The 120,391-nt window shown below is 40.0% G+C and overlaps 1 protein-coding gene across 3 annotated transcripts; it reads left to right on the top strand.

Moving 5' to 3' along the window:
• The first annotated feature begins 1,987 nt into the window (after positions 1-1,987).
• MTM1 (myotubularin 1) lies at positions 1,988-106,752 on the top strand. 3 transcript variants are annotated; one of them, XM_034949406.3, is made up of 15 exons: positions 1,988-2,091; positions 26,268-26,340; positions 30,158-30,230; positions 32,252-32,346; positions 48,254-48,364; positions 52,707-52,808; positions 72,644-72,727; positions 74,970-75,119; positions 79,308-79,496; positions 83,355-83,540; positions 91,438-91,644; positions 93,275-93,367; positions 93,993-94,106; positions 97,060-97,236; positions 105,045-106,752. In XM_034949406.3, the coding sequence occupies exons 2-15, from the start codon at positions 26,278-26,280 to the stop codon at positions 105,210-105,212; spliced, it is 1,812 nt and encodes a 603-aa protein (XP_034805297.1). In that variant the 5' UTR covers positions 1,988-2,091; positions 26,268-26,277; the 3' UTR covers positions 105,213-106,752. The 3 variants fall into 3 exon arrangements, with proteins under 3 accessions (XP_034805297.1, XP_034805299.1, XP_034805298.1); XM_034949408.3 differs by having other exon boundaries at positions 105,048-106,752; XM_034949407.3 differs by lacking the exon at positions 1,988-2,091 and adding an exon at positions 2,127-2,147.
• The last annotated feature ends 13,639 nt before the right edge of the window (positions 106,753-120,391 follow it).

Genomic DNA, 120,391 nt, shown 5'->3' on the forward strand with positions numbered 1-120,391 from the left:
TCTCTACTGGCCCTTTCTGGTTGAATTGCATCTTTCTAGAGGTGGGGCTGGGCTGGGGCTGGACCCTGGAAAAATCTTCAGGAATTACCTCCTTAGGATGAGACCATCCCTGCTCTGCACCTTCCCCACCTCCCAACCCCCAGCTCCTCCCAGCTCCAGCGAAAAGCTTTGGCCTCATCTTGGGACACTTAACCAGGCCTATTATATGCAAGGTATCCCAGGCAGCTGCTGCCCTCCCTCCACCCAACCCCATTTTCCTCTATCCCTCTGCCCTAAGATTCACAGATACCAGGAATCCAGAGTTATTCAGCAGCCCACCAGGGAGCCTCTCTAGCATGCAAATTTACTGAGCGTGCTTTGAAATTCAGCACAAAAGTGAATGTGATTCAAAGGAGTTCATAGTCTGGGGAGGGGAGTTGGCAGAGCAGACGTGTAAGCAAATGATGACATCAGTACAACAAGAAGGGCTGGGTGGGGGAGACTTCTAATTGTGCGGGGGCCCAGGAGCAGCTGCTATTCTGCTGTCTTTCCAGGAGTTTGGCAAATCCAGGAGAGAGGACCAAGTGGAAAGGGCTGGAGGAAAGAAAAAACCCAGTGCATCAAGTTCCCTGGGACTAGGCCAGAGCTTGGGGTGAAGAGCAAAAAGAGGCACACTGGGAGAAGTGGCTAAAGAGTGGGTTGGGTTGGATTCTGGATGGCTTTGTTACTCTTCTAAGAAGTCTAGACTCTTCAATAAAGCATATATATGCATATATAAATGATATATGAATATATGTGTATATGTGTGTGACTATGTAGAAACACACGTACACATATACACTGGTATCAGGTAAAATGCTGTTTTTAGATGCTGGAGAACTAACACATACAAGAGAAAAAAAACAGGTCATAAAGTCATCCAATTTACTTGAACTTCTCATGTATAAGTATTATGCAGTACAAAGAATATTATGCTCATTTTTCTATGTGCCAGGTTGTCTTTTCTTTTTTTAATTTTTTTGACACGGAGTCTCGCTTTGTCACACAGGCTGGAGTGCAGTGGTGCCATCTCAGCTCACTGCAACCTCTCCCTCCCGGGTTCAAGCGATTCTCTTGCCTCAGCTTCCCGAGCAGCTGGGATTACAGACACCTGCCACCACGCCTGGATAATTTTTGTATTTTTAGTAGAGACGAGGTTTCACCATGTCGTCCAGGCTGGTCTCGAACTCCTGACCTCAGGTGATCCGCCTGCGTCGGCCTCCCAAAGTGCTGGGATTACAGGCGTGAGCCACCGCGCCCGGCCCAGATTGTTTGTTTTATTTGATTACACAATGAATTCTCTTCTTGAAGTTTGCCTTTCTTCTCTTTTCCCTGTCCCTTTCTTTTTACTGTATCAATAGTTGTCTGACCCAAACCTCAACAAGTAGAAGGAATTTTGGACTGAAATGTTTCCGTTCACTAAGTCTCAATTGTGTTCTTGGAAAGGTGCTGGCACAGCTGAGGGACACCCCAGCTGTTAGTTGAGTTTGTGAATTGCAGATCCTGCTCCAGAGTCAGTGAAATTTCTTTTTCCCTTATACTATCTCAACTTTACGCAGCCAACCCTGTGTACCCAATAATAGCTCAATTTAGTGGCATCCGCTGAAGTCTTGTGTAGAGAAGTTTTCCCTCTGGATTTCCCCTTTACTGAAGAAAAATGGGGAGACCCAGACAAGGGTCCCGGGACTACGCTTCCCAGCCGCCTCCGCCCGGCGCTCAGTCCAACTTCCCTTACAGGGATGGCCCCTGGCATCTTGGCCCCGCCCATCCCCAGCGCCATATTGCGAACTACAATTCCCAGCTGCCTCCATGCGTCGGACCCTTCAAAATGGGCTTCCCAGCAGCCTCTCGGGCGAAGAGCCCCGCCCTTCGGAGCTGCTCCCCAGGTCGACCCGGCGCACTCTTCCTGCCCCCTGCCCCGTCACGTGATGCAATCCCGCCAACCGGCACGGGGAGGAGGGCAGCGGGCGGTGGCCGGGGGCGGGCAGGCCGTGGGGGGCGGACCCCAGAGGGGGCGGAGCCCGGCCCGGCAGCCGAGCAGCCTGGCAACGGCGGTGGCGCCCGGAGCCCGAGGTGGGTGCGCGCTCACGGCTGGCCTGGCTCGGAGCCGGGCACTGCGGGGACCCGTGGTGAGGGGATCGGGAGGAGGAAGTTGGGACTCCTTGGGCCAGCGGGTCGCGCGGGGCCTTGCCGCACCGTCAGGGTTGGGTGGGGGTTTCGTCCAGGCGCCGTCGCTGTCCCCGCGGGGCAGGGCTGAGGCCAGGGAGCAGCAGGCAGGTACCTCCAGCTTCCTCCCGTTCTCCCCGCCCAAGGTGGCCGGCCGGCGGCGGGCGAAGGTCGGGACGGGGGTAGGGGTTGGCTGGCCGTGGAGCTGGGGGCGGACGTCTCAGCCACTGCCTGGACTTTGCTTCCCCGTCCCGGGGCGGTGAGTGGGCCGGGCGTCCGCCCTGCCTCCCCGGCGACGCTCCGCGGCTGGTCCTCGCCTTGGCCCTCCGCACGGAGCGGGCGTCCGCCGCATCCCCGGTGGGCCCTGCGGAGCGGCCGCAGCCCGGCACTGGCCGCGAAGCCTCGATGGCCGCTCTCGGCCAGTGTTTCTGTGTCATACACGAGAGGTTTATCTGCTTTTGCAACAGTTGAGGGAAGATCTTAGAGGGAACAGTTCCCTGATACGCAGTCGGAAGTATGTACAGGCACGAGCAAGCGCCCGTGGCCGGGTTGCCTCCCTTAACTGTCTTTTGCTGCGCTCAGGAAGTGAAAACTAATTTTAGTATTTGCCTAAGCAAGTAAGAAGTGAATCTGCTGCAAAAATTATATTAGAGCTTTATAGACGCACGCATCGTTTGAGGCGAAGTGGGTTGCGACTGGTTTTGAAACAGATACACCAGATCTTCACAAGAATAAAATTATAGCATTTTAGAATTGACTGGCACCCTGAAGTTTACATTGTTCATTTGTTTCCTGGATGGGGGAACTGAGGCCCAGAGAGGGTAACTAATATGTCCCGGGCTTCAGGGCAACTTAATGGCAAAGCTAATATCACAAGCCAGCTCTTTGGGGGTATCTTGGTGTCTGTCTAGTCTGGATTCTTTTTACCACAGCTCAGTATTATTCCTTGTGAAATAAGCACCTTAGAGTCTTGAGACTGAGCCAGCAATTTTGCTAGACTGCAAACCATTTTGAATTTCCTTCAAAATCGGTTTACCAACCAAATAAGACAATCAGGCCTGTTACTTTGCAGACACGTTTGCCTTCATCCAACATATATATTGGGCACGATCATGTATTCACCAGATTTGATTCTGAATGGCTTTTGGCTGCTTCACAAAATCAAATCTACTTTTCAGAGATTCCACACCATGGGGGAGATTTGAACCAGTGGTGCTGCCTGCAGCACCAGTGTATAGTAGCCTCCCGGGTGCTTGAGGGTGGATAACATTCATGGGGGGCTTGTAGATTCTAGTGTAGTTAGTAAATGATTGGTCTCTTTAACTTAAAGTTCTAACTACATTTATTAAGTTGTCGATGGTTTCATTCATTCATCAAACACAAGAATGCCAACGGTGGGCACTGGGAAGACAGCAAAGAGCCCCACTGCTGAGGTCCCTGCCTTATAGAGTTTATATGTGGGGAGGCACACAATAAAAAAATAAACAATGATATATTTTCTGGCAGAGATGAGCGCTATGAGAAAAAATAGAGCTCTGAAACCTTACAATGACAGTAAAACAGGCTGGCATGATTGAGAATGACTTGGGCATTACTTTGAATTTCTAGTTTTAGATTGCCAGCTGCTGCTCCAGTAAAGGAAATAAATCCAAAAGTAAATCTCTGAATCAAAGAGATTTTTTGGAGTCATCATTTCTCCAATGAGTGTCTTTTAGATGGTAAGCTCATCCCAGCCTCATTTTTAGTCACATTTCCCCCCTCCCCCGACATGCAAACAGTAAGTGATTTCAAATACCTAGAGAGGTATTTTTCAAATCCTTTGCTGTTTTCATAGTTAGATAGCTGACTGTAGCTACAGAAAGCTCTGCTGAGGTCAATATTGGTTGTTGATTTCATGCCAGTGTCTGCTGGACTCTCAGGCTACCTTGCACAAGGGTTTCTCTTCCTGTGCAATGGTTTGTACTGTGAACCTCTTATCTGAAATGATCATCAGTCCTTGTGTGGTTTGTAAAGAAACTAGTTTATTTTGAAATAGCTCAAGAGAAAAGAAGCACTCATTCTTAGGAACAAGAGTGCTCGCTAATAAAATGGCATTAATGAGAGTTGACTGTAAAAGTTCATCTGTTTAATACCTTCTAAGTTCTCTCATATTCTGTATGTTCAATGGCTTCAAAGCAAAATTTTAAACTTTTACAGGTCTGAAAAATAATTAAAGTTACAAAAAATACTTTAATATTTTTTGTTCCAAAATGAGAGGCAGATTAACAAAATGTAGTTACTTAGAAACCACTGAAAACACATGGTTCTTGCTCTTATTGAGGGCTCCAAAATAAAGAGAAAAGTGGAGACTCTTCAACGATTAATAGGTGACATTTTAAAGGGGTAACCAGAGGATTTCAAAGGCTGGAGTTTCTCATTTCTAAAGTTTATTCGATTTTGTAACAGAATAATAGATTGTTTTCATTATTCTTTAGTAATTTTCCTTTCCTGTTTTCGACCTCTTTGAAGTTCTGCTTTCATTATTTTCTAGTTTTCTAGTTCTTTATTTCCTTTTTGGCAGATGTGGGGGATAGGGACCGTCATTTGCCTAGAAGATTTTGACTCTGGATTGGGCAGCCTGCCCCAATTTGAATCCTGGACCTAATATTATCTGTGTGACTTTAGGCAAGGTACTTAACTCTGTGCTTTAGTTTCCTTATCTGTCAAATGAGAATAATAATAGTACCTTTCTCAAAGGGTTGCTGGAGGGACTGAGTGAATAATCTATGCTAAGTGCTTAGAAAAGTGTCTTGCATGTAGTAGACATTAAAGAAAAGCTGTTATTGACTTGAACGATATGGAACTCTTTTGTTTTTAAGAAAAAACATTATTCTAGCTATGTCTTAATAAACTTTTGGAATCCAGTAGCTTGCTTTTCTCGACATTTCTCTGCATTTCCTTGTTGGCACGAGCTTTTGGTTCCAGGCGACGCTGGCAGCAGTGTCCTCAGTTCTTGCAGTGCTATATTCCCTTTACCATTTGGACTTAGAAATTTCTTGAGGCCAAATTTTGTTGCTACAAACAATAATAGAGCAAGAGAGGCCTTCTTCTAGTTTATCTGCCTTGAAAGTGAGAGTGTATCAGGAGACCCAGTAGGAGTTACTGAGTTAGGTCCCGTTGTCATCCTGTAGTTGGGGGAAGATTTTTCATTGGAAATCTTTGCAGTGTATTTTTCCACTGTGAGTACCACGACAGTCTCATCTTTTTCTTTTTAAGAATGTGGAGGCATCTCTTTAGATAATTGGCATTGTGTACTACTAGTGCTTTCTATTTCTACCAGAGGAACTATGGTAAATGAGCCTTTTGTTTGTGTGAGGTGGTAGAAAGCTTCCTGCATTTGGATTCCAGAAGCTGAGTTCAGGTCCCAGTTCTCTTCCTTAACTCTGTGTCACTGGACAAGTCATTTAACCTTGCTGCTAGTGGCTCTTCCATCTGTAAGATAGAGCTAATAAAACCTGCCCTGCCAAGTTTCCAGAGTTCGTCAGAGAATCAAATGTGCCTCAGAGCCCTTTGTAAAGTGTGCAGCATTATTATTATTGCATGAATGTGTTGTATAAGCAGTTGCTATTTGGAGAACTGGTATAAGAGGGCAGTTGTCCTTCCTGTTCTTGGACTGTCTTCCCTGTGGCTGTAGGTGTGGCCTCTCTGCCTCAATCTCCCTCTTCTGTCATCATTAAAATATGCAGGTATTTATATTGCCTCTTTCATAGGGGCCTGATGTCACTGGTATACCATAACAAGTTTTTGTTTTATGTATTCCTAAAATGGTAGTAGTGTATAACCAACAATCACAGGGTGACAGCAAGGCAAGCTCAGCCTCAGGGAGTGTTGCCTGCCTCTCCCAAGTGTCTCAGAATGGAAGACTTTCTCTTTTCCAATCGAGACCTGACCGCAGCTCCTGAGTCCATACTAGACTGGATGCTTGTGCTTCTGGGGTTAGAATAAAAAGCGATCCAGGCTCTGGGGAAGAGATCGTTGATAGCTCCCCAGGTCTGTACCATCCTCCTTGCTGGAACAGGGCGGGCTCCTGAGTGATAGGGCAGGCGCCTGAGCGGCCTTTTCTCGTTAAAGTTGTTTCTCAGTATCTTGAAATGTCTCTATAAGTTGCACTTTGCAATGAATTTCATGTACTTGTATTAGTTTAGTATTGCTGTTCCTTGACTGTTTGTCTTAATAGGTAACTCCTACATATTTCAATATGTTTTTCATTTTCTATGATTGTAATAAAAAGGGCGAGGTTGGAGATATTTTTTCTGATTGTCTGAAACCTAAGATGGTCCTATACACACAGTAGACATTTAGTAAACATTATTTAACTTGAACTAGACAAAGGAGGCCAGCTTAGAATTGTTCACACATGATCATTGTAACCAATTCTGTTGCATGTCTAGAGATCATGCTCCCTGTCTGCCAGATGAAATGGAGCTCATGCTTAACCTTTCTTGCCGTGGTCAAACAGCAAATGAGAAAGTTCTTTGAATCAGTCATTGTCTTGCCACCCTTTTCTTCTCAGCTTCTTGATTTTTGAACTCTTGGCATGAGCAGTTTGAGTACAGATTAGTTTTTGCTTTGCTTGCTAGTATGTTTGGGGTGGGAAGTTGAAGGGGGAATAATTGAAAGTAAAAATAAAAGTTGTTTGTAACTCATTCATCTCTTATCCCCTTGCCTCCAAACCCTGACAGCACACAGCAATGCCCTTTCTTTAGCATGTGATAATTGTTATATTTTGATAGCATGTCCTTGAACTTTTTTGTGAGAAGGAAGCATTGTTTATTTCCCAGAGCCTTTTGCTTGGAATGTAATGGATTGCTACATCAGTTATCCTTTCTCCTTCTTGGGAGATGTAGAGGCAGAGGTGGGTTATAAGGTAGATTCTTAGCATCAGGTGGTGGTGCTTTAAATTCCCTTATATGACTTTTAAATTGCTTTATGGCCCTGAGACAACTTAGGTGGGGATTTAGGAGAATAGGTACTATGCTGGAATCCAGCAGGCCTGGAATTGGCCCAAGCTCTTTTACTGAAATAAGAAATGTACCTGCCTGCACAGCAGTGACACTTGGCCATGACATGAAATATACCTGCGTGTCAGTACTGTTTGTGGATAACAGTAAGAAGGAAAGTTTGCACTTGGTTTCAGTGAGACCCCAGGAGGGCGCTGCGGTTAACACGGGTTATGTGACTAGGAGGATATGAGAAACCCCAGCCAGTATTCCATTTTGAGTTTCCTGGTTCTGAGGTGTTCCTTGCCCATGTCAGTGGTTCTGGATCTGGGAGAGAAAGCACAGGTCCCTACTGCCCTAACAAAGGGAGGACTGACCGTTGGTGCTGGCCCCCACCTCTTTGAATCCCTTGCTTGGAGAGAGAACTGATTTTTTCAAAGTTGAAGCTGAGTCTAACTCTGCTGGACATGTCCTTCCTTCACTATATCAACTCTAATAATCTCCCCAGAGATTCCCATTACGCCTATGACATGAAACAGGTTTTTCTTATTGATGGGGATTGCCCTTGCTCCCCGGGAGCTGGTGAAACAGGCAGAATTTCAAGCCCCATCCTCACCCACTGAGACCCACCACCGACTCCTTAAGCTGAATGTGAATTTTAATGAGGCCCCCAGGTGATTTTGCAGTAAATTAAAGTTCGGAAATAGTCTAATAGTACCAGCTCATATCCTGGCTTCCCAGTCCTTTAAGATAGCGCTAGCCAATAGAGAATGTGTAATTTAAAATTTTCTAGTAGCCACATTGAACAAGTAAAGAGACAGGTGAAATCAATTTTAATATATTTAACACAGCATATGCGAAATATTTCCATGTTTCATCGACATAATAATGACACGTTTTTCCTTTTTTGGTACTAAATTGTCAATCAGGTGTATATTTTACATTATAGCCCATCTCAGTTTGGATTAGCCACAGTTCAAGTGCTCAGGAGCTACAGCTGTGGAGAGATACATTTGGTCTTGATTTGCTGAGGATTTCATCAGATTCACTGTCAATGCTTAAATAGCCGCCTCAGTCATAACTTACATTAATATTAGGTGTAATCTTTGCCAAGTCCTTAGCCCAGTGCTTTTACATCAGGTCTCATATGAATCCTCACAGCATCGCTTTGAGGTAAAAACTGTTAAGATCCCCACTGAGTTTCAGAGAGGTTAGGTCTAAGCTGAAGCGTTTAGGAAGCAGCAATATCAGGATTTGAACCCAGGCAAGTCTGACTTCTGGGTTCGCAGCCTCCGCTGCAACTTCCTGCAGCTCTCATGACTACAGGGTTTTTTCTCGGTTTCAGTTTTTAGTTTTGTAAGCCATATTAAAAAGGCACCATTGGTATATGTATGAAATGCAATCTTCTTTCTTGAGGGGAACTTCAAAGAACTCGAGGAATGCCTCTTTCTTCTCTGGCTTTTCAGAGCGGGTACAGAGTCCCTAAACAGAAGTTTCCTCATAGAGGGAATACCACGGACCAGGGGATTGCCTTTCCTGCTGCTCATTAGAATCACTTGGGGAGTTTTACATACTTGCTGCCCTGGGCATCGCCCACAGATATTCGAACTTAATTGATCTGGGCTGAGACTCTGACATCTGCATTTTTAAAAAGTGGTCCCAGCGTGCAGCACTACCAGGAGCGCTTCTCCAACTTCATTGCCTTATGAATCACCTGGACTTCGAGTTGAAACACAGATTCTGACTCAGTGGTTCCGGGATGGGCCCGGAGAGCTTTTTCTTCTCATTTCCATCAAGCTCCCAGGTGATGCCAACAGTGTTGCTCTGTGGCTCCCACTCAGAGCAGCAAGCCACATCATAATCACCTGAGGGGTTTTTGCAAAACTACAAATTCCTGGCATCATGCCTGGAGTTTCTGATTCAGTAGGTCTGGGGTGGGGCCCAAGATCTTTACTTGAGAAGGCTCTTGCTTTCAATGTTTCACCATAAAGTATTGTGTTTACTCTAGGTTTTGTGTAGGGGCACTTCTAGTGTACATTTTTTTCGGTCATAAGTGGATGTTGAGTTTTATCAAACCCCTTTTCTTCCTTTATGGAGATAGGTTTTTGGTTTGTGTTTTTGTAGAGAGGGCTTCTTACTGTGTTACCCAGGCTGGTCTCAAACTCCTGTCCTCAAGCAATTCTCCTGCCTCAGTCTCCCAAAGTGCTTAGGATTACAGGCGTGAGGGAGAACCTGTGTTTTCCCTCCTTGAACTTGTTAATGTGGTAGGCTATTTTAAGGGATTTTCTAATATAACTTTGTAGCATTAACTAAGTTTGTATTGCTGGGATAAACTCAACAGGGTCATGTTCTTTCTTACTGCTGGGTTTGATTGCTAATACTTTCTTTAGGATTTTTACATCTTATATACATAAGATTTGGTATTAGTTTTCCTGTGCTGTCTTGGTGTAGTTTAGTATCATGCTTATGCTAGCCTTATAAAGTGAGTTGAGGTATTCCCTTTTTCTGTTCTCTGGAAGTTTGTATAAGATTGGAGTTACTGGTTCCTTGAATGTTGCTAGAACTTGCACATAGAGCTGCCTGGGCCTGGAAGATTATAAACTACCAGCAAATGTCTGCCAAATCTATAGCTGTGTCTGTCTTTTCATTCCTGCATCCTACTATTGTTTGTTTGTGCCCTCCTTTTTTCTTTATTAGTCTAACCAGAGGTTTGTCAGTTGTGGTTATGGCACCAACTTGATAATATAATTATGTTCATTTGTTTCCCTTTTAGGGCTTTTCCCCCGCTTTTTTGATTAATTTTTAACGAGTAAAAACTTTATATGATTTTAAAGTCAAATTTATTTCAAGGTATATTCAGAAAAGTCTTGCTTTCACCCCATCTCTGACCAGGTATTCTGTTTCTTTTCCCCCCGTAGATGATCAATCTTATTAGTTTGTTCTTCTAAGTATCTTTTGCAAATTTGAGCAAGCACGTACATGTATTTTCCCCTTTTCTTGCACAAAAACATATTTCATACACTATTCAGCCTCTTGCCCTTTTCACTTAAAGAATATACCAGGAATCATTCTTCATTTTCTCCTCCTTTCTTTAGATTTATTCTGCTGTTTGGATGTTTCAAAACATAGTATTTTCATGATTATTTAGTTGTGATATTTTCTATTATGATTATTTCATTCACCTGCGAGCTGTTTAGAAGTATATTTTTACTTACAAATGTATTTTCTAGGTATTTTCAAAACTGATTTACAACTTAACTGCATTATGGTGAAAGAGTATGATGTGAACACTCGTAGTTCTTTGAAATTTCTCAAGGATAGGCTTATGTGGTATTTTTGTGGCTGGCTTCTTTCACTTAGCATACTGCTTTTTATATTCATTTTTGTGTTGTTACATGTATCAGCAGTTCCTGACTTTCTGTTGCTGAGTAGTATTCCATAGTATGGTTATAATGTAATTTATTCATTCAGTAGTTGATCATTTGAGTTGATTCAGTTTTTGGCCATTTTGAAAAAAAGCTGCCATGAACATTCACATACAAGTCTTTGTGTGGACTCATGCTTTTATTTGCTTTGTGTAAATACTTAGGTGTGGCATTGCTGGGCCATATGTTTAGTGTATGTTTAACTTTACAAGGAACTGTCAAACTGTTTTCCAAAGTGGCCATGCCATTGTGCCATTTTGCATTCCTACTGGCTTTAATTGTCTGCCTTTAAAATGTTAGCCATTTGACTGGGTGTATAATGGTATCTCATTGTATTTTTAACTTACAAATTCCTAGTGACTAGTAATAGTGAGCATGTCTTTATGTGCTTTTGGCCATTAAGTTTATATTCTTTGGTGAAGGATTAGCTGAAATCTTTTGCCCATTTCTTATTAAATTGGATTGTCTGTCTGAAGTTGTGAGGGTTCTTTTTATATTCTGGATACAAGTACTTCATCAGATATGTGATTTGCAAGCATGTTCTCTCAAACTGTGGTTTGTCTTTCATTTTCTTAACTGTGCCTGTGCAAGAGCAAGGAGTTTTGATTTTGATGAAGTCCTATTTACTTTTTCCCCTGTTATGGTTTGAGTTTTTGTGTTTTAAGAAATCTTTACTTAACCTAAGTTCACAAAAATTTTCCCCTGTGTTCCTTCCAGAACTTTTTTAGTCCTGCTCTTATGTTTAGATCTGTTTTGGCAGACAGATCTTTCCAACCCCTGGTGTTTATACCTGTGTGATCCCCTTCCCTTGAGTGTGAGCAGGACCTGTGACTTGCTTCTAGAATATAGACTAGAATATGGAAAAAGTGTAGGGATTCTACAGATATAATTAAGGTCACAACCAGTAGATTTTGAATTAATCAAAAGAGAAGTTATCCTGGGTAGGCCTGAATTAATCAGCACAAAACCCTTAAAAGAAGGTCTGGGTCCTCCCCGAGGTGAGATTCTCTTTGCTGACTTGTTGATGTGAGCAGCCACATTGAGGAAGGCCACATAGAAAGGAACTGCAGGTGGTCTCTAGGAACTTAAAGCTGCTTAGCAAAAAGCCAGGGCCTTCAACCATGCAGCCTAAAGGAAATGAGTTCTACCAACACTCTGAATGAGCTTGGAAGCAGATTTTCCCCAGTTGAGCCTCCAGATGAGAATGCAGCCTGGCCATTACCTTGATTGCAACTTTGTGAGACCCTGAGCAGAGGACCCAGCTAAGCTGTGCCTGGACACCTGACCCACAGAAACTGTGAGATTATAAATATGTGCTGTTTATGGCTGCTAAGTTTGTTATTCAGCAATATAAAACTAGTATGTCTATGTTCCATTTCAAGTTAATTTTGTATATTTTGTGAAGTAAGGGTAAAGATTCATTTATTTTTCCATATGGACATCAAACTGTTCCAGCATCATTTGTGGGAAAAGGCCCACACATTTTGGTAATTTTGTTGAAAATCGATTGACCATTGCTAGGACCTCAAAAAGAAGGGCCTAATTATAGTCTCTGTTCTGTTCCATTGATCTGTATGTCTATCCTTATACCAGTACTGCAGTGTCTTGGATTACTGAGGCATTATAATAAGTCTGGGGATCAGGTAGTGGAAGTACTGCAACTTTTTTTTTTTTTCTTTTCAAGGTTGTTTTGAATATTCTTGGTCGCTTGCCTTTCCATACAAATTTTGGAATCATCTTGTCCAAGCCTGTTGGGATTTTGATAGGGATTTCATTGACTTTGTAGATCAATATTGACATCATGACAATTAGGAGTCTTTGATCCTTGAGCATGCGATATGTATCTATATATCTATATCTATCTATCTATCTATCTATCTATCTATCTATTTTTGTTTTGAGATGGAGTTTCGCTTTTGTTGCCCAGGCCGGAGTGCAATGGTGCAATCTCAGCTCACTGCAACCTCCGCCTCCTGGGTTCAAGCGATTCTCCCGCCTCAACCTCCTAAGTAGCTGGGATTACAGGCACCCACCACCACACCCAGCTAATTTTGTATTTTTAGTAGAGACGGGGTTTCTCCATGTTGGTCAGGCTGGTCTTGAACTCCTGACCTCAGGTAATCTGCCCGCCTCGTCCTCCCAAAGTGCTGGGATTACAGGCATGAGCCACCACGCCTGGCCCAAGCATGCAATATTTCTCCATGTATTTAGGTCTTTAATTTCTCTCAGCAATCTTTTGTAGCTTTCAGTGTGTGATTCTTGGACGTATTTTGTTCAGTGTTTCCCTAAGTATTTCATTTTTTTTGGTATTGCAAATGACATTTTTAAAATAAAGTTTTTTGAGACAGGGTCTTGTTCTGTTACCTAAGCTGGAGTGCAGTGGCATGATGGGGGCTCACTGTAGCCTCAACCTCCTGGGCTAAAGTGATCCTCCCTCCTCAGCCTCTCAAGTAGCTGAAGACTACAGGTGCATGCCCCCATGCCCAGCTAATTTTTTTTTTTATGTTTTGTAGAGATAGGGTCTTGCTGTATTGCCCAGGCTGGTCTCAACTTCCTGGGCTCAAGTAGTCCTCCTGCCTCAGCCTCCCAAAGTGCTGAGATTTCAGGCATGAACCATAGCACTTGGCCAGTATTTTTATATTTCAGTGTTCATATGTTCATTGCTAACAATACAAATATAATTAATTTTTATATTGGCTTTGTGTTTTATGCAGCCTTACTAAATTTACTTATTCTAGTAGTTTTTTTGTAGTATTCTTAGGATTTTTTTTGCATACGTGATTATGTTGTCTGTAAATACAGTTTTACTTCTTTTTTCCAATATGTTATGTGTTTTGAACTTGCTAGAAGCTCTAAAAGATGTTAAATACAAGTGATAAGAGTGACCGTCCTTGCCTTGTTCCCACTCTTATTGGTGAAAGAAGAAATGCTTTCTAAATGTGATGTCAGCTGAAGGTTTTTCATAGGTGCCCTTGACAATTCCTGATTTCCTGAGGGTGTTTTTAAAAATCATGGATAGATGTTGAATTACGTTAATAGAAGCCACGTCTCAGATACAATCTTCAGGAAGATAGCACACCTCATGAATAGTCTTACTGACTATACATATCATCACATTTATACCCATTCTTAACCACCACTACCCAGCTTTTCCTCCTAGTGTCGATAACAGAATTTCCATCTGGATCTTGGGAATTCTTTGTGGAGCAGCATATACTGCTCCTTCAAAAGATATAGAACTTCTCTGCGAGATTCACATGTATCATTATTTTAGAACTGGAATTTCTTCATCCTCTCTTTCCTTGCCATTCTTTTAACACTGGTTTTGGTTCTTCTTCATCTTCTTGCCTTTTTTATTTCTGCCTTTTTTTTTTTAAGTTATTTCTGCCCCATCTGTGAAACCTTGTCTGCCAATAGTGCCAAGTTATAAAAATATGTACGTTCAGTCCTTTCACCTTCTTCTGTAACAAGGATAGGTGGTTGTTTGTATTTGTGACTGGAAGAAGTAACTGCTCCAAGTATGAAGATAACTATTGTCCATACTCTCTAGGTCATGGCAAGTCTTTCTCTTTCTGATTCTCCCAGGATCCTAATTAAGCCATCTTTGGGGATTCCCTTTGCATACTCCTTCTCTACTATGGCAAACTGCCTGCTGGGCAAGCTGCTACTCCTACTACTTATCTCTGCTAACCTTCAAGGTCAACCTGCTCTTGCAAGTTAGGACTAATTAAGATGTATCAAGCCCAACATTCTCAACAATCAAAAGACCCTAGGCAGCGTTCCAAAAGCCCCATGTAGAGGAAGGTCAGGAAGTTCCAAATCCAAATTATTCAATGTATTTTGGAACTCCTCTTTGGATTGACTTCAGAGACCATGGCACCTTTAAAAAAATATCCTCGCACCTTTAAAAAAAATATCCTCAAAGGCTCTAGGCCAAAATCATTTTGTATCACCTCTATTAATATATAGAATGGGCACCGGTGCTGTGTGGAGCATTGGTTTTGGTTTAAAAACTAAGATATGGTTAAAGTTCATGAGATGGTACCTTATGTAGCTTTAAATTCCAAAGGCAGTTTCAAAAGAATAATTCAAAGAATACTTTGAACAGTGGCCACATTGCTGGAATTTGTGTACACCATCAAAGGGGACTACTTTGAAGAATAACTCAGCTATATATGATCTGACAGGCTTTTTAACAAATGCCTCATTACATCATAGTTGCACCTCATGGGGTGTTTTGTGCACTAGTAATAAAAACTTTCTCCTTTTAAAAGATAGTTTTAATAAAGACTAAGTGGATACAAATAAATAGTAGACAATCAAGGGTTGTGCTGTTTCAGTGACTCACAGACATGGATTTCAGGGGAAAAAGCCTATTTGTTGACTCATCTTTAAAGTGAAGTCTAGGGTTCTTCTTTGTGATCATCAGATTTTATCACGTGGATGAAATTCCGAAAAGATTTTTTTTATCCAGCTGTGCAAGCAGGAGGCATGATGTCCTCATTTTAATATGATCATCTATGACAGAATGAGAATGACAGATATCTATCTGTTAGTGGATGAGAGGGCCGGTCAGATTGCCTAGATTTCAGTTCCACCTTTGACAGTTATTAGCAGACAAATTGTTTAACCTTCCTGTTCCTTGTGTTTGTCAGTTGTCATATGATGATAGTAATACCTAGTTGCCTTTTAAGGTTTTGGTGGGGATTAAATGACTTAATCTGTGATTAGAACAATGTCTGACAGGTAGTAGATGATCTGTAAATGAAAGCCGTGATCATTAGCATAAGCAGATACTCTGTTTTGCTTTAATTGTATCACCTCTGTTATTGTCTTTATTACTATTTAACCTTTTTTATACATATTAATTATCTTTATTGTTATCTAAACATTTGTTTGTCATCTTCCCAACTCAGTTTTTAGCTCCTTGAAGACATATCTCAAATTTTTTTGGTTGAGGGGAGGGGGATCTCTCCATTGTGGTCCAGAGTAGCTGCCCACTATATAGTTACTGATTGTGAACTCTTTGGAAACAAGATTTAAATAATGATATATGCTGAGTTAGGAGTATCTCAGAATGATTGGCTTGTTGTCATTTCATTATTTCTTCTAAAAAACCATATTATTATTTCAGTACTAGTTAATTTCATAGGTATTCATTGAATGCTTATGGATAGATTGACAAATGAAATTGTTCTGAATGTAACCATATGTTGACATGACCATTTTGTAGATTGTTAATTTCTGTAGCCAACCTCCTGCCTATTATGGGTTGAATTGTGTCCCCTAAAAAGATATACTGAAGCCCTAGTCCCTATTTCCTCAGACTGTGGTCTTGTTTGTTACTGCAGTTGTAGTTAGTTAAGATGAGGTCATGCAGCACTGGAGTAGGGTGGACTCCTCATCCAGCATGACTGGGGTCCTTATGAAAGAGGAAAGCACCATGTGAAAACACAGACACACAGGGAGAAAGCCATGTGACAACAGGCAGAGAGATTGGAGTGGTGAAGCTGCAAGCCAAGGAACGCCAAGGATTGCAGCCACCACCAGAAGCTAGGGAGAGGCAAGGAAGCATTCTCCCCTAGAGGCTCCAGATGGCACATGGCCTAGCTGACACCTTGATTTTGGACTTTGGGCCTCCAGAACTGTGAGAGAATTTATTTCTGTTCTTTTAGGCCATCCAGTTTGTGGGACTTCTTTACAGCAGCCCCAGGACACCAATAGACTGCCCATCTGCTTGAATTAGAGTGTTGACAAGCTTGGGATTTCATTTCAAATGGTGGATTTGCCTATGTTTTCATCTGTTATCCATCTTCTCCAGATACTTTGATTTAAATATATAAATATAAATACATATTTATATATTTAAATATAATTTATATAATTTATAATTTATAATTTAAATATATATTAAATTATATATTTATATATAATTTATAAATATATATGAATTATATATATTTATAATTTATATAATATATATAAATTATATATATATAAATTATATATATAAATTATATATATTATATAAATTATAAATATATATAAATTGTATATAAATTATAAATATATATAATTTATATATATTATATATAAATTATATATAATATATATAAATTATATATATTATATATAATTATAAATATATATAATTTATATATATTATATATAAATTATATATATTATATAATATATATAAATTATATATATTATATATAATTTATAAATATATATAATTATATAATATATAATTTATAAATATATATAAATTATATATAATATATAATTTATATATATAAATATATATATTTATATATATTTATAAATTATATATTATATATAAATTATAAATATATATAAATTATATATTATATATAAATTATAAATATATATAAATTATATATTATATATAAATTATAAATATATATAAATTATATATTATATATAAATTATAAATATATATAAATTATATATTATATATAAATTATAAATATATATAAATTATATATTATATATAAATTATAAATATATATAAATTATATAATATATAAATTATAAATATATATAAATTATATAATATATAAATTATAAATATATATAAATTATATAATATATAAATTATAAATATATATAAATTATATAATATATAAATTATAAATATATATAAATTATATAATATATAAATTATAAATATATATAAATTATATATATTATATATAAATTATAAATATATATAAATTATATATATTATATATAAATTATAAATATATATAAATTATATATATTATATATAAATTATAAATATATATAATTTGCATATATTATATATAAATTATGAATATAAATAATTTTTATATATTATATATAATTTATAAATATAAATAATTTGTATATATTATATAAATTATAAATATATATAAATTATATATATTATATAAATTATATATTATATATATAAATTAATATATATTAAATATATATATATTTAATATATAATATATTAAATATATATTAAATATATATTAAACATATATTAAATATATAAAATATATATTATATATGTTAAATATATATTAAATATATATATTTCATATATATTTCCCATACCTGATCTGGCAGCAAATATATATTTATATATGGCAGCAAATATATATTTTCATATATATATATGAAAATCTGGCACAAAAATACGGTTCTTACATGCATGCCAGGAATGGGAGACATTTCCAAAGAAGCTTATAAAAGCACTGTTTATAATTGAAACCTGGAAACAGCTCAAATGATCACTGGGAGGAGAATGGAAAAACCAAGTGCAAAGCAGTGGACTGCTATGCAGCTGTGAAAATGAGTGGAACACAACTATATGCATCAACATTTATGACTCTCTCAACACTATGTGAGAAAAGCAAGTGGCAGAAGAATATATAATGATTCCATTTACATAAGACTTCAGAAACATGGAAAATCATATTATTTAGGGATGTATACATGTGGAAAATTTTAAAGATATGCAAGGGAATATAAACCTAAAAATCAGCCCTAGGGAGGTAGGTTGGAGTACCTTTAATGACTGATGACTAACTTCTCCAAAGTCATGAAAGTTTATGAAGGTGATGCTACATTTGTTTGTTCACTGAATACTGAGTACCCAAACTGTGCTTTGTGCTGGTGCCAGAATGGAAAACGTGGTCCTTGGCCTTAGGAAGTTCTAGAAATCTAAGAGACGGGACACAAAATGTCAAGGCATAAGTACAGGGTAAGAAATGAAATACAATCGTCCCTTGGTATTTGCGGGAAACTGGTTCCAGGACTCCCGAGGATACCAAAATCCTTGGATGCCCAAGTCCTTGATATAAAATGGCATAGTATTTGCATATAACCTTGCATATCCTCCTGTGTACTTTCAGTCCTCTATCGATTACTTATAATACCTAATACAATGGAAATGCTATGTAAATACAAATAAAAATTAGTATTTGAAGTATTTTTCTATTTGTATTATTTGTATTTGTATTATTTTTTGTCATACTGTTTTTTGTGTTTCTTCCCAAATATTTTTGATCCGCAGTTGGTTGAATCCCTAGATGTGGAACTCCTGGATGTGAAGGGCTGACTATATTAGAAATATGTATGGTGTACAGAGAAGTGGAGAGAGAGAGAGAGAGAGAGAGAGTGTGTGTGTGTATGTGTGTGTAGGGGGAGGTCAGGAAAAGCTTTCCATGTTTTGAAGCAGGTAAATGCCAACAAAGCATATGCCAACGAAGCCCCTGCTTCTGCCTTCAAATGAGAGTACCTAGAGGAATTGTTCCAAATGGCAGGTTATCTCCAACCTTTTCTCCTCTCTTCAGTTTTCTAGATACTGTGCACATCCACTCTAGAGTTCCTTTTTTCCCCCCTCCTCCACTACTGATTCTGCTCGGAAGAATCTTCATCAGTAATGCCCAATGCCTGGGCTTTTCTTTGGGGTCCTTTAGCCCAGACCTGAGAAGGTTCTTGGAAAGTAAGGAGATGTTTTGATCTGGCACCTTTGTTACTATCATAGTTATAACTATTTATACGTTTCTATTCTTCAACAATTACTGTTTTAACTTTTGCTAAATAAGTTACTGTTTACTTATAAATTTAAAATGTACTTTTTGTGAATAGTTCTCACAGGGGAAAATAGTTCAATAAAATGCAGTTTTTTTCATTGAGAAGATCAGCTGGGTTCATGAGTTTTGGAATTGGCAGATGCACGGGAACTTGATCTTGTTCCTATTTTAAAACTTTGTTTACTGGCAGGTATTTGACTGTTAAAAAATCCATTGGTGAGTTTAATGATCTGTTTAAATGTGTGCAGTATTGCTACGTAGCCTTTGTACATTAAAAACAGACAACCTGATAGTAGTTGACTTTTCTAATAGTTTACTTACCATATCACTTTCAATTTATGAAGAATTTCTAAAGTTACCCTGTTCCATGGCCACAGCTCATGCCACTAAAGCCAATCAGCTGTCTTGAAGATGTGCCATTTGTCGTGAGGGGACCAAGAAATAGGGTGAAGAGATCAGCCCAAATCCATCACTAGCCACTGGAAAAAATGATTCAAAATGCATTCTCCACTGAGTCTGAATTATATTATTTTTAGCCAAACGTCTTTGCAACATTTAAAGAAATAAGGGTAGGTATATCATCATGTTTAAAATGAATTGTAAATATCAAAATTATACAGAGAGTGAGATTTTAAATGAAATACTATATAGCATCATATAATTTTCAAAGAGGAATCATCAAACCAAATACACTGTAGCCCTAAGATTTGAAGTGACCAAGACAAATCAAGAAGCTCTAATGCTTCTGTTACATGTGTCTATGTGGACAGTAAGCCACTTACTTGGGGGATCCTTTTTTGGAGTAAATATAGTTAGATTTGTAGCCTATTTTTAGATATCTGAGCCTGAATAGAAAGTAATGAGATGAGATCTGTATGTTAAGTATTTCACAGAAAGATTCCCTGGGCTAGGAGTCAAGTGTTTTCTTTTTTTAATGGAAGGAGGCATATTTGAAGGTAAACTACTGTAAAGCTGATTGGAGTCTTGGCAAGATTAGATTGATCATCTTAGAAAACCTGTGTGCAGAATGGTTAGGCAATCAAGGATATGGTATATTTTGTGGACAACCAACCTAACATATTAGCACCAGTTTGGGGAGTGACTTAAGAGTTCACTGGGCTGGGTGTGGTGGCTCATGCCTGTAATCCTAGCACCACAGGAGGAGGCCGATGTGGGCGGATCACTTGAGGTCAGGGGTTCAAGACCAGCCTGGCCAACGTGGCGAAATCCTGTCGCTACTAAAAATACAAAAACTATCTGGGCATGGTGGCACACATCTGTAATCCCAGCTACTCAGGAGGCTGAGGCAGGAGAATCACTCAAACCCAGGAGGCAGAGGTTACAGTGAGCTGAGGTGGTACCACTGCACTCCAGCCTGGGCGACAGAGTGAGACTCTGTCTCAAAAAAAAAAAAAAAGCATAAAGCATCTCTGGTAGGAGGAAGGGAACTGGTGTTTGAGCATCTTTGTTATGCCATCTGCTGTGCTATAATTTTACCTGTTCCTCATGACAGCACTGTGAGGGCTGGCATCACACCCATTTTACAGACTGGAAACTGCAGTAATTAAGTGAGAGAATTGGGATCTGAGACACAAATTGGTCTGAATACAGAATCCCTTCCTTTTTTTCAACTATATCACACTGTTTTGTAGGTGGGCATAGTGGCATTTTGACAAGCTCTCAATGGTGGGGTTAATAGCTTGTTTTTTAGTTTAAGAGAATATGATTATTATGTACTTTGGCTGAAGACGGTTCACATGGGAATTATTTTAACAGCTTAATGCAGGGCGTGACAGCCTGTTTTTGTAAATAAAATTTTATTGGAATATAGCCCATCATTTATTTACATATTGCTGCTTCAGTGCTACAACGCAGTACTGAGTAGTTGCAACAGGAATGTCTGGGTATCTGGCCCTTTACACGGAAAATTTGTCAGTCCCTTGTTCAAAGGAAAATGTATAAAAATGAACCAAACTTCTGCTTTTGCAGATCATAGTTTATTTTCATGTGAGTTGAGCACTTATTCCCCCCAAATAAACAAATATATGTGTTAAATTGATGGTGTACCTGGTCTCAAAATGGCTGGAATATGAACATTTATCTTGGTTCACAGTGATTTGGTTGAGGACGTCTCAAGGTATGTTTCATTTTTTTGCATCCTAGGTGGCCTACAATCCAAGCTACTTTAATGCAAAAAATCAGAATAAATTTATAGTAAATCCTGTGTTTACTGGCACTCCAGGTACAGAACTCTGTGAATGGTTCTCATTGGGGGTGACGCTCCCCCTAGAGGCCAAATTGGAAATGGGGGCATGTTTTGGTTATGGTGTAATTCATTGAAAAATACATTATTTTATTATAAATCACTGTCCTTTTATTTCTCCTTTATATTGGAGTTAGTACAGTATATTGATTTTGTATCATGTTTAGATTGAGGATATCCATGGTTTTCATTTCAGCCTAGCAAAGGGGACTTTACAGAAATTTGTTTTATAAAAAGGGAGTTTCGGGTCTGATGGTATTGAGCACCACTGCCAAAGAGATTTGGCATCTTTTTGAAAACAGACTTCTAAGTAAGGACAACTACCTTAGAAAGACCTGGAATTCTGAACGGAGAGGCTGCTTGTTCTCTGACAAACTTTAGAAGTCAAGTTTTAAGTCTCAGTATGTTTCCATAAGCAGCATCTTTCCAGAGAAAGAGCATGATTGAACTTAACGTAAATGCCAACACAGAGTCATAAACCACATTAAGGCTCATCAAAAGACAAAAGCTGCATACCTTTGTCACTGTTTTGTTTGTATACAGAAAAGTTCAGAAAAACCACTCAGGGCCATTGATCTCAACTCAGGTGATGATGGGAAATAGAGCTCTCCGTGGTGTTTACAGTTTGCTTGCAAAGGCCCTATGAGGCAGAGATCAAAATTATTTTCTAGTTCTGCTGCTTTTAGATTCTTAACATAAGCGTTAAAATGGCATGCATTTTTTAATGTTTTTAGTTAATGTGTGCTTCAGGTTTGTGTATTGTTGTTTTTCATATTCAACAGAAAAGGAAAAACAGTTCCTTAGTCTGGAAAAAGGGCGCAGTGAAAGAGGTTTTTGTATCTGCCTCCACAGATTCAACTGACCAATCCCAGCCCCCTGTACTGGGACGGCTGTACCTTAATTTGAAATGTTCATGGAAAAGTCTATAAGGGAAGGTAGCATTACTCAAATTATTTTCAGTGCAAATCGTTTCAAAGGGGTACAAGTTAACCCTGCAGTTAACTACATAACAGTATATACACTTAAATCTGCTGCCCAGAACCACCCTGCCTGGACCATCCTGATCAGCCAAGGCCTTGTCGTACCATTTCAAACATGAGTTTGTATGAACCTCTGGCTTAAGTGAAATATTACACTGCCAACAACTGTTATGTTCCTTGGCCAATCCTTAATTGCCCAGTTCATTCACTCATTTAACAAATACCTGTTAAGTATCTTTTGGGTGCCAGGCACTGTTACAGGTGCTGTAAATAAATAAAACAGATAAAATTCTTGGGGCTTAGAGGCCCCAAAGGTTGGTTGGCTGGGTGAGTTGAGTTCTCTTAACTATGTTTCTTAGTCTCAAGCTGTTCTACTGAGATTGGGACCAGTCACGTGCAACCTGGTTTCCTTCCAGAGACCACTTAGAAGCACTTTTCTGTAGGTAGAAGGGACTCTGCAATGCAGGGAGACCTAGGCTAGAGTTGTCCCTGCCAGTAAGTCACTCCAGGACCTTGTCACACACCCTCTAGGCCCCCCGCATCTCCTCTGTAACAGGAGAGGGTTGGGCTTAAATCATCTCAAAGGTTATTTTGGGGGATCAAGAGTGATAGAAGTCTACCTCTGGTTAGAATGCTGTAGTTAACATATATATACGGAATCAACTTTTAATTTTTGCTTTAAAGCCAAGGTAGCCAAAAATCAACATTTTTTTGTTTGTTTTTTAAATAAAAAGGATAAAAAAACTTGATTGTTAGGGCTTTGGGATGAAATACTCTGTAACCAAAAGGGTAGCTGATTTTTGTAGACTTCACTGTAGCTTCTGATTATCATCCAACTGCCTTTACACTAACATAGTCATTTTATACACGAAGATATGGATGAGCTTTCTTTGCTTGGTAAGTTAGAGACAGCCCAGGGCTTGTACACACCTGTCTAGTACATTTTCCAAAGTACTACACTGCTTTCCATTTTCCTATTAGAGTCATTATTGTCTTTTTTTTTTTTTTAAGCAAAAAGCACTTTATAACTGAGTGGCTGCTAGCCATGCGCTATCCCTATATTAGTTAACTTTTCTCCTAGTATTTCCAAGGTCAGGACTAATTTGTAGAATTGGCTAAGACATTGGCATTCACTAGCTATCCTTTTGTGCTCATAAAAATTAAAAATTTAAAAAATACTAGTAATTTGTTAACAGATACACTGTGTGGTTCCAAGCCCTTCATGAATGTATTAATTCATTTGTTTCACCTAATAATGTTGATGTAAAATGGGGGTAATAGCAACCAAAGCCCAGAGAAGTTAAATAACCTACTCAAGGTCAAATGGTGAGTTGGAGAGTTGGAATTTGAATGTAGTCAGCTGCAACATTTGTGCACACCAGCATGATGCTGTTCCAGCTTCTATAATCTTCAGGGATCAATCAAAACCATTCAACAAAGAGAGGCTCACTGATGAGATTTTAAAGTAAGCCTCATTGTGGAACTGGCACATGTTATCTGGACCTTTGGATTTCTCGGATGTGTACTTGATCCAACTATTAACAGTAGTAGTGGTGTCTGGTGTTCCTCTAAAAATTAGAGCTTTAGACATAAAGACTGCATATTGTTCGGTTTCATTTATATGAAATTCCCAAAGTGGGCAAATTTATAGAGATAGCAAATTCGTGGTTGCTGGAGGATTGGGAGTGGTGGGTGACTGCTAATGGGTATGGGGTGGGGTTTCTCTTTGGGATGGTAAAAGTGTTCTAAAATTGATTGTGGTGATGGGTGGCACAACTTTGGATATACTAAAAACCTTTAAATTGTACACTTGAAAAGGGTGAACTGTATGGTATGTGAGTTGTAGTAAAACAGTTAAATGAAGGGAAAATGAGGGATTTCGTCCTTTATATTCATTTTAAATTGAAATTTTTTCATGAAAATCAGAAATAGCAGGAAGACTCATCATTCTTTTATGGCCCATGAATAAACAGGGTGGTGACGTTGACTGAGTTGACTGTACAACCAGGATTTTAGATTTTTTCTACTGACTTGATAGTAAGAATTTAACTTTTTGTTTTAAAATGTTGACTTACATTAGTGAAGCATTTTAAATATTAAAGTATCTATACTAAAAGGTAGTTTTATATCTGTTACTGAAGAAAATCTGCCCCTAATATATATAGTCTTGTTTTGTCAATAGAAAAATTTCAGAGCAGATACATCTGACTTGCTCCATAGTTCATCTCATCCATTCTGCTGTCTCTGAGAATAATGGGTTATTTTGCTTGGACATGAACTTAAGGTTAGAAAGGTTTTTCAAAGCATATTTTACGATTTTGTCTGAATTTAATTCATTTTAGTGTTATTCATTAATCTTTTTAAAAAGTTACTTTTAATTTTGCATTGTGCTACCTGTAGGTAGTTTCAGCTCTTCTAAGTTGAGTATCTCTTTCTATAAAGACGTATTTTGCTCTAATTGTTAATTTTCAAGCATCAGTGGTAGTTGCCTAGTTCCAGTGTTCTGGGATTTGGTGAACTAGTATACATGTTTGCCCCATCATGACATTTCACAGTATTGTATATTTGCCGCATAATCATTCACCAGATAGTTGTGAGTTCCAGTGTGCACCAGGATACAGCCACGAACCAGACAGACACAAGCCTTGGCCTTGTAGTGTTGAACTCTCACGGGGGAATCCTGACAGTCCTAACCTTGTAAGATGGCCCCTATCTGGCCATCTCCCCACCTCTTCATCCTGGTGGCTGTCTTTTTCTGTGACTTCGTCACCTCTCGACTATTTCTTAAGGACAGTGGCCAGTACTGTGAAGCTATTAAATCCCACTAGATTTTGTGCCAAGGTGTGTTAACCCATTTATGCCTAGTGTTCCACTATTGGAACGCTAAGCTTGTGGGAGTTATTTACATCCTGCTGCTCAAGGTCATCACCAAGGTCTGATTTTTCACAAAAATAATTTGCAACCTCCGGCATAAATGGGTTAATGTTCTCCATTGCTGGATTTTGTTAGTGTGTCTGGTTGCTCTTAATACAGCCTGGCAAAAAGATATTTATAAATATCCACAGTCACCTTGTTGAATTGGATGTAGTTTACCTCCCGCCGACTTTATATGTATCTATCTGTGTCCTAAACTTTGATAAAATAACCAAAGCATTACTTAGTGTTCTGTTGTTGCTGTAATCTTCTTAAGTCTAAATAAATCCTTGCGTTAAAATGGTATTTGTGTATGTTCTGAATATAATGCTTTCATTTATGCCTGAATTGTGATGAATATGCATTATTTAAATGAAGTATATACTTTCCCTAGAAAATACTGATTAAATCAAATCTTACCAATTTGATTTCAATCAAATCCATGCCACTCTAAACTGCCATCATTTGGAGAAAACAAAATTCTTAAAAGAGAAAATAGTGTGAGTTAAATTGTCCATTCTTTTTTCATTCTGCTCGGCTGCCTCTAAATTATCTTTAAAAATTAAGGAGTATGGAAATTTGAGGCCTGTTGCACAATTAATAAACATTAAGTTTTTTTAGATGGCAATTAGAGCACTAGGAATTAAAATTCCTGGAATGTGTATGGCGTCTTCTGCTGAGCTCCCCCTTGTGCATTTAGCTCCCCTTGTCTGTTCTCCCCTAGTCCCCTGCACCTTTATTGGAGCTCTCACATACTGCCTGTGCTCTGGTTCATCGTTTGTATGTCTTATTACCACTGGGGCCTAGTATGGAAATAGAACCTGTAAAGTAGTACCGTTTGCTCTCAGTTGCCATATTTAAGTCTCAGATGTCACATATGTTTGAAATTGCATACAAATTCAGTTGATATTGAATGTTGTGTTTCTTGGTAGAGTTTCCAGGATGGCTTCTGCATCAACTTCTAAATATAATTCACACTCCTTGGAGAATGAGTCTATTAAGAGGGTAAGTTGAATTTTCAGATTTATCTGTCTCTTTCCTTGCATTTATTTTGATATTTGAATATTAGGTCATTTTGGGCTGGCCTATTGAATTATGAATTTTATTATTCATTCACATATAAATACATTTATACATGTGGTTTCTTTATTGTCTCACCTTGTTCTAGAAAAGCTTTTTTTTTTTTTGGAGACAGAGTCTCGCTCCATAGCCCAGGTTGGAGTGCAGTGGCGAGATCTCAGCTCACTGCAACCTCCGCCTCCCAGATTCAAGTGATTCTCCTGCCTCAGCCTCCCTAGTAGCTGGGATTACAGGCGCGTGCTACCACACCCGGCTAATTTTTGTATTTTTAGTAGAGACGGGGTTTCACCATGTTGGCCAGGCTTGTCTTGAACTCCTGACCTCAGGTGATCCACTTGCCTCGGCCTCCCAAAGTGCTGGGATTTACAGGAGTGAGCTACCACGCCCGGCCCAGAAAAGCTTTTAGATAGAATACCTTATATGTGTTAAGTGAGTTTTACATTTGTAAATCCTTTCACATAACTTCATTTTTGAAAACCTCTGTCTCGTGAAATTACTGCTAGACCTTATGTTTAAGGTACTAGGCAATCCTCCACCTGGAAAGGTTGCTGAAGGACATACTGGAAGGCTAAGGCCTGCTGAGCAGGCTGCTACGCCTTCCTAAATATTGGCATTATTTTCTAATTATGATAAAATTGTTGCATAACCAAAACAAATACAACTTTAACAGAAAATGGTTCAAGGTATCCAGGGGGAGATTGTGTAATTAGAGGGAGATTTTGGAATGTGCATTCAAAGGAAGGGATTAATTTAAAATAAGCTTTATTCATGGCCCTTTAAGGCCCTAAGATTATCCACCAGAAAGGCTAATTTATACTCCCACCAGGTGGACAGAGATGCCTAAGCAATCAGAAGGGAGCAAAAGGTGATCTTTTCATTGGTATTTCTTGATTACTAATGAGGTTAACCTTTTTTAAAAAAGTGTGTTTATGGTCAGGTGAGGTGGCTCATGCTTGTAATCCTAGCACTTTAGGAGGCCAAGGTGGGAGGATCACTTGAGCTCAAGAGTTCAAGACTGGCCTAGGCAACATAGTGAAACCCTGTCTCTACCAAAGATACAAAAAATTAGCCGAGTGTGATGGCGTGCGCCCATAGTTCCAACTACTCAGGAGGCTGAGGTGGGAGATTGTTTGAGCCTGGGAGGCAGAGGTTGCAGTGAGCCGAGATCTCACCACTGCACTCCAGCCTGGGCGACAGAGTGAGATCCTGTCTCAAATAAGTAAATAAAAGTGTGTTTGTTATTAGTTTGCATTTCTCTTGTGAAGTGATTGTTCATGTCCTTTATTTGGCTTTTGGGGATTTTGAGGGGAGTTCTTATTGATTATGTGTTCCGTGTGTGTGTGTATATGTGTGTGTGTGTATAATTTTTTTTTGAGACAGAGTCTAACTCTGTCCCTCAGGCTGGAGTGCAGTGGTGCAATCCTGGCTCACTGCAACCTCTGCCTCCTGGGTTCAAGTGATTCTCGTGCCTCAGCCTCCCGAGTAGCTGGGATTACAGGTGTGCACCATCACACCTGGCTAATTTTTGTATTTTTAGTAGAGTTGGGGTTTCACCATGTTGGCCATGCTGGTCTTGAACTCCTGGCCTCAAGCTATCCACCTGCCTTAGCCTCCCAAAGTGCTGGGATTACAGGCATGGACCACCACACCTGGCTTGTTCCTTATATTTTGATAATCAGCTCTATAATATGTTACAAGTCTTCTTCCTGATTTATTGTTGGCCTTTTAATTGTATTTATGGTATTTTGATTTTGAAATACTGAAGTTTAAAGTTTTTATGTGATCACATATATCAATCTATATTTTCTGTTTTGGGTACCTACAAGGACCATCCTCATCTCCAAGATTATATGTTTTTATTGTATTTAAGTATTTTTATGTTACCAGAATCAGTTCTAAACACAGGAGTAATTTCAAGAATGTAACTATAAATCCTTTGTGTAATGCTGCTCTGGTATAATGTATAGCCTATGTTAATCCCATGTTATCCTGTTTTAATCAGACATTCACTTCCCTTATTTTGTGGTTGACCTAGAACTGTGGTATTTAAAAGGTATACTGAGTATTGCATTTGCTCGTTATGCCTGTTTTTAGTTAGTGAGAGGGAGTGTTAAAGGGTGATAATTTCTTTCCTCTCTTACAATTTATATAAGGTGTGTGGTTTTGCTTCTCATTGAGGAAGGCATTCCTGGCTGAGAACAGTTTGTCTTGCCCAGCTGGTTAAAATGTTTAGCTTGCAAGTACTAGAAAATTTTTTAAATTGGCTAGGAATTTTCATTCTGCCTCTGAATGAAAAAAAAAACATTAAAGATTCAGCATAACACCCCTCTTTGACAGCTTATATCTCACCTGAATATACAATTCACATTTCTCTTGTTTCATAATAATTCTCCCCATTTGCATAGCCTCTGATAGTTTACAGAAGTGTGCACAGTAGCTCACACCTGTAATCCCAGCACTTTGGAAGGTCAAGGCAGGCAGATCACCTGAGGCCAGGAGTTCAAGACCAGCCTGGCCAACATGGTGAAACCCCGTCTCTACTCAAAATGCAAAAATTAGCTGGGCGTGGTGGCACACACCTGTAGTCCCAGCTACTCAGGAGACCGAGGCATGAGAATCTCTTGAACCTGGGAGCTGGGAGGCAGACGTTGCAGTAAGCCAAGATTGCACCACTGTTGCCTGGCAACAGAGCAAGACTGTCTCAAAAAATAAAAGTGTGCTTGTATATATATTTTTTCACTTAATACTCACAAAACTGCTCTAACGGAAGCATGAGTAACTTCACTTATGAAATGATTGCAGTGTGATTTTGGACAACAAATAGAAAAAAATGAAATATTGCTGAAAAAAACTTTTTGCCCAAACAGATGTTAGTGATGTGCCTCAAATGTCATCAGACTAGCACCTGCAACACATCTTCGTATTAATCCACTAGGGCAGCTGAATAACCTGAAAGACAATGGGTAGCTATGGCAAATTAGGCTCTGCGAACTCGCCTGCAGGTTGTAGTGGTTAATATTACTGTGCCCACCTAGCAGAGCTGTGGAAGTGATTGAATGAGGCACATGCTTGGGAATACCTCTAAAGCCAGGAAGCCTAGAGAAATAGTAAAGTGATGTGAAGAATTTGTACAAATGGCTCCTAAGACTTTTGCCAGCTCAAAAGTTCTCTGACAGACCACTCTTTCCTCTTATCTAGGACAGGGATCTTAGTAAATGTGAGGAAGTAAAAAGAGAGGAAGGGTCTTAGTGAAATAGGAAACGCAATAGGTAATCACAATGATTTTCGGGCATTGTAATAGGATTCTGGCTAATGGCTGTGCTGTTATTCAGTTAAGCCTCTGTGGAATTGAAGTTTTCCTTCCTACTCTTCCCAAAAGATGGCTGAATATGAAAAAAAGAAAGCTGCTACAGTGTATGTGTATCTATAGAACACACTTAATGTTTACTTTTTATCACTTTCTCGAAAGCTGTTAACTTTAAAGTGCTTGGAAATGTAGTTTAAAAAATAATATTATTGAAAAGCATGCTAGCATTATTTAATACTAGTTTGACACATCTAATTAATGTTGGTGCCAGATTGTAACTTTTTTGTTTGAATTTTTGTGCCAGTTTTCCCAAATGCTAAATCTCTAATGCTTTTTCTTTAAAAAACATATTTCTAGTGGCTTGTATTCCTAGTTGCTTAAAAACAGTGTGTAAATGTAACGTCATTACTTCTGATGCATCTGTTTTGTTTCTAGACGTCTCGAGATGGAGTCAATCGGGATCTCACTGAGGCTGTTCCTCGACTTCCGGGAGAAACACTAATCACTGGTAAGGACCTGCTGACATAAGATTTGCATAACTTGAGGAGAAGTCTGGCAGGATCAGGTGGCTTCAGTCCCGCTTACTCTTTAGCAGTCAGGCTTAGACAAATAGGCTACCTTTGTTTAGAAGCGTTAACACAGAACTCTCTGCATCCCTTTCTTGATTAAAGAGTTCTTTCAAGAGCTTCATGCTCACAAGGGTAGTGATATTCTTGTGTCTGTACCAAAGACTGAGAATGATTTAGGGGAAAAAAATGTGGATTATCTCTTGAAAGTCTCTCATTGGAGCCATAAGCTCTCATGGTTTAAGGTTGTAAGAGCAAAATGATTTCCAGTCAATGATGCATGCTTTAAAATGATAAACTTAAAGGCTTGAAGGCTTAATCATTCTCCTCTTTGAAGTATAGGAGAACATATTGCTTTAAAATATCTTTCATCTGTCAGAAAATGGAAGTTAGTATTTAGGTAATATTTTGATGTTATTTTTCATGATAAACGTATACTAAAAGGAAGGGATCAACTTTGGAAGGGCTAGATCACTACGGCTTAAGAATATAGAAGCATTTGACAGCTTCTAAGCCAAGTGCTAATGTTCTGGGCAAATTTTATATGTGGATTAACACCCTCCTTTCAGACTTCAATGTATTTGAAGCAGATGTGATGACCATTGTTCCAGGGAACCTTTTGATTAATTCAGATCTGGGTTGTTTAGCTTAAATGGCTAAAACCTGGTGCTAATTAGATGGCGGGCCTCAGCGAGGTACCTTTGGGAATTAGCCATACACCATGAGAAATTCTCTTCTGAGTCCACAAACTTGCACACATTCTAGTCTTGAAATGGAGACCAGTGGGATGTGTTCATCCCGATTTCTGGATAAGAGCAAAGAAGATATTTTACTTTTGATCGTCTTCATATATGAAGTTTTGGTGGTAGGTATCAGCGCCTGAACCTTAACCCAGGTGGTAACTAATGGAACTAGCATAAAGTAGCTTTATTAAGTATTTTTTATTTAGAACTTGAGGAGAAAGGGATTTCAAAATCATTACGAGTCATTAACACATTCAAGGACATCCCTGAAAGATGAGAGGCATATTTCTATTATAATTAATTATTCTGATTTAGCTTCTCCTTATGTTTATTCTACCAAAGATGTACTATTCTTTCGGCCACCTGTTTTATATCACTTCAGTGTTTGAAATGAACCTAGCCAAACTCTATTCTAGACTATTAAAAAGAAAAAGGTTTGGTGCGGTGGCTCACACCTGTAATCCTAGCACTTTGAGAGGCCAAAGTAGGAGGATCACTTGAGGCCAGGAATTGGAGACCAGCCTGGGCAACACAGCAAAACTTCATCTTTACTAAAAATTAAAAAACGAGCTGGGTGCAGTGGCGCATACCCATAGTCCCAGCTACTCAGGAGGCTGAGGTGGGAGGATTGCTTGAGCCTGAGAGGTTGAGGCTGCAGTGAGCCATGATTGTGCCACTGAACTCCAGCTTGGGCAATAGAGCAAGACCCTATCTCAAAAACAAAAAAAGACAGAATAAACTGGAAAGATTTCTACTGCTGACATTTATTTATTAAAAACATGATTATGTTTCTGTGGTTAGAGATTGGTAGCCTCATCTCTCAGTCTAGTGGTTAGTCCGTGAGACTGTCCCAGGTGAGTTGCCGTCCTCTGGCTGAAGTAGCTCAAATAGTTACCTTTACAACCACCTTAGGGTAGCAGCAGCAGTATTCTCATTCACTTCTATTGTCACCTTGCCCCAGGTAGTGACAGCATTGTGGGAAAGCTCAGGGAAGCACTGTTAGTGCCTGGAGGTGGTGTGGCCCCACTAGTTCTCCCACTACCCCAACTCAACCCAGCACGGTAATGTAGAAACATTGCCAGTGCTTGCTTTCAGCCTTTTCAGTAATTTTTAAAATTGTAGTTATTCTTAGCTGAATAGTTTATATTAAATTAGTGCCATTTGTTGTGTATCTTGGTATCTATTTCCATTATTTTAGGGTACTTTTTTTATCTTAATAGACAAAGAAGTTATTTACATATGTCCTTTCAATGGCCCCATTAAGGGAAGAGTTTACATCACAAATTATCGTCTTTATTTAAGAAGTTTGGAAACGGTAAGTAGAATATAAGACCATAAAGATGACCCTAACTGTTAAAGATAATGCTAAATTGTTTCTCTTCTACTTTGCAAGATTGACTGTGGGTCAAATTAACATGGGGTATATTTGCTTCTCAACTCTTAATTTTTTGCTTATGCAAAACTCATTTAACACTAACACTTGTATATGTAAGGAACAGGGTCAATTAAAAAAAGTCTTATCCCTCATAATGGTGGGGGAGGGGTTAGTAATTGTAACCATTTGCTAGTTTGGAGAAGTTAGGTGTAGAACAGTGGTTCTTTGCCAGAAGCACATATGAAACCCACTTATGGAGCTTAACAACACAGTATCCATAAAAGTTAAAAATAAAAAAATACAGATGTCCTCGATAGACTGCATCAGAATATCCAGACCTGTGGTCCCGGCACAGTTATATTTTCTAAAATATCACAGAGGAAGATAGTGATGTGAATTTCTGGGTAAAGCCCAGCATTCTAGAACTTTTCCAAGTGTTCAATGATAAAGCACCAGGTAGCAGTGTAGAACTAGGATGACTATGGTATGGCTTACTGCCACTCTACCTTTTCAATCCCTGACCATGAAAGGTTTGTCACAGCATTTTGAGGAATGTTCCATCACTAGGACAATAACATGGAAAAGAGATGCCCCAGAAAGGGAAGAGAGAGTGAGTAGCTGCTGTGGCTGTCACCGAAGGACTTCCAGTGGATGTGGTGGGTTGTCATTGCCCAGGTCAGCCTGAAGGGGAGGTATATTTTGATAGGATGTAAATGGGGAAAGAGGTCCAGGGTTCACAGAGAGTAGCCCATCAGCAGCTTCTACACAGGTGACCTTGAGGCTGTCGGGGAAATGTAGCTTTTGTTTTATTGCTTTTACCCCACCATTTTTTAGGACAGTTCTAATCTAGATTAGTTTGTATCTTTTAATCTTTTTTTCTTTTATGGTGTTCATTATTATGTCTGAATTCTGAAAAAATGCTGTTTATTATCCCCATTGCCTTAGCTGTGGGAGCCCACTTTTATAGCTGCCCCAACTTCTGGAATCTCCTCTAGCACAGTGCTTGTAGGGACATGTACATGGATCAGGCCACAGGGCATTTTATTTATGTGACTCTGTTCAAACTTTTAAGTAAGAGTGGAGATGAGTGAATGTTCTAGATTTCCAGAATGGGAAAGAAGATTCTGAAAATTAACAACAGCGAGCTGCATGTTCACCCTTGGCAACAATTGGCAAAAATTCTACAAATAATCATTTTAAACATGATTTTTAAGTCCTTAGAAAAGAAACCAACCATTGGGAGTGTTATTGACACATTGTCTTGATGGAACCAAGGCCATATGACAGACCCCGGTAAAGACACCTGGGCCAAATGGTGGCAGTACACTTAGGTGGAGTTACAGCCTATGGATTTCAGGCTTAATGCTAGGAAGGGTGGTCGCTAACATCTTGCTGTGTAGGGCCCTTCCTTTCCAGCATTTCTGATGCAATGCAGAGGAGCACATAGAAGACATGCATTTCCAATGTATGAAAAACCCCATACTAGCCAATGTGTGCTAGGTGATGGGATCAGGGTTTGAAATGATCTTAACTTGGTAGGGTATTGGAGCAAAACTAATAATATAAAATTGATATAGATAACAGTTACTCAGTTGTTATCAGTAAAGGATGGGAGGTCTGTCTTAACGGATCCAAGCTTATTTGAACCAGTAATTGGATATGACTGATTAAAAAGTTAATATTCCCCTAGGCTGAGTTAACAGAAGTATAACATAATTGCCAGACAAAATGTAACAATAGCCCCATCTGAAGTGTTGTATTCCAAGCCAGATGCCAAGTTTTAAGAGGGACATTAACAAACTGAAGAGAGTTCAGACACAGATAACCAGGTTAGTGAAGGGACTGCAGTTGGAGCAGTGATCAAAATAAATGCTGATCTTGTCTGAAGAAAAGATGACTAAAAAGGGACATGATGGACCCATCTTTGAATATTTGAAGTGCCTTTCTGTGGAGCAGGGATTCGATTTATTCTGTATTGCTCCCAAGGGTCAAATTAGGATAGATTGAAAGATTTTATGCTAATATATGTGAGAATTATCAAAAGTTGCAATTAAACATTATGGTCCCTTTTGCTGCTTGTACTCTTGGCTTTTTGACTCACCCTGTGTACCCAGTTCCACCTTATGCTGTCACTGATGATGAACTGGGGAAGTTATTCAAACTGATGATATGACAAGGTTGTGTATGTAGTGTGACCTCAACTACGAAAAACAAAAATTATCTGTAGAAAAGAGGCTGGAAAGAAGTACACCAAAGGTTTCAGTATTTGGGCTATCTGAAGAAGGGGATTATGCATGTCTTGTCTTCTTCCTTTCACTTGTCAATATTTTTCAAAAACCCAGAATGAACATGTATTACTTTTACAATTGGGAGAATTCTCAGCAAGTTTTATTTTTGTTTGTATATGATGCCCTAGAGGATGGAGTTAGTGCTGAGTGGGTGAATAAAATGCCTGTCTGACACTGACTACTAACTTATTTCTTCTTCCACTAAGTTTTACATAAACATTTTGAGCAATTGGCCACAACATTTAGTCCAAGTATAAAAGCAAGCAGCTGACAGCAGAAAACATCATATAAAGAATGCCATTTAAATGGTTATACAGGAGTCTAAAAACATAGTCATCATAGTGTTTCTTCAATTAAAGTCCTAAACAAGAACATTAACTGTGGATTCTGCTGCAAACTGAAAAAAATTTTGTTGCATGTTTGACAAAAAGCTGTCATCTCACTGGCGTTTTGAAGTGGACACCTGTTTGTTTCAGGTATGTAAACACTGCAGTAGGAGTGATGAGTCCAGATGTGTGTGGTCTGATTCTGGAGTCAGCTCTGCTATTTTGTAAGGAGTCAAGGGCAGATTCCCTGCCTCCTGTTGCCCAGAGAAGTAGAGAAAGAGTGTCCATGTCCTGAGATTGCCACAGTGGCCTGCTTCTACCTAGCCCTCCTTGCCTGGTCTGCCCCTGCATTCTGGCCCACGCCCTGTCTCCAGCGTGTTCGTCCTTAGAGTGAGGCCGACCAGCTTGTTTCTCAGTTCCAAAACTATCATCGGTTCCCTGTTGCCCACAGAGTGAAATCCATTCTCTTGGTATGGCCTAAAAGTCCTTCTGACTCCTCCAACCTTGACTTACATCACTTCTTCCCAAGTGCATTGTTCTCAAACTACGCAGAGCCTTTCCTTCTCCCATCATGCATGTGCCATTCTCACGGAACCTGGATGCCCTTTCTCCACCCCTTTCAGAAGCTGCTAGTCATCCTTCAGAACCTACCTCAAGAGCCACACCCTCTCTGGAGTCTTCCCCAGCTTCTCTTGAAGGAATCATTCCTTCTTTGTGTCCCTGCAGCCTTTTCTTCATGCCTCTGTGTTATTAACACATTGCTATGAAACCTTCCCTGGCCCTTTAGCTAAACTTTTAATATGTCTTTTCTGTGTTTAATTTTTCTCTTGAGTGCTTGTCACTGTGTCCTATGTTATATATTTCACTGATTCATCTTGTTTGTTGTCTCTCTAAGGACAAGGATGCTTGTCTGTCTATTCACTGATGTTCTTTCAGTTCTTGGGAAGGAGTCTGGCACATTGAAGATGCTAAGTCAGTGTGTGTTGAATGAATGGATTCTGTCATATTTATTTGCTGCTATGTCTGTGGTCTTATCAAATGCTGAGTCCGTTTGGTCCTTCATGCCTAGCTAGTACAGTGTCCTGGTAGACAGTAATACAGAGTAAAAGTGTATTGAGTGAACTTGGGAGGAATTGGGCTCCTAAGTTGTTAGTGCTGCTCAGAGGGCAAAGGCCTAGTCACTGTGGTTTGACCACAGTATGGCTCCTGCTACACTGTGGCATCTTGAATACTAACATTGCTTCTGGATTTGAGAAATCCCATAGCTACCTTTTGGCCTTGAGGGTACTAAGGAATTTGGCTTTGGGTTAATGTTGTGACTATAGTAGGGCCTACTGTAGGTAGGTGATACCCTGTAATCTGGTAGACTACCATGAGTAAGACTGCTTTCAGGATTCCTTCCAGGAGCACTTTGTGTTTAGGTGCTCTAGTGCATGAGAAAGATACCTTAACCCTCGTTCATTCAGGCATTCATGTCTTCATTCCAGAAACATTCACTGAGCACCATGGTGAATTTAATACTGTGCAAGGTGCACAATACTATACCCTGAGGCCTGCATAACCTCATAGGATATAGAGTTGAGTAATTGTGGTATAATATGACAAAGCCTACAGTGGTATGCATAGTGCTGTGAGAAGGAAGAAGATGTACAAGGGAAAAGACGATTATGCCAGTGTAGCAAGTCATAGAATGCTTTATAGAGGAGATGATACTTGAACCAACTCTTGAAGAATGGTAACAATTTTCTGGACAGGAAGGAAAAAGGAGCATATCAGGTAGAGAGTTACCGTGTCTATATGGTACTTTTCTGTATCGCATGTATAACAATATGGAAAAGCACCATTTGTTATGAAGATGGTTGAATGATCGGTTGGAGCTGGAACATTGGGGGTTGATGGAGGAGTGGGGAACAGAAGAGGATGAGGCTGGAAGAAGAGCCAGCAGCCTTAAGAGTCTCATAAGTCACAGTTAAGCAGTATGCAAGTTACACAGACAATGACATATCCAATGTGATTTCAGGAAGAGAACTCTGGCTGCAGTGTGTGTGTGATGGGTTAGGGGCGGGAGAGACTGAAGTCAGGAAGCCCAACTAGGAAGTTATTTTAGTTTCCCAGGTAAGTGATAAGGGCCTTAATACAGTCATAGTGGAGATAGAAAAGAGGGGACAGCCATGAGAGATTTGGAGGGCTTGAGTGGCCATTTGGAAGATGGAGTTGAACAAACTTTCACTTGAAAGATAGGAGCTGCTCCCATTCATCTGAATAGACATATTACAGGAGAAGGAATATGTTGTAGATAAGCCCAATGGGGAAATTAGTCTGAAGGCATGGACTTACAGCTCTACAACTACCACGTGGAAATGGCTCAGAAGCAGTTGGAAACCTGACTCTGAAGCTTCTGAAGTCATTAGCATATTGGTAGCACTAAAGACCACAGACATTCATGAGCTGGGAAGAGTATGTAACATAAAAAGATATGGGCTAAGGAGAGGACCCCGGGGGACATGGACACTTTTCCATGGTGCGGAGAGCGAGAAGAGCCAGTGGAGACAACCAAGTGGCAGCAGCCAAAGCAGTAGAAAATCTTTGGATAAAGGGCTGTGATGGAAGTCAGTAGGAGAGAGAATCTCAAGAAGGAAGGGAGCAGACCATGGTGTGAAATGTTGCAAGTTTCAGTAAGATAAAGAATGAAAAGAGGCCATGGAGTGTGTGGCCAGGAGGAGGCTCACAGGAGCCCCAGCGAGAACAGATTCCATGGAGATGTGAGTCCTTGGGTCTTTCTCGCAGTCCTCTTCCACCTTGCTCTTTCTGTAAAGATTCTGCAGCTTCCAGGCCTCAGCAAGCTGCTCTGCATTTATTCTTCTCCCCGTGGCTTTAAGCTACCCCCTTGGCTTTAGTCACTTCCATGCACATGAAATTGTATAGTAACAAAGCTCCTTAGAGTTTACCCAGCCTTTTTCCATTGACTCTTTCATCTGAGCATGACAACAGCTGACAGATAGGCAAAGCAGACGCTACCCTAGCCATGTTTTTTCCCCTAGTGCTACCTCTCTTTTGAGCCCCAGTTTCTCTTTCCTTACTGCCTGCTGGAGATCCCTTGAGTTTTCACCTGGCATCCCAGACTCATGGTCAAGCTGAAATTGTTCAACTCAATTTTCTCCCTCCCCCGAGTTCCTTCTTTTGGTGTTCTTGTTTCTCTTAATGGTGCCATTTTCTTCTCATCACCCTGGAGTCTCCTCTGTCTACCCATCCCCGCTTCTCTGTAGACTTCATCACATTTGTCTCATCCTTTCTAGTCACGTTGCCCTACCCTCATCCCCGGTGTCTGTCTCCTAGGCCCTGGCAGTCTCCTTCAGCTAGGCCTCCCTGACTTCAGCATCTCTCCCTTCTATTCTATCTGCTCCCTAAGACATACCTGCAATCTTCTCATTCCCTTACTCAGAAACTCTCCTTTCCTACCTTATCGCACATTCCCTAGCCAGGTGTTCACGGTCCTCACCACTCTGCTGCCATCTTATCTTCCCAGCATTGCTCTTTCTCCCCTCCCTTGTGTATACACCCCGTGCTTTGGCTCCCATAAGCAACTTGGTCTTCCTAAACAAGCCCTCTGCCTCCTCACCTGTGGACTTATCGTGCAGCCATTTTGTCCCCCTAGAGCATACATTCATCCCCACCCCATCTCTGCCATTTGCCCCCGACTCCTCTTAAAAATCGTTCTGAAGTATTTGCTATAGAAAGCTTATGAAAAATAACATAAATGTCTGTGGGTCCACCACCCAGCTGAAGGAATTCCATCCTTTCCTCCCTCTTCACAGCAGAGGTAATCACCATCCAAAAGTTGGTATTTCTCACTCGTGGTCATTTCACACATCCCTTTTTAAAATAGAATGGAATATAGGAAATGTGGAGGAAGCTAAAGGAATGGGGGCTTTTAAGGCTTCCAGTGGAGCAGATCATAACCCTTGGTCAGTATAATTTGGCTCTAGGTTCAGGACTGCTGGCAGGGTGAGAAACATGTTGGATATAGAGTTTTCATTTTCTGAAGACAAGTCAGAAACAGCACATTCTTCCTGGATTAAATTCAAGGACAAATTTGTTGTTTGGCTTTTCTCTAAAAGATAGTGACACAGTGATTCAATTCTTCAGGCAGTGTATTACCCAAAGATTCTTGAATCCTTTTCAATTTGATGGCTCTTTTGTTGATTCTCTATAAAGATGGAGCATACAGTGTTAACTTTTAGTTGGTAAAAGTGCTTCTGTGAAGAAGTATATAATGTGGCCTACTTTGTTTTTCTGATGAGTTGCCAGTGCAAAGGTAATATTTGGAGAATCAAGACGAGTAGGCAGTTTACATGTCTGTCAAACTCTGTCTCAAATACCTGGTTATGAAATGGCTTTCAGATGGGTGCTGGGTGTTGTGCCATCTAAGAGCTGGGCATGGAACAAGTGCAGCAGTACTCGGGTTTCCTCATCTCTATTGGTGGCTGTCATTGGATCTGTAAGCCTTGGATACTACCAGGAAGGGAGGCAGAGTTTACCTTTCAGTGTGAGCATTTCAAAGCCAGACCTATATTCTTTTTCAGAGGGAAGGCCAGTCCACTTAATTACAAGCACAGCCAAAAAGGATTCCTGTAGTATTTTTTCCTTGAAGAAAAAAAAAAAAAGCATTGGAAACTTTTCAAGACTGTCCTTTTCAGGTCCTTCTCTCTAGTGGATTTGGCACCTCTTTTCATTTTATAGTAGGTGAAATAATGCTAAATAGACTATAATAAAACACCCTAGTCTGTCCATAAATCGGAACATCAGTGGGAGCATAGGATCCATGCTATAGGTATTATTTTAAACTTCCAGTCTTAAATCATCTTCTTATATTGCTGCTGCAAAATGAATGCCTTCTTCACATTAAAAAACAAAACAAAACAAAACAAAAACCTAATTCCTGCCAGTACCCTTGGTTCCTTTGTCCCTTGTCCCCATGCTAATCCCCAAACTTTAGGGTCTGTAAGCTACTAAGCTCTGATGTTGAAAGTCACATAACAGGTTTAATTAATTAGTTCCACTACAAGTTCAGGCTTTCAGAAAGGGTCTCATCGCTGCTTTGGCAATTCCTTCGGTCTCAGATTGACTTCTCACTACACCTTCCACCACTACAGTGACAAACCTTTCATGCTCTTTGGCTAACCTCATCTCTTGTTCTGTTGAAAAGTCCCCTTGTCACCACCTAAGGAGGTCTACCTTCACCCATTTTTTCCTCCTTCCCTCGCATCTGAGAGGAAGGAATCAGACATCTTATTTTCCAAAGTGAATCCCATTCTTTACACCTTTCTCCTCTGGAGTCTTAGTTCCCCATTGGTTATTCTGTGTCTTACATTTTTGGTTTTCATCATTTTTGATTCTCCTTCCCCCCGCTCTGTGAATCTGCTCAACTTCCTTCCCTTCCTTCCTTCCCTCCCTTCCCTTTCTTCCCTTTCTTCCTTTCCTTCCCTCCCTTCCCTGGGTTCCCTCCCTTCCCTGGGTTCCTTCCCTTCCCTGGGTTCCTTCCCTTCCCTCGATTCCCTCCCTTCCCTTCCCTCCTCTTCCCCTCCCCTCCCCCTCCCCTCCCCCTCCCCTCCCCTCCCAAAATGGACAGAGCTGTCCATTTTGAGACAGCTCTGTTGCCCAGGTTGGAGTGCAGTGGCATGATCTCGGCTCACCGCAACCTCCACCTCTTGGGTTCCTTGGGTTCAAGAGATTCTCCCGCCTCAGCTTCCCGAGTAGCTGGGATTACAGACATGCACCACCACAGCCAGTTAATTTTTGTATTTTTAGTAGAGACATTGTTTCATTATGTTGGCCAGGCTGGTCTCGGACTCCTGACCTCAAGTAATCTGCCCACCTCCGCCTCCCAAAGTGCTGGGATTACAGGCGCGAGCCACTGCACCCAGCCTTGCCCAAGTATCTTTATTTGAAAACACCTTCTTGTATTCCTGCTACCACTGATACTATCATCCTCTTTCTTCCCCTTATTGCACAAACTTCTTTAAAAATTAGTCCACACATGCTGCTTCCACTTCCGTACTATTGACTCCTTACTTCTTGTGGTCTGGCTTCTGTTCCCTATTGAAACTACTTTACTGCTCAACTCCAGTGGCCTTGGTTGAGTTCTTGACTTTTAAATTTCTATGCAGGGATTGATTCTGTTGACTGCTCCTTCCTTTATCCTTTTCCCTATACATTCCTGGCTCTCCTCTCATTTCTGCCTCTTGCCTTCTATGCGGCTCATTTTTTCTTTCCTACCTCCTAAATATTATTTTCCCCAGAGTTCTGTCCTCACCCTCTTTTTTCTCCATTGTCAGTTGCTTTCCAATTCTCTAGCTCTAGTTCCAATCTTTCATTCTGTATTCATTGAGTATCTGAGAGTCCAGTATGTGTTAAGCACTATGCCAGGTGCTAGGATATGATGGTGAGCACAGCAGACAGTTTCTCCCTCACGAAGCTTATAGTTCTCATGGGATTGATAAACATTCTTCTGATAGTCACGCCAATATATAATAACAAGCTGTGATCAGTGTTGCGTGGGAGTAGTACAGGGGCACGATAGTTTGAGGAGCCTGGGAAATTGTCCTGAGAAAATGCTTGACCTGGGGTCTGAAGAATACATATAAGTTCCCTAGATGTGAGTCAGGGGCTGGGGAGGTGAGAAGAAGCTGAGAGAACAGCATATGAGAGGACCTGAGACCAAAGGAAGCATGAAAAATGACAGTATGGCTGAGTTGGGGGAGAATGGCAAGAGATGAGGTGAGAGAGGTAGATGGTGGCCACATGTCCTCGGCCTTGCCCACCCTGTTCAGGATTTGGGGTTTTTATTTTTTCATTTATTCATTGGATTGATTGATTTGAGACAGGGTCTCGCTGTTGCCCAGGCTGGAGTGCAGTGGTGCAATCATAGCTCACTGCAGCCATGACCTCCTGAGCTCAAGCAGTCCTCCCACCTCAACTTCCTGAGTAGCTAGGACTATAGCTGCACACTACCATGGCCAGCTAATTTTTGTATTTTTTGTAGAGATAGGGTCTTGCTGTGTTGCCCAGGCTGGTCTCAAACTCCTTGGCTCAAGCGATCCGCCTGCCTCCGCCTCCCAAAGTGCTGGGATTGCAGGCATAAGCCACCATGCCCAGCCCTTTAATTTATTTTTTAATTGACAAAAATTGTATATATCGTGTGCAACGTGTTTTGAAATACATACACATTGTAGAATGAGTCAATCAAGCTACTTAACATAAGCATGGCCTCACATACATATTTTGTGTGGTCAGAACATTTAGAATTTACTCTCAGCAATTTTCTAGTACACAATAGTTGTTAGTTGTAGTCACTTTGTTGTACAGTAGATCTCTGGAACTTACTCCTCCTATTAACTAAAATTTTGTCTCCTTTGACCAACATCTCCCCATTGCCTTCCCCAGGATGATGATGATGATTATTATTATTATTATTATTATTATTATTTTTGAGATGAAGTCTCGCTCTTTACCCCCGGCTAGAGGGCAATGGTGTGATCTCGGCTCACTGCAACCTCTGCCTCCCGGGTTCAAGCAATTCTCTTGCCTCAGCCTCCCGAGTAGCTGGGATTACAGGCACCTGCCACCACGCCCAGCTGATTTTTGTATTTTTAGCAGAGACGGGGTTTCACCATGTTGGCCAGGCTGGTCTTGAACTGACCTCAGGTGATCCACCCGCCTCGGCCTCCCAAAGTGCTGGTATTACAGGCGTGAGCCACCACGCCTGGTCAGGATTTGGGTTTTTAGAGTTCAGCAATGAGAAGCTTTTGAAGCTTTTCACACCACTTTCAAAGTGGTGTGAGCCAAGGAATGATAACATCAGATGTGCTCTTCTAAAAGATCACCCTGGCTACTCTAGGGGGAATGATAGTAGATTTTGAGACCACTGCAACCACGGCAGTGGCCCGGAGAAGTTGCTGGTAGAATTGGAGTGGTTAGCAGAGTTGAGACTGATTTAAGAGGTAGACATAGGAGACTGGCTTAAGGATAGCGGAGAAGGGGATGCCAGGGGTGACTTCTAGGTTTCTAGCTTTCGTAACCAGCCACTGAGATAGGGAACTTTGGAGAATAATGTAGTTTGGAGAGAGAACTGCATTTAGTTCTAGACATTTTTAGTTCGAGGTACCCTTGAGATCTTGTCAGTTCTGAATATCCAGCCATCTCCTGGGTATCTGTACTTGGTTCATTTATCATAATCTCAAACCAACAGTTTCTAAAATCGGCCATGTTCATCTTTCTCTAAAACCCCCTCCTGTGTTCTTCACATCTTTTGGTGGTACCACCACTATTTAGCCCAGAGATCTGGGCCCAAAGCTGATTCATCTTTGAGTCTTCCCCAGTGGCTAGTCTCTTTTGCTTTCTACCTCGGTCCTTCTCTACTTCTAGATCCTCATAGCCTCTCACTTGTACTGAAGTATCGGCTTTCATGGTTTTGAGGAGTGGTTGTAGCCCACTTCTTGCTAGTCCAGAGTGCTCAGTGCTGCCAGATGAATCTTCATAAAGCACCAGTTAATCATGGCATTCCTGTTCTCCAGAAGCATCCTTTAGATCTCAGTCTCCCTGATCCTAGCCGTGTAGTACTCCCCAGGAAATTCCCATCACCGTTGCTGAAACCTGGCCTACATTTCTTTAAAATAAACTCTCCATGCTTTTCCCACATGTGCAGCTGATGTGACTCTTACTTGTTTCTCAAATGCCAATCTCCAGTTGCTCTTGATCCATCCTTTAAGGATCATTTTTAATGTAGTCATTGCCACAGAACCTTCATGCTATCTAATCATCAGATATGGTTTGCCCTCCTTTGACCTCCCCTTTCACTTTGTGTGGACTTTGCCTATGGCTCTTGGCACTAGCAACCTGGCACTGTAGTTACATGAGTCCATGTGTCTTATCTCCCACATAGAGCTAGGCCCTGAACTCCATGTGGGCAACTCTGCTTCTTAACTTCATGAACCCTAGGGCCCAGTAGAGTTTCTGTTACTTAGTGTATGAGACAGACAGACAGACAGAGACAGAGAGAGAGAGAGAGAGAAAGAAAGAATGCATTATTTTAGGTTATTTAACTCCCCTATTTTCATGTCAATTACTTTAGGTAGTTAGAAGTACAAGGCATAGACTTTTGAGTTAGAATGGGCCTTTGAAAATCCTTAAATATTTAATGATATTTAGATACTGATGACTTAGGTATCCAGAAAGTTCAGCTAATTTGCCTATTCCTGGATCTTGCAGTTTGGCCTGCTGGGTTATCTGATCTTGAATGTGTCATTCAGGGAGAATGTAGCAAGTAGCCTTATTAGACGGTGGGTGCCTTTGGTCAGAAGCTGGCTGGTTCTCCTCAGCGACCTGTTTTCTTTTTTCTGTGTAGGGCCAGGGCTCTTTGAGCTATACAGTTTCCTCTGTACAGAGACAAAGAGTAGCAAGGTGTTAGCTCACTTTTAATTCTTCCACTTTTTTCAAACATCCTTGCTTCCATGTTGATGCTAGAGTATCAGACTTATTTAGTGTCTATTCTGTGTATTTTATGTATAAATTTGACATTTAAGAGTACAGTTCACAGACACTCAAATGTCAATATGGTATATCTAAGCATAATAACAGACTGATACTGTGTTTTAAATAACTGCACTGTATCGATAAGTAAATACATGAAAATATGCTGCTTATATACGTACACTGTTACTGAGTAGTATTTTTCTCTTTGGGCATTTAGGTTTCAGTCATGTCATGAGGTGTCTTACCCCGTGACATTCCTCCTTATAGGTACAAACAGTAAGATCTGTTAGATGCTTGCTAGAGCATACTGATCCACTATATTTGAAGAGCACAATTACATCTTCCAAATACTAAGATATTCTTTGCCATAATAATAATAACTTCCATTGTTTTCTAGCTACTGTCATCAGGCACGATGCCAGGTACTTTAAACTCATTTTCTGTAATCATTTCTACTTTCAGATAAATGTGACTGAGTGATAGTAACTCACCACTGTTATCAGCTAGTAAATGTCAGTATTCAGATTGAGCCAGTTTTGTCCGCCTTAAGAGCTTGTACTATTTTCTCTACATTATGATAATTATACTCGTACACTTTTTTGCTTTTTTATTTTGAAATAATTATGAGCTCATAGAACTTGCAAAAATAGAAGAGGTCCTTTGTACCTATTACTGAGTTCCCCACAATAACTATATCCCTTTATCAAAACCAGGAAGTGGATTGGCACAACTAGACTGACCATACTTGAATTTTAGCAGTATTTTTCACGCACTCACTTTTTGTGTGCTTTTGTGCACAGTTCTGTAGCATTTGATCCCAGGTAACCACCACCAATAATCAAGACATGGAACTGTTCTGTCACCACAAAAGAACTCGCTCGTGCTGCCCGTTTAGAGTTGCGCTATCCCTCCCCTCAACCTCTGCAACCACTTCTCTGGGTTCCCTCTCTACAATTTTGTCATTTCAAGCACATTATATAAAAGGAATCATGTAATACCTTACCTTTTAAGATTGGCATTTCTCAGCCAAGTGTGGTGGCCCACGCCTGTAATCCCAGCACTCTGGGAGGCTGAGGCAGGTGGATGGCTTGAGCCTCAGAAGTTCGAGACCAGCCTGGGCCACATGGTGAAACCCCATCTCTACAAAAGTACAAAAATTAGCCAGGTGCGATGGCATGTACCTGTAGTCCCAGCTACTTGGGAGGCTGAGGTGAGAGGGCTACCTGAGCCCAGGGAGGTTGAGGCTGCATTGAGATCACACCACTGCACTTCAGCCTGGGTGATGGAGTGAGGTCCTGTCTCAAAAAAAAAAAAAAGATTGGCGATTTTCATTCCACGTGATGCCCTTAAGATTCTTCCAGGTTCCATGTATCCATAGTTCATTCATTTTTCTTGCTGAGTGGTATTCCGTGGTACGGATGCTCACAGCCTTACACTTTTTGAATTTCTACATAACCCATGAGCTGCATTTATATTTTATGAATAACTGCTTATTTTCTGTATTGTATTTCAATATAAAAGGCCAGGAGCAGTGGCTCACACATGTAATCCCAATACTTTGGGAGGCCAAGGCAGGAGGATTGCTTGAGCCCAGGAGTTTGAGACCAGCCTGGACAACATAGACCCCCCCCACCATCTCTACAAAAAATACAAAATAATTAGTTGGGCATGGTAGCATGCATCTGTGGTCTCAGCTACTCCCAGCTACTCAGGAGGCTGATGTGGGAGGATCACTTGAGCCCAGGAGTTTGAGACCAGCCTGGACAACATAGTAAGACTCTGTCTCTACAAAAAACTTTTAAAAAATTTGGCTGGGCATGGTGGCTCATGCTTATAATCCTAGAACTTTGGGAGGCCGAGGCGGGTGTATTACCTGAGGTCAGGGGTTTGAGACCAGCCTGGCCAACATGGCAAAACCCCGTCTCTACTAAAAATACAAAAATTAGCCAGGCGTGGTGGCACATGCCTGTAATCCCAGCTACTTGGGAGGCTGAGGCAGGAGAATTGCTTGAACCCAGGAGGCGGAGGTTGCAGTGAGCTGAGATCGTGCCACTGCACTCCAGCCTGGGTGACAGAGTGAGACTCATCTAAAAAAAAAAAAAATTAACTGTGGCTGGTGGTGTGTGCCTGTGGTCTCAGCTACTTGGAAGGCTGAGGTGGGAGGATCCCTTGAGCCTGGGACGTCGAGGCTGCAGTGAGCCACTGTACTCCAGCCTGAGCAACAGAGCAAGAACTTATCTCTTAAAAAAAAAAAAAAAAAAAAAGGGAAAGAAAAGAAAAACTTTATTTGTAGCCCCAAAAGGTTTTTAAGGAACAAAAAACCAAATACCCCTTAAAAAATTTTTTTCTTTAGTTTTCAAACTTATCTATCACAACATGAAAGAAAAGTTTGGATTAAAAATGGTGTAGCCCTTCATGTCTTTGTCCCTGTAAATAGATATTTCATGTTATTGTAGTCACCGTGTATGTTGTATGCTGCTTTTTCCCACTTAAACTTACTTTTCCATGTACCATAATTATTTTAAAAACTGTATACTTGTTCCAGCGAGTTGACTATAATTTTTTCTACCCTGTTATCTACCTCTAGCTCCATTGAACATCTTCCTTCTGTTAAGTGATAGCCATAAGTTCTTAGTAGCGAAATTATTGGATCAAAGAGTAGGACAATTTTTATGGCACTTTTAATGTGTGTTTTCAGGCATTGCCTCGAGTCTCAACCCTGCCCTATACTTACTAAACAAGTTATTGAAGCTTTGAAAAACTTAGGAAATGGGGATACTTCACCTATATCCTGGAACAGTTGTGAGGATAAAATGAGATGATGCGTGCAAAGCCCCTAATGTAGTACCTGGCACAGAAGAGAGGTATTTCCTACATGGCAGCTGCTGTGATGATCTCCTGGTGATGATTGTGCTATTACTTGACTAACATGATTCCATCATGCCAGCAGTCTTCTAGACCACTTGCACCCAGCATTGGATAGCAAATGATGGAGAAGCCTTGCTGTGCATTAAGGCCCTTCTGCTTTGGGAAATGCACCCATGCCAGAGACAAGCACCATTTCCAGATGCTTGGTCTCTAGTGGGGGAATACATATGTGTAAATTTGTGGTAACAAGGCAGAGTGAAGCAAGTGGTTAACAGCAGTCGGAATCAAGTGCTATGGAACTTCTGAGGAAAAAGTGATGAATTCTGCCTGATCTAATTGGGAAGCAAGGCCTCATTAGAGGTGATGCTTGCTGAGCCAAGGCGAAAGTCATGGGGACAATTTTGGTAGCTGGGAAAGACAGATCATTCTAGGCAAAGGGAACACCCTGAGCAAAGCAGGTGGCTTGATCGTAGATGAAGCATCTGAAGAATGAAGAAGTTTACTTAGTTGGAGTGCAGAATATCGTGGGAGAGAATCCCACAGAAACAGGCTGGAAGTGACATCACGGACGTCCTGGAAATGTGTACCTAGGAGTTTAGTCTTTACTCCAGAGGCAGTGCACAATGGCAAATGTTTGGGGATGCATTTTGATTGCATAATTGACTGTTTTAATGCTCGCTCTGTCATGTGTGATCTGTATCATATTTTTGTTCATAAAGTGCTAAAAAGGCCAAGGTAAAATCACTCTGAAAGCATATGGTTGTTTTTATATGTTTTTTGATGTTTTAATTATACTGACAGAAATACTGACTATTGTATTTTTGTCCATTACAGGATTCTTCTCTAATACTTGATGTTCCTCTGGGTGTGATCTCGAGAATTGAAAAAATGGGAGGCGCGACAAGTAGAGGAGAAAATTCCTATGGTCTAGATATTACTTGTAAAGTAAGAGATTCGATACTTTCTTATGCAAAGAACAAGGCACGTTAGTGTTGAATGATAGTAGACAATTAATGTGGATTTGAAAAAAAAAAATCAAAATCTCATGTTCATCTAAGGCCCTGGAAATGGTTCTTCCCTTAAGAACAAGCTTTTCAAAAGTGCCTGGGAAATAGTGCCCACGTGAGGGACCCACTGCAATCACCAAATACAAGGACTCGAGGAACTGGTCAGTTTGTTAGCTTGACTGAGTGGGAAGAGAACTTTATAGATAAAATTTCTTAAACCACTTTAAGTTTTTGCTCCAGCTTGCTCCTGGTGCCCCTTCATGTCATATGTTAACATGAAGGAAGGAGGAATAGAAGAGATTTTGCCCTCTGTTAACAGGATGTGTCCTTACCTCTAATAACCTTCGTAACTTTTGCTTAGGTCATTTTCAGAGGTACACTTTGCTGTGATAGTAACCATGTATTGAACATTTGTGTCCATCCAAACACATGCTAGGTGCTTTGCATTTGATCCTCAAGTGCAACCCTCTGAGATGGCATGATGGGAGCCCGAGGCTCCAAAGAGTTGGGTAACTTTGCTAAGATATAATTTCTGAAGGCTGGGACCCAAAAGGTGGGGATGTGTTCAAGCGTCTCGTGTGACTATGAACCACCAGTCCAGTGCAGGGCTTTGCAGACTTTTTCTGTGAAGGGCTCAGTAGCAAATATTTTAGGCTTTGTGTGCCACATCAGATTTCTGTTGTGTATTCTTCTTTGTGTGTTGTTTTTTGAACCCTTTTGAAGTGTTAAAAAAAAAAAAAAACAGTCTTAATTTGAAGACCTGGGCTGAAGTTTGCTGGCCCCTGGCCAATCCAAGTCGTTCATTGTATTGATAGAGAAGTGAGGCCTTTGCTGTGTGAGATTACTTGCCTTGTGTTGCCTAGGGAGCCAGCGGAAGAGCCAGAACCAAAAACTAAGTCTCCTTTTTCTAGTCTCATACACTGCGATTTCTCAAAACCAACATTGTGTGCTTATATTTGGATTATGCTGCAATATGGTGTTTTTCTTTCCAGTTTATAAAAGATCAAGACTCGTTTTTTCTATCAGAAACTAAAGGATAATGCCATTATTAAATCTTAACTGAAATTCACCACTACCATCCACCTCAGCTTTTTTTGGTGGTGTTTTAATTCGAGCTACCTTAATGCTTTATCTATTATCCCAGCTACTGTCTACCCTTTGGGGCCTAGAAACATGGGAATTTACTTTGAAGGAAGGCTTTTGTACTTTGCATAAAAGGATTTATGGGAGTAGAGTGTTTAATATTAGAGTACTCAAGGGAAAATGGGGTTGCTATATTGACAGTTTTGAGGTGACTTTCATTCTTACAGGGTTTAAGAAAACCTATTTTCTGCCTTATAATAGGAAAAACTTGTACTTAAATATCAATCCCCCCAAAATTAATGAGACAAAGCACACTTTCACCCTTGACTATTTACGAACAAAAGGCGTAGGAACAACTCACCAAGCATAATTCTGAAATGTTACATATGTATATTTTTTTGGAGTTAGCATGAGCCCAAAGGTGATGGCTTAGAACAATGTTGTAGCACAACCTTTTAACTAAATTGTCTCCCCAGGAACACTGACGTCACAGAGTCATATTCCATTTTCTCAGTAACAAACCTGACATTGATATAACGGAAATCTGCTTCAGTGAGATAAAAGACTCACTGTCCTGTCTCTCATAGGTCAACTTTCGCCTGCAGTCAATAACCATGATACAACCGCATTTCTCTCTTGAAACAAGTAGTTACGACTCCTATAAATGTGGCGATGCCAGCAATGCACATAGAGATTTCTGCTTGCCAGTAGCAACTTTCCCATGGTAGATACAAGTCCCAGAGGATGTTGTCCAGCAGCAGGAGAAAGGTAGTTCTGAATATGCAAATTCTTACCCTGCAGGCCCCATACCAACCCCTGGTGCCTGTGTGGAGTCTTTCAAACAAAAAAAAGTGAAGTAAAACCATACCACCACAAAGCCTTCTCTTTCCTTCCCCACCTCACTCCCATGTACTCGCCTTAAAGACATAGTGTGGCATTTTGAAGTCAGCAGTCATGTGTGTTGTTTCTTTAGAAATGATGCCTCAATAAATCAACTCTTCAGAGTCGTTGCAGCAGGGATATGTATTCTTCAACTCTTACTGTAGTGAGGCTTGGAACATCACCATATGACCCGGCTGTTAAAAAGGCTGAGGGTCTGACTAGGAGACTCTTAGCCCATGTGGATCTTTCCCTGATGAGTCAAACTCTGAGGAGACCAGGTGGAACTTACCAGTTAGTCTGTGCTCCTATTTCTGTTACAGATTTGGTGATCTGCCGCCTGTGAGTCATTTGCCTTTTCTACTTCAGTTTTGTTGGCAAGAAATAATATTCTGTCTTTAATTGCATCTTAATCAGATGGCAAAAAGAAGTTACTTGAATCACTTGTGCTTTGGCACATTAAAAGTAGCTGTTTGAATCACTGATAGATCAGAATAAATATTCATGTAGAGGTGGTCTAATTTCTGGCCAAGCAGTGAAGAGAACGATGTTACAGAGTTACCATCTGACTTGCGGCTGTTAGGAAGAAAGTTCCTCACAGGGCCTGAGCCCTGAGAGTACTCAGCTCTCCAGTATTGCACTGGTGGCTGGTCGTAAACCCTTGTAATGCATATCATCCCATTGAAATGATTATTCCCCTTATTTAACTGTTCATTTCATCACAAACCAATAACCAATAGCCCAATTTTCTTGGGAGGTGATATGAATGGGTTGTTGGACTTTATTCTGTGACATGCTTTTTAAAAAAGCATGGAATCGTGGAGCTGGCAAGGCCTAGTAGATGTCATCTGTATACAGAGTGCTCAATCTCAAGTTCTTTATTAGTGGTCTCAGACTTTAGTTCTTCATACTTCATTTGCTGCTATTTGTGTTTGAGATGTCTTGTGAAGGCCATAGCCTGTGCTGGTCCTTCAGACTGAAGACTTGGGAAGCGTTAAGAGTGCTCTTGAGATGAGGAAGGAAAAAGCACCTTGAAAAAAAATGAAGACTGTGATATCCAAGAGGGCAACAACTAGGTCTGTACCGCTCCTGAAGTGGCTCCATGGTCCAGCACAGCACTCCTTTATCTGAAATGAAAGTTTAAAGTGCACTGCAGAGCATAGGGTTCCAATGCAGAGCCATCACTCAGTCACAGCACTGTAATTGATTTTTTTTTTAAGATACAACCTTAAAAAAACTCCAGTCTTGAAAATAAGATAGAATGTTATATCTGTATATATAATACAAATTGACATTTAAAGGAGCTTATTTGGTTTGGATTTGGTTTAAGACAAAGTTTTCCTGCTTATTGAACAGATATGTATTGGAAGCTACCTTTAAAATCTGGTTTTGACTGTTTATTTTTAGTTCCCAAAAGTGTAGTTACTACTAATATGGGCTACTTTAATGTGGCTTATATGGAACTCTGTGAAGGTAAAATTGTAGAATAAAAATATATTACTTGCATGAGAGCTTAAAATGTCAGTCATTTAGGAAGAGAGCTTCTGTATTTTAATGACATGTTTGACAATGTTGAGATTATATTTGATAGCAGGTACTCTTTAGAAAAGTTGTTTGAATAAAATAGTTTTATAATTAAAAAAAATATCAGGGCCGGATGTGGTGGCTTGACACCTGTAATCCTGGCACTTTGGGAGGCCGAGGCAGGCAGATCACCTGAGGTCAGGAGTTCGAGACCAGCCTGGCCAACATGGAGAAACCCCATCTCTACTAAAAATACAAAAAATTAGCTGGGCGTGGTGGTGCGTTCTGTAGTCCCAGCCACTCAGGAGGCTGAGGCACGAGAATCCCTTGAACCCAGGAGGCGGAGGTTGCAGTGAGCTGAGATCATGCCACTACACTCCAGCCTGGGCCACAGAGTGAGACTATGTCTCAAAAACTAAATTAAATAAAATAAATTTTAAAAAATTTAAAAATACCTCAGAACCCAGTGAAAGTAGATGGATCATTGTAGATGTTGTGCAAGGCAAGGTTTGATTTTTTTTTCCTTTTTATAAAATGAATTTTAGCTCTGTCTTCTCCTTAGTGCTAGTTGCTTTATCTTGTCTTCACATCCATGGCTATGACGGAAATATTTTCAGGTGTTCTTAAGCCAGATATATCAAATTACCATATAAAACAAAGCAATTTTGTAATAATTTAGATTAATTGCCCTTTTAGGTAAGTGAATCTTCTCCCTTAATTGAATGGAAGATTTCTTGCTAATTAACATGACTTTCTTTGAAGACTGAACTGTCATACTTCTCCTTTGCCCCCAGGACATGAGAAACCTGAGGTTCGCTTTGAAACAGGAAGGCCACAGCAGAAGAGATATGTTTGAGATCCTCACGAGATACGCGTTTCCCCTGGCTCACAGTCTGGTAAATTCCAGCGCTCTCCTCAGCGTGGGAAGGTTCTCAGTGCCTCCTCTGTGAAAACTGCCTGCAAACTGGGATCCTCTTTCTCTTAATGTCTGTGTTGTGTTTCCCAGTGTGATGTGTCTGCAGAGGTGTTTATTAAATAATTTCATCATTTCCAGAGGGAACAGGTCTCTCCCCTGTCAGTCAACTTTGGAGCTAATGAGCAATGAGTGTCAGGCTTTTGTGGCTCCAATTGTAAATGGGAACAAACTCTCTGAGCCTAAATGCCATTTGAACAAATACAGATGTGTGGTGTAGGTACTGCACCAATAGCTGAATAGGGGCAGTTTTATTTTTGAAAAGAATAACCTTTCAAATGTCATTTGATAGCATTTATTATGTAATTGTCAGGACCAATTTATTATGCATTTAATTAGTTGTAATCTATGACTTAGTCCAAAGGTGATTCAGTATATGTACCTAAAACTTTTCCTTCCTCTTCACCAAACTACTGGAGTAACCTTACTCTTACTGCATGACTGAAATAAGCCTTTCTATGAGTTTTGCTTGTAGAACAATCTTTCTTTATATCCTGCCTCAGCCTTGCCTCCTTTTTTACTGCCGTGCCTTGCTTGAATCTTCTAACCCCAGTCCTCCTCCTCAGTTTGACTTGAACTTAGATGCAAATACCTGCTAAGGGGAGAGTGAAAAAATAATTATTTACAACATATACTGTATAAATGCCTTTATCTTAAGTATAGGATGATCATATTGCAGACTAAACCGAAGGTGATGGAAGGGACCCTTAAGTAGAAGAGGCATGTGTTGAACGCAGATGAAAATGTAATGCTTGGGAACAAATGTGCTGATCTCATAATTGAATCTATTTTCAGCCTTTTCTAAGTTTCTGATTAAATATGTGATTTTTAAAAATATGTCTATATTAGAGTTTTTAATTCTATTAGGATAAAAAGAGAGTCTGATGGGAACACATCTTCTTAATTATTATGAAAGTGAGAATGTGAGTCTAATTGATGAAAGTTCAATTAGGAAATGTGTTCTGTCTTGATTTATGCATATCTGGCCCTAAATTATCAGAAATTGACAGAATGGCAGGTTTGAAGGAGCTGAAGCCCCAGTCTGTCTCCTGCAAGATCTTGCAAGATCTGTCTCCTTGCTTCATCAGACATCCCCTTTCTCTGGTATCTTCTGTTTCTTCTAGGGTATACTCCCCTAAAAAAGTCAAGTGCTGGACGAGCTTTCCCCTTATACTACTGTGCCATCTTTCACTTCATTGCCAAACTTCTGGAAAGAATATTCTAGCCTATCCTCGTCTCCAGTGCATTCATTCCTCCAACCCATTCCAGTATGGAGCTCATTACTGGCCAAATCTAGTGGCTCATTTCCATCTCATTCTGTTTGATCTCTTCCCCAGCATTCAACAATTTTGACCATCGTCTTCTTGAAAGTCTTGGTTTCTGTATTCCTGCACCATCTTGATTGTTCCTTTCCAGTCTCCACTACCTCTGTCTTTTCCTTAAATGTAAATATGTCTTCACTCTCATCCCTCTTCTCTTCTCATCTTATTAACTTTGCCTTGATGGTTTTGTTTAGTTTAAAGTCGTCACTGCTACGTAGATGACTTCTAAATCTAACCCTGATATTGTCCTTGAGTGAGTCCAATGAGTCTAACCCTCAAATTCCTTCCTCTGGGAGTCTGAGAATCATGAGCTCATCTGGCGCAGTGGCTCACGCCTGTAATCCCAGCACTTTGGGAGGCCGAGGAGGATGGATCACTTGAGGTCAGGAGTTCAAGACCATCCTGGCCAACATGGTGAAACCCTGTCCTACTAAAAATATAAAAATATTAGCTGGGTGTAGTTCTGGGCACCTGTAATCCCAGCTACTCAGGAGTCTGAGGCAGGACAATCACTTGAACCCAGGAGGCAGAGGTTGCAGTGAGCTCAGATCGTGCCATTGTACTCCAGCCTGGGTGACAAAAGCAAAGCTCCATCTCAAAAAAAAAAAAAAAAAAAAAATAGAATCACAAACTTCTTGTTGCCCTGACCTCTTTGCAGTTCATGAAACCTACCTTTCATCCTATATGTCCTGCAAGTTTGAGGATCCCCAGTTGTTTAGGTTTGATAACTTGAAGTCAGCTTTTCAATTCCCCCCCTGCTATTCCTCCCATAGGCACATCAATTCTGAATCCTGTAAGTTCTACTTAGTAGCAACACCCAGCTATTTCCTCTCTTTTCTACTTATGCTTCCTACCTTAATCCATGCTTCCAAACTGGCTTCCCTTCTTTCAGTTTCTTCCCCTTCCAGCTAATCCTACACAATGCTGCCAGTTGTTGTTTGTTTTGTTTTTAAATATGATCATGTTACTGTATCACCCTCTACCCCCCAAAAAACAAACCCCCAGTTACTTTTCATAGCTTGTGCCCTACACTGCAGCTGCACAGGGCTGCCCTATGCTCTTCTAGCACACACAGTACTTTCTTGGTTCAGATTTTGCTGTCCCCTTTACCTGCAGTCCCCTCGTCTCTTGCATACCCATCTTCCACACACTTAGCCTTCAACATCTTAATCTGTCCTGTGTCCTTTTCCAGGCCATATGTGTGTGCCCCCAGTGAGAGTTCATCTTACCGCTCAATTGTTAGTCTTTGCAAGTTCCTCTATCAGAGCACTTATCTCAGTGTGCCTTATGGAATAATTTTGTCATAACTACCTCCTACCTCCCCCTACCACTGCCTGATAAATTATGAGCTTATCAAGGCAGGGATCAGCCTTTATTTCTCTCTCTACTGTCAGCACAGTGACATCTGCATGGGAGTTTTGTAATGATGGCTTTCTTCTTGAACTCGGGTTAGTAGAAAGGAAGGAAAAATCACTATATGGAAACAAATGAGATGGATGTTTCTGAGTATTACAAATCTAACACCAAAACCTAGAAATCTCTGTTGCTATTATTGGAGTCATCCACAGAGGGCTTGATTTCTCAAGTCTGTGGTACTTGGCCATATTTTTCATACCTGTGCTGAGAATCCCTGCTTCTTGTTTTAGGAAGTCAATAAAGTAAGAAACTGCCAAAAAAAAAAAAAAAAGTCAACTGAATTGCTCATATGAAGTTTTGGAAGGTGACATCTTAGGTTTTAATCACTGAAAGTCATCCTTAAAAAAAGTTTGCCAGTCACCAATACAATGCAAGATACAGATTGAAACAGATCAGCCCTTGACCCTGCTTTTGGAATAGCAGTCCCTGATATTCAAGTCCACATGTGCAACTGTTTCATCAGTCAAGTTCATTTCATGTCCTGTGTTGGGTGGTGTCAGGATGCAGTGGGGGCAGTCAAGGATTTAGTAGTGTGTAGGATGAGTGATACCTAGTCCCATTGAGGGATGTGACGGTCAAACAGTAGTGATGTGACAAATATGTTTAGCCCCAACATAAGATAGTATACATTCATTTGTGCAAGAGAAACGCAAAGGAAATCCACGGGGGACTCACAGGAAGAAGAGACCACATCTAACCAAAATTGGAAAGGCCTACATGGAATTGATAGTTGTTAGTGTAGGGCCTTGAAGAATGGATTTAATTTCCAGTGAAGGACTTCTGAGGTCTGGGGCTTGAGTGATGAGGGTGGGGCACTGTCCACAGAGTAGGGAAGTCAGAAAAAGATTTTATTTGCAGAAACAGGTGGAAGAAAGGGGAAGGGGGAGGAACAATGAGTTCTGTTTTGGACACATAGCATTTCATGTATTTTGACAGAATTGACAGCAAGCCACTGAAGGCCTGCCCCTCAGAAAAGAGTCTAGAGATATAGATTTGGAATAGTGGTTCTTAAGTCATTTGAAGTTATGGGCTCCTTTGAGAATACGATGTAAATTATAGTTTCTCTTCCCCTCAAACATGCAGTCATGTACAAAACCTTACCTAAAATTTTAGAGGACTTCTGGCCCCTCTGAAGCCCCTTTGTAGGGCCCTGGTAAAGTAATCCTGGTATGTAATAGAGAAGTCCCGAACCAGAATCTTGGGAGAGGCCATCTTTTAGGGAGTGAAGATAGGAAAGGAGCCAGAAAACGGAATGGTTACAGAGGCAAGGGAAGAGCCTGGAAAGGATTAACAGGATGTCATGGGTGTCAGTGCTGGGAGAGCTGGGGAGATGGATCACAAGCTCCCTAGGGACCTGACCCTAACTGTGACCTGCTTAAAGTCGGGACCTCCTTTTATTATCTTTGCAACTCTAGTGCCTAGTCCAGTGCCTGGCATACGTTTTTGTTTTTTGGGTTTTTTTTTTTTTTTTGAGCCTTTATAAATCTCAGAAAATGATCTCGGGGTGACGGGGACAAACACCAGTTTGCAGGTGTTTAAAGGAAGCATAGTTGGTTTAAAAAAGAGTGGCAGGCATGTTGAGGGAAGAAAGTTTTTATCTTAGAATTTGAAAAAGGAAAATGAATATATTTGTGAAAAGAAATCTTGCCTCTTTTCAAGGCAAGAGAGAGAAGGGATCTTTTCTTGAGCAGGATCCTGAAGAAGGCAGAGGGGGATGGGATCCAGCCCAGTTTGTGGGGCAGTTTGGGAAAGGAGAAGGGGCCATTATTTCTGTGAGACAGGAGGGGAAGAAAAGTTTCCAAACTGTCACAGTGGGGAATGTGGGAGTGTGCCAAAAAGGGCTTTCCTAGGAGGTAACATAAGCCTGATTGCCTTGAACAATACAAAGGGCCCCTGCTTGAAAAAGATCACTTTGTTAATATTATTGGAACTGTTCAGCCAGCTGCAGATTATCTTAGTGATTTTTATTGGCATTTGAAGTCAGAAGTGAACTTGCTGTTGCATCTATGAAATGGTGTCTGGAGGCCAAGCAAGCTGGGTCCTGACTCCGGCCAGGTCATGAATACACCATGAGTGGGCTTTTTCATTTCAGACCACCCCTTTGGCTCTCTCTGGCCTCCTGTCCCATTAGTATTTTCACCACTCAGTGTTTCAAGTCACGACTTAACACTTTGAATTGAACTTGAGCTGTTCAGCAACACAGAGTTCACCCCAAACCATTAACTTCATTGTTTCTGTGTTATGTCAATCTGGTAAGATGCGCACTTTTTTTAGTAACATTTCTATTTTGGCCAAAAATAGAAATTTATTCATTTATTTTCTTTTTAAAAATCTATTTGCTTTGCTTTTCAAACACTAGAAATTGTACTGAATTCTCATAAATTGCATGAAGCTCAATACTAGTTCTAGGTAAATGATATATTTTAATAAATGTCAGTGTTTCTGATAGTATGGCGATTTTTTTAAGGCAGAAATTAAAATCATGTATAACTGAACAGAGCCTGATAGTGCTACAGAAAGATAAAGAGTTTGATTGTTGGGGTGATAAGTTCAATGGCAAAGTTGTTCTTTTATTGATTTTCTTTATTGTTTGCTCATTTTTTACTCAGATGGGATAATCAGAGATAATACACATATTAGATGAGAGTTTTTTAAACTGTCAATCCTAACCTATTAATGAGTCATAAAATCAATTCACTAGGTTGCAGCCAGCATTTTTAAATAGAATAGAATAGAATAAGAGCATAACATAATATGGATAAGTGTGGCTACGTGAAACATTTCTCTCCGGTGTATGTGTGTGTTGGGTCATAGTGTTGAAGTGCATTGCTTACCGTTAATCGTGGTCCAAAAAGTTTGAAAAACACCATTTTAGGTAATGGTAGAATATGTAGAATAAACTGCACTTTAAGTTATTGTAGGCGTGAATATAGTCACTTAAATCTGCCTTTATAGCAGTAGGCGCACATGGATTTTCTTGAATTTTAAGTGAAGGTTTAGAGTTTATGAATAAACTTGTGGGATATAGACTCACACAAAGGAAGGCTAGGGCTAGAAGAAATGAAGCCTGAGACCTGGGTGCCAGGCTCATAGCAGCCACTGATGGGGAGACCCTGTGAGGGGACACGTTTGCAGAGCCTTTCTGGTGTGTGGTAACAAGCATGTGCCATTGGAGTCCAGTGGTCTGTGTCTGAATCCAGCTCAGTCACTTACCTGCTTGGTGACCTTGGAAGTCACATAATGTTTATGTGCTTCTGTGTTCTCATCTGTAATGGAGATAATAACAGTCTCTACCCCGTTGGGGTTTTGTGAGGATTAAATGTAAAGTGCTTACGACGCTGCCTGGCACGCAGTAAGTACCCAATAAATGTCAGTTCTGTTCTTAGTGTGCCGTTTTCCCAGCAGGTGTAGAGAATAAGGATGACTACCCAGCACACTTTTGCCCAAGACTATTAATAAAGTAATCGTGATAACATGTGGGGCACTTTAAGCTGTTTCAAAGAAAGATGCTATATATAGATTAGTATTCTTATTAACAAACCATTGGTTGTACCTTGAGAAAAGACTCTTTGAAAGTCAGAGCATAATATCCAGAAAGCATGTGACCTAGAAGGGTGAGATACGGGGGGCAGTGATATGTATGAAAAGAATTCTTTAGAAATGGTTTTCCATGTTTTTCTTTCCATCTTTTGACCCTACTCAGGCTTACTGCTTTTAGGGAAACATGGCTCATTCAGGTTTTTGTTTTTGCACTTGCCGCTTTCCTTTCACATTCTGCATGAAGCTCTTTAGCATCACAATATTTCTGTTATTCTGTGAACTGATTAGCAGTCATATAGTTGCGAAATTTTTGTTTTCGTGTGTGTGGTGGGAGATATTTGACCTTCTTATGTCAGTCAGAAAAGACACAGGTGAGGTAACTTGCTCTTGGTAACTCTAATTTCAGGAGAGAAGCAGCTGGGTTGCACAGCCTTTGCTGTGGAGACCAGCAGCCTTCTGAGGACTGCTGGTGTAGTACATTAGATTGCATGCAAAGGATGGAAGCAAGGTCTTCCAGACAGCAGCACCTTTGTGAGCAGGGCTCATCAGCATTTGCAGGTGTTTGTTACAGCCGCCTTTGGTTTTCATAGTCTTTGCTGCTTATTTCTTTTTGCCTAGCTTTGGTGAACCACATCAAGCCCTGCCGTGTGGCTTAAACACTACCATATCTACCCCATGTCCTCTCTTGCTCTACTCCAGTTGTGCTTACTTGTAAAAAGATTTTCATAAAAGTTAGTAGAGTGCGTTATGGAGGTATATATCTTTTATGATCATTTGAATGACAGGTATAAATGATCCTATGAATGGAGAATTAACATAGGATTTTTTTGTTATTGTTGTTTTTGTTTTTTGAGACGGAGTCTTGCTCTGTCACCCAGGCTGGAGTGCAGTGGCATGATCTCGGCTCACTGCAACCTTCGCCTCCCCGGTTCAAGCGCTTCTCCTGCCTCAGCCTCCTGAGTAGCTGGGACTACAGGTGCTCACCACCACGCCCGACTAATTTTTGTATTTTTAGTAGAGACGGGGTTTCACCATGTTAAGATGGTCTCAATCTCTTGACCTTGTGATCCGCCCGCCTCAGCCTCCCAAAGTGCTGGGATTACAGGTGTGAGCCACTGCGTCCAGCCAACATAGGATGTTTTATTTTGTGCCTCAGAAATGTGGAAATTTTTATAAATTGCTTTGCAATTTTAAACGAGGCTTAAATTTAGTGGACCCTTACTTTCTGGGCTGATTATGGAATTAATAGATAAAAAGAAACAACTCATTTTCAGAGGGACACTGAAATGAAGTACACACACACGTGCTTTTAGCCTAGATGTGGCCTAATGACTAAAAGTTATGTCTTAGTTATCTGTTTCCTTTTTGGGCAGGACCGTTTTTTCTTGAATCAACAGTAAACTTGGCAAATTGACACACTAGTTATGCTTTTAAGTCTCCTTCCTTCCTGCCTCCTCTAAGACTTGGTCCTCTATTCTCGTTGATCTCTCTGTCTCCACCACCTTCTCCCTCTCAGCCTTGAAATGTGCTTGGTTCTTCTCCCTATTGCCTGTCCTCTGGAACTGACATTTCACCTGGTCTCCTGTAGCATTGTTGTCTATGGTCAGAAGCGTAGAATTCCCCGCTTGCATCCATTCACTCCATAACTCATTGCAATCAGTCGTCTAGCCCGCTCACTGGAGTGGAATGATTCTTCTGAAAATGACCGAAGACCCTACAAGTTAGAAAACTTGGTAGTCTGTTAGACCATATGCCTTTCAACTGCACCATCGTTTGACTCTCAACTATCCCACCCCTTCCTTTCAAAGTGGTGCTTTTAAAATATTGAGTAGATACAAGAGGATATTTATAAAATATGTATAAAATCTAAAGAATGCTGATTGATGGAACTTTCCTTTGTCTCTCCTGAGATGTAAGCTGGGTAATTTCTTCAGTTTTATCTTCTACTTCGGCTGTGCCTGATCTGAGTTTTTGTTTGCTAAAATTTCCATTGTTATGTTTTTTTAATTATAAAAGTTCTATTTGATTGTTTTTCAGATCTGTTTGGCCATTATTTATAATCTCTTCTTCTGTGCTCAGATTTCTCATCCTCTTTTTGACTTCCGAAAGCACATTAAATGTAATTTATAATATGCATCTGATGATTACAATACCCGAAGTCTTTGTGGACTTTTTCTACCACAGGTGTGTGTGTTTGCTGGCTCATGGCACTTTGTTTCTGATGTGGGTGTGTCTTGTGATTATTGCCTGCAAATTCCTCTTCCTTGGAAGTTTATCTGTGGGAATACTCTGAGCATATAACTGAAGGCAATTTTACCAAGAGAGGATTTGTGTTTCTTTCTGCCAGGCATCTTGAAGCATGACTGGTTTGGGACGCTTATGAATTAAATTCTCAGGTTGGATGTTTTTGGGACCATCCAAGTTTTGTGAGTTTGGTCCACATACTACTTAAGGGCTGACTTGTGACTACAAATTTCTAGTGGGGGATGGTGGCAGGGATTTGTTTCCTCCCTTGCTTAGCACCAATAATCTAGACAGGAAGGTTCTCTTGAAGTCCCCAGGTGGTCCTTTCCCATGCATCCTTCCCCTGAGTGTAGCACTTGGGAGGTTTCCTCATTTTGGTTTGGCCAGGTCTTCAGGCCCTATCTCCTGTGCCCCAAGAGGCCATGAAAACCAGTTCTGGAAGTGGCCTGAAAGTGAAAGCCAGTGTGTTCCTCTTGCTGTCTGCATTCCTGTTTGCAGTTAGTTTTTGGCTTCTGAGTAAAAAAGTCTCTGTTATATCCAGCATTTTTAGGTGTTTTCAGCAGAAGTCCCATTATGGCACAAAGACCATCACATTTGCAGACACCTCTCCCTCTTTTTTTTGAAACCTAACTTTCCCCATAGCTTCTGAGATCTAAGTCCTCTGCCTCTCACTTCTTTTCTGGCTCCTCTGCATCCTTCTACCATCTAGACATGGGTTTTCTACAAAAGTCTGTCCTTCTTGCCCTGAATTATGCCCTGGGCAAACTCATGTCCACGAGCAGTGCCTTTCTAAGCATGGCTTCCAAATATAAAGCATGGCTTTATATTTCCCTGTAGCTGTTATAGAACTTCAAGCAACACCAAAAGATCTGTTTAAAATGACTCTCATATGCCCCAGAAACCCACTCCTCTGTGTTCCCAGTTACTCTTAATGATATCATTGTCCTCTTGTTCATTCAGATTTGAACATTCGAAATCAAGGCCATCAGAGGTTTTCATTTCTTCCTTTTCTTGTTTTCTTTTTTTTTTTTTTTTGAGACAGGGTCTTGCTCTGTCACCCAGGGTGGAGTGCAGTGGTGTGATCACAGCTCACCGCAGCCCACAGGTGCATGACTCTACACCTGGCTAATTTATTTTTCTTTTCTTTTAGATGGTGTCTCACTGTGTTGCCCAGGCTGACCTCAAACTCTTGGCTTCAAGAAGTCCTACTGCCTCTGCCCCCTAAAGTGCTGGGATTACAGGCATGAGCCACCATACCTGGCCCCTGTTTCGTAGCATGTACTAAATCCAGGGGATTCTGCCTCCCCAGCCTGACTTAATTCATATCTTCATCTCCTCTCTTCTAAACTGTTGGAACATTGTTAGGAGGTCTTTCTACCTCCATTCTGTCTCCTATCCCTTGCCCGCAAACTTCAACCAGTTCCTCCCTCTCTGTCAGTGTGAAGGCAGACCTCTGTCTCTTTCACAGTGTGGCCCACCTCTCTCCGTTGTTTGTTATCCATCTTCACTCAGTGGAGTTGAGTGTAGACTGAGATGTTCGCCAGTGGCCATATATTCTCTGAGTTTGGCTGCCATTTGTGCCTTTTTGTTGTCGTCTTGTCCAGAGTTGTCTTATCCTTCCAGGGTAGTTCAGATACCAACAACGTCCCTCCAAGCCCCATCTGTCAAGAAGTTATCTGGGCATTCTCTGGGCCTCATAGTACTTTCTCTCTCCCACCTGTGGCACTTGCTGCTATCCTCTCTATATGCCCTCCTCATCTCTCTCCTTTGGATGACTTCCAACTCCTTAAAAACAGAGGCTGTGTCTTCCTTGCCTTTTTCTCCACTTCATACCTTGTTCATAGTAGAGCCTCAGTAAATGTTTATCGAGTGAATATACTAATGTAAACACAGCGAATTAATCAGAATCAGTAGCAACCAAGACATCAATGAGAATATTCTGCTTTTTAGAAATAGCATTTATTCAATAAATATTTACTTTTTAATTTAAGTTGTAAATAGGTAATATATGTTCATGATTGACAATTCAGGAACTGTAAAAGGGTATACAGGAAAAAATCTCCCTCCCGGCACACTTCAGCTACCTCATTGCCCTCCTCATAGACAACCAAGGTTTCAGTTTATTGTGTCTCCACCCAGTGATAGTTTAGGCCTATACACTTAACTGATTCACATGCCTTCCCCCTTAACCCTAATGGTAGAGAGCTATATACACTGTCATGTACCTATTTCCATCCACCAATAGACATTGCCCAGTGAATGTGCTTCTCCACCCTATGATCTTCATTCCATGTACTACCTTAATTCCTCATTGCCATATATGGTAACGTAACACAGGTTTGAGGGATTAGGACATGGACATCTTTGGGAAGACATTCTTCTTATTATTTTTTTAAACAGAGTCTTGCTCTGTTGCCCAGGCTGGAGTGCAGTGGCACAATCTCAGCTCACTGCAACCTCCGCCTCCCGGGTTCAAGCGATTTTCGTGCCTCAGCCTCCCAGGTAGCTGAGATTATAGGCGTGGGCCACCACACCCGGCTAATTTTTATATTTTTAGTAGAGATGGGGTTTCGCCATGTTGGCCAGGCTGATCTTGAACCCCTGACCTCAGAGGTGATCTGCCCTCCTCAGCCTCCCAACATGCTGGGATTACAGGCATGAGCCCCAGCCCTGGCTGGGAGGTCTTTATTCTGCTTACCATAGCAACCCAGTATGTTTTCTGATCTTTTAATCTTTTTCAATCTAATAGGTGAAAATGTAGCTTCCAGTTTTATTTTGCATTTATCTTATATGAGTAAAATTGAATATCTTTAGGTTTGAGCTATTTGTATTTGCATTTCTCCATTCTCTGTATCTTCTACCTATTTTTTGTTTGGATGTTTGGTCTTTTTCTTGTTAGTTGTACGTACTTTTTATGTAATAGCTATAGTGATGTTTAATATGAGTGACTAATATTTTTCCTGTATGTTTTTTGACTTTATGATGGATTTTGCTATGGAGACTTGTTTTCTATTTATTTGGTAGCATTTGAGAGTCTGTGTTGAGGGGCTCTAAAACCACCCCCACGTGTGGTGATTCGATAACAGGACTCACTGGACTCATATTGTACTCACAGGTATGGCTTATTACAGCACAAGGATACAAAACAAAACCAGCAAAGAGAAAAGGCACATAGGTTGAAATTCGGGGGAAACCAGGCACAGGCTTCCAGAGTTCTTGTCCAGTGGAATCAAACAGGATGCACTTAATTCCTCCAGCAATGAGTTGTGCAGCACATATGAGATGTTGCCCAGCTGGGAAGCTCATTGGAGACTTTGTGTCCACAGTGTTTATTGGGGCTGGCCATGTAAGCACCCACTGCCTAGCACAAGCAAAATTCCAGGCTTCCAGAAGAAAAGCAGGAGTTCAGTGTAAACCACATTGTTTATACAAACAGTTTGGGCACAGTGAACCAATCTTACCAGTGAGGGAATGGTGAGAACTCTGCTGAAATCCAGATTACCAAGTGTCTGGCAAGGGCCAACCATGTATGCAGGCCTTTCTAAGGAGGGCAGCCTCAGGCCTGCCATGTTAATTCTTCTGCACACTTTTCTTTTATAGCTTCTGAGCTTTCTATCCCAATTAGGAAGATCTTCCCTACTCAGACTTATAAGGAATTATCTCAGCCAGGCGTGGTGAGTCACGCCTTGCAATCCCAGCACTTTAGGAAGTCGAGGCAGGCAGATCACCTGAGGTCAGGGATTCGAGACCAGCCTGGCCAACATGGTGAAACCCTGTCTCTACTAAAAATACAAAAATTAGCTGGGTGTGGTGGCACATGCCTATAATTCCAGCTACTCACGAGGCTGAGGCACGAGAATTGCTTGAACCTGGGAGGCAGAATTTGTAGTGAGCCGAGATTGCTCCACTGCACTCCAGCCGGGGCAACAGAATGAGTGAGACTCCATCTCCAAAAATAAAAAAAATAAATAAATAAATAAATAAAATAAATTATCTCATATTCCTCTAGTAATTTGGCTTCTTCCTTAAGATTTAAGTATTTCATCTATTTGGAATTTATTTGGAGTTAAAGTATAAGATATGAATCCAACTCTTTCTTCCCCTCTTGTTGCAATATCATTTGTTGACTAGTTTGCTGATTTGAAGTACTGTCCTTATCTCACACTAAATTCCTCTGCATGTTTGATTTTATTTCTAAGAGGTTCTCGTTGCATTAATTATTCTATTCATGCACCAGGTGTGCTCTTTTAACTATTGAAGCTGTATAAGATGTTGCACTGTATGGTAGAACGAGCCTCCCCCTGTTCCTCTTCTTTTTCTTTTCCTTTCTATTGTTGCTTAAGCAATTACAGAATGCTACATTATGGCTGTGCTCAGGGATCTAGAGCTGATACCCACTTCCTGTTCCCAAGGAGTGCTGTTTTCCTGGGTAATGCAAACAAACAGATGCATATGATACAGTGGTGCACAGGATGTCACAGGAGCACAAAGGAGGGCTTCCTAGAGGATTCAGATTCTGCAAGATGAGTAGGAGCATTTGTCAGGCAGAAATTGACATGCCATACTGAAGGAACAGTCTGTGGGCATGCCAAGAGGCCGCACAGATGCAGGCTGAACTCACATGCAGTTTGGTGTCCGGGAGCACAGCGTGCATGTTGGGGTACCAACAGGAGATAGTGCTGGGGGCAGAGGAGGCTGGGTCAAAGATTGCAGAGCCTAACATTCCCCACTCAGAATGTCTGCTTTTTATCTGAAGGTGAAGGGAGCCATTTAATGGTTTTAAGCAGGAACGTGGCATGATTAAATTTCCATTTCAAAAAGATTGCTGGGCTGCAGTGTGTGCAGAGTAGGTGGAGGGGACGGGAGTGGAGGAGAGAGGAAGACCATTTCTGGGGATTTTTGCTAGTCACCCCAGTCGTTGATGATGAGGGCTTGAAATGGGGCAATGGACAGGGACTCCAGATGATGCTTTTGAGAAAGATTCAGATGGTAAAATCAGTAGAATTTGGTGGTTGACTGAATGTAGTTATGAGGGAGGATGGGATGATAGGGAAGAATCCACCCTGGATAACCAGACCGATGGTGGGGCCAGTGGTTGAGCTGGGGAATATAGGAGGGGAGTGAGGAAGAGGTGGCAAGTTCCATTTTGGTTATGTTGAGTTGAGAGTGTCTGTGAGACAGCCAGGCAGAGATACCTAGGAGACAGATGACCACATAGATCCAGAGCTCTGGCCTGGGGAGAGCTTTATTTGGTAGTCCTGGATCACATCCACATCACATCACTAGCATTTTCATAGATGTGGCCAAAATTGCCAGGAGAGAGAACTACAGTGAGAAGAGGGACAATGTATGAACCCTCAGAAATCTCAGCCTTAAATGATTATGATAGTGGACAAGTTGTAAAGAATATTCTTTTTTCCAAAATAGTTTCAAATGACATTTCAAATGTACATTTGTGGTCCTTTCGTGAACAAATAAATAGGTACGTTTATATATGAAGACAATGATGACACAGGAATATCAAGCCATTTCCCCCAGAGGTACTGATTTAGTCAGTAGTAGAAATAGGATTAGGAGAACTGTTTATGCAAACAGAAGTATAATTGGTAATCTATGTGCTAGCTGCTTTTGACCTGTTATCTTTTGTCAGGTTTTTGGAATAACTGCATCAAAACTGATATAAATGAACTTACTGTGTCAAGTCGTGTGAAATATACAGAAAGCATTATCTAGCATTAGGGCATTAGAATTATAAACTTTACCACATATCAGTACGTCCTATGGTTCTTTAAAATTTTAGGCTTTCCCCTCCAATTTTAATGAAAGCATTTTTTTCTTACATGAACAAGTCTTGTTTCTAAAGTTTAATCTAAAAGATGAAAATGAGATAATTTTACATTACTGTACCCTTAAATGGTAGATGGAAGCTTTTTAGAAAGATGAGTGTCTTTAATTTCAGAAATCAAATTCAAAAAAAAAAAAAAAGCTAGCTTCAATTCCTGTTCAAACGTTGCAAAATTTAATCCAGAAAGAAGCAGTTGGGCCAGATGCCGTGGCTCACGCCTGTAATCCAAGCACTTTGAAAGGCCAAGGTGGGTAGATTGCCTGAGCTCAGGAGTTCAAGGCCAGCCTGGGCAACGTGGTGAAACCCTGTGTCTACTAAAATACAAAAAAAAATTAGCTGGGCGTGGTGATGTGTGCCTGTAGTCCCAGCTACTCTGGAGGCTGAGGCACGAGAATTGCTTGAACCCAGGAGGTGGAGGTTGCAGTGAGCCAAGATGGCACCACTGCACTCCAGCCTGGGCGATAGAGCCAGGACTCTGTCTCAAAAACAAAAAGAAGCAGTTAGTAAGTGGTTCCCTGAAGTTTTAAGTTTAGGTATTTGGAGACATAGGTCATTAAGAGTCATCTTCCTGAAAAATCACATTCATCAGTTGTGCCATTGGGTGCTGTTAACATCATTTGAAAACACTTTTAAATGTTCATAGTTTATCAATTTATTCCCCTGATTATGAGCTGGAGAGAGCCTATGACAGTGACAGACAGCTGTCCGTCCTCAAAGGAAACTCAAGAATTAACATTTATAGATTCTGTTTAAATAAACAAAAAATCCAATCTAGATGTTTTAAGGAAATCAGTGCATCTTTATATAGGTGCCATTTAAAAATAATGGCTAATTAAGTGAAAGCTAAAATCTGTTGTCATTTCAGAGACTTTACCCCCACAAGTTACAATGATAAATGTAGCTAAATTAAAATGACAAGTTATATTCCCTATATCAGAGCTGTTTTTATCCCTGGTGTGAAATCAGAGAGTTTCATCTCAAGTTTGTCCTTTAACATTTTTCAAATGTTACATTGTGCTATTTTTAATCCAGAAACAATGCACATGATTGCTTTAAAAAAAAAAAAAGTCTCCATGTACAGTATCTCTTGACTAGTACGGATCTAGTGAATTGTGAATTGATGAAATGCCCAAATACTAATATAGAGCAAAATTAAGGAAGACATGACTTGCTCACTTGAGGAAGGTGAGGGTGGCCATTTGAGAGTATCTTCTGTCAGTTTCCTGATTTTGATATTGTGCTAAAAGTTATACAAGATGTTAACACCTGGAGAGGCTGGCTGAAGATTTACTTCTTGTGAATCTATAATTATTTCAAAATAATCTAAAACAAACTAAAGTAGCTCCCCAACAGCTTGACCACACAGAATCCTCAGGCTACATTCCTGAGAGTTCTGGTACATCCCACATGGCCCTTCTAGGACCAAGGAGGTAGAAAGTCACCCCCTAGAGATTCTGATTCAGTAGGGGTGAGGCAGGGCACAGGGCATGGTTTAGCCTCTGGAAAAAGCAGCCCACTTCACCCCCAATTCTGAGGCAGAGCCGTAGATAAGGACCACACCCTAGAAGAAAGCCACGTAGGACTTGCTGAAGCATCTACTGAAAGGTGATGCTCAGCAAAACATCTTCTCTGTCCTAAGACTTTGCTCAATTGGGACTGAATCGTTCTTGAATTTTCCATAGTCGATGAAATCAGTACTTGGACGTGTTCATTGAGTAAGCTTTATCATTACCCATTTAGCAAACAAGACGCGCTTGATGGTTATAGTGGAAAATACTTGAGAGCCAGCTCTCTCCATGTGATTTAGAGTTCCCAAATTAAGGGTCAAAATTGACCCAAGGTTATATTTAAGAATAATAGTTGAAAGTGTCAACACATTAATAAAGTGTTAAAGAATACATTGTCTGGAAGAGAAAGTAAATGACAGCTAAAAACCTCAAGACGTATAACCTATTCACTTCAGGTTTTAACAATTTTGAAATAGGAGCTTTAATTAGGCTTGTAACAAGTTACCACTTGTAGGGAATTTTATACTTTTTGATAATGAGGTACAGATGAATGTGTTTTGTTATTGCTTTATTTTTGTTTTTGTAATAATCCAACTTTATGTTACTCTGAGAGCCTATATTCTCTTAATCTTTAAGAAAAAAAGAAAATATATCTGAAAAGTAGGTCCTCATACTTTCAAGTTTAGAAAATGGTGGTATTGGCTCTTTCAGACTGCTCACTTCAATTGAGCCAAGTAGCTTATGGAAAACTTAGTTTTTAAATAAAAACACCACATAAACACTACCTAGTAATGCTTTTTGAAAAATGTTTTTCTGTGTTTGTAAGCTAATTTATTTGAATGGTGAAAATATTGGTTTAAGCACCCAGTCTTTTCTACCCTAAGCTCCAATTTAATATTAGATGTGTTGCTATGTGCTTCACGAGGAGAAATATTTGGCTGTTGTGCGATTCATAATTCTTCCTGAAATATCTGGGGTCCAAGCCTGGCTCTTAGCATCAAGAGTAAACTGGGAGTTGTTTTTGTCACCAATTCTAATAGACATGTTTCGGGTTAAAGGATACCAGTTAGTTGACTCATTCTGGATATTAGTCAGAATGTGAAGTATCATCATAGAAGTGATCTCATCAGAGAGGCCATCTGATGTGTGGTTACCATGGGGACATTGTCTCAGTCTCATACTAATGACAAAAAAAAATTGATGTTGCTTCTGTTCAGGTTCTTTTATAAAACATATTAAGGAAGTTAGGTAGATAATTTTTGTTTAGGCCATATAGCTTTGATTTTCTGATAACAATTTTATAAACTTAGAAATTTTCTTGTAAGATACAGGAATACTGGAAGCAAAAAAAAGAAGGTGCTTTAACATTAGGGATTGAAAAAATAGTAATTTAGGTTGAAAATGCTGCTTGAAAGTTAATGCTGATAGCATTACTACACATGATGATTTTTTCTGGAAGGAAAGCTTTATCTGGGCCTTCAATTTAGGAATTTTTCTCTTTGGTTTTTAAAAGCTGCCATATTCACTTGAGCTTCATGGGAAAGATGCAAATAACTAAAACAAATGAACAAAAACCATGTTGAGGTCAGGAACTTATTTCAAGAAAGCAAGTTCTAGGTTTTCTTTTAAAGTGACAGTAGAGCCTTAGGTCTCAAACCATCTACAACCATGTTAACAGTACATCACTCAAATCATTCAACATTCCTGAATGTTTACCTGTGCCAGGTACTGACCAGCGCAGTATCAGATGTTCACAGTAATGATATATTGCCAAGGGAATGCTTAGGCATGTCCCATATATTCTGTTTATGGATAAAGGAGTGCACCAAACATTTTAGTGTTATTTTCACCCAAAGTCCCTCTGTCTTTAATTTAAACTTAACAGAAATCACTTATTTTTCCCAGTGGTACTGAATAATTATGCATTGCTGTGGATTCAGTGTCAGGTTAAAGCCTCAGTGCATCGCTTAGCTAGGTCAGCGTCATTACCAGTGTGTGCTTATCATGCCAGCCATCCAGAATAAACAGCACTTGGGCCTAGCGCTGCCAGAGTTGAGACCTGCAGAGTGTGCTGCATGCCTGGGAAAGTTTGAGAAGACATTGTGGAGAGCATGTTCTTGGGCAGTTTTCACCTTAAACCTCTTGCCATTCACATGCAGAAAACTGTTGCTGCTGAAAGGTGCTTTTCCAGAAATCCACTGTGTTGTAGGGGAGGGAACACTGGTGTTCAAAGTGATTAGTCTGATGACAGAGGAAAATGGTTGGGGAGGGAGCTACATAGAGGAAAAGTGCCCAGACGCAGCGCCTCCAGAGAAGATGGTTGTACAGGGACTGTGTGGGCCTTCATGTCTTCATTCGGTCAGCGAGCCTGTGTTCTGCCTCCCTCTGACCAGGCGCCATTGTAGTTACTGGGGATAAAGGATGGGAATGAAGCAAGTGTGTACTTTCATGGAGCCCATGTCCTAGGTGAGGGGATAGTACATATGTACAGTGAACAAGTACATATGTAATATGTCAAATGGTCATAAGTGATAGGGAAAATCAGATGGGAATAGGGAGTGCTGTTGTGAGGGTAACATGTTTTTTTGTAGGGTGTCGGAGAAGGTCTTACTGATTAAGATTATTGGATCAGAGATGTGAGAGAAGACAAGAAGCCATGAGGTAAACGAATTCCAGGCAGATGGAATAGTAGCCGCAAAGGCCCTGAGAGTGGCATGTGCTTGGTGCCTTTAGGGAGTGGCACAGGAGGCAGGTGTGACTTACGTGGAGCGAGTGAGTCTGAGAGCAGAGATGTGGCGGGGGAGATGGCCAGATGGCAGACAGCTGCATAAGCCATTGGAAGGACTTCCACCTTTACTCCTCGCAAAGTGGAAAGCTACGGGAGGATTTGGGGCAAGGAAAGGACTTGATCTGACCTATGACACTGTCACTCTGACTTGAGAAGTACAAAGATGAAAGCAGGGGAGCAGTTAGGTTTTTATAATCAACCAAGTAAGAGATGATGGTGGCTTGGACCTGGGTGGTAGCCACGTGGTGACAAAGATGAATCCAAGGTTTTCAGCTCAATCAGCTGGAAGTCATGTACTGAAATGGGGAGACTGTGGGAAGAGCAGGACTGGGTAGGGGGAGCCAAGGGTGTTTGGCTTTGGTTGTGTTAACTTGAGAGTTCTTCAGATGCCTCTTAGGCAGTCTGGTGGGGTGGTAGAGTGGACACTTGGATAGCCAAGTCTGGAATTCAGAGGGGATGCTGGAGAATGATAGGTCCTTACTAGTCACTAGAGTATGGATGGTATTTGAAGCTATCAAATGTATCAACAGCACGTTGAGGGTGAGTATATATAGAGAAGAGGTGAGAGGTCTGAGTTCTGCCATTTCACAGAAACCAGGGCATTGATTCAGAATTCACAGAGAACAGTTAGCTCAGAGTTTTCTTAATATCCTATCTTTTTAAAAAATAAACACGTCATTGTTCCCTTTTGAGACAGTTGCACCGTTTAACAATAATTCCTGAATTTTATTTTTCTTCCTTTCCTTCTTTCTTTTTAGTGGCTTGTACCTGATCAATTGCTAATACTGTTTAAAATTGATAGGCACTTTTTGGTCTGGTAATCTGATTTTTTTGTGGAACATCATTAAAAGAACAATTGAGAGATTTATAGCCATAGAAAATTGAGGCTTCTATTACTCAAGATAGAAGTTAGCGTAAGTCTGATCTGAGTTTTCCACTGTTTTTTTTTGTTGTTGTTGTTATAAGTCTTGGTGTGGGTTGTAATTTCATGGTCGGCAAATCTGGTAAAATTTATTTTGCGAGAAATCAAAAGATGTACTATAATAGTAGACTGTTCCTTCACGCTGAACTTTATTTATTTTTTGCCTTTTCTAGCCATTATTTGCATTTTTAAATGAAGAAAAGTTTAACGTGGATGGATGGACAGTTTACAATCCAGTGGAAGAATACAGGAGGCAGGTAAGATGTTAGATGCTATTGTCTGGTATGTGATGAACCTGAAACATGCATTATGACAGTATGTCATCAGCCATGCTTTCTGAAAATCAGTGACATCCTTGCTAAATATCTTTTCAATGGTGGTGATATTATCCACATTTTGTACAATATATCTCATTCTATCTATTACTGTATAACTTATAAGCTCATTCCATTGCCATATGCAAGCTGCATCGAAGACTGGGTCACTAAATCCTATTTCCTTCCCTATATGAAGAGCATCAATTCTGTGTTGTTTATGAAATGAATTAAATACTTAGGATTTAGAAAAGTCAAACATTTTAGAAGTTACACTTTAGGACTTGATATTGCTATGTATATGCATGTTTGGGAGCTTAACTATTACCTGCAGTTAGATTTAAATTATATTCATTTCAGTTTGCAGATTCAAATGAATTAGAACTGTTTTCCTGTAGTGATGTCTTTTTCAAGGAAGCTTTGATAAGTGTACATTATAATTGTCTTTACTGTTCTCTTATATGAATGTCACCTACATGCATGTTTATTTGCTATAATAAAGGCAAGAGGCTTGGTCTCATATTGCTGTTCAGGAACAAAAGTCTCTTGCAGTATTTTTGTTAAGGGAATTCTGTGCATAATATGTAACAAGAGCCACAGTTTGACCTCTGGTATAACCAAATCTGTAGGCAGCTAGGAGTTGTGCGATGGGATTATTCACAATTCTTGTTCTACAAAGCTCTTAAGATAATTGAAAAGTTTTGTTGAATGAGATTTGAGAATCAGATCAAGCCCATTTGCTTTATATGAAAAGGTAGTGAATATAAAGTAAAATCGTAGAACCCTAGACTTGAGAAGAACCATCTAGTCACCACCTTCACCATGAAAAACCTGGATTGGTTTCCTTTTTTAGTCTTAATCAACGGTTTGCATATTCATGAACAGATTTGACGCTCTGGAATTTGGGTGCAGGAGTTTAGCTTTAGAACATATGTGACATAGTATATCCTGTTGCTTCCACAAGTCACGTTTAGACTGTTGAGTTTTCTAAGGCTTTGCACTACTCCCATTTTAATGGCCTCAGTTCTGGACTAGCTACTGAGGCGGAAGAAGGACTATGAAAACATTTTGCATGTTTTGGAGACCTCTGTAAATGATGTATTAAAATATTTTTACCTTCTTTTTGAAGTATTACTGATAACATTAAGACTTTTTTTTAGTTCAAAGCTTCTAGCTTGAAACAAAACAGTTCCTGTTTTTAAGATTGCATGCATATATGAACTGTTGAAGGTATTTTGTTCTAGACTGCCATTATATTCAATCTTTTTTTCTTATAACTTTCTGATGGGACTTATAACTGTCTAATTGGACTCAGCATCAGACTCAACATCTGTTTGGTCCGTGGTCTCTAGGGCCAGACCTAAAGAAAAGGTACAATGTCTGTCCCCAAAACAAACACCCACATAGCTCACTTTTGTGTGTGTATCTGTGCATTTGTGAGAATGGGGAGAGAATATTCCACCACCTCTGGATCTTTTCCATACTAAATACAATTTTGTGGGGGAGATGATAGGATGGGAGGTGTCTTCTGTGTCTCCCTGTCACATTAGCAGTCTGCTTAAAATGCAAATGACTGTATTTCTCACACAAACTATAGGGCAATCATCGATTCTGAACAACTTGATTGAAAAAAACTCATCGGAGGTGGCGAAATGAGCCTCCCCAGAGGGGTCTTCCTTTACTTCCCCTCTGTGATTTTCTTCATGAGCTCAGCCTCTTTACACTTTGGAGCAGACTGAAGCATTCACTCTATTTTGAGCAGGGAGAGGAAGTTGCCTGATCTCTTTTCTACCCTCAGTTAGAGCCAGATTAAGATGAAGCAGGGTATTTTTTTAGGGGATGGGAGGGGTGCATGGGCGGGGGATGAACTTGGGTTTATCTGTGTGGTACAGGTAGTAAAGAATATGTGGACACAAAATAAAGGAAGACGAATTCCTTTGAATTCAAGAGAATCTGTATTTACAAAGTATAGTTTAGAACTGTAAAAACCACCAGTGTTTTGTCTTGTGTTCTTACGTTGTCTGGATTATTGATTTGGCACCCTTGTTATAAATAGGTAGACCGTCATCACCCTGTGGTCAAAGAGGCATGTGCACATATTGCTAGAAGGAAGAAAAGAGGCCCAAGGCCAAATCCAGAGATGAGGTCAAGCAATACTGACTTGAACTTCTTTTTTTCCTCACAGGGCTTGCCCAATCACCATTGGAGAATAACTTTTATTAATAAGTGCTATGAGCTCTGTGACACTTACCCTGCTCTTTTGGTGGTTCCGTATCGTGCCTCAGATGATGACCTCCGGAGAGTTGCAACTTTTAGGTCCCGAAATCGAATTCCAGTGAGTACTGCAATTAACGTTTCTCTTGAAGAGCACCTTTTAGTCCATAAGAATGGTAGTCATATAACTTAGAGAAACGGTCCTTTTGGAATTCTATCCCAAAAAATACTTACTAAGTGCTTTGTGAGTACAAAGTACCATACCAGACTGGAGAAGAAGTGTGCCGTCACCTGCCTTCTAGGAGCTTGCAACTAAGTATCAAGAATGAACGCAAGTAAAGAGCTCTCTACGAGAGAGGGGCTGCAAGTAATGGGAACCAAGTGCTGTGTGGAAGGAAGCAAGGAAAGACAGGCTCTTTGTGGCTTTTGTCTTTGTGGCACAGTACATGATACTATATGATAGGTTCTTGATAAATGTCAGATAAATCATGCTGGAAAGAACACACTGTCTTGTTATAAAATGTGTCAGCACAGACTTTGACATACACTCACCACGAGCTCACCCCCGTCACCTTTGCAGGCTGCCCCAATACCATTGTCTAACTGGAATCAAGTATAGATTATTCCAGACACTATCCATACGGTATCACTGCACCTAGTTCACAAAGCTCTCTTTTGGTCCTTAAATATTAATGGACATGTCATACTATCTAACATTGACAAAAATTGACTAAAAATTTAGGTATTCTCCCCTGCTAATTTTCAGGGTCTGTCATAAGTACAGTGGGGTTTTTTTTTTCCCCCTAATAAGTAAATGTTTAAAAACAAAGGTTGAAGAAATTAAGACTTAATGTCACCTTGCCTTTTTCAAGTCTAGACATTTTTTTTCCTTAAAAGGATATTTGTGCAAAACTTTTGTATTGTCAGCCTAATATGAATTGTAATTTTTTTTAATTCACTTGTTATACACTTCTAGCCATAAAACCGCAGAAGTGATGCTGTGTTCTCAGTGCACCACCTTAGGAGACATGCTGTTGATTTGTCCCGTTATTAGTGACGTTAACTGTGATTATTCTGCTAAGGCAGTGTCTGTCATGTTTTTCCACTATGGCACTACTATTTTACCCATTAAAATTAATAAATGCCTTATGTAATGATTTTTTTAATTCACTTGCTTCTCCAGTTAGTAATGTCTGTTCATATCTTCGCGATATAAATTGTACTTGAAAGTATGTTCTTTAGCTCATGTTGTTAGAACATGATGCTAATGAAGCTAGGGTTACAAGTTCAGTCTTCCTGTGCTCTGTTTGGACATGCTCTTCTGTACCATAGCCACAGACTACACCCCTACCCTGGCTGGCTGTCTGTCTTGCTAATGCATGCCTTGCTCACAAGGACAACTGGGCTAGGGTAGCCTGGCTCAGTTTTGTTCATGTATTCATTCAGTTCATATTTATTGAGCATCTACCGTGTCATTTGTGTATGTGGGTGAATTCCATGGGATTTGAAACAGAGAAAATTGAACAACTGTGCCCTTTCTACCATGCTTGGTTGCCATCTTGATCCAGTAGTCCCCATTATTCTGAATGAATGAGTGTCTACTGTAGAGCAGATAGAATTTCTTAACTTTTTATTTAGTCATGTTATTGATCCTTCTTACTTTATCATGGCCACCAATTTGTATTTATTTTTTCTAAAATGGCTTTTATAGGAAAGACTAAGTTCCCCATCACCTCTACATATTTATAGATTTACTGTTAGGTACTATTAAGCGTGGTAATATGTTCTTTGCAGTATGCTTTCTAACCACCCGGCTGTTGGCTAAGTCTCAGAGCTTTGCTTCCACCCAGAAAACATATGTGCCTTTAATGTGAAATCATTAATATCTGATAGTTGGTTCTTTTTATAAAAGCTCATGTAAAAATACAAAAGGAAGTGACATGAAAGAGATCTTATTTTGCATGTAAATAAGATATAAACAATAATAAAATATCGCTGGGTAGAGAAATAATCAATGTGCATTAAATGTTTCCATTAATGGATATGTATTCTCTTATTCTCAAACAGATTTCTCTTAATTTTATGAGTCTTTAATGTACGAGTAATGCACGTTCATTTTAAGCATTATAAAAATTACTGATAAGCAAAAAGGAGTCTGCCACCTAGTGAGAACCAGTGTTAACACTGTTGGTATATATCCTTTCAGACTTCCTTCTAAGCATATATCTACACACACACACACATATGTATATATATTTGAAAAAAGTGAAATTATTCTATAATTTGTGTCTCAGTCTATAGAAATTATTCTATAATTTGTGTCTTTATCTAGCAATATCTTGTAAACAACTTCCCATGTTGCTAAATGTGATCCGCTCATATGCCAGTGTGTAGATGTACCATGATTTAATCAGTTTTCCATTGTGAGACGTTCAGCTTCTGCTTAATCTTTTGCTATTATAAGTAATGCTGTAATAAACATCTTTCAGTGGTTAGATATTTGTGTACTTAATTATCTATGGCTTCTAGATATGAATTTTAATAAGAATAATACAGTGCCATATACTGTAAAAGCACTCATGGTAGTTGACACTGTGAAATGAACATTATTTGTACCTGTTTAGCTCTGTAATAAGCATCCTTTTCAAAAAGTAGTAAGAATCCCCCCTCCTGCAAAGAAATTAAGAGGAGAAACAACTCAGAGGAGTAGCATTTCCTAACATGGCACCACAAAGAGAAGAGGGGTCGGGGGAGGGAGGCCATTGCCTATGGCCCGACTGAAATTTACAACTTGATGAGGGTCTTTCTCAAATAATAAATCTTTTAAATGTGTAGCAAATTGCTCCTTTAAAGTGGTCTCATGTCTCTTGTCTCTCTTGATACCAGGGCCATAGAGGGAAGGGAAGGCAGATCTCATATGTGCTGTGCATTATAGATTGGAAGGTGGAGGTTTAGGTCCCACTGGTACCTTCTCCAAGGCTCCCAGTTCTGAGCCTTTGGACTCTTATTAGGCAGGGGCTACAATGGTGTTTTTAATTGATCTCTAGCATGGTGCAAGGACCATATTTGTTCTGAGAATGAATAAATATTATTGTATAATCTTTTCTCAATAACCTGTTGTCATTATAAACACTCATTTTTATAAACATCAATGTTTGTCATTTGCCATCGTGGGGTAGGTAACTTCAGAGACATCAGGGAATTTGGTGTTATGTTGAGTGAGCCCACATGATTAAGCTTCTTTCGTTCTTTGTATCTGCATTTTGTAGTTTTTGCTAACTGACTTTCCTGGCTGCTGGGCCTGCCTCTATAAGCTAACACGAGCCAGTGTTTATTGCAGACTTTCTGAGCATTCTTCTTCAGGCCACCCAGCAACCCTATGAGATTATATTATTCTCCCCATTTTATGGAAGAGGAAAGGGAAGCCAGAGAAGCTGCGAGTGAAATGCCTGAGGTTAGAACCACGGCAGAGATGGCACTAGACCCCAAAGTCCACATTGTCGCCCACTGTGCTGCAGTTCTCCAGTTTCCCATTTTTAACAGCTTTATTGAGATCTACTTCGCATACCAAACAATTTCCCATCTCAAGTGTACAATTCTGTTGTTTTTGGTATATTACATTATTAGCTACCTTTTACGTGTATTACTTTTCACATGCTATGAGCTTGGCAACCAGGGAGCAAATGTGCTAGACTTGTGTATAAAGTTAGAGAAGATAGGTTCTGAATCAGGGCTTGATGAGGTCTCCTAGGCATTGGATGTCCACACTGCACTGTGGAGACGAGCAGATCTACGCTCTTTGGGCTGTCCTGAGATCAGTTTTGCTCTGCTCAGGTTTTCTTCCTTCCTGTGTTAGATTCTAGAATTGAGACTGTCGGGAAAATGATCTGTAGACAGAGTTGGTATTATGAGAAACATATTGTACCAGAGACAATTTCCTTTACCTCTCACTTTTTGCCAAAGCTGCTTCTATATGATAACAAATCCAGTGCAAGCTACATAATTAAAATAGGATGAAGCTTTCAATTTCCTTTAAGTGATATAACTATTTTTAGGTAAGCAATTAATTTATATTGGATGTGGTGCTAATTACGAAAAGACTGATAATTGTACTTGTTTCTGAGTTATATTATTAAATGCATGTCTCTGGGCACACGCACGCAGTGAGATTGCAAGTGAACAAGTATTCTATTTTAGCACAATCAGATTCACTTCTTGATAACCGTCAGTGCTTTACTGTTTTGCAGTTTTAATTGTTTGCTTGGAGATTTGCTTTCTTGATAGCTTAAACTTTCTGACTTAACCATAGGTGCTGTCATGGATTCATCCAGAAAATAAGACGGTCATTGTGCGTTGCAGTCAGCCTCTTGTCGGTATGAGTGGGAAACGAAATAAAGATGATGAGAAATATCTCGATGTTATCAGGGAGACTAATAAACAAATTTCTAAACTCACCATTTATGATGCAAGACCCAGCGTAAATGCAGTGGCCAACAAGGTGAGTGGACTTAATGATGTGCTGGACACTTAGCTTACATACGGAGTGCAGTGTTTTCTGTGAATGTTTTTGCCATGATATAGAAACACATGGGTTTAAATTAATAGTTAAGAAAACCAGTTCTCTTAGACAGAAAGTAGTTTTAATCACAAAACTTAAACAAAATTGAATACATCAAAATCAAATGCAAATAAACTTTAGGTAAATAGGCATGTCTAGACTGTAATGAAATTGGGTTTTGGCCAGGACCTTGGCAGGAAAAAGTTAGATTCTCTTTAAAGGCCTTTCAGCTGTGGATGATCACTCATTGTGTACACTATTGGGGCATCTGTAAGGAGCTATGGGAAGCTGTAATTATTAAAATACTAAATTTGCATGCTTACTCAAACACTCCCTCCCCCGTACCCGTATATACTCACATATGTGTATTCTCATTTACATAAGAGAATTCAAGAAATGAGTAGGTCCACGTATGTGAGTTTTCCAGGCACAAACATATACACAAAGTTGACCGTTTTCAAAGAAGTCTGTCTCAATTGACTTTTTGCTGTAAGCAGAATATGCTGAATGCGCTTAAAACTGATTAGGGTCATCATGAACATCAGTGACTGCACAGTGTTGCCTTCAGAAGCTGCTGCAAGGTGTATGGCTGTTTGCTTGCTATACTAAATGGCCCCAGATTGATGTGCATTTTACGTTCTGTTTCTCCTTTTTGTTGTTTTTCTTTTCCTTCTCCTCCCATCATTGCTGTCACTTTCAAATGCTCACGAGGGGCCTGCCCCAAATTGCTTGCTCCCATTCCAGCTTTCAGATTTATTGTTTCTCCTCTGCTGTAAGCTTAAATTTCATCATATTTAATACATTGCTTATCCTGAGGTTATTTGTCTAGCATCTTCAATTATTCAGAACATAAGACAAGAACCAGAAAGCAAAACAAGTTCTTGAGCAGCTCAGATAGGTGCAGCAGCTTCCTAATAGAATCTGTGATATCTGTCTGGACTAGGATGTGTCAGACTGCATGCATGCATGCAGAGCTCAACTCTTCATTATTTGTGCACAGATCTTCTGTCCTACACGTTTAATCCTGGGCCACCTCCCCATCCCCATGCATGCTTTTAAACCAGCTATTTGTTATTATGGTTGTTTTTTGGTCCAGAGATGATTTTGAAATTATATGTGAAGCAGTCAGTAAGTTAAATTGACAAGTAAATTAGGAATCGTAAGTGAAACACTCAGGAAATTAAATCTAACTCTAAATATCTTCTTGGATTGTCCTTAATTTTATATATCTGTGTACCTATTATCTTTCATATATATTTCAGGGTGAATACATATATATATATATATATATATATATCAATATTTTCATGTACATATTTAGCCTGAAATAGATATGATATAGCATTACAATGAAGTATTTACAACGAATATTTTAGAATATTAAAATGCATGAAATGGATACACTAATTAAAGCTCATTCCAGCAATAGAATTCCTGAAGGCCTTTTTAACACTCAGGAAACAAGCCTCTATTTCTAGTCCTCTTAGGAGTCAAGGGAAGGAAAATATCAAGGAAAAAGTCTAAGCTTTACAGATCTCTGTCATTCTTTTAAAAAGCTCACTTGTTTCCCCCTTCCTCTGCTGTGTCTCTCCGCTAGTCGCTAGTCGTCTATATCCATAGCAACAGGCCCGTAGACCTTTACATCATCGTCCTAGGTAATCTACATTGTTCTTTTTTGTTGAAGAAAGGAAAACCAAAAAGAATACTTCAAAAGTAACCAGAGATGTAGAATTTGAACTTTCAGGAACTCAGTGTGTGCTTGACTAATTGATTGTTGCCCTTTCTGACCTTCTGTTCTCCTTGGACCTAATTGTTCCTCCCTTACGGATATTTAGAAATTTACATCCCCAGATGCAACAAGCAACGGCACATCATTTTAAATTAAACAAAATCCAAGGATTGGTAAGATCTAGCAGCAAGCCGCTTCTATTTTTGTGGCAGTACATCGTGATGAATTAATGTGGAACTGTGCTAATGTCTGTTTTTACCAGAAACATTAGCGATGAGTAATAAAGTATATTTTTCCTTTTATTTTTTCACTTATTTTCAGTTTTTTATGAAGAGAACTCTAGTTTCAAGAATCTCTTTGAAAATCACCATAACTATTTAAAAACCACATGTGTAGAGAAGCAGGAAGAGGAGAAAGTGGCCCACTTAAATAATAAATTGCTTATTTATTAGCTAATAACTTTTTTAAAACAACACTGTGAATGTTTACTGTCTACTTACCACTGATACTATTTAGAGCAAGCTCTAAAGAAATATTTCTGCCTAACTATATTTTCTTGCCTAGAGTCTTTAGAGACCAAGATCTCTGGCTTTTAACATAGGTCTCCAAGTTTGAAACCTAAATGGATGGTAGCCTTACTTCTGCAGGAAACCTTTTTCTGTGACTACCTCCAGGAAAAAACAAAAACAAAAAACAAAAAACAAAACCTAAGTTTCTTTGGCCCTTCTATCCATGGCTACAAGCTTATATTCCTTCCATTGTTGTTAATAAAGAGAAAATAGGCATATTGTAGCTATGGCACATTTGTCTGGTGACTTCTCCTTTCCTCTTCAGCCCCAGGCAGATGTTTCCCTGTTCTGTTCCTACAGGCACTCTGGAGTTAGTATAATATTGTTTTCTTTGCAAGTCTCAGAACTGTTTAACTTTTTCTTAAAGGGCCAGAGGCCACATGTTCTATGCCATTTCAAAACGTTTAAGCAGAATGCAGCCAGATTCCTAAATGAAACCATAGCATCTCTTTTTGTCAGTGTGGAAAATGGGCACTCTTCATGCTGTGAAGATGAACCAAAGCCTGCCCTGGCAAGTTAATACTTGTAGTTGCTGCAGTAGGCGGTAGCCATCTTGTCTCCTCTTGAAATCTTCTATTCTTTCAGAGCTCACTATGTGCAGTGCTCTCTCACTGGTGTTTGCATAGCAGAGAAATAGTCATGGTTTAGTAGAAAAAGTTTGAGCTTTGAAGCCAGACTTAGACTTAAATTCCACTTATTACCTATGTGACTTAGGGGATAGTTAACTAGCGTCTCTGAGTTTCTGTTTTCTCATTGGCAAAATGGGGACAGTAATACCTATCTTGCAGCACTGCTGAAGAGAGAGAAAATTATGTAAAGCAAGAGTCACAGTACCTGGGATGTCATAGGAGTTCATTAAATAGTGGCTGGCATTAGCTATTATAATAGAGTGTGGTTCCTTTAATAGTATGAGACCTAGGTAATATTATCCCCTGTTTTACAGGAGAGGATGTTGAGGCTCAGAAATGTTAAGTGCCTTGTCCCAGATCACATGGCAAGGAGAAGCTGAAGCTGAGCTATCTCAGCCTGGGTCTGACTCCAAAGCCTGTTGTTTTCCTCTAATGCATCACGTCCTACGTGAGTGCTGTTACAGTGCCAGAGGTGCCTGCTGCTGCCTCAGTCTGGCTGCCTCCCCCCTTCCCCCTGAAGAGTACTATTAGAGATACAAAACTAATGGAGAACGAGGACCTTTCACAACCTGCTTTTGCCTTTCCAGATCCGGAAGAAGAGCTATTAATTATAGAGCATTTTGAGGATGATTTTTTTCCTTAGGAATACAGATTCCCCAGGAAATTGCCAGCCTTCTGTCTTTTTTTCAACTCAAAGTATGACTAATGTTTTTGAGACTTGTTGTTGGCTAGGAAGTCAAGTCACATCAATTATTCATTTAAATTGGAGGGTTTGGGGTTATTTGGAGGACAAATAACTAGAAATATTTGTGTAAGTTTCTGATGAAATAGAAAACTCAACTGATTGTTTGTATTTCATGTTGTTTCTTAGGCAACAGGAGGAGGATATGAAAGTGATGATGCATATCATAACGCCGAACTTTTCTTCTTAGACATTCATAATATTCATGTTATGCGGGAATCTTTAAAAAAAGTGAAGGACATTGTTTATCCTAATGTAGAAGAATCTCATTGGTTGTCCAGTTTGGAGTCTACTCATTGGTTAGAACATATCAAGGCAAGTATATTTTGTGAAAATATTTGTGTATATAAAAAAGAATGTAATTGTTTAGTGGAATGGAGATATTTTTAAATTCCTTAAAAAAATGGACATTGAGAGATAAACTTTGTAGTAGAGGGCCACATTTAACAGTTTTATGTTGCTTTATAATTTGCTTACCTAAATTAAAGATTTCACATCATCACTCCAGAATATATTTAGAGTTTGCAAAGACATCTCTTTCCATCTTTCAGTATTAAGTCGTTCAGTCTTTCATGCAGGTTTATTTAGGAATAGCCAATTTATTATCTAACCATTACTGGGTATGACCTCTTTGGACCTAGATAGAGGTGGTTAGTTTTGTTTTTTTTTTGTTGTTTTTTGTTTTTTTGAAACTAATCTCAAATGACTTATTTTAAAGAATTGGTTTTGTGTTTTATTATGTTCAATCCTTTATCCTGATAAAGGCAGCGATAATCCTCCACTTTTTAAAAAGTACTTGAAGCGATCTGAGGGAACTAACACTTTTAGAAACCATTTAGTTCTGTACACAAACAAAAAGTCAGCTTTAATGTATAGGTGAATTATTAAGATATATTCTCTAGTCAAATTTTGTTTTCCAACTTACCCTTCATCTGCAAGTGGTGGCATGCTCTTCTCAGCTAGCGAGGCTCACCCTCTTGGTGTCATCCTACATTTCTTTAGCTCCTGCACCGAGCTAATCATCAAGTACCACAGGCCCTTCCTTGGAAACATGTCTGTCACTCTCATAGTCCCCTCACCCCCACACTGGCAGCATTCAAACTAGGCCATTACTACCCCTATCTTTGCACTCTTAAAATGGTTCTGTTTTCTCTTCCTTCCCTCTCGTATCTATTCTATAAGCAGCTGACAGAACATTTTCCTAAAATATCCTGCTATTCCAAAACCTCTGGGGGCTCCCAACAGCCTAACCTGACAGCCACACCCCTGTTCATCTGGCTTCTGCAGGTTTGTAGATTAACCTGCAACTACAGAAATCCTTACTCTTCCTAATTCCATCTCACTTACGCCTGTTTCTGGGCCTTTGTCTAGGTTGTCCTCTTTCTCTAGAATGGATTCCCCCATCCTTCCACTTTCTTCAAGGACCAGATCAAATCCCACCAAATCTCAAAGGGAATGTTCCTTCCACTGACTTTGCTATACATTATGTCTCTTTTTACACATACCTATCATCTCTTCAATCATATGTGAACCTCCTTAAAGTCTTATACCATTTTCCCATTCACAAGGTCTAACATAAAAACCAAAATAAAACTTTTTATTATACAATAGTTTTCAATTGACAGAAAAATTGTAAAAGTGCTATAGAAAGTTCCCATATACCCAACCGAGTTTTTCTTCTTATTGACATCTTACACTGCTCACAACTATGGCATGTCACATTGTACAGTATACTAGTCACAACTAATAAGCCAATATTTGTACATTATTAACTTATTATTAATAAAGTTCATACTTTATTTGGATTTCCTTAGCTTTTACCTAATGTCCTTTTTCTGTTTAAGGATCCCATCCAGGTATCACATTATAGTTAGTTGTTACAATTAGGTTTTTTTTTTTTTTTTTTTTTTTACAATTCATTGGTGAGGATGACAAATTCATAAAAAAATGAAAGGCAAAATAAAAATAAGATTTGATTGGGACCTTGGTCAAGAGAAACACCATGCATTTGGGGTAGTGATGGGCCGTCCACCTGGTGGTGTCTAGCAGGCAGGCTTTCTGCAAAGTAGAACCCAAAATAGAGACTTAACACAGAGATGTTGGTTTGGCAGTCAGCTATTGGGCAACAAACGCAAGCAAAGCCCTTTAATGTAGATTCTGAGAGAGGATGTGTGGGGAAAAGATCAGAGGACTTTGAGTGGAGCTTTGGGCCTGTTTGTATTCAGGGCAGGAGGTGAGAAGTGGAGCTCAGTGAAGGAGGCATACCAGAGAAATGGACATCAAAGGAGGATATTGGAAGGTAAAGAAAGGGTCTTAAGAAGAAAGGGTCAGTGGTACTTGAAGGAGGTTTATTAGCAAGGTCCTTTATGACCTTGGGGGTGTCTAGTGATGTGGTGGGTGTGAGTGAGAAAATAGAGGTAATGAATATCAACTGTTCTTTTAATAAGAGAGAGAGTTAAGGAAGGGGGAAGTGTTGAGGATCATATGACTATGAGAAGGGCTTTTCAAGTCATGGGAAGCTTCAGCCTGTTTTGTAGACAAAGAGAAAAGATTTACTTCAGGAATTTTTTTAAGGGAAATAATCACACAGGTCTGAAAATATGAATATACTAGAATGCTTATGATAGCGGAAAAACGGAGCCAGCATGGTGGCTCACGCCTGTAGTCCCAGTGCTTTGGGAGGTCACAGTGGGAGGATCACTTGAGCCCAGGAGTTTGAGACCACCCTGGGCAACGTAGTGAGACCCTGCTTCTTACAAAACTCAAACAAACAAACAAAAAAACAAAAAATAGTTGTAGTGGTGCACAACTGTAGTCCCAGCTACTCAGGAGGCAGAGGCAGGAAGATTGTTTGAGCCCAGGAATTTTCAGGCTGCAGTGACCTATTAATATGATTGTACCACTGCATTCCAGCCTGGGTGACAGAACAAGGCCCCATCTCTTTAAATAAAAAGTGGAAAAGCATTGGAAAGAACCTAAATGTACAAGAAAAGTTATATATATATACACATATATATATGTGTGTGTGTGTATATATATATATATATATACACACACACACATACAGAATTTAGAAAGGTATCCACCAATATGTGAATAATTATTATTTCTGAGTAATAGGGCTATGTTTTCTCCATTTTTTTCCAGGGAATATATATTTTCTAAATAAGAGGAAAAGCTTTTTTTTAAAAGAGAGAGCACAGGTACAGGAGTTATTGGCAAGGTGGCTCAGCTGCTACTCTGAGCTAGATAGAAGGAAGAGAGACTGGGTGAGAGTAGGTCTTGTTCAATGGCTCAGATGTCTGAGGAAGTTAGGAGGTAAGGCCATCTGCAAAAGATGAAGTATGGAAGTTAGCACTTAAGGAATGTGGGAAATGTTTTAAGAGACCTCTCTAAGGTTTTATAGTTTTGTCTATAGCAAAGAGGATATGAAAGAAATGAAAGAAACTGTCATTGTTCTGTACGGAAGCCAAAGGAGTTACCAGGAGACTGGGGAGTCTAGGTGGACACTTGTAATGATATCTGACTCAGGGCTTCTCAGGCATCAGTCACATCATAGCAATTCAGACAGTGAAGCAGAGTTGTGGATAGCCTTGAGTTGGACCTTGAATACTGGATGGAACAAGGGGAAACCCATTCCCTGCCTCTTCCAGTTTCTTGTAGGCATATCATTCCATCCTCTGCCTCTGTGGTCACATTGCCTTCCCCTCTTCTGTCTGTATGAAATCTCCCTCTGCCTCTCTCTTATCAGGATTTGTGTGATGTAATTTAGGGCCCACCTGGATAATCCGGAATAATCTATCTTCTCAAAATCACTAAGTTGATCACATCTGCAAAGTCCCTATTACCATGTGAGGTAGTATACACAGGTTCCAGGGATTAGGACGTGGACATCTTTGGTGACCATTATTCAGCCTCTATACTATCTTTTATAGCCCTGGGTCTGCTGACAGGTGGCATGGCCATCACTAACCTGTAATCTGGTGAAATGGTGTCACCATTCAATGTATGAAAGCAGGGCAAGCCTTTTGCAATGAGAAAATCACCATCCTTAGCATGCCTCTCAAATCATCATTCCAGTTCACTGACAGCCCCAGCAGAGTGGAAGAAGGACTCTGTAGTGTCTGGAGCTTGTATTTCCTCTTTGTCCTTTTCAATACAATACTCTTCCCCTATAGTCCTGCTTCTTTTAAAGTATCATATTGTTTTGGCCTTCTTGGATGGCAGCTAGCCCTCATTGAGCCTATGCTCAATGTGAGCACTTTATGGGGAGCATCTTTTAGTCCAAGACAAGCTAGCGGGGACATGGCTCATTTCTTCACAGTAGAGAGAGAGAAACCATGGTTACTCAATTGGCCCAAAGCACGAGATATCAAAAGTGGAATGAGGTTTCACGCCCAGGTCTTCTGCCATAGAGCCAGTGCTCTTAACTACCGTGATGTATACTGCTTGATGGCTGTCGTTTCTTTCATCAGTCACAAGTCCATCAGATTATTTAAGAGTTTTTGGTCGTGTGTTTTTAAAACTCTGGTTTAGTTTTATTAGATAATTATAGCTGTTTCTGTCAGAAGTGATCGTGGGAATTAATACTTAATTGGAACACAGCTAACATTTTTGAAAATAATTGGCTGAGATTGAGTCCTTTTTATATTATAAGTGAGGGAAGTATCTCGAGTGAGAGTTGCCCTCTGTAAAAATGCATTAGAACCCCAACTTCATTAAATTGGACTCAAGTGATCTAGTATATTACCATTGCTTCTCAACAGCCCTTTCTTCAGAAGTACTTCAAATGAAAATTGTAAACAGGATTTCAAGGAGAATACTTAAAATGCTTGAAGAAATAAACGGCTCTAGTCATTTTAGGAGTAATGGATTTTGTACAACTAATTGATGTACATCCTTAGGTCCCTTAACCTTTCCTTCTTGGCACTACTTTATCCACTTATCTTTAGTTACATTGTATATGTAAAACTAATGAAGTTACATTTCTTTATTTTTATTTTTGTAGATTCAAGGGGTAAATGTACAGGTATGTCACATAGATGTTGCATAGTAAGGTTTGGGTTTCTAGTTTACCCGTCACCCAAATAGTGAGCATTGTATCCAGTACGTAATTTTTCAACCCTCATACATCAGATCTTTCACTTGGTCCGCCTTTTCCGTGAATTAGTTAAAATAAGCGAATTTCCATTTCCTTGAATTGGGTAAAATGACTATAATACATGTCTGTTGCATGGCTGTTAGAATTTTGGAAGCTCCATGGAAGAAATCTTTTAAAAACCAACCCAAAATTACATAATATATACAAATTGTTGATACGCATGTGAAAAGATGGAACTCCTCTCATACATTGTTTCTGGGAATGTGAAATGGTACAACCACTTTTTAAAATAGTTTGGCAGTTTCTTTTAAAAATTAAACATATGGCCAGGCACAGTGGCTCACGCGTGTAATCCCAGCACTTTGGGAGGCCGAGGCGGGTGGATCACGAGGTCAGGAGATCGAGACCATCCTGGCTAACACGATGAAACCCCATCTCTACTAAAAAATACAAAAATTAGCTGGGCGTGGTGGCGGGTGCCTGTAGTCCCAGCTACTCAGGAAGCTGAGGCAGGAGAATGGCATGAACCCAGGAGGCGGAGCTTGTAGTGAGCCGAGATCCTGCCACTGCACTCCAGCCTGGGCGAAAGAGCGAGACTCTGTCTCAAAAAAAAAAAAAAAAAAAAATTAAACATATATTCACCATATGATCCAACCGTTTCACTCCAAGATATTTTACCCGAGAGAAATAAAAACACTGTGTCCCTTCAAAAAATGTGTATGCAAAAGTTCATGCCAGCACTATTCATAGTAACCAAATGCTAGAAACAACCAAATGTCTATCAGTTGATGAATGGATAAATAACGTGGTCGGTCTATATACAATGGAAGGTTATGTGACCATGAGAAGGAATGAAGTACTGATTCATGCCACAACACAAATGAACCTTGAAAACATGAATGCTAAGTGAAAGAAGCCAATCACAAAAGGCCACCTATTGCATTATCCTATTTATGTAAAATTTCTAGTAAAGGCAAACTATAGAGACAGGAAGCAAATCAATAGTTGCCTGGGGCTCAAGGTGGGAGAAAGATTGACCTTAGATGGCACAAGTAAACTTTTTGGGTGATGCAGGTGTTCTACAACTACATTATGGTGATAATTGCACAACTGTATAAATTTGCTAAATCTTATTGCACTCACACTCAGGATGGGTATATTCCATGGTTTATAAAGTATGTTTCTGTAAATGCATGAATCATCAAAAAATGACATCATAGCAATAACTTGTTGTATACATAAATTTATTGATACTTCTAAGTCTCAAATTTTTACTAGAATACTTTCACTTTAAGTACCCTACTGTTTATGAGCCAAATAAGAGTTGATATATTGCCAATTTAAAGGTCAAAAGGTGGATTTCACTGTATCATACTTTTACAGTCTAGACGCGACCTGTTGGGTCAGTGATTTTTTTTTTAATCTGATCACAGTTTTGGATTGAATTTTTGTCCCGCAAAAATTTATATGTTGAAGTCCTGACCCCCTGTACCTCAGAGCGTGACCCTATTTGAAAAGAAGGTCTTTGCAGACATGTTTAGTTGAAATGAAACTGTACTGGAGTAGTGTGGGCTCTTACTTTGTTATGACTAGTGCCCTTATAAAAAGAAATTTGGACACAGACACACACACACAGTGAGACTGCCATGTGAAGATTGGCTGCCCCAAGCCAAGGAACGACCAGAGGCTAGAAGAGTGACCTGGAAAAGATCTTTAGTGGTGAGCATGGCACTGCCAGCACCGTGATCTCAAACTTCTAGCCTCCAGAACTGTGAGACAATATATTTTTGTTGTTTAAGCCTCATAGTTTCTGGTACTTTATGACAGCCCTAGCACACTATCGCAATCACATCCATGAAAATAAGTTTGAGATGCAGTTTGGCTTTTCATTTGTTTCAGTTTGTTTTTTAACACCTGGGCACATTCAAATGCAGTGTCTGCAGCAAAAGTAACTATCATCAGAGTGAACAGGCAACCTACAGAATGGGAGAAAATTTTTGCAATCTACCCATCTGACAAAGGGCTATATCCAGAATCTACAAAGAACTCAAACAAATTTACAAGAAAAAAAACAACCCCATCAACATGTGGGCGAAGGATATGAAGAGACACTTCTCAAAAGAAGACATTTATGCAGCCAACAGACACATGAAAAAATGCTCATCATCACTGGCCATCAGAGAAATGCAAATCAAAACCACAATGAGATACCATCTCACACCAGTTAGAATGGCGATCATTAAAAAGTCAGGAAACAACAGGTGCTGGAGAGGATGTGGAGAAATAGGAACACTTTTACACTGTTGGTGGGACTGTAAACTAGTTCAACCATTGGGGAAGACAGTGTGGGGATTCCTCAGGGATCTAGAACTAGAAATACCATTTGACCCAGCCATCCCATTACTGGGTGTATACCCAAAGGATTATAAATCATGCTGCTATAAAGACACTTGCACACGTATGTTTATTGCAGCACTATTCACAATAGCAAAGACTTGGAACCAACCCAAATGTCCATCAATGATAGACTGGATTAAGGAAATGTGGCACATATACACCATGGAATACTATGCAGCCATAAAACAGGATGAGTTCATGTCCTTTATAGGAACATGGATGAAGCTGGAAACCATCATTCTCAGCAAACTATCGCAAGGACAAAAAACCCAAACACCGCATATTCTCACTCATAGGTGGGAATTGAACAATGAGAACACTTGGACACAGGAAGGGGAACATCACACTCTGGGGCCTGTTGTGGGGTGGGGGGAGGGATAGCATTAGGAGATATACCTAATGCTAAATGACGAGTTAATGGGTGCAGCACACCAACATGGCACATGTGTACATATGTAACAAACCTGCACGTTGTGCACATGCACCCTAGAACTTAAAGTATAATTTTAAAAAAGAAAAGAAAAAAGAAAAGAAAACAAATGCAGCATCTGTAGAGGACAATCAACAGATCCTGCAGCTCTTAGTGTTTCCTTTTGATAAATCTTTGTTCTGGACATTAATATTTTAAAGCATGGCTTTTTCTAAGTTTAAAAACTATCAAATTTAAGCAGTATCTTATAGCTCCTTACTGACTCACGTATTTTTCTTTGTCAGCTCGTTTTGACAGGAGCCATTCAAGTAGCAGACAAAGTTTCTTCAGGGAAGAGTTCAGTGCTTGTGCATTGCAGTGACGGATGGGACAGGACTGCTCAGCTGACATCCTTGGCCATGCTGATGTTGGATAGCTTCTATAGGAGCATTGAAGGGTTCGAAATACTGGTACAAAAAGAATGGATAAGTTTTGGACATAAATTTGCATCTGTAAGTAAACAAAGCTAATTTCTAAAAATAGATCACTACCATTCAGGATTTTAAAACTAGTTGTTAAATTACATATTCAGTATTACAATGAAAATCTGAGGAGTGTAATAAAAACTTTACGAGTTTGAAAATGCATGATGCCTTGGGTAGTGAAAGTCTTTTTAAGAGATATGTTTATCCATCTGCACTGTTTGCAGTTTCACTTGAAAGTAATACAAAGGATCTTCATAGAAATGTTTACATTGAAATTTCATAAGAGAAGGAAGACAGACAATTCTTTCTCAAATAATATAGCTATTAGAGTCAAATATATTTTATAGACTTTTAGTTGAGGCTTTTTATTTCTGATATGCATTTTAAAAATCATCGAGAGATGAATAAGTTCAAAAGAGCTATTGTATAACATGATGACTGTAGTTAATATATTCTTGAACAATGTTAAAAGAATGGATGTAAAGTTTTCTTACCACAAAAATGGTAACTATGAGGTAATGTGTATGCTACACATTAAACAGACAGTCAATATATATAAATTTCTCTCTCAATTAAAAATAAAAATAAATAAAATTTTTTTAAAATAAGCCCCCCAAGAAAATTTTTTTAATGAAATCATCAAAAGAACATACTAAAATTCATATTCCTAGATCTTATTTCCAGATGCCCTTTGAATATACATTTTGACCCAGCTCCCCAGTGATTCTCATGAAGGGGATCCGTAGGCTACCCTTTCAGAAACACTGCTATGTATCCTTTTAGCCTTCACCCAGGTTTCATAGTGTGAATAACATTTTCAAATAGAAAGAATCATTGTGTTTTTTTGCTTGTTTGTTTGTTTTTGAGATGGAGTTTCACCCTTGTTGCCCAGGCTGGAGCGCAATGGCGTGATCTCGGCTCACTACAACCTCCACCTCCTGGGTTCAAGTGATTCTTCTGCCTCAGCCTCCCAAGTACCTGGGATTACAGGCGTGCACCACCATGCCCCGCTAATTTTTTGTATTTTTAGTAGAAATGGCGTTTCACCATGTTAGCCAGGCTGGTCTCAAACTCTTGACCTCGTGATCCGCCCACCTCAGCCTCCCAAAATGCTGGGATTACAGGCATGAGCCACTGCACCCAGTCATAGAAAGAATCATTGTTTAGTAAATGAATACATTGTGAGATTTTTTGGTTTTGTCTTGTTTTTAAGAGAGAAAGAACATTTAATTCTAATCATCATACCTTTTGGACATGATTTTAAGTCTTGAAACTTTAGGATTGTTTTCTTCGCGACTGAAAGAACTAGGTTGAGTGTATTGCTAACATACTATGTAGGATAATCATGCCCATTCTATCCATAGCTGTTCAGGACTTGTACAAAATTCTGATTATATGAAATAATTGTAATAATCACCTAGGATGATGATTCTTTGGCAATTTTTATTGGTATTTTACAGACGTTTATATACTTAATTTCCATTATTTTGAAACCTTACATTGCCTATATTGCCATGGAAGTATATATTATTTCCTCTCTGAGAAACTTGGCATTTAGAAGGCACATTGCTGAATTGCATTGTCACATTTTGTGTTATATGCTTTCTCAGTTTTGTACCCATTAATTAAAACAAATTATCTTCATCAATTTATTCAGCGAATAGGTCATGGTGATAAAAACCACACCGATGCTGACCGTTCTCCTATTTTTCTCCAGTTTATTGATTGTGTGTGGCAAATGTCAAAACAGGTAAGGAATATGAGGGATGAAAATACATTCTACTTATTGTTTAAATTAAACATTTTAATATAATGATTGGGATTTGACCCCAAAATAATACAGGGTAGAGCTAGAGATGAAGCAAGACTGGGCATGTGTGAATACTTGCAGAAGCCAGGTACATGAGCGTTCACCTTTTTATTCCTGCTACTATTGATATATCTGGGATTTTCCCTAATAAAGTTTTAAAAATTAAGTATTTAACTCTGATGTCTCTACTAGTGGAAGATCAATGGAATTGACAATACCAAGTTGTCGTTTATATACATTTTACACTGACACTTATATATAGCCGTGTCTGCTATCTCATAATAGCTTAAATAACTAAACTACACTGTACTTGCAGGAGAACCCAGAAAATCAGCCTGTTTATCTCATTTTCCTCTTTATTGCTTTATTTAACACTTAAAGTGCTCAGTCCTATATAAACTGCTAAAAAAAGAACAACTGTAGTGTGTGTGCAGATTACAGCCTCTGCTGTCCTTCCTAGAGCCCTACAATGTGGCAGCATTTGTTTACTTCTACAGTGTATCTGTCTAATTTTATAAAGTTTCAGTCCCAGTTTTTCATGCTTTGTTTGCTTGTTTTTGTTTAGTTCCCTACAGCTTTTGAATTCAATGAACAATTTTTGATTATAATTTTGGATCATCTGTATAGTTGCCGATTTGGTACTTTCTTATTCAACTGTGAATCTGCTCGAGAAAGACAGGTGAGTTAAAATGCTATTTTTTTTTTTTGATACATTAGGCTTGCCAAAATGTATGTAGTCTGCCATGAAATATAAAAAATATGATAGCTTGTAAGACACTGTCTTTGACCTCAAAGAGTAGGAATTACATTAAAGGTATGCATTTTGTGTTATATAAAGGAATACCTGAGGCTGGGTAACTTACAAAGAAAAGAGGTTTAATTGGCTCACAGTTCTGCAGGCTGTACAAGGAGCATAGTGCCGGCATCTGCTTAGTTTCTGGTGAGAGCCTCAGGCTGCTTCCACTCATGGCAGAAGGTGAAGGGGAGCCAGTGTGTAGAGATCATATGGTGGAAGAGGAAGCAAGAGAGAGGGGAGAGGGTGCCAGGCTCTTTGTAACAACTCAGCTGTCTTGGTAACTAATATAGAGTGACAACAAACACCTAAGAGAGAGCATTAATCTGTTCATGAGGGACCTGTCCTCATGACCCAAACACCTCCCACTAGGTCCCACCTCCAAAATTGGGGATCAGATTTCTTTTTCTTTATTTTTTTGTTTGTTTGTTGTTGTTGTTGTTGTTTGAGACAGGGTTTCACTGTCGCCCAGGCTGGAGTACAGTGGCACAATCTTGGCTCACTGCAACCTCCGCCTTCCTGGCTTAAGCAAGATTCTCCCACCTCAGCCTCCTGAGTAGGTGGGACCACAGGTGCACACCACCACAGCCAGCTAATTTTTGTATTTTTAGTAGTGATGGGGTTTTGCCATGTTACCTGGGCTGGTCTCGAACTCCTGAGCTCAAGTGATCCACCCGCCTCACCCTCCCAAAGTGCTGGGATTGCAAGTGTGAGCCACTGCGCCCAGCCTGGCGATCAGATTTCAACATGAGGTTTGGAGAGAACAAATATTCAAACTATGACAGAGGTTCCCCCAAAAGTAAAAATATAGCTACCATATGATCCAGCACTCCCACTATTGGATACATATCTAAAGGAAATGAAATCATCATGTCAAAGAGGTTGTCTGCAATCTCATGTATATTGCAGCACTATTCACAGTAGCCAAGATATGGACTCAACCTGTGTCCATCAACAGATGAATAAAGAAAACGTAGTACCTATATACAGTAGACTACTACTCAGCCATAAAAAAGGAAATCCTACCATTTGCAACAACATAAGTAAATCTGGAGGACATTATGCTAAGCGAAATAAACCAGGCACAGAAAGACAAATACCACATGATTTCCCTTATGTGTGGAATCTAAGAAAACTCGAACCTATAGTAACAGAGAGTAGAAGGGTAGTTACCAGGGGCTGGGGAAGGGGTAAGGGAAAGAGGAACATAGTGGTCAAAAGATACAAACCTTCAGTTATAAGTACTAAAGACCTAATGTGCAGTATGGTAATTATAGTTAATAATAATGTATATTTGAAATTTGCTAAAATAATAGATCTCAAGTGTTCTCACTGCAAAAAAAATTGGTAACTATATGAGGTGACAGATGTTAATTAGCTTGATTGAGGTGATTATTTCATAATGTATACATATATCAAAATATCACATCGTATACCTTAAATATGTACAATTTTTATTTGTCAGTTGTAAATAATACTGGGGGAAAAACACAATTGTTTCTGGGAAAAGAGGTGAGAGAGAGCACTTTTTTTCATAACCTTGTCAAACGATTTGACTTTTTAAACTATGTGCATATATAAAAATAAAAAGAGTAACATGCAAATAAATACAATGTGGTATATAGATTTTGGCATCAAAAAGGTACAACTGAGGTTTTAGGTGGATTCAGAGAAAGGCAAAATTATGCTGTCATTATTCATGAAATGAAATACATATGTTTAAGACATTTCTTTTATTTTTCTTTTGAGATGGAGTTTCGCTCTTGTCACCCAGGCTGGAGTGCTGTGGCGCGATCACGGCTCACTGCAACCTCTGCCCCCCAGGTTCAAGCAATTCTCCTGCCTCAGCCTCCCAAGTAGCTGGGACTACAGGTGCCTGCCACCACTCCCAGCTAATTTTTGTATTTTTGGTAGAGACGGGGCTTCACCATGTTGGCCAGGCTGGTCTCAAACTCCTGACCTCAGGTGATCCGCCTGCCTCATCCTCCCAAAGTGCTGCAATTACAGGCGTGAGTCACCACACCCGGCCACGAAATTTCTTTAGTCACTTATTTTGGGATGTTCTTTTTGGTTTCCAGTTTTACCTTATTGCTCTTTTCTTATTAAAGTCATTACTAGGAAAAGTTTCAGATTCTACCTTTGGTAATTTTAATTCTTGTATTTTTGTTTCCCTAGCTTTGGTGTTTTTTTTTTTTTCTTCCTCTCTCTAGTTTATGGTCAAAATTTTGTAAACGCCTGCAATAAAAAGCAATGAAAATGTGAATATCTTTATGAGATGGCAACACTAGGCTGAAAAGCTTAGACTTCGTGTAGTCAGTTATCCAGATGTTTTCAGAGATATGGATGTTGACATGATGTAGATTAAACATCTGGATGGTTGATTAAAATAACTGTGTCCAGATGCGTACTGTCAAGTAGACACAGATTAAGATTTCATAGTTCCAACAAATGGAAAAGTTTTAAAAGTCATTGGGATCTTAGGATAATTTTTCTTTTCACTGAATTAAAAAGAGTATACCACCCATCTGTTCATAAATGTTTTACCTAGCCGGGAATACTCTTCTTTGGTCAGTGAATTGCATTTAATGGTACAGTATCCTGCGCCCCTGTCTTCAGGCAGAAATAGTGGCTCTCAAGCTAGGCCATTACCTATGCAAATATCGATAAGTGGCTGCCAAGCACTCACTGGCCCATGAGGCTTTTTGAGCTATTATGAGGATAATGTAAATGTATGATTCAATTTGATGCTGAACTGTATTGCTACAGGCTGCAAAATGGTTTGTGGATTTATGTGTGTTTTTACTTAGGCTTTCCACTTTCTCTCTCTCTCTCTCTGTAGAAGGTTACAGAAAGGACTGTTTCTTTATGGTCACTGATAAACAGTAATAAAGAAAAATTCAAAAACCCCTTCTATACTAAAGAAATCAATCGAGTTTTATATCCAGTTGCCAGTATGCGTCACTTGGAACTCTGGGTGAATTACTACATTAGATGGAACCCCAGGATCAAGCAACAAGTAAGTGAAGTAGCACTGTTAAAAGATAGCAATGTCAACTGCTTGCCTTAGATAATGTTATTTGGTATGGATTTTTTTTAACAGCATGAAGAAAAATATCAGACTCTAAAAACACACTTATTGTTAAAGTCAACCTTAATTTAAATTTTTTTAATTACTAAACCATGTGTTTTGACGTTAAGCTGCAATTCTTCTGCCAATGTGATATAATTGTTTACTATAATGCAAGCTGATTTAAAGCTCTAGAAAATTTGAGTTTTCATAGCCAGAGATTTCCTTTGATCACTTGAAGTAGTTATTCATTATATAGACATTGTTTGAAAATTCTTTACGTTGACTAGACTTAGATGATCCTGTTAAGAAAATGTTTGGTACTCTCATTCAGGTGTATGCACTAGGTCAGCTAACATCAGATTGCTTTTCACTGAGGGTATTTACTTCTAAAATAAAGATAATTACTCTGTCAATGGTAGTAAATTCAGTTGGCCATTTATCAAACAAAAATGGAAACAATGAGTTTGAAGTGAAAGACTCTACATTTTGTTAAAGACACACTTGGGCTTTCCATTCTCCCACCTCCACTCCATCCATAATCAGAAGGAAAAACAGCCTGCAGTACTTCAGTTTATTGATTTGTTCTAAGCATTGTAAATATTCAGTATTTGTGATGGTTCTTTGTAAAGGTTTGCACATTTTCCTGCAGTGTGGGTGGTCGACTACCTGTTCTCACAGTTCAGTCTTGCATCAGCACCAGCTTTAATGCCAGAAATAGGCTGGCCACAGCAGGGTCCCGTAGCTGTGGCCTCTCTCTCAGATTGTTCATTCCTCTCAGGCAGTTGGCTGCATGCCAGTCTGTGCCCTACCTCCTCACTGGAGAAGTGCCCATTTCAAGCTGGCACCCTCATTTCAAGGTCTGTGCTACTCGCGTGAAAGGCTTTTGCAATTTGGTGATGGTTGAAATGTGTATTCTTTTGGAAAGTGACAGATTCCAGGGCTTGAGAACATTCACTTGTTTAGTTTGGAATTTGAGAAGCACATGGGAGGAATTTATTTAACAGTAGTTCTAGCATTTTGGAATATCAAGGAAAGAATAAATAATAATCCTTACAGAATTCTAACTGCTTTTACAAGAGATGTGTTCCTTATTAAAAATTTTTTTTATAGATGAGCACTGTGTTTGTCCTATAAAATAAGCCTTTTCCATATTTGTCATGGCTTGTTTTTAAAATATTGGCAATGAGAAAGTACGGACAGTTTTTGTGTAAGTCCTGTAATGTCTTCTCACCCATTTGTACTTGGAGAAATTCTTGAAATTCAAGGAATTTGGAGCAGTTCATTTCTGAATTCCTAAAGGTAATAATGATAATTGTGTGACAGGTCAAGTTTGAGGGTACATCATTAGAAGAACTTATTAGAATATATTTATCCCCCTTAGTCTCACAGATCTTGGCAAAATGGAACTGGCCTGGAGAGGAGTGCTCATTCTCTGGTAGGGGTTTTTACTTCGAGACAGGAATTGGCCTATATTATGATCTATTGGCATGAATTCAGAAAAGAAATAACTTATCCTTTCTATGTGGATTTTCTGAATATGAAGGATCCTACACACATCTTTATCTCCCTAGGCACTTTGTGTTTTCATCTACCAAATATTGAATGTTCTCACGCGTCAGGCACTAGGGGGATGCAGAGACTAAGAAGAAATGGTCTCCGCCCATGAGTAGCTCCCAAGCTGGTAGGGGCGGCCAGAAACATAAGCCAGTGATTATAATGCACAGGGATAAGTGTAAGAATAAAAGTATGAAGTAAGTACATTAGGTTTTCTTAAAGATCTGCTTATGTAGAACATTATTTCATACAGAAATAGATTAAATCGCATAGGACTTTTAAAAGTACATAATATAAACCTAAAAGAATGTACTTAACCACTTAAAAGTTAAATTGTTATTCAGTTGTGTGAGCCAGAAGGTATACAAACAATTACTGGCCACCTGTAGTATTCACAGCACTATGGTGGTATACTATCAATGTTGAAAGATACAAAAGAATATACAGCCTCATAATGAGCTGTTAGCCTCAAAGAAGGCAGGATTAGTGTGCTTTTAAAAGCAAAAGCCACCAACCCTTGCTGACATAAAATCTCAGCAGAGTTTATGGAAAGACCAATGCTTACATTTGAAAAGCTATCAATAAGTAGATCTGGTACTTTTATTTAATACAAGGAAGTTACTCATGTCAAAAGCATAGTCACATTACAAACCTGAGTAGGAATTTTGGCTGCCAGTGACCATCATACGGTACTCTAGGAACCACTGCATTCCATGTAGCTGTTAATCAGGGTTACACTGGATGTACTGAAATTTTATATAGTGGTAACTGAAGGATGAGATTCAGGACAAATATTAGCAGGTTGACCTGTGTGGCATTTGTTTCAGTCATTTTTTATAGAAAAATTTAAAGGGATATGAATATGAAAATTGTTTGAAGCCTACAATACTTCCATAATGAGCTGATTGCCTATCTTCTTTTCCATGCCAAGCTGGGACATACTTTATAATTCATTTCCCAAGTGAGAAGTTGAGGTATAGTATTTTGTCACTTGGCTTCAAGTTTTCATTTCTTGTTGTCTTTGTATTCTATCACAAATGGACTCTTCTCTTCTTTTACCTCCTCTAAGTGGTTTGTGTTTGTCTTTAGCCCAATAACTTCTATATATTTTATACCCATTACTTGACTGAATTATCTTTTTATTTCTAACAGTTTTTCTGTTTACTCTTTTCAGTTTTCTGATGATACAGTCATGCCATCTGCAAAAATTACTGTTACCCGATTTCTTTTTCTTATCTAATTGCACATGCTCATTGTAATATTCAAGCTGATTCTAAATTCTAATACTCATATTTCAAAGGGAGGTTTTAAAAATAGCCACAGTTTTGGAGGAGAATATCAAGGAAGAACCTGCCCTGCTATATAGCAAGACTTCTTTGGAACAGAGTAGAGCCCAGAAACAGACCTGCGTCAATGTGGAGACTTGGAATAGTAAGAAGGTGGCAATGTAACACATCCCTATGAGTGGAATGTTCAGTAAATGGTGCTGGGACTGGAAATGAAAGTTAACATGTGAAAACAGAACTCCTCATGTTTCCCCCAAAACCTCCTCCTCCTGCCATCTTCCCCATTTCAGTTCGTGGTAGCGCCAGCCTAGTCGCCCTGGTCAGGAAGCTTAGAGTCATCCTTGACACCTTTCTCTCCCACACCCCATGTCCAATCAATCTGTCAGGAGAGCTTGTTGGGCTCTGCCTTCAAAACACATCTAGAGTCCAAGCACTTCTCATTGAGCTCCCACCACCATGCTGGTGTGTGCTGCCTGCCCTCTCCCATGTGTGGCAGCGATAACCTTCTAGCTGGACCCCCTGATGCTACCTTTACTTCTTTCTACTCTTCTCAGCATGGCAGCCAAAGCAGATCATGCCACTCGCCTGCTAGAAACTGGCCAGGTAGCTGCTCACCTCACCCAGAGTCAAGGCGCAAGTCCTTACAATGGTCTCTGAAACCTCGTGTGGCCGCCACCCCACCCCTTACCTCTGTGACCTCCTGGCATCCTCACCAACAACCTTTCTCACATGCTCAGCTTCAGCCAGACTGGCCTCTGCTCTTCTTCAGGCACTCAGGTATCCACTTGACGCCCTCCTTCATCTCCCTTAAGTCTTTCCCCAAAAGTCACCTCTTCAGTGCAGCTCACTCTGACCATCCAGTTTAGAGTGGAATCCTGTTACCCTGCTCTAGTCTTCTGTAGAATTGATCACCTTCAAACATTCTGTGAAACTCCCAGGATCGTTATGTTCGTTGTTTGTCCGTCTCCCCCTGCTAGAAGATAAAGGCCATAAAAATAGGTATTTGGGCCTCCTTTGTTCACTGCTGGATCCTGAGCACCTAGAACAGTGTCTGGCCCTCAGTTGAATTTTAAGAGAAAAATGGGCAAAGGATATTAGCAAGCATCCCACAGCACTTACTGGGTGTTAGGCATTCTACCAAGCGTAATGCTATATATGCATTTTTGAAAAGCTTCCACTGCCAGGCCACACACTAAAAGTCACAGTGATCATAGGGAGAATGGGATTAAGAGGCTTCTGCAATCCTATGGGCCTTTGTAACCAGAGCACTAATGAAAGCAGCAATCCCAGTAGAAATGTGGGCATGGTTCCATGTCTGCTGCATTTGTACCTGGCTTTAGCTGATTCACGCCTTGGCTGCCTGTAGTGGGTAGAATGGTGTGTCCCCCAAAGGACAGCGACCCACAACCTGTGAATGTGACCATATTTGGGAAAAGGATCTTTGCAGTTGTGATTAAGTTTAGGATCTCAAGATGAGATCATCCTAGATTTAGGGTGGGTGGGCCCTAAATCCAATGACAGATGTCCTCCTAAGAGAAAGGAGGGGAAGATTTGAGACCCAGACATAGAGGAGAGAAGGCCATGTGAAAACAGGCAGAGATTGCAGCGATGCTGCCATAAGCCAAGGAACACCTGGAGCCACTAGAAGCTGGAAGAGGTGAAAAAGAATTCTCCCCTAAAGCCTCCAGAGGGTGTATGGCCCTGCTGACACCCTAATTTGGGGCATCTGCCCTGCAGAACCATCAGAGAGTAAATTTCTGTTGTTTTAAAAGCCACGCAAGTTTGTGTTAAATTTTTTAGGGCAACCTCATGGCTCATGCTCCCTTCTCTAGGATACAGGTTCTAGAAAGTGTCTGCTTCTAATAGAGACCATTCTCCTGAACATTAAAAATTGGATCCAGGCCAGATACAGTGGCTCACATCTGCAATCTCTGCACTTTGGTAGGCTAAGGCAGGAGGATCACCTGAGCCCAGAAATTCGAGACCAGCCTAGGCAACATAGTGAGACCCCCTCCTCCATCTCTACAAAAAAAAAAAAAAAAAAATGTTTTAAGTAGCCAGGCATGGCAGTGCATGCTTGCAGTCCTAGCTACTTGGCCAGCTGAGGCAGGAGGATCACCTGAGCCCAGGAGTTCGAGGTTACAGTGTTCAAGATTTTGCTGAGCTACGATTGCACTGCACTCCAGCCTGGCAACAAAGTGAGACCCTGTCTCTTTTAAAAAAAAAACAAAAACGTAATACTAAACCACAGCATTCTTCATCAGTGCATTGTCTTCACAGCTTCCTTGTTGGTGTGCACAGCTTCAGCAAATAGTTCAACACAGTAGAAAGCAGGATGGTTCTGGAAACCACTACATGTGGAAGGCACTTCTGTAGACGTTTGGCTTTTTTCTTTTTTTTTCTTTTCTTTCTTCAAAAAAAAAGGGTGGGGGGATACATGTGCAGAACGTGCAGGTTTGTTACATAGGTATACGTATGCCATGGTGGTTTGCTGCACCTCTTGATCCATCCTCTAAGTTCCCTCCCCTCAACCCCACTCCCCAACAGGCCCTGGTGTGTGTGTTCCCCTCTCTGTGTCCATGTGTTCTCAATGTTCACCTCCCACTTATGAGTGAGAACATGCAGTGTTTGGTTTTCTGTTGCTGTGTTAGTTTGATGAGGATGATGGCTTCCAGCTTCATCCATGTCCCCGCAAAGGACATGATCTCATTCCTTTTTATGGCTGCATAGTATTCCATGGTGTATATGTACTGCATTTTCTTTATCCAGTCTATCACTGATGGGCATTTGGGTTGGTTCTATGTCTTTGCTATTGTGAATAGTGCTGCAGTAAACATGTGTGCATGTGTCTTTATAGTAGAATGATTTATAATCCTTTGGGTATAATGGGATTGCTGGGTCTAACAGTATTTCTGGTTCTAGATCCTTGAGGAATCGCCACACTGTCTTCCACAATGGTTGAACTAATTTACACTCCCACCAACAGTGTAAAAGTGTTCCTGTTTCTCCACAGCCTCGCCAGCATCTATCATTTCCTGACTTTTTAATAATCGCCATTCTGACTGGCATGAGATGGTATCTCATTGTGGTTTTGATTTGCGTTTCTCTGATGATCAGTGATGATGAGCTTTTTTTCATGTCTTTGTTGGCCGCATTGTATGTCTTCTTTTGAGAAGTGTCTGTTCATATCCTTTGCCTACTTTCTGATGGGGTTGTTTATCTTTTATTTTTATAAATATGTTTAAGTTCCTTGTAAATTCTGAATATTAGACCTTTGTCAGATGGGTAGATTGCAAAAATTTTCTCTTATTCTATAGATTGCCTGTTCACTCTGATGCTAGTTTCTTTTGCTGTGCAGAAGCTCTTTAGTTTAATTAGATCCCATTTGTCAATTTTGGCTTTTGTTGCAATTGCTTTTGGTTTTTTTGTCATGAAGTCTTTCCCCATGCCTATGTCCTGAATGGTATTGCCTAGGTTTTCTTCTAGGGTTTTCATGGTTTAGGGTTTTACATTAAGGTCTTCATATATTGCTTAAGCTTTCTAGAAAGTGCTTGCCCCTGATCCCTTCAAAACATTAACTTTCTGGAGTACTGTTCTGTTGTATATCTTGACCTGGGTGTGATTACCTAAATGTATACGTATGTCAAGATTCACTGAGCTGAACATCTGAAGATTTTGCACTGTGTGTGGTTTATATCTCAGTACAAAATTTTTAAAACTTAACATGCTGGGAGAGTCACGTTATGCTCCAGCCTGACTTCTGCCTTAGTATCAACATCAATCCCTTGTTTACTCATCAAAGTAGTCACCATTGTAGCAAAACAGATGTTATTAACTCACTTCACTCACACAATGCTATGTGAGGGCTATGCTGTTTTGATTCCCATTTTACAGATAGGGAAATGGAGGCACACAGAAGGTGCGGGGGCAAACCCAGTATTCATACCCAAGGCGGAGCATAGCAGAGCCGCTATGGCTGTCAGCCATGTATTCAGATGGGCAATAAGCACATGAAAAGATGTTCTAGCAGAGCAATACAAACGAAAACTACCGTGACATACCATGCACAGCCCTCAAATTGGAAAAAAGAATAATAATCGTATGCTCCCAAGTTCTAGTGAGAATGCAGAACAATGGGAACTGCCAGGTATCACCAGCAGGAGCCTCTCTGCAGGCAATTTGGCAGCATCTGGTGAGGTTGAAAAGACCATATTCTACTTCTCAGCAGTTCCACCCCTAGGAAAATTCCTTAGAGAAACAGTCGCATATGTGCTTGAGGAGATGTGTACAAGGATACTCAGTACAGCATTGAACACACTACCGAGGAGCCCTGGAAATCACTGATTACCCATCAGCCTGGGAAGGGGTGGAGAAACTGGTTTATTCCTTCAATGCAACTTAACAAGGATGAAATTCAGAAAACATGTTGGGTCAAAATGTCAATTGATAAATACCAGATGGTACCAGTGATGTAAACTTTGATAAAACACAAAGTAATACTGTATTTTGTTGCTGGATACTCACAGGAAAAGTGTCACAAATCTGCACAAAAAGGAAGGTCACATGGCAACTTGAGAAGAGTTGTCCCTCAGAGTGAAAGAGGACAGTGGGTCTGGGACGGGCAACACAGCTGTGTCTCGGCTGACACATTTTCAAAGATGGTGACACGTGTGAGGAAATGTGTACATTAGGTATTTCTTGGTGATCAAATACTTAGTACTTGGGTGTTTGGTACTCTGTGTTGTACTTTCCTGTATGTGTCAATGAGGCAGTAGTTAAGGAAAGTATGTATTATGGTAAACTTTGAGTAAAGGGCTTATTTACAAATCAGCAGTCACAGCAGATGGGTGGAACACGTGAGTTCTCATGACGTGCGTGGCGTAAAGTGTAACTCAAGTCTCTGGTTCTCTCCAGCAGCCGAATCCAGTGGAGCAGCGTTACATGGAGCTCTTAGCCTTACGCGACGAATACATAAAGCGGCTTGAGGAACTGCAGCTCGCCAACTCTGCCAAGCTTTCTGATCCCCCAACTTCACCTTCCAGTCCTTCGCAAATGATGCCCCATGTGCAAACTCACTTCTGAGGGGGACCCTGGCACCGCATTAGAGCTTGAAATAAAGGCGATAGCTGACTTTCATTTGGGGCATTTGTAAAAAGTAGATTAAAATATTTGCCTCCATGTAGAACTTGAACTAACATAATCTTAAACTCTTGAATACGTGCCTTCTAGAATACATATTACAAGAAAACTACAGGGTCCACACGGCAATCAGAAGAAAGGAGCTGAGATGAGGTTTTGGAAAACCCTGACACCTTTAAAAAGCAGTTTTTGAAAGACAAAATTTAGATTTAATTTACGTCTTGAGAAATACTATATATACAATATATATTTTGTGGGCTTAATTGAAACAACATTATTTTAAAATCAAAGGGGATATATGTTCGTGGAATGGATTTTCCTGAAGCTGCTTAACAGTTGCTTTGGATTCTCTAAGATGAATCCAAATGTGAAAGATGCATGTTACTGCCAAAACCAAATTGAGCTCAGCTTCCTAGGCATTACCCAAAAGCAAGGTGTTTAAGTAATTGCCAGCTTTTATACCATCATGAGTGGTGACTTAAGGAGAAATAGCTGTATAGATGAGTTTTTCATTATTTGGAAATTTAGGGGTAGAAAATGTTTTCCCCTAATTTTCCAGAGAAGCCTATTTTTATATTTTTAAAAAACTGACAGGGCCCAGTTAAATATGATTTGCGTTTTTTAAATTTGCCAGTTTTATTTTCTAAATTCTTTCATGAGCTTGCCTAAAATTCGGAATGGTTTTCGGGTTGTGGCAAACCCCAAAGAGAGCACTGTCCAAGGATGTCGGGAGCATCCTGCTGCTTAGGGGAATGTTTTCGCAAATGTTGCTCTAGTCAGTCCAGCTCATCTGCCAAAATTTAGGGCTACCGTCTTGGATGCATGAGCTATTGCTAGAGCATCATCCTTAGAAATCAATGCCCCAGATGTACATGTGTTGAGCGTATTCTTGAAAGTATTGTGTTTATGCATTTCAATTTCAATGGTGTTGGCTTCCCCTCCCCACCCCACGCGTGCATAAAAACTGGTTCTACAAATTTTTACTTGAAGTACCAGGCCGTTTGCTTTTTCAGGTTGTTTTGTTTTATAGTATTAAGTGAAATTTTAAATGCACAGTTCTATTTGCTATCTGAACTAATTCATTTATTAAGTATATTTGTAAAAGCTAAGGCTCGAGTTAAAACAATGAAGTGTTTTACAATGATTTGTAAAGGACTATTTATAACTAATATGGTTTTGTTTTCAATGAATTAAGATTAAATATATCTTTGTAAATTATTTTATGTCATAGTTTAATTGGTCTACCAAGTAAGACATCTCAAATACAGTAGTATAATGTATGAATTTTGTAAGTATAAGAAATTTTATTAGACATTCTCTTACTTTTTGTAAATGCTGTAAATATTTCATAAATTAACAAAGTGTCACTCCATAAAAAGAAAGCTAATACTAATAGCCTAAAAGATTTTGTGAAATTTCATGAAAACTTTTTAATGGCAATAATGACTAAAGACCTGCTGTAATAAATGTATTAACTGAAACCTAACACTGTTTTCAGGGCTGTGAGTGTGTATGTGTTGGAAATGTGCATGGTGGCCATCTGATTTCTTTGCCCGGGTCTGCTTCATGTACTTTTTATCTCACCGGCAACCTTGCAGGGCTCTCCCAAAATTTCAGCAAGATTGGGCATTTAAGTGTATTAAACAGTGCAGATTTTAAGAGTCACGACTGTCTATGAGGATGGCTTTTGCAAAAGTGAACGCGCAAAACTTCAGGCTCTGAATAGGGAACACAGCAGTTGATAGTAAGGGATGCGAAGATACTGGTTAAATAAGCCATAGTTGACGTCTCGTTAGGTAAGAATTTTTAAAATTCTTCAAACAATATTGCCAGTTGGAGATTATGTCGTTTACGTATGTACGTTCTAAGAATGCTGAATAGTTGTAGCAGTAAACTAAAATTGACCATTTTTTGGCAATCAGAATAGATCATGTCCAACAGAGCTTAAAGAAAAAAAATCAGAATAGGACTCTTAAATGACTAAGTGTATCTTTCATAACGATGAGTATTTGAAGTGCTTTGTGAAGTCCTTCCTCAGACATTGCCTCATTGAACCCTCACTAGGACCTTATGAGCTAGGGGGCATTCTGTTACCCCTATTTTTCGACTGAGGAGAATGCTGTTGTTGCAGGCGTTCACTGACATGCCCCACGTCCTACAGCACCACCACAAGTTTCATACTGGTGTTAGCCTGAAGTCTACATTTGAGTTCCCACTGAATGGCCTGAGCTCTGCCTTCTTCATTGAAATTGAAAGAACCTCTGTTCCTGGGACAACTCTTCAAATAATTCGGAATCATATACTTTTTAGTATAGGTTTTGTTTCTAAATATAGTCATAGCACTTTCTGACCTGTTTTTGATAATGCAGCAAAGCTTATCCTTTTGCTTTCTTGGAGGGAATAATATTCAAAAAGTCTCAGAATAAGCTGAGTAGTATCTTATCACTTGCATAATGCAGCTCTATGGTGTCATTCAGACAACTCTTGTGGCATTTGGGTACATTAGGCAAAAGCAGGACTGTCTAAAAGGAAAATTCTTAATGTGGGAATTTATTAAAGAGTGTATACAGCTGTTACTGGAGGATGCACCCACTGGTGGCCATTAAAGCAAAAGAGGGGACACCCGAGAGAAATGGGAAATGTATGCAGTGCGCACCCCACAAACAAGAATAATGGCACATTTGCAGAAAAGCGTTACATGGTTGAACTACATTTCAGTTGAATTTTTTAGGTTTACAGAACCACTACAAGTATGAAGCTAGAATACCAATATTTGAAGTAGTCTGACATGCCAAACTTCACTGGTAGATTTAAAGTTAAGGGGTTGTTATCAAGGTCTTCCTTCCATATTGAACATACTTGGAAGAGGAAAGGGTAGTAAAATGCAGTATTCTCACTTTCTTATGAGGCTTAGATTCAGACATGGATTAGTTCTTATTTGCAATTTCTCCTTTAAAACCGAAGGTGATAACGTATTTTAAACACATAAAGTGGCTCAATGCTTAGACACGACCATTAAGCCTTAGCAGTTTGTTTCTCCGGCTTTTGAGAGCGCTGCTTCTTCATTTACAGTGGTTCTGAAATTGTTTCACAGTGGCTTCCATGCAAATTATAAAAGTTGCTTACATTTTATGAACTCTGTATCACAAAGCTATATTAGAATCCTGGATGGGATGTGTGGAAACCAGGCTTCTCATCGGCACCAGCACTGACTTGTGGCCCTATTTCCTGAAGGAAAGATGTGAGTGAAGTCCTCCTAGCTCCCAGACGCTACAGATATGGAGAAGGCCTCAGCCTCCATCTGCTCAGTGAGGGTGTGGGCTGCACGTTCTCAAAGTTTCCTTACAACTGAAACACAGCCCTTCTCAGAAATGCATTTTTAATGACATTTCATGCAGAGATTCACCTTTTTAATTTTTTTAAATTTATAACTGACACATTGTAATTGTACGTACTTATAAGGTAAAATGTGATGTTTCAATGTATGCATATAAGCCAGGCGCAGAAAAACAAACACTGTATGGCCTCACTTACATGTGGAATCTTAAAAAGTTGATCTCATAGTAATAGAGAATAGAATAGTTACCAGAGACTGAGGAGGGTAGTGGGAAAGAAGGTACCAGGAGAAGTTGGTCAATGGGTGCAAAGTTACAGTTAGAGAAGAGTAAGTTTTGGTGTTCTCAAAAATGCATTTTAATCACTTGTGCATGTAAAATATTTATCACACAAGATGGCATTTGCCTCATGAGTTTCCTGTTTCTGCTGTAAGAAATCCTCACAAACTTAGTGACATTGTCTTAAGACACAAATGCATTATCTTAAAATTCTAGAGGTCAAAAGTCTGAAATGGGTCTCACAGTTAAAATCAAGATGTTGGCAAGGCTGTGTTCCTTCTGGAAGCTCAAGGGAAGAATTCTTCTCCTTGCTTTTTCCAGCTTCTCATGGCCACCTGTATTCCTTGATGCCACGGCCTCTTCCTCCATCTCCAAAGCCAGCAGCAGAACATCTTCAAGTCTCTGACTCTCTTTTTGCCTCCCTCTTTGACTTTTAAGGACCTTTGTGATACATTGGGCCCATCTGTATAGCCTAGAATAATCTACCCGTCTCAGGGTCAGCTAATTGGCAATCTTAATGCCTTCTTGTCTTGTAACATATTCACGGGTTCTGGGGATTGGGCTGTGGGCAACTTGTGTGTGGGGGTGCATTATGGTGCCTACCACACCTCAGTTCCTTTAGCTTTGGATGGTCAGAGAGTATGCAAGGTGAGAAATCAGACACTGCTAGGCTTTCCTATTACAAGCTATGCAATTATAATTAGGTAAATGACTAGTTCATTTCCTTATATCTCAGACAAAATTTACACTTACAGTTGCCTTCAGTTTTATTCTCTATTTCTATTGTTGCTTCTATCCAAAGCCCCAGACCATGTACTTCAACTCCCTTGGTCTCTAAATGGAAGAAAGGGAGCTATTAATTTGGGCCATATGTGCCAAACACTGTACTATTTAGCCTCCCCATAACCTTATAAAATTGATCATAATTTTTTGGTCATTTTACAAATGAGAGAGGCTCAGAGCCAGAAGTATTTTTTATTTAAAGTAAGATCACGTCAACAAATATTTTCTATTATGACACAGACCCGTGCCAGCTGTCGAAATACAAATAAATAAAACAGTAGGCTCCTTCAAGGAGCATCTGGCTTAGTGGGAAGACAATCCAGTTAACCAGTAATTTCCAAGCAGGGTGCTGCCTGCAAGGATAGAGACAGATGGTGGACTTCTGGGCCAGTATAGGGAACTAGGGAGGAACTTCTTGGCAATATTGTCAGAACTGAGCCTTGGAAGCTAAGTAGACATGCAAGGCTGGTTTAACATATAAATCAATGTAATATACCACATTAACACAATGAAAGATAAAAACCATAAAATCATCTCAATTGATGTGGAAAACCATTTCACAAAGTTTAGCATCCTTTTATGATAAAAACTCTTGATAGTTTATATTTTAAAAGTTTATCAACATAATAAAAGCCATTTATGAAAAACCCACAGCTAATGTAGTCAATGGGGAACAAGTAAAGGCTTTTCCCCTAGGATCCAGTACAAGGCAAAGAAGCTCACTCTTGCCACTTCTATTCAACGTAGTACACAGTGCCAGGTGCAGTGGCTCATGCCTGTAATCCCAACACTTTGGGAGACCGAGGCAAGGAGATCACTTGAGGCTAGGAGTTGGAGACCAACCTGGGCAATATAGCAAGACCCTGTCTCTACTTAAAAAAAAGCCAGGTATGGTGGTGTGTACCTGTAGCCCCAGCTACTCAGGAGGCTGAGGCAGGAATTTGAGGCTGAGCCCAGGAATTTGCTTGAGCCCAGGAATTTGAGGCTGCAGTGAGCTATGATTGCACCACTGCATTACAGCCTGAATGACAGAGCAATTTCAGAGACTGCACCCTGTCTCTGAAAACAAAAACAAAACATAGTATTGGAAGAACTGGCAAGAGCAATCAGACAAGAAAACTAAAAGGCATACAAATCAGAAAGTAAGTAAAATCATCTCTGTTTTTATTTTTCTTTGAGGCAGGGTCTCACTTTGTCACCTAGACTGGAGTGCAGCAGCGTAATCATAGCACACTGCAGCCTTGGCCTCCTGGGCACAAACAATCCTCCTGCCTCAGCCCCTCAAGTAGCTGGGACTACAGGCATGCACTACCAAGCCCAGCTAATTTTTTTGTATTTTTTGTAGAGATGGGGTTTCACTATGTTACCCATGCTGGTCTCAAACTCCTGAAGTGATCTGCCCACCTCAGCCTCACAAAGTGCTGGGATTACAGGCGTGAGCCACTGTGCCTGGCCCAAAATTATCTCTATTTGGAGATGACATGATCCTATATGTAGGAAACCCAAAAGACTCCACACACAAAAAAGCTGTTAGAACTAATAGATGAATTCAGTGAAGTTTCAGGATAGAAAAATCAATGTACAAAAACCGGTTGCATTTCTGTACACAAATAACAACCTATCCAAAAAAGAGATCAAGGGAACAATCCCATTTATAATGGCATCAAAAAGAATAGAATGCTTAGGAATAAATTTTGCCAGGAAGGTGAAAGCTCTGAACACTGAAAACTGTAAAACTCTAATAATAAGAAATTGAAGAAGACACAAATAAATGGAAAGATATCCCATGCTAATGGATTGAAAGAATTAATATTATTAAAAAGGGTCATACTACCCAAGGCAATATACAGATTCAACACCATCCCTAGCATAATGGAATACTACACGCCCAGGATAAATGATCAGACCACAGCTACATGCAACACAGTTGAATCTCATAAGCATGTTAACTAAAAGATGCCAGGTACAAAAGAATATAAAGTAGCTCCCCCTTATCCATGGGGGATATGTTCCAACACCCCGAGTGGATGCTTGAAACCACAGATAGTACCAAACCCTATATATACTATGTTTCTTTCCTATATACACATAACTATGATAAAGTTTAATTTATAAATTAGACACAGATTAACAGTAGTTAATAACAAATTAGAACAATTATAACAATATGCTGTGATAAAAGTTACGTAACTGTGTTCTCTCCCTTTCTCTCCCACTCTTCCCCTCTTGAAATACTGTCATATTTTCAGACCATTGTTTATCATGGGTAACTGAAACCATGGAAAGAGAAACCTCAGGTAAGGGGGAACCACTGTATACAATATTATTCCATTCATATAAGTTCAAAAACAAACTAAATTCATGTTTTGGGATGCATGTGTGGTAAAACAGCAAAGAAAAGCAAAGAAACCATCACCATAGAAGGGAACACTATGAGCAGAAGCAAATGGTGCATTAAGTAGGATGCAGCATTTGTGGAACTCAAAGCAAGCAGGTATTCCTGAGTCGTAATGTGAACGGGCCTGGCAAAAGATGACTGAGACGCAGGCAGGGGCAAGTCATGGAGTGCCTTGGGGGTCATGGGTGGGAGATGGATTGTAGGGTGGCAAGGCTGGGGACAGAAAGGCAAGTTTGAGGCTGATGTAGTTGACCAGATGGCGAGAACTGAGCCTGGAATAGAGACAAGTAGAGATGGAGATTGAAAAAAAAATTTTTTTTAAGTTTGTGACTGAAAAAAAGAGACAAGAAAGAAGTCAAAGATGGTACTGAAGTTGTTGGTGGCTGCAATTGGTTGGCAAGTGGTATAATTTTCAGAAATAGAGGATATCAGGAGAGGATCGAGTCTAGAGCGATGCTGAGGCCAGTTTGGGATATGCTGAATGTGAGGAGAACAGGTGTCCAAGATGTGGTTAAGTTTAGCTCTGAAGCTTACAAAAGAAGTCGGAAACACAGATTTGGGGATAAAACTATGGAAGTAGATGACATTGCCCATGCAAGTAAATGGAGAAAAGTGGCACGCCCCAACTCCAGATTGTACAGGACAGACAGAGGAAGAGGAGACTTGGGATGAGATGGAGAAGGAAGGTCAGATAAGTGCAGAAGCAAACAGTTGCATCATGGAAGGTAAAAGAAGGATAATTTCAAGGAGTGAGTGCTTAGCATGGGAGATCTGGTGAATCAAGGATAAAAAAAAATGTCCAGTCAATTTGGAAAGTAAGACGTCCCTGGAGGACATTCGCAAGAGCTCTTTCATTGAGGCAGAAGTCAAAGAACAGCGAGTTAAAAGTCACCAGCCAGGATTCTAGCTCAAGCAGCTAAGGGGTGCAAAAGGCCGGAAGCGCACCCAGTTTGAGAAACTATCATTTTGGCACCAGGGTCTGCTTTAGCACCACTAAGCTGCAAAAAGACGCGATGGCCTGTGTTCTAGGTCCTAGGGCAAGGGCCGTGTAACAGTGAAGAGAAAAGAGAAACTGAAGAGGAATAGCCCCACCTCCTGCAGTCATTTATTCAACAAGTACCTGTGAGCTCTATCAGTTTAAATGCAACTTGATTATGGCACTCTTCCCCAGTGCCCCTCCCCTCAATACTATCTTAGGTCCCAGCGCTCTATGCTCCCTCAGGGCCTTATACCTCTCCTACTATTGCACTTGCCATACTTTGTTGAAATGAATGTCTTTCTTTTTCACTGCACTCTAAGCTGCCTTGTTTTTAGCTACAATGCCCAATAGGCTGCCTGGCACATGGTAGGTGCAAAATATATATATTTATTTGAACGCATGAATTAGTGAGTGAATGCACGAAGGGTACACAAGAGTGGGATTCTCTTTCTAGAGGGTTTGCTATAATGAAAGGCGAGAGTGGGGGGAGGGGGGAGGGATAGCATTAGGAGATATACCTAATGCTAAATGACGAGTTAATGGGTGCAGCACACAAACATGGCACATGTATACATACGTGACAAACCTGAACGTTGTGCACATGTACCCTAAAACTTAAAGTATAATAATAATAATAAAATTTTTAAATAAATAAATAAATAATAAAAAAAGATTGACAGTAAAAAAAAAAAGAAAGAAAGGCGAGAGATTGGATAATAACTGTTGAGAAATGAGACAGACAGAATGGGCTTTTGAAAGGAAGAGACTTTCTTGGGATCATACATCGGGAAGAAGCCAGTGGCGAATGAGAGATTGCATAGAGAAGAGGGAGCTGTTACCTGATTGAACAAGGCCTCAGAGTGGGGAAGAGCCCAAGGACACAGAGGAGGATTTGCTTTGCACAACAGAAAGGACTCCTCTTCCTCAGCAACTAGAGAAGAGGAGGGTGGGTGCAGATGAAGAAACATTGATGGAGGGAATAATGGTTCCTCAAAGATGTCCATGTCCTAATCTCCAGAACCTGTGAATATGTGAGGTTACATAGCAAAGGGGAATTAAGGTAGCAGATAGAATTAAGGTTGTGATACTAGCTGACCCTTATATGAGGAGATCATCTGGATTATTGAGGGGAACCCAATGTCATTACAAGGCTCTTTAAAAATGGAAGCTGGAGGTGGAAGAGACATCAGAGTCATAGTCATGCCATGAGAGAAAGACGACTGGCCATGCTGGCTTTGAAGATGGAGCAAGGGGCCTGGAGCCAAGGACCGCACAGCCTCTAGAAGCTGGAAAAGACAGGGAACAGATTTTTCTCTACAGCCTCCAGAAGGAACACAGCCCTGCCCACACCTTGAGTTTAGCCCAGTGAGACCTGGGTTGGACTTTCATCCCCAGAAATAATAAATGATTAATATAATATTAATAATAATTAGTGAGATAATAAATGTATGTTGTTTAAGCCACTAAGCTTGGGTAATCTGTTACAGCAACCATAGGGTATGAATACAAGGGGGATAGGGAATTTGAGGGAGTTCATGCCTGATTACCTCGATGTTCTTACACACTCCCACTATACCCACGATAGCAGAGGCCTGTAAGGAAAATTGCTTGGCCCAGAGCAGAGGAGAGGGAAGAAGATTCAAATGTCCCTGAGAAGTGGTGCTCACTAGCAGGCTTTCCAGTATAGTTCAAATTCACTTCACCTCAGTAGTTCAAAAATCCTCAGGCATCAGTCTTGTGGTGCCCCCAGGTGCCTGGTGGAAGCAAATGCTCTATGGAGGAACACACCTTTATCGCAGCCTCTAAGAATTCTCGCAAATCATTTTTCAAAGAAAATGAACATCTCTCAGTGAAAAATAGCAGACAGAAAGCCTTCAGCGAACATCAATAGAAACAAAAAAGCAGAAAACGACTTGTAAGACTTCAGATTATTCAAATTATCAGACACAAGCAGTCATTCTGCTGGAGTTGGCTTATATAGGTTTGTCAGAGACAACTGTGAGCATCTCTTCCTAATTCTGTATTCAGTGATGTCAAGGTGGTACTTTGAAATTGGCCAAGCTGGGAAGAGTTACACCACAGAAATGAGCAAATGCTACAAATGAAGGCTTTGTCTTTCTTCAGAGAGCTGATAATTAAAAATGTACTAGAACATTGCTGGAGGCAGATTATAAAAATGAATATGAAAATTATCTTTAAAGAAATAAAATCTAGGTGATCTTGAGTTTGACAATGAGTGTTTAGATATAAAGCTCAAACACAATCTTTGAAAGAAAAAATTAACAAAATGGGCCACATTAAAATTTAAAACTTCCGTGAAAAACACTTAAGAGAATGACAAGACAAGCTGCAGATTGGGAAGAAATCTTTGCAAAACACATATTCGATAAGGACTGTTATCCAAAATATAAAAAGAACCCTTCAAACTCAACAATAAACACAACACAATTTAAAAATGGCCAAAAGACTAACAGACACCTCACCAAGGAAGATCTACAGATGGCAAATAAGCATATGACAACATGCTTCACATCGTATGTCATCAGGGAAATGCAAATTAAGACAGCAATGAGATACCACTACACACCTATTAGAATGGCCAAATCCAAAGCATCAACGACATGAAATACTGGTGAGAATGTGGAGCAACAGGGCCGGGCGCGGTGGCTCACGCCTGTAATCCCAGCACTTTGGGAGGCCGAGGTGGGCGGATCACGAGGTCAGGAGATCGAGACCATCCTGGCTAACACGGTGAAACCCCGTCTCTACTAAAAATACAAAAAAATTAGCCGGGCATGGTGGCGGGTGCCTGTGGTCCCAGCTACTCGGGAGGCTGAGGCAGGAGAATGGCGTGAACCCGGGAGGTGGAGCTTGCAGTGAGCCGAGATCGCGCCACTGCACTCCAGACTGGGCGACAGAGCAAGACTCCGTCTCAAAAAAAAAAAAAAAAAAAAAAAAAAAAAAAAAAAGAGAATGTGGAGCAACAGAAACTCCCATTCATTGCTGGTGGGAATGCAAAATGGCACGGACACTTTGGAAGACAGTTTAGTTTCTTACAAAGCTAGACATAGCCTTACCATATGACCCAGCAACCATGCTCCTTGGCATTTATCCAGATGAATTGAAAACTTATGTCTAGGCAAATCCTTCACACAAACGTTTCCAGCAGATGCCCCGTGTTTGTCACATAGTTGCCACAAGTTGGTAGCAGTGAAAACTTCTTCAATAGGTGAATGGGTAAACAAAACTATGGTACATTCAGACAATGAAATGTTATTCAGCGCTAAAAGGAAATGAGCCTATCAAGCCATTAAAACACATGGAGGAAACTTAAGTGCATATTGCTAAGTGAAAGAAGCCAATCTGAAAAGGCTATATACTGTATGATTCCAACTATGTGACATTCTGGAAAAGGCAAAACTGTAGAAACAGTAAAAAGGCCAGTGGTTGCCAGGGGTTCAGGGAGAGGAAGGGAGGAAAAGAGGGAGGGATGAGTATGTGGAGCACAGGGGATTTTTAGAGCACTGAAACCAGAAACCATTGTTTATGATACTATAATGGTGGATACATGCCATTACCATGTATTTGTCAAAACCCATAGAATGTACAACACAAAAAATGAACCCTACTGTAAACGGTGGACTTGAGCTAATAACAATGTGTCAATATTGGGTCATCAATTGTAACTTGTGTACCACACTAATGCAAGATGTTGATAATAAGGAAACTGGGATGGGGGGTGGGGTGTACTGTGAGAGGGTATATGGGAATTCTCTATAATTTCCACTCAATTTTTCTGAAACCTAAAACTACATAAAGAAAGGTCTATTAATTTTTTTAAAGGCACCCCAGGTAATTTTGTGCAGCTGGCCCAGTGCCAAGTGTTTAGAAATGACTATTTCAGGCAATACCTACATATTGGTCAAATTGCATCCTTAAATAGATGTCATTGAAAGAATTAATCACTGATTACAGAGTTAGCTCCTTTTGGAAAGGTGTGTTGTATTGATTGATACTCTGGACAGAAATAGGCTTTAAATGTAGAGATTTCTTTCTTTGGCCCTACACCTGTAGAAGCACTGCCTGGTAGGATTTCGTAGGAGGAATTCAATCATCAAGTGGGATGTGGATTGGAAATAGGAAGACATTAGATTAGCGTTTCTTTCAACCCAGTAAGTCTGTGAGTCTCTACGCCACTTATCAATGCATTCTCAGCTCCAAAGCCGTCCTCCTTTAACTGCTCTGTGATAATGGAGATGGGCTTTGTAAATATTTCTTACCAGCTGGCATAATGTAAATCCTTGTCAGTAGAGGGCGCTAGAGAGAGACCAGAGGAGAAAAAAGTTTTATCTTCCAGATTCTGGGGTGCCTCATCTTTTTGCCTCCTCCAGAGCACAGCTTGCTTTCTCTGTTGCTGGGCTCCTATGCACATGCTTTCTTTTGAGCTAGGCCCATGCATGTATCATCCCAAAGAAAACTACGTGAAAGCATTTAATAATCAAACGCCCAAAGATCAAACATTAAGAAAGAATCCTAAAAGCAGTAAGAGAATAGAAACAAATAACATACAGTGGAGCCCAAATAAGTCCAGCAGCAGACTCTTCAGTGCAAACCTTACAGGCCAGGAGAGTGTGGCATAGCGTATTTAAAGTGCTAAAGGAATACAACTTTAATGCTAGAATAGAATATCCAGCGAAAATATCCTTTAAGCATGAAGGAGAAATAAAGATCTTCCCAGACAGACAAAAGCTGAGGGATTTCATGAACACCAGACCTGTCCTATAAGAAATGCTAAAGGGAGTTCTTCAATCTGAGAGAAAAGGATATTAATGAGCAATAAGGGATTATCTAAAGGTACAAAACTCACTGGTAATAGCACAAAGAAAGACACAGAATATTATAAGACTGTGTGGTGTGTAAAACACTCAAGTAGAAAGACTAAACAATGAATAAATCAAAAATAGTAACTGTAACTTTTCAAGACATAGGCAATACAATAAGGCAAAGGGAAACAATAGAAAGTTTAAAAACAGGCAGATAAAGTTAAAATGTAGAGTTTTTATTAGTTCTCTTTTTGCTTGTTTATTTATTTGTTTATGCAATCAGTGCTAAGTTCTCATCAGCTTAAAATAATGGATTATCAGATAGTATTTGCAAGCCTCATGGTAACCTCAAATGTAAAAATATACAACAAATACGCAAAATGTAAAAAAGCAAGAAATTAAATCATACCACCAGAGAAAATCACCTTCACTTAAAGGAAAGAAGGAAGAAAGACAGGAAAGAAGGAAGAAAGACAGGAAAGAAGGAAGAAAACACCACAAAACAAACAGCAAACAAATTACAAAATGACAGGAGTAGTCCTCACTTATCGATAATAACATTGAATGCAAGTGGACTAAACTCTGTAATCAAAAGACATAGAGTGACTGAATGGATGAAAAAACAAGACCCTACAAGAAACTATTGCTTACAAGAAACACACTTCACCTATAAAGATACACAAAGATTGAAAATAAAGAATGGAAAATATAGTCCATGCTCCTGCTTCTCCAATGGACTCAAAATCTCATCCAAGAAAAGCATTTGTCTTTCTCATCCCTAAATAAACACATCTGCACACCTCTCCTAAGACCTGATGGTTACTGTCTATAAATTTCAGCCTCTAATTACATCAAGTCAATTACTATGCTATTTCAGACTTAGAGAAATGGATAATCCATATATAATATCTGATATTTTAACTTATATTTGAATGTGAATATCTCTAGCGTTTGAAAAATCTCTAACATTCAAACAAGAGTGTTAAAACTCTGCGCTGAAGGCCTTACAAAGCAGTCCAGCTTTGGAGTCCAGGTCTCCTGCTGCCCAGTCCACCCTAGGGCTGCAAAGCATCACTGCCCGAGCCCAGACTGAGTTGATGGCTGTCTGCATAGGTGGCAAAGAGACTGTGTGCTTTTCTCCCCACTTTTGGTGAGCCCCATGTGGTGGTGCTCAGGATGAAAAGGATCCCCCTAACTCTGGCTGACATCTACTTGGCAAGCAGGGCAATGGAAGGCTTCAACATTGGTTCTCAAAGATGGAGCCTCATGTACACAGTCCTTACTTGGCAGTCATATGTTATGGTCCTGGCACACAACAATGGCAAAAAGAACAATGGCAACAACAATAACAACAGTGGGTCTCGGTTTTGTTTTCATTTTATTGGTCCATGCAACTCAAAACCTGTGACTAGGTGGTCTGAACTCACTGTCTCTCTTTTTGCCCTCCCAGTCATTTCTGTCCCTTGGGAGTGCTCTCAGCAGAGTCCACACCACCTCCTTGCAGTCAAATCCAGGGAACACTTCTTTGTCTTACCAGATGTCCCAGCAACACTTGACACTCTGGATCACTCTTTCCATCTTAGAACTCTTGACTTTCTTGGCTCCCATGCCCCCTCTGCCCTGACTCTTTGCTTGTCTCTGCCAACCCCTCGAGCTCTTCCCGGGCCGCTCTTCTTTCACCTGCCCTGTCAGTGCCAATGATCTAGTATGTCTCCTTGGCTCACTTGTCTTCTCATTTTACATGTTTTCCCCAGGCAAATTTACACATTCTCATCAGGGCCAACTTCATGGGTGTTTGGCCTGTGCACTCACACAGGGCCCCATGCTTAGAAAGGCCCCATTCCTGATTCAATGCTTTCCTATCACCATCTGGAAATTTGTAATACTTTTGAACAAGGTACCCTGCATTTTTCATTTTGCACTGGGCCCTACACATCACACAGCTAGCCAGTTCTGCCTCTCGAGGTTTTACACCTTTAGGCTGAAATCTGTAGCCCGGCCTTTCTCCTGGGCACCAGACCCATCTACCCTGTCACTCCTGGACATGTTACAGGCTCTTCCACTTCAAATAGCTTCTCTTTCTTTTTTTATTCTTTATTTTTATTTTTTAATCTCAGGGACTGGCATCACTTTCCACCCAGGCACCCAAGGTCAAGATTGATTCTGAAGACAATGTTCTTCCTTTGACTTCATTGACAACCTCATCTCCTGGACCTCCTCCTATTTTGGACTCTTCTCCCTCCTTTGCAGAGCACTACATCTCAGCTGCTTGCTTAAATGTGGCTGCCTTAAGGGAATTTATCTGGGAGAAATTTATATGTTTACTGAGTGGGGCAAAAAGTGTGTCTCTAAAATATGCTTGCCAGGTTGAGGCAAGTGGAGTCTCTGGAGCTTTGAGAGTATGAGGTCTCTGGACCGCAGTCTCTGTGTGAAGGCGAGCTTGACACTGCATTGTAGAGCACCTGTCATAAGACTGAGGATACAGGAATCTCAACATCAAAGAATGGTGGAGATGATGGGGGTGG

This window comes from Pan paniscus, chromosome X, assembly GCF_029289425.2.
Source record: "Pan paniscus chromosome X, NHGRI_mPanPan1-v2.0_pri, whole genome shotgun sequence".
In the NCBI taxonomy this organism is placed as follows: Eukaryota; Metazoa; Chordata; class Mammalia; order Primates; family Hominidae; genus Pan; species Pan paniscus.

Bases quoted from the DNA above. Each gene is read 5' to 3' on its own strand.
- MTM1 (XM_034949406.3), top strand. From the start codon at position 26,278: ATGGCTTCTGCATCAACTTCTAAATATAATTCACACTCCTTGGAGAAT. The intron at 83,541-91,437 runs GCAAGTATATTT...TTTCTTTGTCAG, and splicing joins ATTGGTTAGAACATATCAAG to CTCGTTTTGACAGGAGCCAT. The intron at 91,645-93,274 runs GTAAGTAAACAA...CAATTTATTCAG, and splicing joins TTGGACATAAATTTGCATCT to CGAATAGGTCATGGTGATAA.